Source organism: Argentina anserina, chromosome 4 (genome assembly GCF_933775445.1).
Source record: "Argentina anserina chromosome 4, drPotAnse1.1, whole genome shotgun sequence".
In the NCBI taxonomy this organism is placed as follows: Eukaryota; Viridiplantae; Streptophyta; class Magnoliopsida; order Rosales; family Rosaceae; genus Argentina; species Argentina anserina.
The window spans coordinates 14159369-14270024 of NC_065875.1; the positions used below are offsets into that span (position 1 = coordinate 14159369).

General features: G+C 37.0%; 9 protein-coding genes and 2 pseudogenes across 11 annotated transcripts; 9 read left to right on the forward strand and 2 right to left on the reverse strand.

The window, feature by feature from the left end:
- Window positions 1-3021: 3021 nt before the first annotated feature.
- Window positions 3022-6590, forward strand: LOC126792231 (uncharacterized). Its single transcript, XM_050518696.1, has 4 exons — window positions 3022-5276; window positions 5360-5556; window positions 5638-5741; window positions 5838-6590. Exons 1-4 carry the CDS (start codon window positions 3022-3024, stop codon window positions 6588-6590), a joined length of 3309 nt encoding a protein of 1102 aa, XP_050374653.1.
- Window positions 6591-16467: 9877 nt separating this feature from the next.
- Window positions 16468-17301, forward strand: LOC126791860 (uncharacterized). The gene has a single exon (XM_050518355.1). It carries the CDS (start codon window positions 16468-16470, stop codon window positions 17176-17178), a length of 711 nt encoding a protein of 236 aa, XP_050374312.1. The 3' UTR covers window positions 17179-17301.
- A 702-nt stretch (window positions 17302-18003) lies between these two features.
- Window positions 18004-21526, reverse strand: LOC126791082 (leucine-rich repeat receptor-like serine/threonine-protein kinase At2g14510). The gene is made up of 9 exons (XM_050517486.1): window positions 21388-21526; window positions 20760-21303; window positions 20206-20651; window positions 19836-19962; window positions 19632-19703; window positions 19482-19550; window positions 19122-19193; window positions 18482-18553; window positions 18004-18400 (listed from the first exon to the last, which is right to left on the reverse strand). Exons 1-9 carry the CDS (start codon window positions 21452-21454, stop codon window positions 18358-18360), a joined length of 1512 nt encoding a protein of 503 aa, XP_050373443.1. The 5' UTR covers window positions 21455-21526; the 3' UTR covers window positions 18004-18357.
- Window positions 21527-26572: 5046 nt separating this feature from the next.
- LOC126792232 (uncharacterized) lies at window positions 26573-29767 on the reverse strand (annotated as a pseudogene).
- A 9329-nt stretch (window positions 29768-39096) lies between these two features.
- Window positions 39097-45539, forward strand: LOC126792883 (ARM REPEAT PROTEIN INTERACTING WITH ABF2). Its single transcript, XM_050519390.1, has 19 exons — window positions 39097-39427; window positions 39534-39694; window positions 40259-40431; window positions 40515-40635; window positions 40735-40809; window positions 40938-41032; window positions 41140-41215; window positions 41481-41588; window positions 41828-41956; window positions 42074-42142; window positions 42321-42380; window positions 42499-42622; window positions 42741-42880; window positions 44006-44069; window positions 44190-44269; window positions 44371-44435; window positions 44519-44636; window positions 44706-44830; window positions 45210-45539. Exons 1-19 carry the CDS (start codon window positions 39166-39168, stop codon window positions 45301-45303), a joined length of 2139 nt encoding a protein of 712 aa, XP_050375347.1. The 5' UTR covers window positions 39097-39165; the 3' UTR covers window positions 45304-45539.
- A 6585-nt stretch (window positions 45540-52124) lies between these two features.
- On the forward strand, window positions 52125-54837 carry LOC126792233 (2-hydroxyisoflavanone dehydratase-like; annotated as a pseudogene).
- A 4205-nt stretch (window positions 54838-59042) lies between these two features.
- Window positions 59043-68658, forward strand: LOC126791697 (cyclic nucleotide-gated ion channel 1-like). Of its 2 annotated transcripts, none has more exons than XM_050518160.1 (8): window positions 59043-59137; window positions 59314-59419; window positions 59549-59993; window positions 60474-60671; window positions 65245-65558; window positions 66848-66971; window positions 67445-67720; window positions 67991-68658. In XM_050518160.1, the coding sequence occupies exons 2-8, from the start codon at window positions 59397-59399 to the stop codon at window positions 68486-68488; spliced, it is 1878 nt and encodes a 625-aa protein (XP_050374117.1). In that variant the 5' UTR covers window positions 59043-59137; window positions 59314-59396; the 3' UTR covers window positions 68489-68658. The 2 variants fall into 2 exon arrangements, with proteins under 2 accessions (XP_050374117.1, XP_050374119.1); XM_050518162.1 differs by having other exon boundaries at window positions 59552-59993.
- Window positions 68659-69923: 1265 nt separating this feature from the next.
- On the forward strand, window positions 69924-70886 carry LOC126791856 (2-hydroxyisoflavanone dehydratase-like). Its single transcript, XM_050518350.1, has one exon. The coding sequence runs from the start codon at window positions 69924-69926 to the stop codon at window positions 70884-70886; it is 963 nt and encodes a 320-aa protein (XP_050374307.1).
- A 9412-nt stretch (window positions 70887-80298) lies between these two features.
- On the forward strand, window positions 80299-81270 carry LOC126791854 (2-hydroxyisoflavanone dehydratase-like). The gene has a single exon (XM_050518348.1). The coding sequence runs from the start codon at window positions 80299-80301 to the stop codon at window positions 81268-81270; it is 972 nt and encodes a 323-aa protein (XP_050374305.1).
- Window positions 81271-83021: 1751 nt separating this feature from the next.
- LOC126790599 (40S ribosomal protein S16-like) lies at window positions 83022-83724 on the forward strand. The gene has a single exon (XM_050516906.1). It carries the CDS (start codon window positions 83098-83100, stop codon window positions 83533-83535), a length of 438 nt encoding a protein of 145 aa, XP_050372863.1. The 5' UTR covers window positions 83022-83097; the 3' UTR covers window positions 83536-83724.
- A 19217-nt stretch (window positions 83725-102941) lies between these two features.
- On the forward strand, window positions 102942-105815 carry LOC126790557 (RAN GTPase-activating protein 2). 2 transcript variants are annotated; one of them, XM_050516845.1, is made up of 2 exons: window positions 102942-103051; window positions 103806-105815. In XM_050516845.1, exon 2 carries the CDS (start codon window positions 103836-103838, stop codon window positions 105447-105449), a length of 1614 nt encoding a protein of 537 aa, XP_050372802.1. In that variant the 5' UTR covers window positions 102942-103051; window positions 103806-103835; the 3' UTR covers window positions 105450-105815. The 2 variants fall into 2 exon arrangements, with proteins under 2 accessions (XP_050372802.1, XP_050372801.1); XM_050516844.1 differs by having other exon boundaries at window positions 102943-103051; window positions 103825-105815.
- Window positions 105816-110656: the final 4841 nt, after the last annotated feature.

Below are 110656 nucleotides of genomic sequence, written 5' to 3' on the forward strand. Positions count from 1 at the left end.
TCAGGGTGGTCACCTCTTCGCCTGGGCTAGAGAAGAAGTCGCCAGAGGAAGACGGTTGCAGTGTATACATCAATAGATGCAAAACAGAAGAGGAGGGAATGAGTAGGTCCAATTCTTGGCAATTCAAAGAGAAATCACATTCAAAACGAATAGAAAGGACTGAGCTTACCAAAAATTGAACGATAGTCATATGAGCTTAAATTGAAGACCACCGGAATTTCAAGACTCGATGGTGGCGGTGGTAACAGACACAAATAACATCGAAATAATTAGCATTTCAAGAATATTCAAAAGTAGGCAAAACTGAAAATGAAGGTGAGAAATCGGGTTGCATGTCAGAGCTCCAGTATGGTTAACAAGACGAGGAAGAAGTCTAGATGATGGTGTGGATGAAAGAAGACTTGGGTCTCGCCGTTGGTAGCCTGAAATGGTGTTGGAAAGTTTTTATTTTATTGTTTTTATCTTGTTTTGCATAGACTAGAGCAGACGGAGAGTTAGCGAAGATTTTTTTAAGAGTCACGTGATGAGCACGTATTGCTGGTGTCTGCACACCGCTAAAACACCAAATACACTCTCTTAGATCTTGTGATAATTAACATTCAAGATTAAGCTTCCAACAGATAGTACAACACAAAGTGATAAGAATATAAGAGGCAGGAGGTCTAATTATAATTTTTTTTGTCATCTTATCAAAGTTAAAAATGCTAGATAGTAATTTGAACCTATACGCAGCAATCACAGCTATGATTTTCAAAAACCGAACAGAATTGACAACGGTACGGTGGGAGAGATATATGGAGGTGGACAGATGATCGACATAATTTGACACCAAATAGTTTTGTCTTTGTCAGATCGATACTTCTGAATCTAACCTGAGTTTTTCATCATCACGGTGTGGATCCCCTCGGCACCCAATCATGCAATTATCTCTGAATCAAAGTCGACCCTGATAAGTGATCGATCTGAGTGAACATCAGCCACCCCTTTCAAACCACGTACCAGCAGTACAATAGTACGTTAGGGTTTAAGAAATCTAGTTATCTCTATATATATTCGGTTGAAATTAGAATATTAATAATTAACATGTTTCTATCTGCATGGGGTCATCTCTGTAGCTCTCCAGGAACACTGAAAAGGAATAGGGTCATTGACAGGAAGGGAAAGATTCATCACGCCTCTATCAAGAGTAACCAAATCTTAAACTCGATCTCCTTCAACTATATATACATTGGGTCTGAAAAGTTATATATACGTACACTCCAGTGGCGGAACCTGAAAGATAATTTCGGAGGGGTTAATTTTTTTGCCAAAAGGCAATTTATACCAAACATATAACTAATTGTGTAATTAAAACCTAATAGCAAACCAAAGAGATCCGCCACTGGTACACTCCCTTGAGGTCTTGATGATTCTAAAAAAAAATTACATGAAAATAGCAAACCAATTAAGCAAGGTATATCTTTGTCGTGCATATTCTAATATTTATCGAACTTTCAGATAAAAATCTTCATATACCAAAAGCTTATGATTACAAACAGAAGAAAATGAATAATCAGAAAAGTGTTTTTTTTTCAGTTACAACCAGATGAAAATGAATAATCAGAAAAGTTAGAAATTAACATATGCATAGTGATGTTTGTATGTTTTTTTTTCTTGGGTGCATGAAAAAATGATGAATGTATGGTTTCTTCTAGGGCTTGGCTGAAATGGCAGGTGAAGGGATCCTCAGGCTTAGGTAAACGTCAACAAGTGGGGCTCGTCCAACTTCGGTTTCCACTTAATTTCCACATTGATGCAGAGGCGAGTCACATGCAAGCCTGTTGTCACTAGTGGAAAACCGGTCTTAAGCGGCGAACTGGAAGCTTGGCAAAACAATTTCGCCTCTTAAGTGCTTCTTAGGCGATGAAATATAACTTAGGCTTGGTTCGTCCCTTTAGTAACTCACCTAGCGACAATAGTGATATACTTGTCGCTTAACTACGTACTTATACGGCGAAACGTCTTCGTCGTTATGAGTTCGTCACGTAAGTGATTCTTAGAAACGACGGAAATTTTCGTCACCTAAGACGTCTTTAAGAGGCGAATTATGGGTTCGAAGAGACGAATTATTCCGTCTCTTAAGTAAACCCCATCTATAACATCAGCTTTAAACCCAGATCTAAAACAAACGGGAAAAAAACCTCAGAAGTTGCTTGTCAAATGTAGGCGGCGATTTCCATTTTATGCTATGGAAGTGGCCTACAATGGTCTTCTAAACCTTTCTCTTGCTCCATGCACCTCTACCCAGTAGCTTATTGCTTGGTATGATCACTTAATCTCTCATTTTAACCATTCTCTCATGTTTTCCCTATATTTTTTTGTGTGAATGATTCTTGTCATTGATTCATATTATTTGTCATTTGCATGATAAAATACTTAATTTGGTCCACCCACTAGATTCTAACTTGGTATAAGATATTATTCTCTATAATTTCAATTATTTTTCTAGTGATGAATTCCAACAGTTCACTTGTTATTGTATTGTATGTTGCTAATTTGTATTTGTGTTAATTATATACACAATCATTTGACAGTGTTGTGTTTAGTAGTATGACGTATGGAATAATGCATAATTCTTTCATTCTCGATAGTTAGCCTTAGAAATCTCGTTTGGGAATTATGTATGATTTCAGAATCATACATGATTCTTGAATTGTCCTATTTTTGGACAGTTTGGGAAAAGAGGACTTTGTTTCATAGTTTGTATTTCTAGTGTTTTCGTTTTCGATAGTGAGATATATTTTGGCACGATCTCCCGCTTTCATTTAGGTATAAATATTCGTGCACTTGAGGAACTGTAGGGAGATGCTGCCGAAATTTTCTCACGAACGAGAACGAAAATACAACTACAAACTGTCAAACAAAGTCATTTTTTCCTGAATGAGATTAGGACCCTAACCGGAGGCATAAGGTGATGGAGAAACACATATGTACATTTTTGTGCTTATTATTTAGTTTTTATTATGACAGCATACAAATAACATGGATAAAAGTTGGATGCTGCTAGGGAGGGAGGACCCTCTATATATAATGGGAATCTATAATTTTGTGAACTATGCAAGAAACCAGGGTAATGGAGCTGAATGGTACAAGTGTCCGTGTAGAATGTGTTGTTGCAACGAGTATGTAACTGATTCAGTTATGTATCAGCACTTGTCACATTATGGTATGTGGCAGAGTTATACAACATGGACAGACCATGGTGAAGTAGCTACTTATCCTACCCCAGTTGAATTCCAAGCAAGTTACAGTCATCAGGCTGGGACATCTAGTGGTATTGGCGGCCTTTCTATGGACCCCACTATGAACATGCTAGTTGATAATTTTCCATATGTTTCGAGATATGATCAAGCTGAGGAATTTGATGTACCCATTGACACTAGTGATTTTGATAAGTATAAGAGATTGCTCACGCAAGCGCAAACCCCATTGTACCCTGGTTGTTCAGAGACTGTTTTGAGTGCCTTGATGTCACAAATGCAGTTAAAAGTGAGGCATAAATGGTCGAATGTCAGTTATGATGAAAATTGTCAGTATATTAAGCGTTTGTTGCCCCCAGAAAACTTACTTCCTGACAGTTATTATAAGACAAAAAAGATTCTTGATGGCCTCGGCCTCGAGTATGTGAAAATAGACGCATGCAAATATAACTGTGAATTGTTTTATGGAGATTATAAAGATTATGATGAATGTCCAGTGTGCAATGAATCTCGATGGAAAGTATCGTCTCTGTATCAAAGGAAAAAGGTCCCTGTGAAGGTGCTTCGTTATTTCCCATTGACACCTAGGTTGCAACGTTTATACATGGCCTCGCACACTGCAGAGGCGATGAGATGGCATGGGAGGGCAAGGGATGATGATGATGATGATGATGTTCTCAAACACCCTTCTGATGGTGAGGCTTGGAAACATTTTGATAGACAGTTTCCTGATTTTCCAGCAGATGTTCGAAATGTAAGGCTCGGACTCAGCACAGACGGGTTCAATCCTTGGGGAAACATGAGCTCTACTCATAGTACTTGGCCAGTTATTGTTGTGCCATACAATTTGCCTCCTTGGATGTGTATGAAGAAGGAATTCAATATACTGACTTTGTTGATCCCAGGTCCCAAGTCCCCGGGAAAGTGTCTAGATGTGTACTTGAGACCATTGATTGATGAGCTGAAAGATCTATGGAATAATGGAAAGGCAACTTTTGACAGGCATAGTCAGTCTTCTTTCAGAATGAGAGCAGCAATTATGTGGACTATCAGTGATTTTCCTGCTTATGGGATGTTGTCTTCTCAAACCACGCACGGGTACAAGGCTTGTCCTGTCTGCTTGGACAATGTTAATTCTAGCTGGCATGCTGGTAAGGTGTGTTACATGGGTCACCGAAGATGGCTTCCAGTTGATCACGAATGGCGGTTTGATGCGTCTGCATTCGATGGTACTGAAGAGTGGGATACAGAGCCCCAGAAGTGGTCTGGAGATGAAGTTTTGGACAAGATGAACTCTTTCGATTTTGGACCGCTTAGCGGTAATCCTAAAATAAAAAAAATAAAACGCCCAAAGCATCTTGCGTGTTGGCAACATAAGAGTATATTCTTTGAATTGCCTTACTGGTCAAAATCGATACATAGAAACAGCTTAGATGTCATGCACATAGAGAAGAATGTAAGCGACAGCGTTGTGGGAACAACTCTGGATCTTAAAGATAAGACAAAGGATAATATCAAAGCTCGGGTGGATTTGGAAAATATGGGCTTGCGTGAACACTTGTGGTTAAAAAAGACGGGGACAAAAGTGGAAATGCCTATTGCACCTTACGAGGTGAAGCCGTCTTTAAAACCTTGGGTTTTCAAGTGGTTTCATGATGTTAAATATCCTCAAGGGTATGCAGCAAATATAGCGCGATGTGTTAAGGTGGAGGAACAAAAGATAATTGGGTTGAAGACTCATGACAGTCATGTTTTAATGCAACGACTTCTTCCAGTGGTAATTAGACCGTATCTGCATTTTGATGTAGTAGAGCCATTAGTAGCCTTGTCCAGCTGGTGGCAAAAGTTATGCACTAGAGAAGTGAAGAAGTCAGATCTCTTAAAATTGAAAGAAGAGATTGTATACATCCTTTGCAAATTAGAGAGGATTTTTCCCCCTGCCTTTTTTGATATCATGGTTCACCTCATGGTCCACCTTCCCGACCAAGTTCTGCTTACTGGCCCAGTACACTATACCTGGATGTTTCCCATAGAAAGGTAAAATATATGTGTATGTTTACCATATCATATTTTTAATTATATACAATGTATAACTTTCTAACTATGTTTTTTGTTTTAAGACAACTTGGGGATTATAAAGGTTATGTCAGAAATCGAGCGAACCCAGAAGGTTCCATTACAACTGCGTACATTTCACACGAGTGTGTAACCTACTGCAATATGTATCTCCATGATATAGATGACACAGAGTCACGTGCTGCCTCCAATGAACCTACATTTAACCTTTCAGTTGTTTCAAAAGATGTAAGAATGTATGGTAACTTACCATAGTCAGAAACTCTTAGCCAATATGAACTGATTGAGGCCCATTGGAGCGTACTGCAATATTGTGATGAAGTTCAAGATTTTATGGAGTATCATTTGAAACAACTTGAGGATAATGGTGATGATCACCCAGAAGAGACGCACAAGAGATCATTTCCTAAATATTTCAAGAAATGGGTACGTAAAATTTTAATATTTATTTTGTCACAAAAAAGAGAACAACAATTATTGACTAGTCATTTCTAACCTGTGTGTGATTGATATTTTTCTCAGATGAGAAAGTTGCAACGAGAAAACAGTCAGTTGTACTCCCCACAGATGCAACATTTGGCCAGTATGCCACAATCACATAATGTATATGCGGCTTGTGTAGTGAACGGCGTAAGGTTTCTGACAGAATTTTTAGATCAAGGGAAGAAGACACAAAACTGTGGCGTCATGGTAGAGGATAAGAATGGAGGACCACCATACTATGGGGTCCTTGTTTCTGTTATTGAACTACTGTATGGATCTCGTATGCCGGTTGTTTTGTTTAAGTGTAGATGGTTCAATACTGACCCAAGTGTTCGGAGGAGTACCAGATTGGATCATGGCCTATTATCAGTGAATACACACACAAGCTGGTATGAAAATGAGCCATTTATTCTTGCAACCATGGCAAAACAAGTGTTCTATCTTGATGATCCGAAATTGGGCCGCGGTTGGAAAGTGGTAAACATGATGTCACACAGAAATATTTTTGATGCAAGAACACTTGCACAGGGTGTAGAGCAAGATATTGATAATATGGCTATTGAACCATATCAAGAGCCTTCTACCTCAGCCATCCATGTCACAAACAATATTTGCATCAACAACGAGATACACTTTCAAGCGTCTGAATACGTTCCTATAGAGTTTGATTTCGATCCTCTACCGTACATTCCCCGCACAGAAGAAGACTTCATTAATGATGAAGATGAAAATGACGATGAGGATGAAGATGAGGATGAGGACGCCGATGAGGATTATGAAGAAAATGATTGAGTACTAATATATGTATGTTTAAACTTTTACGTGTAATATAATTCTAGTTAACATGTATGAATTTCAGAATGTTATGAACTATTCTACTTGTTTTTAAATTGATCTATATACTCTAACCATTTAAGTGTCTTCTAAAAAAAAACCATACTCTACATTGTGTATTAATAAATGTAGAGATTCTAAATCATGTTTTCATTTGAGAAAAGGATTTCATCGCATAACACAAAATTTAAGGCGCGCGGTATCTTTCCCACCATTATTTTCAGCCCAAAATTAAAACTGCACCCTAAACCCTTAAAACTGATGCTGCCAAAACTGAACCCGATATTTCTAGTAAAGAGTTGGCTCTTTCCATCCCTAGATCCCCAGAATTATTTTCTCTCTCAATCAGCTCACAAATCTCCTTGTTAGTCATACCCAGCCTATTCAATCCTGAAATCCCTAGATATTAGACCCAGATTTCCTCTCTAAATTATCTAATCCCTAATTGCTCTCATTCCATTTTATATAAGAGAACTCTCTGTCTTGGCCACAAACGAAACCCAAGGTTCGTCTCTTTCCCCAAATTCTCTTATTCCATATATAATGGTTTGTTTCAATGCATATCTAGGGTTCTATTTCCAGATTTGTGGCTTTTATATGCTGGTATTGCATCATGAGTTTGAAGCTCTTTACTTTATTGGATTTAATAGTGAAAGCCAAATCTGTTTTGTAGTTTCTTGTCCCTTTTTCAATTAAGTATAGGTCGCATCTTGGCTAGTGTTTGTGTAAATTTATAAAGGTTGATGCTTGAATCAAAGAGATGAGCAAAACCCCCAAATATTATATATTGAGATTTGCTGTGAAATATTCTTAGTTTGCTCAGTTTTCAATAGCCGATCAGGAGGTTATTTTGTCTTAAGTGGTTATATTAACATTTCCAAACTCTCAATCTCAAGTTAGAACACATCCTACTGTTTATCTTTGTATGTTAATTTTGTCTTCTGTTTCTTGTTTTTTTTTTTGCTCTGGATTGGAGAAGTGGAGCTTTTCCATTCGGATGATGAGTTACAATCAAGAGTATAATCATTATAACTAATTAAGTTATAGATTAGAAACCCTCCAGATATAGTCTTTAATTATATATAGAGTTGTTTCAATCTACTTAAGTTATTTGTTTATATTTCAATCTCATTAAGTTATCTAGATTGCACTGATTTGGGGTTTTATCTTGATTCAGCTCACAACATGCCTGGTGGGAGGAAGAGAAAGGCTTGCAAAGACGCTGAAGGCCTCTTTAGAGAAGCGGTTGTACGACAACACAATGGTGCTCCAACTGAATCATCGCAGCCCACTGTGACTACCACAATGGGAACAATTGCTGCAACGGCTCCCCCACTCTCAGATGAGGATGACCTATTTGGTGAGATACCAGTAGAACGATCTGAGGATGACCCTCCTTTGATTAGTATTCGGCTCTCAAAAAGAGGGACTGAAGACCCTCCCCCAAAACGCAAACGGGGGTTGGTGAACAACAAAAAACTTGGAGATATTATTAGAGCATCAGGGAAGATCCAGGTGGTCTATGAGAAGGAACTCATCATGGGACCTGACTCACAGGATTGTAACAGCCTCTTGGTCAGTTGTATTGGCAGCTGCATACGGGGAAAAGTTGCAATGAAGACAACAAATTGGGAAGAATGTCATCTGGATGAGAAGACAAAGGTGACAGATTGTCTTTCGGTAAGTTGTAGAAGTCCTATTTTCTTATAGTTTATTTGTAAATTATTAAAACTAATTGGTATAATGATTGTTGTTGTGATTATGTTACAGTTGTTCTTTGTTATTGATTATGAGAATGACGACATGTGGGCGTGGATCCAAAAAAAGGCGAGAAAAATATTTGCAGACTGGAAGGGGGACTTTGCTGCCCACTATAAGACTTATGGGAGTAAAGAGCTCCCTTTGGAGCTTTGTCACAGGCAAGATGAGTGGGTGTGGCTTTGTCAACACTTTGAGTCACCAATATTTAAGGTAAACTGTAAACGTATAAGTGGTTTGCCTCTATGAATTAAAATAGAACAGATTAAGTCAATGTAATTAAGCATCAGCCGTATATATCATAACAAAGTTGTATAAGTCATAGTCCTATCTTCTTATTTATGTTTGTGATTAATGTTGATGGTTTTGTATAATAGAGACGCTCAGTCGCTAACACGAACAACCGTAAAAAGAGGAAAATGGAACATCATGCAGGGCGGAAACCGATCGTCTACAGGATGGCTGCATTTAGAGATAAAGGTGATGAACTTTTTGTCATTTCAGGTTATGAGGAGTCTTATGCTGCCTCTAAGGAGGAGGAAGCTGCTGCAAATGGGGTAAGTGATTTAAATTATATGAAAATTGAGTTTTTATACTAATTGTATGTTATACATATGTATATATATACCACACTTACTGCTTAAGGGTTGCTGACTATTAAGGGTTGCTGACTATTATAACAACTATGTTGTTCCTAAACTAATTTTAGATGCTGCTATTGTTGGTATGGTTGAAGACTTACAAATATTTTTTGTTAGTAAATGACATGTTTTCTTAACAACTATTTAGTGCATGCCCTACATTGTTTATTGTTTATTGAATGTTTAGACTGATGTAAAACACAATTGTAAACAATGTTGAATGCTTGTCGTCTTACACTTACAGAAGAAGATGAGGGATGAAGCCGCAAGATTGAAGAATGATTTTATAAGTAAAAATCCTGACACCCCTAATGACCAGATCCCACCTTTTGGTCTAGAGGCTCAGTATGGACTGCTTGAATTTGGACTTGGAACAAGAAAAGGGGGGGAGCTGCGTGGTCTTGGACATGCAAGCATCAAAGATAAGAGCCAATCTTCCACCTCTTCCACTTCACGTTCTCGACCGAATATGGAGGAGAGACTACGTGAGGTCACTGAGAGGGCTGAAAAGGCTGAGGGAAGGGCTGAAAGGGCTGAGGGAAGGGCTGAAAGTGTTGAGGCAAAGACTATAGAGCTTGATGAAGAGGTTCAGAGAATGAGGACTCAACTTGAGTTTCTTATGTCTCAATATTCTAGTGCACATTCTGGAGGAAATGTCAACATGGACACGAACATCTCAAGCTAGGCTCATTTAGGTTTGTAGAAGTTTGTTTTTGCATGGACAAATTGATGTCAATTCCATGGTTTTTTTTTGCTGGTACTTGTGTGAACAATGTTGCTTATTTCATATTAAGTTGGTATTTTTTCCAAAATATGTCCATTAGTCTAATTATTAAGAATATAAATAAATAATTATATATATACTAAAGTGTAATTAAAATAATTAATATGAGTATTATATAGAACTAATCGACAAATGGATTCGTCAGCATACTCAGATGAAACATGGCGCCTCTTAAGTATATAACAATTTCGCCGTCTAAGATCATAGTCCACTTAAGCGACGAAATTTAGTTGACGTTTAAGTACAAAACGACGAAACAACAGCCGTTTAAGAACAATGGGTTCTGCCGCCCTAACTCACTAACCACTTAAGTGACGAAAGCATACTTGCCTCTTAAGTAAAAAGGAGACGGACGTTTCGTCGTTTACGGTACTACATTCGTCGCATAAGCGGTTACGACGAAACTAACCTTTCACCGCATAAGATCTTCACTTAAGCGACGAACTTCTTGTGTCGCCTTGCTAGCACCTATGCGACAAGGCCTACGCGACGAAGCTTAAGCGACGAACTGTTCCCCTCTGAAGTGCTTATGAGACGGATTGGGATTCTTAAGAGACGAAATGTGTCCGTCTCTTAAGCGTTGTTTTCCACTAGTGTGTGTGTGGTAATCATTTACGTAGTCCTTTCCCATTTCAAATTTACTTCATTTCTACCGATTGAGTTTCATTTTAACTTCTTCGTATTATTCACTCGATATAGAAAGTTGGAAAAAATAAAAATAAAAACCAACCAGAACTCTGAAAGGGATGAAATTCAATACAAGCGGATAAAAAATAGAGAATGTGCACGCTTGCATCGAGATGCATGTCTTTTTTTTTTTGGTTAACTCATCGAGATGTCATTAGCACTTGTATAAAGGAGTGAATTTTTTTGGTGAATCAGATATCGACTTTATTTGAAAATAAAAACTTGAATGATTAATTACACAGTTCAGCTGCTCTAACAGCGCGCTTGCACCACCACTACCATAGGTGTACAAAATAAAATTCTTCTTGCTCAAGAGAGCAAGCATAAGCTGTATTGTTGTAAGCACATGAGCAGTTGTGTTACCAAACCTATTTGTATGCTGCATGGGCAGCCACAATTCCACAAATCTTCACACACAATCTTGCCAAACACAACAATATTAGATTATTAGGTATATGATCCTCCCGCCAATTGTCTTTTTAACTTTTTAATTGAGCATCAGTTTCAAAATAATTGGAGTAAAATATGTTAATTAAGGAGTCGGATAAATTGTTTATCTTACGGTAAATGTACGTTGTTGAGATTAAGAGACATTTTAAAGTTGGGTAGCTGGTAGCCAAATGTTCATCACCACATATGAAAGATTCAATTTTGCCAATTAGAGTTAATTCTACGTACCTCTCATTCATAGGGTTTTGATTTGATTGATGTATCTATGTAGGGTACTTCAATCTGCTTCTTTAGTTTCAATGATAAGATACTTCAACTAATTGTACAGTGTTCTTCGTTGTCATATACGTAAAGCTACACATCTTCATGCTTCAGCAATACATTTGCAAGTTGCTCGTACAGTGGTACTTAATTAACAGATATTCCAGTGGCGGTATTGCAGTTAGATACGTAGGGTGGTGACGATGTTTAAAACCATTTCCTACGGTCGGTAAGGTGGGCGGGAGAGATAACCAAGCTCTATACTTGATTATACATATATATCTTGAATTTTGATCAACATATATCGCTGGGAAAATAGTCGATTGAGCTTGTATTTCTGTCAACTTATGAATTTGGTGACAGAGTTTTCCACGCACAAGAGTCCTCTAGACTATATTCTGTGGCCGCCTTGTTGAAGAGAAGATCTAGCTATCACAGATTCAACTTCGTCTGTCATCATATACCTTGTATCTTCAATTCACATAAGTACGATTAGGTCTCCTTGAAAGAGCATGACCAGTTGTAATATCGTTTATTTGCAAGTAATTCAATCGCAATCTATCGTTGATAATTGTTACATCAGTACTGTGCAATACAATTGTGACGGATGAAACTACTCGTGATACATTTATTTATTATAATTAAGTTTTGTAATTGTAATGCAGCGAAATTAATATGTTAGAATCCACTAACGACAGTCTTGAATCCACAAGATTTGGATTTCTCGAATCCACAAGAAGTTCTGGAATCCATAAGGAATATTGAGAGAACTCAAAAGTTTTATAATATGAAAGATGTCTTATATAGTCACAAAAAGTAGCTTAAATACTAAAATGAAATCATAGGGCGCTAACAAAAGCCTAATCAAGCCCACGAGTTTAAAATAAAATAAAATCCAAAACAAATAAATTCCAAAATAAAATCGGAAAACACAAATTATTTTTGAGGGCCTAAACGACGTCGGATATCTGAAAAAAGCAAAGCAACGTGTTTGGTTTCTGGCGTTTTTACGAAAATGTATTATTCGCCCTATTTTGAGCTCGTAGCCCAAACATGAATAGTACCGACATTCCCTTTCTTACGTCGGTACATTTGCTCTTCGATTCGTTAGCCATCTGTTCTACATCAAATTGGTCATAGATAGATCATGAATAATTCTTGGAAGTAAAGCAACCTTTAAATTATTCGATATAATTAAGTAACGTCAGTATGAAGCATGGATCAGAAATTTGCGTGCTTAGAGTTTCTTTTGACTCATGATCGAATATAGCTTAACTAAATTGATCATCCATAGAATAATTAGTAGTTAATCGCAGATGTATCAGCACAAAGATAGCAGATTAAGCAAGCAGACTAGTTTGCAGAGCTTAATTAAGACTTCTTAAAGCTAATCCATCATGGCGGCTCAGTACGTGCTACCTCGTCTACATATACACGCACGTAGCTCGACTCAATCCATGACTGCTCACCTACAAATAATGTACTGTATAAATTTTCAAACTTTTCTTTTGAATTTTTTTGCAATCCAGTACTAGTAGGATACCTTCAAAGGTATATCACACACTAATCACATAATCATTGCATGTTAAGAAATGATCTTGATAATTTTTTTCGTTTGAAAGAACTTTCCCCAAGTGTTTTGAGCACCCAAAAGTGTGCTGGCCGGCCACCCCTCAGTCCATGCATTGATCTCCGAACTGTACAAATGGATCTAATTAGATAGCAATGTGAGTCGTCTGAGGTTGGCAAACCACTTACCCGAAGTCCACCTTGTTTTAGTTATTCTGGTCGTCATTTTCTCTATTTACCGCCTAATTCAGTAAGAATTAGAAAGCAAACTTCCATGAAGTTTATGATCACACTCTCCTGAGTGCTGACTAATAACATTTAGGTTTTTACATACTATAGTCTTGTTTTCCCCAGAGTCCCAGACTGATATTCAATTTATTAAAAGAAAAAAGGAAGAAAATAATAGCAAACCCATGCCTCTTAATTACTGCTTAACTGACACATCTGTTTGGTTACAGCAATCTGGTTTTGTCTTTTCTGAATGCTGAAGAGATATAACCTATTCCAGGAGACTGAGTTTCCGATCCACCTGTTTATGCTGCCTGCCTAAGCCTGACAATCCAAATCTCCACCAATTATCTAAACCATGGCATAGTCAATGCTCTTGTTGTCTCTCTCTCTCAAACACACAATACAAACATTATATATATTTACACAACATAGTTCTAGATCTGAAGCATTTAAAATGGTTTATCCATGTTTAACAGCTGGGATTTACATGAAACCAGAGTAAACCCCTCTTAGATTTAATAGGATTACATTTGTCTTTGGTCCCCGTCTCTCTTGTATAGTCTTTAGCCAGCTAAATTGCTTAGCATTTGGACTTTGGAGATCCCTTTATAATTTTTTGTGTGTACATTGAATCCCTCATTGCCCTAGAACACCCATAACTTTGTGGTCCTTCTTCACAAGAGTGATAAGAAGGTACTATGATGTCTCTCTTAATCCTTTATTGTAGTAGAGTAGTAGCTAAGGCAGCTTCTTCTGCATGGTTTGCCCGCTATCTTTCAATTCTACAAGCTACTAGCTTGCTCAAGTCCATGTCCAAGGAGCGTGTCATTTATGATTTTCATAGCATAGTATGGGGAAACTCTTATTAGTCGTCGGTTCATCATTCACATCTATTTCCAATGACATCATAATATCCCTCTTAAGTATGACAAACCGGCCTATTTCAACCTCATCCTATCGTGATAGGTTTATAGTTACCCTTTTAGATAAGAATCCAACGAGTTTGCGCTTAATATCATTTGGTCTAGTAGCATCATCATTTGGTCTACTCAAAATATTACTTTTATGTTTGAGCTCAACTCACAACCAAGTTGTCGTATATCTTCAATTGTAAAATGTATTGACGTTTCTGTCAAAGCAAATTTGAAATGAAATCTCAGTAAGTCTATTTACAACAGGAATAATGTTATGAGTTTCTACTCATAAGAGAAATGCTAGCTATATTCATCTTCTATGGTGTCTTATTCGCTTCCACATTCCTAACTATATTCTCAAGATCGAACTATATCTACATTATTTGAACAAAAAACTAACGGAGCCCTTTAGCTTTCAGACTTTTATTTTACAAATATACAAAATTCAATAGCAATATGACTACTCAGACATCCTTTTCAAATATTAATCCAGAATCAATCAATTCGCTTGGGACACAATATCAAATGTGGAAAACAACAGAGAAACAAAAGGTTTGTTGTATGAAGAAAGTAGTTAGCATTAGTACTCATCACCTAGTTGAAGTGCATTAATCCATCACACTACAATAAACGGAATAATGTAGGTACCACATGATGTTTCAGTTGTTTATTAGATTAGCAATAACTTTAACACATTAATGTCTCCCTTACGCCTAGAACAAAGACAAACCTTCATAAGAAAATTATAGAAGAGGGATAGGAAGTGAGGAGGACCACAAAGAATGCTAGGAGCTAAGTGCTTTTGTAACATTAAAAATCACAGGGAATACCTACACTCAATTATAACCAAAGATTTAACCCCCAATGTTCATTAGCTGTCTTGGATTTTATATCATCTGCCCAAATCTTAATGGAAGCTTTTGAAGCTATGAACATGATATGTGCCACTGCAAGACCTCTCAAGATGACCAGAACACCATCCCCAGATGGGAAAATTCACATGAATTACCAGAATCAGCCAAGCACATCAGAAGGAGAAGTTGGTCATGAATCATGATGCAACACATCTATGGATTCAGATCTCACATGGCAGAAAATAACTTTTCATGTGACCACATGTCTCTGTTTGGGACCCCTTCCATGTTATAGCCTTGTAAGCTGGGGAGTCAAACTTGCAAAGCTCATTTATCTTTGACTAATCCAATTTGCATGTATAACTTAAATGCCATTGATTAAGCTAGCTTGGTATAAGAGCAGCCTAAGCTAAATAATTTCCCCCACCCAACTTTCTTTAATTGCAAAGCTAAAGATCCCTGTCAAATAAAGCAGTACATTCAGGAGGAGCATGCAAAGATTTATAGATCATGATCATTGATCACATTTAATAACAATCCTTATCAAAATTGGGAAGAACAAGAAATCATTCATAGCTGCATGCAGAGGTTTAATCACAAATTTATAAGAAAACCTGTTTAGTACATTAAGATAGATCGATCAGCTTCATACACCATAGATCAATTTTACTGCATGTTTCAGTATACAACATAGAGAAATTCTATATAGTTGTAGACAAGCTGTTTTTCTAATCTATACATAGAGGAAATTTGCTTATGAATCGTATTGATTTACTCTGAGGTAATTATTCATTCAGAAGTTCTAGTTTACTGTAGTATATCAGCTTCATACAGCAGCAAACAAGCTTTCTTCAGTTGTAGATTAATTCTAAATAATTTACCAGTAAAACCTCAATAAATTAATAGCCCTAAGACCGACATATATTATTAATTTAGCGAGATATTAATATATAGATTAATTTATAACTTATTAATCTATCAAGGTATAATAAATATTTTGCTTCACTTTTCTAAACAAATATTTTTTTACTTTGTTTATACACTACATTGTTTAATTTATCATGTATACCTTATTAATATACTGTTTTTTCCGATGTATTACATTGTTCAAAATATTATATTGTTGGATGATTATTATATTAATAAATTTTATTAATGAAGTCCTCATAAATTTAAAATTTATTATATAAATTATGGTACGATTAATTTATATATTCAATAGCGTCTATATGAATTCTCAAATTTATATTATCTTATAAGTTTAGTAAATTATTAATTTAACACATTGGTCCCGAGTCAGAACCGGCAATTTTTTTTATTTTAATGAAATTATTAATTAATCGGGTATTAATTTAACAAGGTTTTACTTTATATAGTTTTAATTTACCTATGAATCGTGCAATCAAATTTTTAGCACGAAAGAACTATGGTAAATAAGAATTTGTCTTTTGAGTGATCAAGGTCTCCATGTGCTGCTTCTATATTCTAAGCAGAACCTGAGCTCTAATGTTTCACCTACACCAGACCAGGTTATTATAGTCTCACCGTCCAAACGGCTACTGGTAATAACGAAAATGGACAGACTAATAATTACTGATATAGTGAATTATTTGCTTCCCTTTATATATATCATACCCCTCAGTCCTCATTATCACTACTCTCCCTGGATTTCAACAACAAACCAAAATGGTATCTCTGGAAGTTGTTCAGACAACCTCTAGATCCATCGAGCCAACTTCGAGTCCCAGAATTTCTTTCTCTGCCGATTTCCTAGACGAAAATGACTTCATCACTATTAGCCCAAATCCTCATGGTGAACATCAAGACAAGAAAAAGGAGTGTGATCAGAAGGCAAGAAATGCAGATTTTGAGTTTCTCTCAAACAATGAAAGTAGCCATGCCATGTTATCAGCAGATGAGCTTTTCTTTGAAGGAAAACTACTTCCCTTTTGGCAAAAAAAGCATGCCGAAAGGCTCGACAAGATTCGTCTCAAGACGAAAGACGATGAGATATGCGAGGAAGAGGTAGTGAACAAGGAGGAGAGCAGAGGAAACTGGTTTGTTGATGATGACCCTTCTCCAAGGCCACCTAAGTGTACTGTTTTATGGAAAGAGTTACTCAGGTTGAAGAAGCAACGTGCTTCAACTCTGTCACCCTCTTCTTCATCCTCATCTTCATCTTCTTCAAACTCTTTTGCTGATGTAGCCGCAGCAGATCAAGAGAAGGAGATGGGAAACAAAGAGAAGTACATGAAGAGGATAAAGAAAGGCCTAGAGAGAACAAGATCAGCCAGAATAAGAATAAGACCAATGGTTAATGTGCCGATTTGCACACAGATGAAGAACAGTGCCTTACCACCTTTGTTTCCACTCAGAAAAGGAAGACTAGATAGGTGAGGATGAAGAAGGAGAGAGGTATTAGAATTCGAGCTGATCTGCAGGATTTTGTTCATGTTCATTGTTAATTTTCTCATTTCTTCTACTTATTTAAAGTTTCTGTATCATGTTTAGAGTGCTGTTGATTTGGTGAATCTGAAGAATCATAATGTAAATGCTAACTTTCTAGTGCTGTGGATGAGTATTAAGAAATTGGATTATTTACTGTAACTGTTCACTTGTTGTACATGCACAAAGTACAAACTCGTTTTCTGGAAACTGGCCCTCCTTAACTGGAAACTAGACAGTGAAATATCACATACAGATACACAGATGACAGATGTGAAACAATGGTCCAAGATGAGTGGCAGAGAATAGAAGCAAGAGGAACCTGATCTTCTGCTATAGCAATGATGAAACTTGATTATATTGAGAAAGAGGCCCGACCATATTGGTATGATTTTCCTTTCAAATGAAAGTGAAAATAGTACCTGCTGTGAATCTAAATATATAATAGGGGATTCTATTATTAGAACAGATCATACTGTTGTTACTTTCTTTTCTTTTCTTTCCAGAGTTATCAGTCAATCTCCTAAAAGAAAAAGAAAAAAAAAAAGAAAAGAGATATTCTTCATATTATGGAGGCCGTAGATTTCTAATCTTCTAGAGTCTGAAGGCACTGAGATAACCAATTTATAAATTGACTAGTTCAGAAATGGAGATATTTTTAGCAAATTGACTGCTTCCAAAACAAGCAATTGGGTAAAGTGTCAACTCTAGATAATCCAATTACGCCAGGAAAGAAGTCATTGATAGAAAATACAGTATAATAAACACTTCATAGTGTACATTTGAATAAAATTGTATATATACTTTTGTAATATGGACAAGAAAAGTGATGCACAAACTAAGAGTATCAACCACCTACGCCAACAACAAATCAACGAATAGATGCAACTCACTTACTGTGTACATAACATGAACAATCAATGACAAACTGTAGTTGCTCGCATTTCATTCAAGACCTGATTCCTATGTAAACTAAAGAGGAACAAAAAGGGGGGAAAAGGATTGGACTCTACAATTAAGGAGCTTACAAGGGTGAATTCCAACTTAATCCTGTGCAAGCACTTTACGCAGAAATATGCTTAAAGGTTTGGTGCAAGTTCTCCAAGAAAAATGCCGGCACAAACTAGCTGTTCAAGAAGGTGGGGGTGCTGAAAAAGAATTTCCGGGAGAAGTCCTGAAACACAAATCAAACTCATCAGTTTAGATTGGAATTGAGAAAGCTGTGAATTTCAGGACCAATTGATATTTCCACTACCTTAGATTCAATCCAGACTTTCCAGTAAGGTTGCTAGGAACTTGACCAGTCAGATTATTGTTCTGTAAAAAGCTGAAATGTATATAGCAGAGAAGTCAGAACATCAGGTATGATCCAGAAATAAGAAGCAAAAAAAAATAAAAAATGAGATAGAAAATAAAAGGTCATCTAAACTCTAAAGTATCTAAATCTGAAACCATTAACAATACAACTCAGAACGCCTGTCCTATATATACATCCACCCCAGTGAAGACTGAATACGACTTTCTCAGGTGACAAGATATAGACTGACTGACCTAAAAGACAGAAAGGAAAAATGTTTATCTGTAACATACAGCCAAATAACTAATACACATCTCAGTTGCAGGACTTCTAGTTCTGTTTTAAAATTTTCCAGTAACAAAAGAACAGTATGAGCTACAGGAGTTGACCAGTTTCAAAGAAACTGTAAACATAGAAGTTCTCAAAGCAAGTATAATTCTTTTACCTCCAATCTAACAGAGATAGCAATTACAAGTGGTATTGAGTTGTTTGACAGGTCAAATCATTAAAAAACAAATTCTGCGAAAATATCCTTTTTGAGAGATCACTTATCAACACCGAAAATTAGCAAAAAAAACTGGAATCCACAGTTACTTACAGTTCACGCAAGCTATCAATGTTCCCAAGCGATGAGGGAATAACTCCACTGAATTGATTGTCTTCCAAGTGCCTTGAAGAATGAAAAGGAAAAACTTTGGATGAGGAAAGTAATATCATAATTCAGGCAAAGGGTCATGAAAATTTGGGTTTAGCTTATAGACAAGACAATTACTGTGTGCAAGATGCAAGAAATACTATCAATTACTATCAAATCACAACTCATATCCGTCATAATACAGGTTCCTAATTTTGACATGATTTCACAGAGGCTCATTTGCTAATAATTCATTGGTCATCAAGTGTTTCATTGCAAGCTACAGGAAGAAAATATTAAGGGATGTAAAGTTGCACAACTTACAGAGTTTCCAGTATCTTCAATGAACTGAGATCAGGAATAGGTCCTGACAAGTTGTTATTCCCAAGCCAACTATCAAAACAATTTAACCATCAATAACTCAGAAAACACACTTTGATCTCAATTTCAATACAGCAATTTTCAGAAACCTACATGTCAGACAATGCAGTCATATTGGCAATATTCGGTGGCAACGAACCAGAAAGGCCCATATTTGTTAGATTTCTGGAAGCATGAAGAGATAGAAGTGAGCTTTTGTCATGTTAAGCAAACTAAAAGAAGAAAAGAGATAAAAGAAGATGTTGATAAATAATACAAATTCAAACGTGATCAAGATTATATCAAGTTTCAACTCACAAGGAGATCACACGAACTCCAGAGCAGGTAATGCCGGTCCAAGTGTACTGACGGGGAAGACAAGGATCACCATTCCAATTAGGCGGTGGATTCTCAAGACTCTCTTTTATTTTTTCCAAAGCAATAACTGTGAGAAGGACAGCAATACTTATCACAGATGAAAAGTTACTAGAATGACTTGCTATAAACTGTGAGTTGACGCTTCCAATTAGAATAAGCCTAAGTAAAAATGCCATTTGGTGATTGCAAAGATTTCTCCCATACAAAACCTTCCTACATTTTTATCAAGTTTTTTCTCCACACATTCTTAACTCAGGAACCAAAATAAAACAGTACAACATCAAACCAAAGAATAAGCATAGTAGCATACCATCTCGAGTAAGAGTTCTTCCTCCAAGCGGCAACACCTGAAAAGCCTCACCAGCATTAATCAAAGGGCCAAGCACTGACCCCAAAGAAGGGCTCAAAGTAACATTAGTCCTACCACCAAGAGGCCACTTGGTGGCATAAATCACAAGGCCTGCTTCTGTCACATTCAAATCCTTGTAATACACCACACCATTTACCATCACATCAAAAACTCTACCCCTGGAATCTGCAAAGTACAGCGCAATGTAGTAGTCTGCATCCTCAACCTCCTTTGGAGGCCACTTCAGCTCAATCGCCTGCGACAGATTAGTCGTCAGCTCACTCTCAAAAACCTTCACAGGAGGCAAGTTCCACAACCCCGAAACAGACACATTTGCATCACTTGTGTCATTGAGCTTAGTTTCTCCAAAGGGCTCCCAGAATCGATCAAACTGATCATCCGGGTATCTGCAAGTTCCCCAATTTTTTTTTCACATTCCAAAAATAAGTCACACAACTTTGACCACTTCAATATAAATCTCAAGCTTAATTTTAAGCAAAGAGTTAAACACATACCTAATGATGGGTCCATTGTACCCAAATCCATGCCTAGCGACCAAGCTGAGTCCATTTGACTTGAAATCGGTAGAGTTGTAAAGCGAGTCGTGGAGGATCACGAACTCCAGGGCCGAGATAAACGGGTCGGATTCCGTATACGCATTCGACCCGACGCAGACGCTCATGATCTTACTCTGCGCCAGGAACACCCCCTCGTAATAAGACGACATGCCGTTGGCGTAGTCCTCGGTCGTGTTGACGACAGCCCAAAGCGTGCCGTCGATGATCTGATCAAAAACCGGCGGCGAGCTCGGGCCGTTGATCCCGCCGTAGAAGTAGGTCGTCCGGACCATGTACCTGGCACCGCGGTAGACCTGGACGTTGTAGCAGTACTTCCGGCCGGGAACGTTCAGGAATGACCGGACGGTGGAGAGGATGGGGACCTGGCCGGAAATGTTTAGTGTTTTCGAAGTGCCGGCGCCGGAGAGGAAGCCGGAGTCCGGGAGCCATTGGCGGCCGTCGATTTCGGATTCGACGGCGGCGCCGCAGTCAATGAAAGTACCTGTAAGAATAAAAAAAATGTTTTAATCAATTAAAAAGAAAATAATGGTTATATCGATAAGGGGAGTGAGGAAGTGAAGTATACCTTTGGGCTGGGAGAGGGAGATGGGGATGGGGAGGAGGGAGAGGAGGAGGAGGAGGAGGAGGGGCATGGCGGAGGAGGGAGGAGCATGAAGGGGTGGAGAAGAGTAAATGGGTGGGTTGGGGGAGAAAGGAATAGGATATAGAAGGTGGAGTTGGGGGAGAGGAAAGGTTCTGGTTTTGGTAAACGCGGGAAAACAACGGCCGGGTCAGAGACGGTGGTTGGGTTGCGGGGCCCGCTTATTAACCGGTTCTCGTTTTACGACTTTGTACGCATGAGTGTATGTCATACTCGTACGTAAAAATAGATATTCCGACGTTCTGTAGTTATTAATCGATACAGATTGTCGGAATTTCTATCAGCCGATTTTATTTCGACGGAAGTCGCTTGATCGGAAGTGAGTGATGGGGCGGGGAATGCATTCAGTGATGTGTTGAATAGATAGGAACGTCTTTCGGTTGGCATTTTGCTACTAGAAGGCTTACGGGGATATATGGCATAAACAGGAGAGGAGTGGAAGAGTTGATGGAACTAACGAAACGACTCAAACGAGTGAACATCAAACAGCCATTACCTACACATGAAAACGGTTTATGGTCGTTATCAATTCACGACGGTAAATGAGATGTTAAGTTTGAAACATTCTTCTCGCCATATAAAAGACAGTCTCTGAACTCTTGTGACACATTCAGTTTGATCATTGACCTTTAAAATTGATCAAAATGATCACTCAACTCGTGTTTTGCTATCAACCAGATTTATCCATCCAATTTCTGTCATTGTTCTGTTAATTTTATGACGTGGATTATGTGTGGCCCCCACAAAAAGGGCAAATGACGTTTGTAACCCTTAGTCTCGATCATAATCAACTTCCCGTCAAATTTGGAGTTGACCAAATGAGTTTAGGAATGAGAAAATGAGGACCCGATTAAAAGAGATATTGAGTGGAAACGAGTTTATGTTTTCATTTTCAGTAAAATGTCTCATTTACCCCTTTTTGTGGGGGCCACACATGATTCACGTCATGAAATTAACGGAACAATGAGGAAAATTTGATGGATGGCTCTGAATCCTCTTATTGATAGCAAAATAGGAGTTGAGGGATCATTTTGATCAATTTTAAAGGTTAAGGATCACACTGACCTTGTCATAAGAGTTCAGGAACCGTTGGTGAATTTTTCTCATAAAAGAAATAGTATTTGGAGCTTCTATTCATACCTCTCAAAATAGTAGTTAGACTTCTCTCTTTTTCAAATTTTGTTTTGACTTTTTCAACCCATGTGAAATTACCAAAAAGACATATAAGAGTGAAAAAAGTGGAAAAAAAACAAGACAATTCATAACATGCTTATTTTATAATTTTTTATTTTTCGTCAATCATTTATTTATTTATTTTAGGCTAACCCTAATTTGAAATAATAAATTGAATAAGATGATTTAATTACTTGTGTTCTTTATTGTTAAAAATATATAATAAATAACATTATTAATCTTCATGTATCAATTGAAAAGCTACATAGAATTTTTAATAAACTTCGTCTGAGAGAGAAAAATTGTTCAATAGATGTCAGAATTTTCGTGTTGATTTTACTATTTGGTGACTTTCAAATCAATGAATGAAAAAAAGAACAATATTATTAATTATTAATTTAGAAGTGAAAGAGAAAATTAATTTGAGAAGATGAATTATGTAATTCTAAAGAATTTTTGATTTGTTTCTAGATGGATAGTAGATTGATTTGATATTTAATAATGATATATTGATTATGAGCATTTTCGATAAAGTTTGGAGGTCTAAATAACATTTCAAGTATTTGTAAAAGTAAAAGAGATGTCTATTAAGTAAGGAGATCCAAATACTATTTTTAGATATTTGAATAGAAACTCCCAATAGTGTTTTATTAAACTTAAAAAAAAATTGTCGCAGTTGTCCACATTTTTTAGGAGAACTTTTCCACATTTATTTGGTTATGGATTGGGGGCATTGACTCAATTGCTTTGGGTACGTATATATGGAGGTTTTGATTATCAATGTATATTTAATGAACAGTAATGTGTTATGGGTTATCTAATGATAATCGACCATAGATACTGTCCACCAAGTCATGAAACAGAAGAATTAATTTCCTCATACATGCTACATGAGGCCAACTTCACCTGATTCACAATCTTGAAAATGTAAGAAAACTTAACCCAAAAAATATGTGGTTCGGTGATTCTGATCCATGGTCCAGTGTAGAAAACTTCTTCTTTCCCATTTACATATCATATTTGCCCTCCTTGTTAATTATTAATCACCCCCTTGTTGAAAATAAAGACTTCAGAAACGAACATCACAGAAAACACCACCATTTTTATTTTCCTTTAGATTTTACACAAGCAGTACGGTTTTTTTTAGATCAAGATCAAAGTAAAACCAATATGAGATAGATATATCATACAACAAACTAACTATCAAACTACCACTAACATATATGCTTACTAATACACTATCAAAACAAAGGAATAAAATATCGGTGATTACGGAAATATCGAGAGTCTAAAAAATAGAAATTTTGACAGAAATTTTGGGAAAAATATCGATCTTGAAAAATAATTGAGAAAATTGATGGAAATTTGAATAAAACATGGAAATTTTGAATGAAATTTTGAGAGATGTTTCTTTGATTAATTATCTACTATATTTCATAAGAAAATATCGTATAACTATTAGTCTATAATGAGTTATAGTAATTTGAGGTGAAACAGTCGTCGAGAATTCTGAAAAATTGACACTTTAAAAGTTTAAACATCTAATTATTTTTATGACTGAGAACCCAAAAAAATACTAGGTCATCACACCTTATATACATATGAATATGAAACATTGAGCATGAAATTACATGGGCGATTTATAATAATGTAGATGATCTATGAGATATAAAATTTTGAATTATTAGGACTTTGTAAAATTTTATAATTAATATAACCTTATACCACATAGAGAATCTAGTATAAATATTAATTATAGTTATAGTGAGTTATATTATAAGTTAACATGATATGGTACATTGAGAATTAACAATAATTTATTTTATTTATTTAATCAATTATACAGAAAACTATATTTAAAGATACAAAAAATTTAAATTTATTGGAAATATCGAAAAATATTGAAAAATATAAAATATCGAGGAAATATCGAAAATATCAGGAAATATTAAATTTAAAAGGTACACAAAATTTAAATTCATTAGAAATATCGGAAATATCGAAAAATATTGGAAAATTTCGAAAATTTCGGATGAAATTAATTTGGTATGGAAAAAATATATCCTTACCCGAGAAAAATGAAATTTCGACGATAATTTTGATTTTTTAGTCCTTGATCAAAGCAATTTGGCACACTCACGACAATAATATATCATTTTCCATGAACAACTTGTAGAACGAGAATCTGAAAACAAATAAGAGTGCAGACATGTGTACAAAAAAAATGTAATTTATTGATAATCAAGCGCGATGTTACAATCTTTGTGAACTCATCTGATTCTATCTCTGTATGTAACTTGGCTCAAGGGTGACATGCACTTGATCTTGAGAATTTGAGTTTGGATGTAGACTTGATGAAGAACGAGCGATTTGGTAGCTTGATGATTCTTCGTGGATTTGAGTTTGAATTTGGATTTGATGAAGAACTCGCGATTTGGTAGCTTGATGATTCTTCGTGGACCTGGGAGACTTCGAGATTTCTCGAGAGTGATTTTCTCTCTTCTTCTCAAGTCCCCTTCTCTTCATGTTGGAAGGGGTATTTATAGTATCAAGGCTTCTATTTTATAGAATATTTAATGACACTAAAATAATAATATTTCTTTAATTACATAATTAAATCAATATGTATTTTCTGATTAATTTAAAATTAGTTATTCTCATAACTAAATTAAACAGAAAATAATTGATTTAATCGTAACCGTTAAGAAATTTATTAATTTAATCAAATGTCTGATTACCATTTTGAATCGCCAACGACATTCAATTTCCGATTTAAGTCGGAATCACGTAGCTTTGATTATGATCATCCATTTATGTGCTGACACGAGTTTTATTCGGATCCGCACTAATTTTGTGGGCTTTTGGGCTACATGTGCAATTTTGTCGGGTTCTTGGTCGATTTAATCATTTAATGAAGATAATCATCTTCATTAAATTTCTTGTGTCTACAAATGCCCCCACTTCAAGTCGTGCTACAAACATGTCGTCGTCACGTGCCGAAAGCGTAGCTTGAAGTATGCATTTTGATTTGGAGAATTTGTGGAGCTAGCTTCCGAGGCTCCGCAAAATTTGTAGCAATCTTTCCATCATATATTTTAATCAGATGAATTTAATTTTGAAGATCTTTCCATCCAAATTCATCATTGGCATCAGCACAATGTTTCACTACATGTCTGACCATAAGCAAACCATGTAACCTTTGTTTGTTCAAAAAATGAGGGGAATAATTGGTTCTACAGTAGCCCACTATACCTCATCATTGCGAACATGCTCATCAAGAACCGCATCGAAACATAATTCATGTTTCTCCACATATGTAGTCAAGTCTACCTTCACTTTAGGTTCATGAACTGTCAAATAAGATTTGTCATACACAGTGACAATATCATCCTCCTTCCGGGAAAATTCCTTCTTGTTTAAAGGTCTCTTAAGTACCACAACTTTTATTTTGGCCATGTTGTTTTTCCTTGTGCTCTCCTTTTCGTTTTGCACTAATGGTACTGATGCATCTTGATCAGGTAGCACATTTTGCTGTCCACCACTTGATGTAGCTTGGTGAATCAATCTTTCTTTGACTATTGGTACACGCACTAATGGATCCATCATATTGTAGTTGGTCAGTAGTGGTGGAGACCATGAGTATGTATTCCTATGGAGAGATAATCCACCACTCCTTCCTAATGTAGCACTCATTCTCTCATCCCCACCATCATGACTGATCCCATCTTCATTTTGCTTAAAGATATCTGTCCAGTGACTTGAAATGGGGCATAAGCCATTATATTTAACCAGAGTTGCCGCTCTCTTGTAATCATACTGAGTTGTAGCTTGATAAACCATTTCAATAAAGAACCACATAGTAGATACCCCTTCCCAACTCTGGATGCTTCCACATGCATTAATGCATTTTTACTTTGGTCCATTTGATATCCCGAGAGAGCCATGAACAAGCTCAACAAGTCCTTTTACTGCTACAACTCGAGTATATCCCTCGGAATCACTAGCTTCAAGTTCATCATTTTTCACTGCAAGTTCTAAGCATTTATCCGCTAGCACTGATGAGATATGATCCTGCTTCAACTCTAGATGCAGTCCAACAAGCGCCTCCAATGTGGCAATCCTAACACCAACTGAAGAACTACTCAAGTCTTCAATTTTTTTTTTCAATTTATCTATTGCTTCATCAAGCTTTTCTCTTACAGATAATAAAGTAGACATGGCCTGCGTTTGGATTATCATCCACAATTACAAAAGGAGATTCTAGCCTAAGTTTAAACTAATGCCAACGAATAGATAATGCAGGAGTTCAGCGGTTAATTAGAGTGTTCATCCGTTCAACAATTTTGTCTATAGCATCGCGAGACATCACCAGTGTGTCATGCTGCAAAAATGTTGTAGATCTTCAAACCAATTGAGGGCAGCACGTTCACGTAATGTAGGTTTTGAGTTGCCAGCTTGAGTTTATCACTTATGAGGCCACCATCCACCACGAGAACTTTCTTGGTGTTCTCCATTTGCTTCACATAGTTCACAACATTCTTGGTTTTATGTGTTAGGACTTCAAAATCCTCGAGAACGAGAAGCTTTCCCTCTGCTGCTCGAGCTGTCAGAGCAACTTTTAGCCCAAGTCGCCGAACCTTCTTATTCAACTTGATAGCATGACTTTGTGGCTTAGGACCATGCATTCTCGCACCTCCTAAGAACTGAGGACCAAGCAAAGTTCCATGCCTCGCACGACCAATACCCTTCTGATTCCATGGCTTTCTACCAGTCCCGCTAACCTCATTGATAGTCTTAGTTGAATGTGTTCCATGTTGCCTCTTTTCTAGTTGCCATAGGATACAATACACTCGAAGAGTCGTAGCTGCCCGATGCCAATACGGAACCAAATGAACGTAGTAGCCTTCTGGAGACCGACAAGGCCATACTTCAAAACAACCACCAACACTTCAACAAATGACTATCAGACTGCCTATCCATATCCACAATTCACCTATCTGAGTTATGATCAGCTTTGTTTTAGAGACGGTGGCTTGCTTGGCGACTTCGGTGGGAGTGTAGAAAGGGTTCGCGGTGGTGATGACGGCTCCGATGTAAGAAGCACCGAGGAACGCGAACGCGAATTCAACGCAGTTTCGGAGAAGGAGCATGACGATGTCGCCTTGTTGAATGCCGAGATTGTCTAAACCGGTGTGACTTTACGGGAGGTGAGCTCCACGTCGGCATATGTGAAGGTCTCGCCAGTGTTTCTGCTCCACGTCCACAAGGATGGTCATGGAACTCTGAGATGTTCTCGAAGCAGTAAGTGTGGAGAGGGAGATGGTTCGGTATGTAGATGTCCAACAATTTCGACCAGAAAATGAACTCGTGATTGTCTTGCTTGTTCTCCATATTGGTCTAGCCAGAAACGGGAAATGAAAATAGTGTTTGGATAAAGAGCGAAAGGAGAAGGTAGATGAAGAATGAGAGAGAGATAACAAATATATTGAAGAGGCACACGGGGGGTGAATGGAGAAGAAAGTGGGGCTGTTGTGCGCTCGGCTCGGCTCATGATTGGCTCGGATTCGGCTCCTGATCGGCTCTGGCTCGGGTATGCAATCCTTTTTTTTTGTACGACATTGACAACAATTTGATAGTCGCGGTTGATCTAGCCATTTTACTGCTTTCGAAACGCTTTGATTTCTGGGCGGATTTGAAGAACGTAAACGACTTAATCGCTTGACTGCTCTCATTTCATAGACTTGAAAGCACTCAATAAAAGTGTTTTAGGCTTTACGCATCTTATTCACCACGATGGCTTTCAAGAGTTTGAAGAACGTAAACGACCTAATCGCTTGACTGCTCTAAATTTTTGAAAGCACCCAATAAAAGCATTTTAGGGTTACACATCATATTCACCACGGTGGCTTTCAAGAGTACGTAAACGACCTAATCACTTGACTGCTTTCAATTCATAGACTTGAAAGCACTCAATAAAAGAGTTTTAGGCTTTACCCATCACATTCAGCATGGTGGCTTTCAAGAGTTTGAAGAACGTAAACGACCTAATCGTTTGACTGCTCTCAATTCATAGACTTGACATCATTCAATAAAAGTGTTTTAGGCTTTATGCATCACATCACCATGGCGGCTTTCAAGATTTTCAAGAACGGGACGATCATTACCCTCGACGATGTTGAAGATGAGCAACATGATGGCACCACCTTAATTGTATATCCCTCTCTCGCTGGACCATTTCTTTTAAAGTTCCATGCTATGGCAGCTCAACTCCCGTCTCACAGTGGACTTACGAAATGAATCGCCAAGTAGTCAGCTTCCAAATGCCTAAGTTAGGCAACGAGTAGCTAAGTTCAGACGTTTTAATGGACAAACCCTTATTTTTTATTTTGGTGTGACTGAGCTTGAGATTGTTATTCTCAAGCTGCCTACGTATCCTTCTAAAGAAGGAATCAAGTCATCACGTAGTTCAAGGGTTTTTTTAGGTGCCTTGTGCAGTTTAAGCTCATGCATGCCTTCCGCCACAATTTTATAAGCTCCATTAGTGTATACTTCTGTGACGTCATAAGGACCATCTCACTTTGATTTGAATTTGGGGCAAGTCTTGTGCGTCATAATGATGAGTCTTCGGACAACAAGAACTAAATCATCAACTTGAAATGACCGTGGTCGAACATCTTTGTTGAAGGCGTGTGACATCCGAGCTTGGTAGTATTCCAGGTGTTGTGCATCAAGCCTCTTCTCGTCCAAAGCTTCTAACTCTTGAAGGCGCAACTTGACATTTTCCTCATTTGTGAGACCTTCTTGCAAAGCGATTCTCAATGACGGGATTTCTTTCTCTAATAGTAACACGGCTTCGACACCATAGACGAGAGAATAAGGTGTAACATTTGTGGCTGTTCGATACGTCGTTCTATAAGCCCAGAGAGCTTCGCCCAATTTCTCATGCCAATCCATCTGCTTCTTGCTGACAGTTTTCTTCAGAATGTTACAAAGCGTTTTATTAAATACTTCTGCCAAACCATTTGCCGGAGCATTGTACATCGAAGAAAAGTGAAGCTTGAAGTGGAATTTCTTGCTCAACTTTTATGTTGCGGTATTCGAGAAGTACTTGGCGTTGTCTGTGATGATGCATCGCGGTATACCATAGCGTTGTATAATGCTTCCGGTAATGAAGTCCACAACATTTTCTTTCTTTATTTCTTTTTGAGCGGTATCGCCTCTGCCCACTTTGAGAAGGAATCCGTAGGTGCCAGAATGTGCATATGACCAGCCGATGATTTCGGAGTGCTGGTTCCGATTGCATCCATTCCCCAGACATCGAATGGGTGCGAAGCAATTTTCGGATGCAACGACTCAAGTGACTGATGAATGAAGTTGGCATGAAACTGACAAGCTTGGCATTTCTGTGCATACTCCATACAATCCTTAACCATGGTGGGCCAATAATACCCTAGTCGTCTTACTTGAAAATGTAACTTTGGTCCTGACTGATGTGCTCCACACACTCCAGAATGAACCTCTTCCATGGCTTTGACCGCTTAATATTTTCTCAAGCATCGAAGGAGTACTATGTCAAATGACCTCCAATATAAAGTTTCTTTGTAGTAGAGGAAGCGCGGTGCTCGCCGCTTGATGCTCTACCTTTGCTTTGAATATTCGGGAAGCTTGTTGTGCTCAAGATAGTTGATAAAATAATGCCTCCAATCTTCAACCTCAACGGTGTAAATTGACACTACATGAGAACTGGCACACTGGAGTGAAGGCTTTGTTGTCACGACCCACCTTTGGCAAATTGGGATGTCCAAAATTTTGTCTCCAGCCAATGCCAAAGTCGCTGCCAAGTTTGCCAATGCGTCAGCCATTTAATTTTCTTTCCGTGGCACATGTATAAGTGTAACATTATCAAACCCCTTCAAAAGTTGTGTGACAAGTTGGAAATAAGGTACCAAATCTTCCTTCTTGACCTCGTAATTAGTGAGTTGTTGATCAATCAGCAACTTCAAGTCTCCATACACTTCGAGACTTTGGATTTCAATTTCCAACGTTGTCTACAATCCCATGATCAACGCTTGGTACTATGCGACATTGTTGGAGCACAGTTCCCCAAGAGTGAAAGAATAAGGCAATACATGTTTTTACGGAGAGACAAAGATAACACCAGCCCATGCTCCGTCTGCCCTAGATGAGCCATCGAAAAACTTTGCCCAAGTAGGGAGGACCTCTGCAAGGAAGACTTCCTCGTCCGGGAAGTCATCTGAGATTTCCTAATCCGCTGGAATAGGGTGGTCTGCTAGGAAGTCAGCCAACGCCTGTCCTTTCACTGCTTTCGCATGCACATATATGATGTCGTATTGGTTCAATAGTAACGCCCACTTAGCCATGCGCCCGGTTAAAACTGGTTTAGATAATATGAACTTAACTGGATCGGCTCGCGCCACCAGGTGCATTGTGTAAGCTTGTATGTAATGCCGAGTGCAAGACACATCTTCTCTATCGGTGGATAAGTTAGCTCAGGTCTGGTGAGGGTTCGACTTAAGTAGTACAAGGCTTTCTCATTTTTGGCTTCATTTTCTTGGGCAAGAAGGGCCCTAAGTGATCTCTCTTGAGCCGCGATGTAAATGATAAGAGGTTTCCCGGCGATAAGTACGCCCATCACCGGAGGATTCACCAGGTATTTATTTATGCTTTTAAAGGAATTGCGACAAGCTTCATCCCATACAAATGGAACATCTTTCTTCATGAGTCAACTGAATGGTTGGCAACGGCCCGCCAGGTTCGATATGAACCGTCTAATGAAGGCAAGTCGTCCTTGGAGGCTTTTCAACTCGCGTAAATTTCTTGGCTCTGGCTTTTCCTGGATGGCTTTAATTTTGGATTGGTCTACCTCGATGCCTCGGTGCTTCATGATGAATCCAAGAAATTTTCCAGAGCTGACGCAAAAGGCACACTTCAAATGATTAATTTTTAACTAGTACTCGCGTAACCTGTCAAACACTCTTCGTAGATTTTGCAAGTGACCACTTCATTTCTTTGTTTTGACAACCAAATCATCAACATAACACTCTACATATTTGTGCAGTATGTCACCGAAAATTTTCTACATAGCCTGTTGGTACGTTGCACCGACATTTTTTTAACCCGAATGACATGATCTTTTAGCAATAAATTCATGTGGGAGTTCGAAATGCAGTGAGTTCCTCATCCTCTAAGGCCATCCTTATCTGATTGTAACCTGATGATCCATCCATGAATGACAAAGCCTCATACCCGGTTGTCGCATCCACCATAAGCTCTATGATTGGCAGAGGGAAATCATCTTTTGGACACGCCTCATTTAAGTCACAAAAATCTACACAAACGCGGATTTGTCCGTTCTTCTTCTTGACATGAACAATGTTTGCGATCCACTTGGGATATTGAACCTCTCTAATGAAGTCTGCGGCAATTAGCTTATCAACTTCTGCTTCAATTTGAGGAATAAGTTCTGTTCGAAAGCGACTTTATGTTTGTTTGGCTGGCTGAGCTTCTGGTTTGACAGCAAGTCGATAAACTGTTACTTTGGATCCAGGTCGGACATTTCTTTGTACGTCCAAGCAAAGACATCTTTGGACTCGAGCAACAGATCAAGATATTTTTTTTCTTCTTCGAAACTTAAAGACGCACTCACAAAAATAGGTCTTGGGTCTCTTTCTGTTCCCAAGTTCATCTCCTTAAGTTCGTCTAGTGGCTTGCCCGTCTTCAAGTTCTGGAGGAGCTTCATCTACTTCAATTTCAAAATCTTCATGATCGTATTCCTCTACGGCATCTGCTTCTGCCATCGTGATATGATAAGAGGTTTGGACAGTGTCATCCTTACCTCCATTACTGAGATTGCTATCTTCTTTTTGGCCAGTGAATATGATGGTATGTTGCTTCACTTTGAGTTGATCCGTGGAATCCACTTCCAACACATAATGCCTCTTCATGCGTGACGGGATAAGACTTCGGATTTCTTTGCTCTCCGCTCGACCACAAGTCGTTTTCCTCTTGCATATTTGTCGTTCCTTACGTGCTTGGATCCTTTCCAATGCAGGATTTCATGGAATGAGGTTTGACTCTTTCTTATCTTTGTCTGAACTTGACATCTTTTTGAATACGGAAGTCCGAGTGGTGGTACTACCGATGCGATTGAAGAGTGAACCTCTACTTGCTGTCATGTTCACACGGTCAAAAACCAACGCCCTTGTAATTGATCCTTTGATATGTTCAGATGTTGCTCTTCGGAAACCTGGATGAATGCGATCGAACGACGAAATGCGAGAGGTTGACTGAATCTCTTGACTCTTCTCTTCAACTACCTCGACACTGATATGTTGCACCTTAGCTCACTTCACCCTTTTTCTTCTTGTAATTCTGATTGGCTTGCTCGAAGTGAAACCGAGACCAGCTTTAGAAGAATCAACTGTTGCCCCTTGATCTCTTAACTTCTTCTGTGGCTCATCGAGCTCATGCGCCATCTTTGCTGCAGCTTGGTTGTCCTTTTTGCTTGACGAATCAAAGTCGTATCCAGCATTTTCTAACAACTTGTATGCGTTAAGATCGAACCATTCACTTGTTTTTTTCTTAGGGCATCAATCCATGTTCCGTGTTACCTTGAATTGGTTTGATGAACCCCTTTAGTGGCTGCTTTGAAGGATTTCTGTTGCTCACCTTTATTAATGGCAATGTTGATTCCTCCCTCAACAATTTCACATCATCCTCTTCTAATTTTCGTGGACACTCTTGTGACTTTGTCCCCACAAATGGAGACTCCCCCTCCCTTCGCCTAGACTTCGGGACATAGCGAAGGACCGGAAAGACATGGCTGGCTTTTCTTTCCGCAGACGATGTTGCCACTTCAGATGAGACTTTTTGTGACACTTCACCATGAAGCTCAATGTCTTTTGATTTGGCATCATTCTCCCTAACTTTAGCGGCTTTCTCAGTGGAGGGTACTCTGACCGGAATGACTCATTGACTCCTCATATATGTAGAGTTTAGAATCTGCAAAGTATGATTCAGCTTCTGTGAATGGTTTGGTATCTCCTACCACGGTTTTCACACCTCCGTGATAGAACTTGAAGCATTGGTATAAAGTGGATGGCACAATGCCATTTTCATGTACTCATGGTCATCCCAACAACAAGTTGTACGAGGTCTTCGCACCGATGACATGGAACAAGGTGTTTGATTTTAGCTCTTCGATGTCCATGTCTAGTCTAATCATCCCTATCGCTCTTTGTCCTCCTTGGTTGAAACCTTGGATCATGAGACGACTCCTTGATAACTCATCAACGTTGATGCCGAGTTGAGAGATAGTTGACTTGGGCATGATATTTACTGCTGACCCTCCGTCTATGAGCATGCGATTCAGCTTCCGTTCTCGCATGTACCATGTCACAAAAAGAGGCCGATTATGTGGCTTAGAGCCCAATTAGAGGTCATCATCTGTGAAGTGAATGGTATCACAATATGCATCACACGTGCCACATTCTTCATGCTTGTGGAGTGTTTTCCTACGTCAATGAGCAACTCCACAAATGCGCATCTCGTTGATTTTGGCAATTGCATCAAGTCAGAGAGGCTAAGTTGGAAAGGTAGACTCTCCAATTGTTTCAACACCTCATTTTTCTTTAACACTTGAATTGGACATATTTCTCTTGCTTCAGACTTTTCGTTTTCTTTGGAGCTGACTTCACAACTTGTGGCAATTGAAGCGACCTCCGGTTATTTTGTAGGCAAGTGCTCTATTGACAAGTTCTGGCGAAGAGGCTTCCACAAATATGGAACGACTTTCGTCTCAAAATGTCCTCGTCCACTCTCCTCCCGTCGTGGAGGTGATTTCTTATGACTTGGTTGGGCACTCGGTGAATTTGACATCATACCTTTGCGAGTTCTTCTTTGGGTGACCAATATCCATCCTTCATCATCGACATTAGAGGTAACTTGGAGGATCGGCGTGGAAGCATGACATTCTTTACTTCTTTGGTCTTCTTATGTTCGTGCGCATCCTTTATGAAACAGAATGGTGCTTTCATTGGGTGAAAAGGGAATGGAACTGGCTCGAATGATCCGAATGTTACGGTAGTGCAATTGACTTCAGCAACGTCGTTAACGTCCAGCTCAATCTTCCCTTGATTCGCGAGATTCATTATTAAATCCTTGAGAACAAAGCACTTCTTTATGGAGTGATTAACGAGGCGATGGTAACGAGGCGATGATATTTGCAATACTTCGGATCGTTGACACGATGCATTTCTTCTGGACGCTTGCATTCTGGAAGATCTATTATCTTGTTTTCGAGCAGATCCTCTAACATGCCCGCCACATCAGAGTCTGGGAACGGGTACGTCTTTCGCTCCATCTCCTTCAACGTGCGTTTACTCCTATCGTAGGTTCGAGGAGGTTCCACCTTATTAAACTCCTTCTTATCCCGCGTAGAGATCTTAATAGGTGCAGTATTGATGATCATTGATTCATTGGAAGACTTTTTCACAACCTTGTCAAATCTGCTTCCGAAGACTTTGTCTTTTCGTTGGTCAACCAGGGACTCATTCTTTCCCTTATGACTTGCCAAGCTTAGCTCCATGTCGTGTGCTCGAGTAGCCAACTCTTCGAAAGAACGAGGCTTGATTCCTTGCAAGATGTATAGCAAATCAAAGTGCATGTCTTGGATGCACATTTCAACGATTGACACCTCTGACAGTCGGTCCTTGCAATCAAGGCTAAGTAAGTGCCATCTATTGATGTAGTCGACCACAAGTTCATCATTCCATTGCTTCGTGTTAGTTAGCTCCATCATGCTCACTGTTCGCCTTGTACTATAGAATCGATTGAGGAACTCGCGCTCCATTTGGTGCCAACTGTCAACATACTCCGGCTCTAAGTCTGTATACCACTCAAAGGCATTTCCCTTCAACGAGCGAACAAACTGCTTGACAAGGTGATCGCCTTCTGTCCCGGCGTTACTGCAAGTCTTCACAAAGTGGGCGACGTGTTGCTTTGGGTTCCTTTTACCTTCAAATTGTTAGAACTTTGGTGGCTGATACCCCAACGGCATCCTTAAGCTGTCGATCCTCTTAGTGTAAGGTTTGGAGTAAGTGAGGGAGTCACGAGAAGGACCTCCATATTGAGCCCGAATTGAGTTGGTGATGATGTCTTGTAATTGCTGGAGTGATAAGGAACCAAGCGAGTCGCCATCGTTCTTGGACGTTTCTCCCTTTTCATTTACTTTGCTCTTGCCAGGCGAACTTTTGATGGAGTTCTCATCATCTTGATCTTCCAACTTGCTATAGAGCTCAGCAATTTGCACGTCATTTTCCTTAACCGTTCGGGTGAGCTTTTCAACCATCTCCAACAAATTGGAGAGTTGCTCTTCGATTGTGGATGTCCTTTTCACCAAGACCTGCGCATTGTCAGAAGAGGATTCATGTGCCATAGAATGAAAGTTATCGCCATCTTCTTTGGGACTTCCATGGTATGATGCCGTGCTCGATTCATTATCAGAGAAAACATCTTCCAGAATAGGGCCATCACCATGACGGATATAGGAGATTGCTCTTTTGGCTCCTTCTCTTTTGGCACTTGCTTCTTCCCACTCTGAGAGGCATGCTTTATTGCTCCCAAGATTTCCAAGGTGATGACTGGTTGACGAGGCTTACTAGCAAGTGCCATAAATGTCGTGGGTTGAGCTCTAGCCATGCTCCGGGCGACAAGAGCAATCGGTTCACTCTTTGATTTGGAGAATGTTTGTTAGGATTTCTTGACCAGCTCGGCCTCTCCGCTTAACCTCGCGGTTGTGGACTTGGATTTCGTCGATGGAACGGCTTGGTTGTTCTTGGAAGCCATCGCACAAACAAATTTGAAGATTTCTTCGAAGAAGGAGATGAGAGGCCAAAAATGTCCCACTGGGCGTGCCAATTTGTAGAACGAGAATCTAAAAACAAATAAGAGTGCAGACACGTGTACAAATCAAATGTAATTTATTGATAATCAAGCGCGAGGTTACAATCTTTGTGAACTCATCTGATTCTATTTCCGTATGTAACTTGGCTCAAGGGTGACATGCACTTGATCTTGAGAATTTGAGTTTGGATTTGGTTTTGATGAAGAACGAGCGATTTGGTAGCTTGATGATTCTTCGTGGATTTGAGTTTGGATTTGGATTTGGATTTGATGAAAAACGAGCGATTTGGTAGCTTGATGATTCTTCGTGGACTTGAGTTTGGATTTGGATTTGATGAAGAACGAGCGATTTAGCAGCTTTATGATTCTTCGTGAATTTGGGAGACTTTGAGATTTCTCGAGAGTAATATTGCTCAAGTGATTTTCTCTCTTTTTCTCAAGTCTCATTCTCTTCATGTTGGAAGGTGTATTTATAGTGTCAATGCTTATATTTTATAGAATATTTAATGACACTAAAATAATAATATTTCTTTAATTACATAATTAAATCAATATGTATTTTCTGATTAATTTAAAATTAGTTATTCTCATAACTAAATTAAGCAGAAAATAATTGATTTAATCATAATTGTTAAGGAATTTATTAATTTAATCAAATGTCCGATTACCATTTCGAATCGCTAACGACATTCAATTTCCGATTTAAGTCGGAATCACGTAGCTTTGATTACGATCATCCATTTATGTGCTGACACGACTTTTATTCGGATCCGCACTAATTTTGTTGACTTTTGGGCTACGTGTGCAATTTTGTCGGGTTTTTAGTCGATTTAATCAGTTAATAAAGATGATTTACTTCATTAAATTTATTTTATCTACGCAACTCTATTCATATCATGTGAACTATATTAGGTTAATTTTATGTCATTCAAAATTTGTACGAGTGAGTTGATAGGATTTGATTGAGACTTCACATTCAAGAACTGATAGATTAGTGGTAAGAATTTATCAGTCATCAATACGTTTCTCCTTCTGTTTTTTCGTTAGTAGAATTATAAGACATGGAGTAAGGCCAAAGGAAAGTAAGTGAAGTGTGGCACTACGGGAGAATGGGACCAAAACCCTAGGCACGTCAGCTATTTTTACTACCTAATCATCATTGGATACCATAAGCCATTAACTCCGCAGCTGTTATTTTCTTACATGATTATGAAATGACCGATGTGGACCTTAGCCAAATTTTTTTTGGTGATGCTGATTATTCCTCTCCGGTCGTATTTGACCATTTTTTACTTATTGTATATGTGAACGCTTTTTACCGCCCGTACTCAATTGACCGGCAAAACAAGTCTTACTAATACCTTATATAATTGGTATAAAAAAATACCTTATATAATTAGTGGAAACAGTTCACAATCTAATCAGAAAGCTATCAACCCGACCTGATCAACTAAATCGAAAGGTTCTGTTCTCATCGTCTCTGATGTCAATCATGCATATGACGATAAGAACGAAAGCCGTAGATTTAGTTGATTGGGTTGGGTTGATAATTTTCTTGATGAGATTTTGAGTTGTTTGCACTAATTATATAAGTTATAAGTAAGACTTTGTTATTAGTCAAATTGTCATTACTATAGTTATTTTGTCATCTTAGAGGATCAATTAAGTTGACAAACGACTTTTAATTTACACATAATTTGATAATCGTAAGAAGAGAAGAGTCGAAAGACATTATTATATTTGTTGTGATTCACGTTGTAACCAAGGGCAAAATCATGATTTTCATAATGGGTTGGACTAGAAAAAAATTTACGATTATTTATGAAATATATATATAAATTTAACATGGAGTAATATTTAAAATTTAAAAATTTACACTAAAAATTAGCTAGAAAGACAAGTTTTTTAGTAATTTGTGGGCTGCCCACAGTACCCGTGTGTAACTACGTTCTTGGTTGTAATACTACAATTTTCTTTATCATTCAGTTTTAATCGTCATTTGAAATGGCGATATATATGAACTTAAAATACAAATATTAATGCGGGATTACATATAAAATAAACTCAAAGTTTCTAGCTTAACTCTTTTCAGTAGAAATTTCCATGAACCGTTCACTACATATCCAATTTTCAGATCTATTGTCTTGAACTCTTGATAACACTTGGTCTCAAGTCTCAACCATTCATTTGGGAAAATCTTTCAAGAGTCCCTAGTTAAATGCACGCACCCAGGGCGCCCACCATTCCCTCCTTAATTCCATCTTAGCCCTTCACTCTAGGTTAGTTAATCACGTTAATCCCCTAATTATGTGAATAATCCATAATTATCCGATAATTAACCCAAAATTTAAAATCTAACACCACAGCAAAAATCACGTCGCCGGTTTTACGCCCCCATCTTTTTCTGCTTCGCTGCCGGTAAAGAAAAAGAAAGAAAAAGCTTTTGCTTTTCAATTTTATCTTCTTTTAAATTCCGAAATTACCCCCCGATTTTTGTTTTCAAGTGTGTCCCTCTCTCTCTCTCTCTCCCTGTAATTCAAAAATCCAAAAGAAATAGCAGACGCTGATCCAGAGTTCTCTTTTTCCATTTCTCTCTGTGCTTCGCTGATGGAGCTGCCGCAGCGCCAAGATCAGAGCCAATCGGAGCGGAAGGGGCAGAAGCGGAAACTGGAAGAGCAAATCGGACTTGACGACCGAGAGATCACCGCCGCCGCCACCACCACAACCTCCGGCGACGACGCCAGAAAGTCGATTCTCTCTCAGGTCGCCGAGCAGGTCAAGCTTCTCGACTCTTCCTTCTCCTGGACCGAAGCTGATCGCAACGCCGCCAAGCGCGCCACTCACGTCCTCGCCGAGCTCGCCAAAAACGGTCAGTCTAAAGTTATCTCCGATCTCGTTTTGATTTCTCGTTTTCCGTTCGGTTCTGTGAGTTTTGTGGAATTGTGAGGCTAACGGATTCGAGTGTTCCTCGGCAGAGGACGTGGTGAACGTGATCGTTGAAGGAGGAGCGGTTCCGGCTTTGGTGAAGCATCTACAAGCGCCGCCGGTCAGCGAGGTCGACTGGAGCTCTAAGAAGCATTGCGAACACGAAGTTGAGAAGGGCAGTGCTTTTGCATTAGGTCTTCTCGCCGTTAAGGTCACTCTACTTTTCTTAATCTTCGATCAGTTAAATCCTGAGTTTTTACTCTTTGTTAGATATAAACAGCAGCCTCGTATATGATTGTGCATGTAAAATTATCTGTAGAGTTTCAAGGATTGTGATGGTTTCGATTTTTTTATCAGCTGGGAAAAATAGAAACTTTTAGACTACATTACTGAGAATTGTCGATTGATTACTTGGATACTTATTGTAGTTAAAAAATTTACTATGTTAGTCAGTCTAAAAGTATTTCTTGAATTAATCAATTACTCTGATGCTATAAGCTTATAATAGCAGGCTTGTTATCAAACGATTGTTTTTTCGACTGTGGTATGTGTAAGGTTTATGTGCTATACAAAAATTAGCTGGTCAATCTCTTCCGCACTGTGTCTATTCTTAGGACTACCTGTCCTGTCCTATACTTGAACCCTTATTTGTGTGCTGCTGAACAATTATTTGTGCCATGGAAAATTGGAGACAGGATATAATTTCTCCACATCACTCGGTTCTACATGTGATTGCTGAACCTGTTTTTTTTTTTGCTGTTTTATGTGTCAACAGCCAGAGCATCAACAACTCATTGTTGACAATGGTGCACTGTCTCATCTAGTCGTTCTGTTGAAGAGGCACAAGGATGGTCATGTAGGCCGACCTTTGAATAGTGTCATCCGTAGAGCAGCTGATGCCATCACCAATCTCGCTCATGAAAACAGCAGCATTAAAACCCGTGTCAGGTTTGTTTATCTTTCTAGTAGCCGGTTGTAATTTTGACGTCAACAACACGATATTCTAATGATCATGAGGACTGCTTATACAGGATAGAAGGTGGAATTCCACCTCTAGTTGAGTTGCTTGAATTTCCCGATACAAAGGTGCAAAGAGCAGCTGCTGGAGCACTGCGAACCCTCGCATTTAAAAATGATGAGAACAAGAATCAGGTATCAGAATTTCCTTTTGACATTATTTTCGAAAATTGATATAACTATCGTCAGAGATGGGTTGAACTTAACAAATCATGTGCATTTATGACTTGGCAGATTGTCGAATGCAATGCTCTTCCTACCCTCATTTTAATGCTTCGATCTGAGGATGCTGCTATTCATTATGAAGCGGTAAGATCTTTATGAGACTACAGCTAATGTAGTGAGCTATTAAGCTTGATATTTTGTAAGCTTAAATTCTTGCTCTCCATGTTGGTAGAGAATATCATGAAGAACACATAATTTTCAAGTAAATGCAGGTCGGTGTAATTGGAAATCTGGTTCACTCCTCTCCAAACATAAAGAAAGAGGTTCTTCTTGCTGGAGCATTACAACCTGTAATTGGATTGCTCAGGTGCATCCCAAATAGTTTCACTTCAGTTGAACTAGCTATATTATTATTATTATTCTCAGTATTGTATATGTCCAAAAGTTTTTCAAGATTTGCTTCTTGAATTACAGTTCCTGTTGCTTTGAAAGCCAAAGAGAGGCAGCTTTGCTACTTGGACAATTTGCTGCAACTGATTCAGATTGTAAGGTAATATACTTGTTTTCCTCTCTGCTTTCATGACTAGAATAATCAACTCATCCCAAAATTTTCTGCTACACATCATAGTTCAAGATTGTTACTGATATTCTCATTATAGTTGATAAACTACTCATATTCTTTTTTATTCACCCTTGTTGGTAATCTGGTTCAGCAGTTTCCTTCCCTATTTAAATTCTGTGATTATTGCATAAACCTGCTTTTGTGTCCTTCCTTTTGTCCGTTTTCTTTATTCATAGGTGATTATCTCTTGTAGGTTCACATTGTACAGAGGGGTGCTGTCCGACCTTTAATTGAGATGCTTCAATCATCAGATGTACAACTGAAAGAGATGGCGGCTTTTGCGTTGGGGAGGTTGGCTCAGGTTACTATTTCTTCTTGATCTGTTCTGTATTCTTTTTAGGCCAGAAATATTTGCAATATTGGAAAAATTAATCTGCAGAATCAATATGACATAGATGGATTGATTTCATGTTTTGCTCAGTTTGCCTATTCTGGTTAGGTTTTCCTGGTTGTGTACAGTAACACCTAAAATTATGATTTTTGTTGAAGATACTTCTTTTCTGAGTTGTTTTTTTTTTCCTCTTCAAATCATACATTCAGGACTCACACAACCAAGCTGGTATTGTTCACAATGGTGGTTTATTGCCATTGTTGAAACTTCTGGATTCGAAAAATGGGTCTCTGCAACACAATGCTGCATTTACCCTTTATGGTCTTGCAGATAATGAGGTATAATATAATTAATGATTAGCATGAACTAATGGGATTTTTTAACAGTGGTCAACAAGTTGACATTGAATACCATTTTGATGTGGTGGGGCTTTGTGCATTCATTTTCTCTTATAGGATAATGTGTCCGATTTCATCAGGGTTGGAGGTGTTCAGAAGTTGCAAGATGGAGAATTTATTTTCCAAGTATATCTCTCTTTCTCTTGCCAAAGCTTAGTTTTTTGTTAGTTCCACAAAATGTAATTTTTGTTAACAGGATTCCTAATAATTTTGGTAACTCAAATAAATGATCTTAACATTTTCTCCTCCTTGTACTTGGCTGTATCACAACTCGTAATGGACAACAATTTACAAATGTTTCCAGGCTACAAAGGATTGTGTAACCAAAACATTGAAAAGATTAGAGGAGAAAATTCATGCACGGGTGAGTATTGTCATTCTTACCATGTTTTCTCCAAAGATTTAGTACTGTAGTAATGTTTTGTGGCACTTGTTATTTGTTGAAAATTATGAGATTGAAATTTCCATTTTTCCTAATGTAGGTTTTGTCGCATTTGTTATACTTGATGCGTGTAGGAGACAAGAATGTTCCAAAACGTGTCGCTTTGGCTTTTGCTCATCTTTGCTCCCCAGAAGATCTGAGAAACATTTTCATTGATAATAATGGCATGTCACTCTCTGAATATAAAATTGTATTCTGTCATGATCTTTCGCAACAAAATTGGTTTATTTGTTCCTCAAGCATTATTTATTGAGGTGGCTAATTTTCCAAATCACGAAGCAGGTTTGGAATTGCTTCTTGGACTTCTTCTTTATAAAGATCCTAAAGTACAGCTTGATGGAGCCATGGCTTTGTACAAGTTGGCCACCAAAGTTGCGAATCTTTCTCCTGTCGATGCGCCTCCTCCATCTCCAACACCACAGGTTGTGCTTATTATCAATACCAGATGGTTTTTCTTTTCACGCTTATTTCATTGTATGTTTGAATTTGTACCGTGTCATCAGCTGCAATCATATTTTGTTTCTTTGTTATTTTATTTCATTTTATACTTAGTAATTTTTATAACCGGGATATTTTCGCTAAAACAAAACGGTGAGTACAACCAATGGCTCATTACTCAGACAGTTTAATTGCAAATGAACCCTTAATATTTGTTAGGGGGATGGGAACAGAAGTATATCCCATTGTTATTTATAATATATCTTGTTTTTCTCTAAATGCGTTATTTCCAAACCTGAAAGCGGTTGTGGGTTTATGTAACATATTTTGTTTAATTGTTAGATAATATATTATTTCCTTTGTAAATACAGTGAAATATTTGGCAGTTTAACGTTAGTTCTTAGTTGACTTGCTAAATCTGTTGAAGGCCTGAATGTGTTTGAATTGACTGGTATTATTCTGATTCATTAACTTTATTTTGGTTGAATAAGAGCCTGACTCATGCTATTAATCTGGGTAGAACTTTCTTTATTTTCAGTTTACTTTGCTTGTAGAATGTTGATGTGTCCTGAAGCAAGCTGATAGTGCAGTATTCTTGAGTTCTTTACTGCAAAACTTTGGTGTAATGTAAATGGTCTGTTTTGGTATTTTCTTGTGGACCTTTAAATTTGCATGCTGCTATGATGAAACAAGGGAAATTGACTCATATTTCAATCCAAATTGTTTACTATTGCTTCAGAAGTACTGCTTTTATATGCAATAGAATCCACGTGTAAATTTGATTATGTAAGATTTGATGATCTGAGTGTTATTTTTAGATAATTCCTCAATTTACTAAACCATGGACTTGTTTTTTAATTTATGATTACAATTATTAAAAGATAAACTGTCCAGTGCCAATCCTATATTTTACATCTGCGTCCGGACGCAATCTTATAACAGAACTTTTGCAAGAGATCCTTACTTTTTTTTCAGTTTGGTTAAAGAAATCAAATTATACATACTTATTTTCGGTGATTGCTTGGCACTTTTTGAAACCACTGTCATCTTAAGCTTTGAGTTCATGTATAACATGAATTTTGTCTGATGATAAATACAATTTCCTGCAGGTCTATCTAGGGGAGCAGTATGTAAACAACCCTACGCTGTCCGATGTTATCTTTCTAGTTGAAGGTCTAATCTTTTTCCATTGAGTTCTTTCAACGTGTGCTATATTTATAGAGAGGACCTTCCAGTGAACTAGTGTGACTGTATTTGTTAGCGAAATTTGATTGTTTCACTGATCATCTGCAGGGAGACGGTTCTATGCTCACAGAATTTGCCTGCTTGCTTCTTCCGATGCATTTCGTGCAATGTTTGATGGTGGTTACCGGGTGAGTTTGCGGGGGTTGATGTTTCTACTGATTTCATCCTGAAATATGGGTCAGCAACAAATATATAGCGATGGCTGATTGTTCATCATATGCAATTACAGGAGAAGGATGCAAGGGACATTGATATACCAAATATTAGATGGGGGGTTTTCGAGTTGATGATGAGGTACAAGTGAACTTTTTGTTTAGGTGTATCTGAAAAGCTGCCTGGTGAGGCTGTTTATAATTCAGGTTTTCAACTTGGCACAGATTTATATACACAGGATCAGTAGACATAACTTTGGATATTGCTCAAGATCTCCTCAGAGCTGCAGATCAGTATCTTTTGGAGGGATTGAAGCGGCTTTGTGAGTATGCTATAGCACAAGTGAGCTCTCTCTCTCTCTCTCTCCGTTAAAGAGATGGCTGCTTGATTAATTTTCTATTTTTTATGTAGGACATATCTTTGGAGAATGTTTCAAACATGTATGAACTTTCAGAAGCCTTCCATGCAATGTCATTAAGGCAAACATGTATTTTGTTTGTTTTGGAGCATTTCGAAAAATTGAGTACGAGACCAGGGTATGTGCTCCTTCCTAACCTTATATTTTTGTTCTTTATTTTGTTATCTGATGCAAGATATGTGCTCCTTCCTAACCTTATATTTTTGTTCTTTATTTTGTTATCTGATGCAAGATATGTCCCAGGGAAATTGCAGTAGATGTTTTCTAAGCAAAGATAAAATTGCAGGGTATTATAATGTTTAGGACTAAGAGTTTCTTTAAAGGGTCTGATGTTTATCTTTTCCTTTTTTGGTAGTTTATTGGAATAAAAAATTACATCTGTCACATTTAAGATCTTCGATCAAGTTGTAGATTTCGTCATGTTTTGTGTAGCAAAAAACATCTGTCAGTCGATTATTTTTTCACCTGCTGAAACTTTCTAGGCTGGAACATTGCAGGCACTACGATTTCATCAAGAGTATATCGGATGAGATCAGATCTTACTTCACCAAAGCACTTACTAAGCCTAATCTACATAACTTGCGGCCATAGTTTGCTGTCTTTTATTCTTCAGCTCTAACACCCCAAGTACGATGTACAGAAACGAGTAATAGATCTTGATTTCGAGCCACTGGAAGTTTCAACTGTTTTATTTATTTTCTTCTTTTGTAATTCGGCAGGTGTATTCTTTGACTGTAGTTTCGTCTTATAATACGGCCCTGATTCCAGAGTCTCGTTGGTTGTAACACAATGTTTCATGTCTAATACAATTCTGACATTGCCTTAAATATGATCTTCCTGCACGATGCTCTTGGTATTCCCAGATGCTACCACTAATTAAGATATACAATTATGGTTGTTCAAAGGACCCTTGTCAAGTACTAGGTTTCTCCACGAATTGAAAATTTGTTGAATAGAATCTTTGCAGATGCACTCAGTTTTTTGTTCTGTGGCATTGCTCCCTGTTAAAGCTTACCACTAACATATGCTGCAAGTGTTGTTGTTTCATATGTAAAGATTCAAATAGAAAGCCAGGCATTTGGCATGATAGTAGTACATTGTAGCCTGCTACACTGTTTTCATCAGAGATTCGAATTGCTTGGTCATTTACCTTGATCGAAGTAAAAAACAGTATCGCCTCCAATATCTGTCTTCATTCAGCTCAATACATTTCTTTAAGCCATGACATTCCAACTTCCTTCCAGAGTAAGCTTCAGGCCAAATCTGAGCTTTTTATTACAACAGTGTAATTGGAAACAAAGCTTGCCACATCTAAACTGCAGTTTCTGGTATGGTAGATGACAAATCTGGGGTCGGTTGCAGCAGTACTGGTGCGAAAATTCTGAGAGCAAATTTGCTCCCCACTTTATTTCCCCACTTTCATTCCCACCCAGTTATTTATGCGACACGTGTCCCCTCTAACCTAACCACACTAACTATGGTTAATCTTATTAATTTTATTTATTTTTCTGATTTTACCTAATTTTTTTTACCAATAATTTTAGCATAAAAATTGTAAAAAACATATGCATCTTCCTCAGTGTCAAACATCATAGCAAGAGCTGGAACAACAATAAGTTCTTCAATATCTTCTGGAGGTTCCTCATTACTTTCACCGAAAGCAGTGACACTGTCATCTCTCGTTTGCTCATCATTGTTCATCCTACCCAAACTTTCTGAATACAAATCTGACTGTGCATAATCTATTGTTTCATCAAGATTACCAAAATCCTGAGCACAAATTTCTCCCTCTAAAAATTCCATATTGCTCAATATATAATAAGCAATTTCTGCATAATATATCATAAGAAACCACAAGATGAGTCATAATCGAGTACGTATTAGTATAATACAGTGCAGTTTTATATTTGATATAGCTATAGTGAGCTACAAAGATACTAGTTTATGGCATATATACTTTATACATAATTGATAATAAAGTCAAAGATGCATATACAATGACTATGGAAGCAAACGAAAAACAAAAATAGAAACGAACCGAAACTTTCATATAATAACTATAGGTGGAGAAGGCAGAAACCCTGGCTATTACTCCAAGTATTACATCTAGAGTTCATACCTTGTTTGCGCAAGCTAACAAAAGGAAAGATTGTGAGGAGGAAGAGAAGGCAGAAACCCAAACATTGTTTCTTTTGTTCTAATTTGCAGAACTCGACTTGGAGACGGAAGGAGACTCCAACAAATTGGAGAAGGCAGAAAGAGTAAACATTGTTTCCAATAAATTAAATTAATAAAAATAACTATAGTTAGTATGGTTAAGTTAGATGGGACACGTGTTGCATAGATAACTAGGTGGGAATGAAAATGGGAAAATAAGGTGGGGAGCAAATTTGCTCTCGAAAATTCTTCCCTTAACTGGGGTGAAGGTTCATTTTTAGTTAATCTTATTGATGTGGCAGCACAACAGCCACAAAATTGGGTCAGTGACTAACATAGTTTTTTCCGTGAGTTACTAAACACCACGCGCCATCTGTGCAATCATTGTTGTTTCAAAACATAAGCAATTATGGTCTGCCCCCCCCCCCCGGCGTCTTTTACCCCTCTTTCCTATCTCATCGAGTTCGGCCAACAAAAGTTATTCAATCTTTCGCTCTCTCATCTAGTTCAGTATCCATCTCTTCCAAACCAATGCCGGAGAAAGTTGCAGGCGACGGAGGACGCGGCGGCGGTGAAAACAGAAAAAGTAAATATCTCGATTCTGCTACATATCCATGAAATTAAAGGTATATGCGAACCCGAATTATGAAGCCAAGCTTATCTTGTAGACATCAACGGGAAGTCGAAGAAGCTTACGACCAATAAAGAACTCTGACATGGCAAAAAACCCAGAATGAGGTTTGGATAAAAACTATCGAATTGAGAAAATAAGTACATAAGCATGTAGGCCTTGCAGAGAGATGAAGATTGTTACCTCATGCGAGAGAATAAGTGACCGGCAACAAGAGTTTTGGCCGGAATTGCATAGAACATGGGTCTGATTCTTCTCCTCCGATCTACTTTTAGGGTCAATGCATGTGATAATTGAAGACATAAATAGATAGAAACCGTTTGGCAGTAGTTTTTGAGCCTGGTCCGTCGCCAATTGGTGGCCGGAAGTGGAGCTGCGCTGGGGAGAAGACGGAGCAGAGAGAGGCACAAGAATCGGCCTTTCTCTCGAAGAAGAGAGAGTTTACCTAATTTGGTTCAGTTGACTAATGCTTACTTCTTTCTAGACGGTAAGGATTAATTCCTTCTTAAATCATCTAAGGGCTTAGGATATTTAAGCTGAGTTGAGAATGTTAAGAAGAAAAATAAAAAAAGGAAAACAAGGGCTGGGCCGTGAGATATCCAGTTAATTATATCCAAGGGCTAGAATCTTGCCAAACAATTTTTGTTATTAAGAGAGAGAATTTTTCTAAATTCTAAGTTTTTTTTTACATTCGTAGAAAATAATACGTAGCTCATAAAATTAATTCGCGAATGACTACGAACTAGTATCGACATGTACATTAATTACGTAACCTCAATTTGAAGAGTTGACACTGATAATTTCCAAAAAAAATAAATCCATGTATTTACAAACGTGAATGACCAACTCAATAAGTTTATTTAACTTGGCCAATTTTTCAAGAAAAACACATTACTTTGTCTATATGCCTCATTTCATTACATATTTGTAAAAAAAAAACATTTACAACAAACAGACAAACAAAAGGATTTTAAAATTAAAAGTAGTTTACTTAACAACCTTTTTGACATTATGAAGAGAGAATATGGAAAAAAAACATTTTGGAAATAATCGGCACCAAACAATATGATCATTAATTATATTTAGACACTTTGTAAAAATTTAGTTCACTTTGGACCTCGTCTGACCTTTATATTATAACCTTTATAGTAGGTTTCAAACAAACTATTACATTTCGAAGTGATTATACTCAAACATGAATGACCTCATCAATAACACACATTTAACCTCATCTTCATAGTTTACTTTAGTCGTGGTAGAAAATTCATCAGTTTTCGCTAGTGTTTGGGTCTTGATCCACACTATTAGCTCCTTATTTCTTATTTTTTCCTAAGAGATGTCGTGTTACCCGAATGTAATTTTCCGTAAAATTTTATATGAGTAGATAGAGCTCGTCAATGAAAATGTGTAGTAATTTTTGCGGAATATTTTGGGTATATGATCTAATTTAAAAGAATTTTTAAAGTTGTGAAATCAAATGAAAAATCAAAACAGAAAATCATGAAGACAAATGGGTGGCAACCAATGCGCCGCGTGTCCTTTTTTGACTTTTGGTAAATTTTAAATGATTTGAAATCTTTGAAAAATCATAAAAGATAATTCTAATGGTTGAAAAATTCTCCAAACATTATCACGGTCTCGTGATTATCCTCTCTATCAAGCCATGTAGAAATTTTAAAATATTTTTAATTGCACACGCGGTTCCTTTTAGCGAGGTACTGTGTTAATTAGGGTTGATCGCGTAGATCGAGAGCCGAATGAAGAGAGAAATTGGTTAATTTCATATTGTAGCCATATTTTGGTGTGGCGATCACATCCAATGGTCGGAGTTTAGTTTCGTGAATCATAACATGCATGTTAATGTGGCATAACTTTTTATAGTTTGTTTTTGTAGAAATGTATATGTTTACAAACTAACTATAATGTCGAAAGAAAATTTCGAAAAATGAAACGTAGGATATTGTCGCCATAGCTTTAGTTGTGATAGAAAATTCATCAATTTTTGCAAAGGTTAGGATCTCGATCCACATGATTAACTCTTTATTTCTCATTTATTCCTAAGAGCGGTTCTGTTACCTGAATATAGTTTTCCATAAAATTTTATATGAGTAAATAGTGTGTCACTAAGATTGTGTAGTAATTTTCGTGGAATTTTTTGGGCATTTGAACTATTTTTAAAGAGTTTTTAAAGTTACGAAATCAATTGAAAAATCAAAATAGAAAATAAGGTAGATATTAGCGAGATGAGCTCCACCTCTTCCTCTCTGCTCAAATCATGAGAGTGATTTCATCTATCATATCAACACTAATTGTGTGATTGATTGTTATTGATTCTTTGACTTGATTCTATGTAATTACTTATGTTTATATCCTTCTATAATAGCTTTTCAATCACAACTATATATTGTAAACAGTTTCATAAGGAAATATATTTCTACATGGTATCAGCCTAAAAGTTCCTTACCTGTCCTTCTTCTTTGTCCTCATGGCTTCCTCTTCCTCCAATTCCATCGTCCCCAATACCTCCCAATTTCCCAAACTCACAAAAACCAATTATCTCATCTGGCTTCAACCAATTGAATCCTATCTCAATGGCACTGATCTTTGGGGCTATATAGACGGCTCCATTCCCGCTCCTTCTCCCACCATCGATGTCGCTGCTTCAGGTGACACAGCTGCGACCACTGCCCCCAATCCCAAACACAAAGCACGGTTCCTTGTTGATCAGTCCATTAGGAGTCTTCTCACGGCCTCTCTTTCCGAACCTGTCGCTCAACTTGTTGTTGGGATCAAAACTTCCAAAGGCATTTGGGATTGTCTTGCTTGCCATTTTTCTCAAGCCTTTCTTGCTAGTTCCATCAGCCTCAAGCTCCAGTTATTTGACCTCCAAAAGGGTACCCAATCCATTGATGATTACCTGCAACATGCCAAATGCATTGTCGATTCCCTTGCTTCCATCAATCAACCAGTCTTCGATGGTGACTTAGTCATTGATACCCTTCATGGTCATGGATCTGATTATATGATGCTCAGGACTGCTCTCACCCAACACCCACCCCTTCCGTCCTTCACTGAACTTCGGGCTCGGATCTTGGCCTTTGACGCGCAGAACAACACGCTGTCTTCCACCCCGACAACCACTGCTCTATTTCATCATGGAGCCAGCTCTAATTCCGGCCAAATCACCTATGGCAGCGGCTCTAATCCCGGGCAAATGAGTGACCACCAGTGCGCCGCATGTCTTTTTTGACTTTTGGTAAATAAATCTTTGAAAATCATAAAAAAATGGTTCCAATGGTTGAAAAAATCTCCGCAAATTACCACGGTCTCGTGATAATCCGCTCTATCAACCTATGTAGAAATTTTAAAATATTGTTAATTTGCACACGGCTCATTTTAGAGAAGTATTGTGTTAATTATGATTAACCGCGTAGATCGAGACCCGAACGAAGACGAATGTGATACTCGAGATTTCTAAAATATCGATTATCTACATAATAGGATTAATTAAGTGTTGTCAGAATATTTTCCAACGCTTGGTCTTAATTTTTAGAATTTCTAAAAAGTTATATTTTGGTTTTAAATGTTTTTTTGAAAATTATGTTTTTCAATTTGGGTTTTTAATTAGGGCTTAAGAATTAGACCCGAGCCCATTTCTTTTTACTTAAAAAATCCCACTTCTTCTCATTCTTCCTCAGTTGAAGTGTTGTTCGTCTCTCTCCTTTCTCTCTTTGCTGCAATGACACCGTGTTCGGTCTAGCTTCTTAACCCCGCGCCACCACTGTCTGACCAAACCAAATTGGCGCACCACCACCAAAATATTCCTCTCTTCTCCCTTTACAAGACCCACTGTTTTCATGTGAAGCTTGAGATTGATTTCTCTCGGATTGGAATTGAGGCAGTGTTGAACAATCGGACGATTCCAACTCCGCCATCAAGCTTCGGCAGGTCTCCCTTCTTCCTTTTATGTTCTCAGACCTTGATATGGTAATCCTAATACTCGAATGAAGCAACAGATCTCGATCTCGGCAGGGACCATTAGGCTGAGAGAAAAGAAAACTGAGGAGGTTGAGAGAAGATCAGATGGGAGATCTGGGGAATTATAGAGATATACTCATATAGATAGAGCACCACGTGAGTTAGGCATGATCATAGTAAAAGCAAAATTAACAAAAAATTGACCTATGACTAACGACAATCTTTTGGCCGTTTCTTCATATTTTCTCTGATCTTGGTTTGTTAGCGCGTGATACACAAGCGCCGTTAAGTACTACAAGGTGAACCTCCACAGGGTGAAGGGAAGAACCTCCGGTACTGTGTCCTTATCTCGATTTTTAGGGTACAGCTGATTTTCTGTTCTTCACAAGATTAAATTGTCATTCATTCTTTCTTTCGTGTGACTGGGGGTTCAAAGGTGTTGGTGTCATACTAGCTCCCTGTTCGATCTTCCTTCTGCGAATTAATGGTGGTTGACATTTGAAAGCAGCAAAACCAACTTTCAATTAAGAACAAATTTGATAAACTTGTAGCTGTTCAGGTGTGCTAAAAAGAAAGGTGGATATGATTAGGATTACACTGTATAAGAGAAGTCATATTTGATGAAAGTCCATGAACACTTGAGACAATGGGTTCCCTTGCCAAGGAGATAGACAGAGAGGTGATCCCATTTGTCCTTGTTTACAAGGACGGCTCTGTTGAAAGACTACTGGGTACTCCTTATAAAGCACGACTGCTCAATGATCCAGTCTCCGGAGTCTCATCCAAAGATGTCACCATTTCAGAAAAGCCTTTGATCTCAGCTAGAATCTTCCTCCCAAAACTCGATGATGAGCAGCCCCTTGAGAAACTCCCCATCTTGGTTTACTACCATGGTGGAGGTTTCTGCATTGAATCCGCCTTCTTTGTTGATCCCCACATGTTTCTCGATGGCTTGGTGTCCCAGGTTAGGGTTGTTGCTGTTTCTATGGAGTATAGGATGGCTCTTGAGCACTCTCTTCCCGCCGGCTATAAAGATTGCTGGGCTGCATTGCAATGGGTGGCTTCTCACTTCATTGAAAATGACATCAGTGAAGAGCCTTGGTTGACGAATCACGACAACCCAGAGCATTTTTTTTCTTAGAGGTTATAGTGCAGGAGCTAACATTGCTCATAACTTGGCAATGAGAGTTGGCAAAGAGGGCTTGCCTAGTGGTTTGAAGATATTGGGGACCTCTCTCACACACCCTTATTTTTGGGGTTCCAAGCCTATTGCGGAAGACCCTTGTCAAGATCCTGAAAAGGATTTGGCAGCTATGCTCTGGAACTTTGTATACCCTTCAGCACCTGGCGGGCTTGATAATCCATTGATCAATCCTCTTGCTCCAGGGGCACCAAGCTTGGCAAGACTTGGGTGTTCCAAGTTGCTTGTGAGCGTCTCGGAACATGATGGATTGAAGTTTAGAGGCATTCGGTACTACGTACCGTGAAGAAAAGTGGGTGGAAAGGAGAGGCAGAGTTAGTGGACGTGGAAGGAGAGGATCATGCGTTTCATATTCTGAACTTTAAGGCTCAGAAAGCCAAGGACTTGACAAAGAATTTGGTTGATTTTCTCAAGGTGGAAGAAAAGAAGGTAGAGAAGGGCCTAATCCCATTTGTACGAGTTTACAAGGATGGCTCAGTTGAACGACTAATGGGAACTCCATTTGTACTCCCAGTGCTTAATGATCCAGTATCAGAAGTATCATCATTTCGCAAAATCCATTGATCTCGGCCAGAGTCTTCCTTCCAAGAGTTGATGCTGATATGCCGAACCAGAAATTGTTGATCCAACGACCCAACCCCACTTCCGGCAACCACGGCCTCCACTTGCCCGCCCGAACTCATTGATGTGGATGAACTCGAACTGCTATCCCAATGTGCTAACACCTCGGCAAACACAGTTGTGCGATGACGCGTGCAGCCTCGATGATTGACGCGACCAACTAACTCTTGATAGCGTGCTTCGGGGCTGCTAGTCCACAATTATGTTGTGTTCAAAGACGACTAAAAAACCTTAGCAGATGTGGATCACTATCGGAAATAACAATCACGCTGGGCATCCACCCCACAACACAACACGAATAACCTAACCTAGAAGTTAGAGAGTTAAATCAGATCTAACCCAGAGGGATTCCCCAGAAAAAACAAACAGTCATGAAATGACGAACACCAAGAACAACAACCCAGATTTGGGGAATCTCCGGCAATCTAACCCCGAGGCCAGGCAGCACCAAATGTCGCTAGACAAACGCATAAAACCGCCAAAAAACCCATCACCAAAGATCAAACCAGACCAAAACAAGAACTCAAGCAAAAAACACCATAAACCCTACTCCCAAAACCTCAGATTTGGACAAATCCAACTCAAACAAAAAACAACAGAAAAAGCAAAGCAAGGAAAATCAACATAACATACTTGCAGATGCTACTCAAAACAATCCAAGCACAAGGCCGAAGGAAATGGTGACGGTCACGAAGAGGAGGAAAATGGAGAATTTGAATGAATTCAAACTGAGGAAGAAAAATCAGAGTGAAACCCTTCTCTCGTTTCCCCTTCACCATTTATACTAGTTACCCAAATCTCAAATGTCCATCTCATACGGTAAAGCATAAGAACACGACACATGGCTTCCCCTTACCGAGGCGATGTTTTAAGAAGATGAGGCACAATGACGAAGACCGCTGACGTCACGCAATGACAGACACGAAATGTCCTCCGCACGCCCAACCATTGTATGTGCAACACGTATCAACATGGGACACAAGAAGCGCAAATCACTCGTCAATCACATCAGTTGTCATAGTGTGCACTCAAAGCCATCCTACGCGCCATAGCGCTCAAAGGCCGCATTCGCCCTCAAAGCCTCAAAGCCACCCACATTCACCCTGAGAAGCTCAAAGACGTCCTACGCGTCATTGCGCTCAAAGGCCTCAGTAGCCCTCAGAGGCTCAAAGCCGCCTTATGCGCCATTGCGCTCAAAGCCGCCTTATGCGCCATTGCGCTCAAAGGCAACATTCTCCCTCAGAGGCTTAAAGTCGTCTTATGCACCATTGCGCTCACTGGCTGCAACATTCTTTCCAACGTACAACCGCCCAAACCAATACGATCCTTCACACTTTGCAACAAGGCAGAGCCATTCCTTAACTGGGGAGTGGGGGGACTCTGGGTGGGCCCAGCGGTCCCCGCACAATACTGGTTGTGGCAAAGCGCTTATTTTAACTCCCCAACCATGAATTGTCTCTTAGACTGGGAACTTGGGGGAACTTATTGGCATAGGCTTATGCCCATCCACAATCAGCATTGCGAACAATACAAATAGGCCTAAGTACAGCGCAAACCTGCTACGCAGGCGCCAAGCCAACCATGTTAGCTACGTGATGGGCTGCGCCGCGGCCCAAACCCATTGTGGAGGCGCCCACACTTGCATCCAAAAGAGATATGCATAGAGCACTTTTAAGTGGAACAAATACCACATCGGGAAATGGATGCCTAGCTCTGCTTTACTCAGCTATTAAAGGCCAAGCTCTTTACTACTTTAGGTAAGTGATATGAACCCAATACTATTACTCTGTAGGAATTACCACTTATCTGACTTAGGCATTGAATAGTTGAAGACCATGCCACCATAGTCTTCGCTCTGACGAGTTGTTGTTGCTTGTGACATGAAGGATTACAAGGACATGTAGCGAAGATCATATTCAAGTAGTAAAATGTATTTACCCACGGCAATATATTACATTAACAAGACCAATCATGTTGTTATTTCCAAGATATACAACGTCAAAAGCAATTTGGGATGCAGTTGCAACCACATACTATGATGCAAGTGATTTTGCAAGAGTTAATGATTTGACATGTTAAGGGTTTGCAACTACTCAAGCTGGTAAACCTCTTGTAGACTATTATGCCAGCTTGAAGGCTATCTGGCAAGAGTTGGATGAAAAGGACCCCAACCATATGGTGTGTGACCTGGATATTGCCACACACAACAAGTCTCGAGACAAGATGCGAGATCATATCTTCTTGAATGGATTGGACTCAAAATTTGGTAATGCTAAGGGAGAACTGTTGCAACAAGCCACATCACCAACCTTGGAACAAGCTTATGCTTATTTATGTAAAGATGAGTCCAACCAGTCTAGTGCAAATGAGTTACATACCAAGATCTCCAGCCTCATTGTCTAACCAAACCTCAACATGATTGGAAAGCCAAGAACAAAAACAGTGAACTTTTGATTCAACCTGCTTGATGATCAAATATCACAAAGTTACAATGCTTGTATTGCAAGGAATTTGGACACTACAAGACCTCATGCCCTAAGAAAACAAATCAAGGAGCCACCTATGATAAGAGCCGTGGAGGCAAGTCTGTAATTCAGTTGATTCAAGAACCTAATTTCTATGGAGTAGGTGGACAAGACCTCAATACAAGTATGTGTTCTCAAGAGAAACGAGGTAAAATTGGTATTTCATTAAAAATTTCTGGCTTTACTGGTGGTGATACATGGATAATTGATTCTGGTGCATCTGACCATATGACATTTGATAAGTCTTTATTTTCGAGTCTGTCTCTATCTCCCATACCTAAAGTGCCGAATTCAAATGGGGTGTCTTTGCCAGTCACAGTTTGAGTACAAGTTACTCCAACTACTGTGTTCAATAACGTCTTATTTGTTCCTGCTCTATCTCATCACTTATTGTCTGTTTTCTCAATTGAATTCACAAAAAAATTACTTTGTAACCTTTTTTCATATGTATATATCATTCAGGACTTGTCAGCTCATGCGATTATAGGCATGGGAGATATGAAGAGAAGAATCTTTCACTTGGCTTGCATATACAACGAGGGAGTCAGAGCACCATCACCAAATGTTGCCTTGACATTGAGTTATGATCGAGTAAAAGAAATTTGGTTATGGCACCGTCGAATGGGTCATCCATCCTTTAGGGTCATGAAGAAGTCCATGCCATCTTTGTTTGTTGGAATAAAAGAATTGAGTCTCCATTGAGAAACTTGTTTGTTTGCCAAGAGTCATAAGTCCAGCTATTCTTCTAGTTTTTCTTCTTGTTCTATACCGTTTGAGTTTATTTATTCTGATGTATGGGGGCCTTCAAAGAATTTAACGTTAACAGGAATGAAGTACTTTGTTTTGTTTATTGATGACTTTACAAGAATAACTTGGGTTATGTTATTGAAAAATAGGGATGTTGAGTTTTCTGCCTTCACTGCTTTTCATAATCTCATCTGAACTCAGTATGATGCTTGTGTGATAATATTTAGATCTGACCATGGAGGGGAATTTGTTAACCATTCTTTCCGTGACTATTTTCAACAATATGGAATTATTCATCAGACTACATGTCCTTAAACACCAGAACAAAATGTAGTATTAGAGAGAAACAATCGACACCTATTGGATATTGGAAAAGCTCTCTTACTCAGTGCCAATTTGCCCAAGTATCTCTGGGGTAAAGTTGTACTATGTGCCTCTCACCTCATCAATCAGATTCCATATGTAGTTCTTCATAATAGAGTTCCATTTGAGGTGTTGTCTGAACATGTTACCATTCCATCATTCAATAAACTTCCTACTCGTGTCTTTGGATGTGTAGCCTATGTTCATCTCTACGAAAATTAGAGATCGAAGTTGGAGGCTTGTTCCCTCAAGTGTGTGTTTGTTGGCTATGGATCCCACCAGAAAGGTTATAAGTGATACCATCCTTGTTCTCAATTGTTCCATGTCACCATAGATGTCACATTTAGTGAAGACATATGCTATTTTTCTCCTGCGGTATCTCTGAGTGAGGAGGAGCAAAATGTTTTTTATGAAGATCAATTTAGAGAACTTGAAGATGGTGTCATGATTTACAGAAACCCCACTGAATAGGATTCTCAACTTGTCACCGACCAAATCCAGCATCAGATAGAAGATACTCTAAAAACGCAAGAAGTGGTTCAATCTATTGAACCTACCAAAGTTGAGGAATCTGTTACCAATTCTGAAAGTATTCGACATGACGAGCAAGTGCCTGACATGTCGAAAGGTGGAGAATTGAACACTGATCAACTAGTTAAAAATGTACATACAAGACCAGTCTCTTCCCCCACATCAACGATCTGACCTGCCTTGTCATCACTTGAAGTATGTAGTACTACTTTGTTGTCCTCTTCCAACATTTATGAACATATAAGTGTCCCTAATTGGTGTAGTGTATCTATACACATGCTTGGTATTTGTACTATAGTTTGTGTTTGAGATACCATGAGACCCACTTTATATTTGGGGACACATAAATTAAGTGTCTAAGTTAGCAATAGGAACACATTCAAAAGACACATTTGCACTAATTGTCCCATTTGGCCAATAGAGACATATATATGTCACTATAGGTAGCAATATGCACACATAATATATGTCCCCTCAAGCCTAATTTCTAGTAGTGTGCGCTAGGATGGTTTTATGTTTAATTCATGCACATTAAAATATATAACAATTCTAACTAATTTCAAATAATATCAATTATTTGTGTTGAAGTTTTTCATAATTTAATATTTTCATCGAAATCTATTTTTCAGAGCGTTAATATTTCCAAGATGGTTGATCATACCATACAACTATTTCACGAAAGTCCACTAGTTGTTTGAACTCTTTTTTTTTTTTAAGGAATAGTTGTTTGAACTTTGAGTACAAAGTCTTGGTCATAAGTTTAGCGTTATATTTTTTCTCATATGGGTGATTAGCCATCGTGCAGCGAGCATACGACCCAAATTGTTTTTGTGAAACATATAAAGTAAGCATCCCCACCTGGAATGTCTATAGATTATTTATACTAATCATTACACGGATGCGATGCATGTGGGAATTATTGTTTTTTTTTTCAGTTTTTGGTGGAGAAAAATATGATATGAGAAGTTAGTAGAAGTTATTTGACTGTATTTCAGGTTTTTATATATATCACTTTATAAACTATTATTAACGTATTTTCACAGACATCAATACTCTAATAACCCAAACATTGCTTACTAACAAAAACAATTTTTTTACCAAAAGTCTGATAGATTAAAATAAATTTGTGAACAAATAAAATCATAAGGACAATTTATAAAATTTCAATATATTTGTTAATTATAAAAATAAAATAAATTCATTTCATAACCTTATTTTCTCTCTCACTACACTTTTTATAACCAACATCTTTCTGCAAAATCAACCATATTTTTTTTCTTTAATTTTTTAAAAATAAATAATTTGCACATACAAAGCATGTGTGAGTTGCTAGTTTTAATTAACTAAGCTATTTGGATTATAATAGTACTCGTTTAATGGTTTAGTTTACTATAGAAATTGATTATAATCTTTGCCTGATATCACCCGGTGATAGTCAACTTTTGACCCGCAAAACTAGATGAGTGAGAAGTGAGAACGTTTTTACAATTAGAAGGAAAAGACTTGGAGAATCAGCCCCATCATGAACCATTCAAAGTCTTTTTTTTTTTGCCCCTTCTGTCAGAAAGCCAATCTGGCAACCAAAGCTATACATACTACCCTATATAATGACCATTGAGCTAGCTAGTAATCTACATGAACCAGTGCATACTGGAATCACTCAATGCAGTGGTAAGTTTCTCTGATCGATTTTGTTTGAACGGAGTTTTTTGTTGTCCTTGTTAACCTAACAGGTAGAGCCAATACATATCCTTATCTGAGGCATATACAAAGGAAAAACAAAAAAAAACAAAAAAAAGGATATCCTAGTTTGATCATGCCAATGCAATCTGCTCTTTTGTCTTCAGGGGGATAATTGATCGATCTGGAGTTCTGGAAAGTACTGTAGCATAATTTTAAGCTTAATTTTATTACTCATCAGTCGCAAGAGATGAGAGTATCGGATGAGTCGGGGTTAGTACACTTTTTTTATTTTGTTAACTAGTTCGATCATAATTAATTGTACAGTTAAAATGAATTTACATACATAATTCTCAAAGCATATGCATATTGAGATCGATGAAACGCAACTCTCTTGTTCAGCAGGCTAGCTCTGCATGAAATTGATATTCCAGACGAGGTGGTATCTTCAAAAAATGATGGAGGACATGGATCACCAAAAACAAGTTGGCGCACAAATTTTCTTAATTGTTTACGAATCTTACTCCAGCCAACCAGATTGACTCGAGAATGGAAGTATACTTTCATGATATCATGTTCATTTGCTCTTCTTCTTGATCCTTTGTACTGTTACATTCCGGTCATCAATGATGATGATTCCAATATGTGCTACTCTCTTAACCCGAAGTTGGTGGCAACTTTTCTTGCTTTACGATCAGCAGTGGACCTGTTTTATGCAATGGATGCTATTAAACATTTACGGAGGTTTTGCAACAGGAAGAATTCATCTGACTCGCAGCACTCATCCACCAAACAAATGCTCTTCCTTCTATTGGAAAGCATTTTTCTTGCTATTCCCATTCCACAGGTGTGATCGAGTTTAATTAAGCAATTCGTCTTTATTTTAAAGCAAATTATTTGATGGGTTATGTAGAATTATAGTGGTATGATTTTATCGATTTACACATATTTTTACAACGAGCTTAATTTACAATAGAAAAAATGAAAAGAAAAAATAGTACACATTATAAAATAGTATCATATGGCATATGCCACCACAAATTATAAAAAGAAAAAAATGACCATTCAACTTATGCTTCTCGACGAAGAGATTCCATCCAACCGAATATCTGATTTTTCTGTGTACTCATCTCCGAGTCCCCAGCGTTCGTTGGACTCAGTTGGAATGAATGTAGAACATATATAGTTTCTTGTTCTAGTTTTGTTTTTTGCTTTCTTTTATCCATAAAAAAAAAAGTGGTGCCATACTTTCAGTTTTATATATAGTCGCTTCATGTACGGTATTGCTAATACATCTGCGCAAATAATATTTTGTTTTTAATTTCAGGCAATAATAATCACTGGAAAATATTCAAGCGTTGGGAGTTCTATTCCTCTACTTTTTTTCTACGTGATCCAATTTACACTACGGGGTCATGCTACCTATATGTTGATCAAGGATCTTGAAGCAAAATCTGAAACAGGAGGATGGATTAGACCTATACGATATGTACTTGAAATTCTTCCCTTCATTATTACTTCTCATGTAAGTTAATTTCCATGCTCTAATTTCTTTCTTTTTCAATTTCAGTATAAGGAAACTCACCAATTGAGTAACCGAGTACAACAATAAAATAGAGCACTGCTATGACGTCTTAATAAGACGCTAAATTTGGCGCCTCAATTGTATAATAAAACTTCGTTAAATTAATATCTGATTAATTAAGAACCTCGTTAAAATAATAATTTTTACTGGTCCCGATTCGGACCTAACGTGCTGAAAGCTAAATGAATAATTCACTAATTTTATAAAATAAAAGATATTTGAGAATTCATATAGACCTCATGTAATTTATAAATTAATAATGACATAATTTTATAATAAATTTAACATTTAATTATGAGGATTTCATTAGAGGATTTTCACTAATTGAATCATCAACAAACAATATAATATTTGAACAGTTAATACATTAGAAAAAATAATATATTTAATAAAGTATACATGAAAAATTAAACAATGTATTGCATGAACGAAGTAAAAACTTATTTTTCTTTGAAAAAGTGTAACACGATATTTATTATATCTTAATAAATTAATAAGTTATTAATTAATCAAAAAATTATAATATTATTAATTTATCGGAATATTAATATCTCACTAAATTAATAAATTTCGTTAGTCCCGAAGATTTATAGATATTTAACAGTATGTGGCACGCTAAGTCACCAATTAAAATAATTAAATATATATCATTTTAAATAAAAATATAATTATATCCATATAAATGGCTAAAATTACGATATTTAATAAAACATTTCATCTTTGTGTCAATCAAAATTTAATCATTGATTTATAAAATATTTAGTTACATTTTTCTTTCTTCACGCATGTGTCAAATTTAATTTATAAATAATAATAATATCAAATGAGGCATAATCATATCAAATTGGTTTTATCGATATAATTTAGTTAGCTTATGTGAATTATATTAAGGGAAAATTATAAAATAGTACCATTTTTCATCATAAATTAAAAAAATCACCACTTATTTTCCAATTATAAAATGGTCATCTCAATTGATTATAAATTAGAAAATAATCAACAAGTTTAGAAAAAAATTAAAAAATATCACTTTAAAAATATTTTCCGGACATTTTTATCATTTCTTCTTCATCATCATCTTCTATTAATTCTCGTCATAACGTTTCCGTTTGACGATGGATTTAAGAGTGGTTGGTACTATTGGAAAGATCTCTCTCCCCTCTTTCATTTGATACCCTACCAACTCCAAACCGATCACCGTACAAGGCGTAACATCCCTCGAAAGGGGTTGCCGCTGTGGATGGCGGTGCTCTAAGAAATTATGGCGAAACTAAAGCTCAAGGTTCCCTAATTCTAGTTAATCTATTCATTCTGACTACATTGTGAAAAAGAAAAAGAAATAAATTGATGTGGGCACCCAAAACTGCTCTGGGCACCCACACTATCTTCTCCATTCTAGTCTCAGCCCTACATTAACCAGCCAAGCTGTCCTCAGCGTCGTCTTCTCTTTAGTTCCAACCTCCCGCCGGTTGAAACCAAATCTACTCGGCAAGATCTCCACTGGAAAAAATCTCAAATCGCCACCCTGAGACCATTGTACGATGTCGTTATGGCGATGGGTTGAGGAGACAATGTGGTGGAGTCGACGACAAGAAAGAGCAGGGCGAGGACAAACTCGACGTCGGGAAAGAAAGGGTCGATGAGGCGTGGGAGTGGAATCAGAAGAGTTGATCTGGAGGTTGATTTCGGCGACGGGCTTCCTGCATCGTCGTCCGGATGGTCTTCTCAATGATGACATCGGTTTTAGCTCAGCGACACCATGTTGATCCTCGTCAATGTTGTCGAGGGTGTCACATCCAGACGCACGCCGTGCTCCGCTAGTTTTGATAAAGCTGTTGTTGTCAAGCCCGCGTTTTTTTAATTTAAACTGGCCTGATTTTTTAGGGAGAGTAATTTAGACAGTGGCATTCATGTAAATATCATCAATTTTAGTGGTTATGGTTTAAGGGATTTAGGTTGTTGACTTTTTTATAATTTTCAAACATTGATTGACTGTTTTCTAATTATCATTATCTAAATGAACTTTTTTATAATCTCCCCTTATATTAATGGCTACGGTTTCTTACGATATTTAATAGATTATTCGTCTTTTTTCTATTAGAATTTAACTATTCATTTTTTTATGTATCAATTTTCTTATTATAATGATTAAATTCCAAAGATTAACCAAGAAATATATATTTTTAAATTATTTACATCAAATAGTGTGAATTAGAATAATATTGATGATTACCATGTATTCTCTATCGAATTTTAAGATTAAAACAAAATTATTTAGGACGAATTATGCGTAGACAAATCTATATTTTTCTCGGATGAAATAGTTTTATTTTAATAAATTATATATATATATATAAATTTTGAAACATACTTTCGTAAATATCAAATTTAATTACATTTTGAAAGTATTATCATGATGAAAAAGAAACAATTAAAAAAAGAACCACAATTTTTTATAATACTGTAACCTATAGTCATTGGACTAATAACACGAGTATGATTTTTTTTTTGAAAATATCAAAATATACAATCAAGTCATCAATATATTAAAAAGTAGAAGGTCAACATGAACATGGAACACCCACCTTGTGGGCATGAAGTTAGAACCATGTGAAACAAATTAAGCCTAACGAACTTATAACCCTAATAGTTTCAATGCCAACAACCATAGTATAATCCCCGAAAGTAACCAAGTAACCAAATGCCTAAATGCAAGACTATGCTCACTTATTTAGAAAAAAAAAACCGAAACCACCCTACACAGAGGGGGCATCTCAAGGATCTAGGCTAGCTAGAGAAGCCCAGCAAACAACCCCAAAGGCAAAGCCTAGAATCCAGGCCCAAAACATGAACCCTAGCACTAACAACATCCCATAGCCGTGAAGAGCTGCGACACTGCCGCCATCCACCATGAGCACCTAACCTCTCCACCATGGATTTGGCACTGACTTTCCAAGACATCAAAGACCAAGACAAAAACAGTTTCAACCAATTTTGGACTCGTCGATAGAGGAAAAATACCACCGCCATCGAAACCACGTTGACGACGTCCCCAAAATAGGGAGATAGCACCCCCATTGGCCGAACCACCACTCCATTGGCAACCGTTGTAATCAGATCGAGCCCACCAGCCATAGGGGTCGACGTCATCACCTCCCTCCATAGAGAAACGAATGAGCCACTCCTCTAAAGAGACGACCTTCGCCAGCTGAGAAGAGGGGGACAAAAAGAGAGGCAGCCTAGCCCACCTGGATGTCTAAATCTGGCCGAAGCCATCATCACTAGAACCACCCGCCACCAAGGAGAGAGACGGAAGCAAAACTAGGGTGAAGACGAGATAGAGACTCATCGCTTAATCTGAGAGATATAGAATGTAAAAAATTATGATCTCAAGATTTCTTTTATTTAAAAATGATATGTTATGATTATATTAATAAGTTAAGTGACGTGATGACGTGACATGTCTTATATGATTGAGGCGCTAAATTTAATACTTCATTGAGGCACTAAAACATTTTCTACGTATTTCCATTAGAACTAAAAGTAGGGGATCAAACTCTACTCACGAAAAAAAATGAGCCACTGCAAGTGATTCATGCATGAAATTCAGTTTGTCATATAGATCTTCGTAGAGAGTTCTTTTACCAAAAAAAGAGGTTAGCTAGCTACTTGTCGAAGTTGCAGCTAGTTAGCTTCTCCTATTGGCAGTCTTGATTTTCAAGGAGAATAATTATTAATGAATGCCTCTAAACATGATTGATAATATCTTCTGATGGATGCAGTGGATCAAGATTTTATATGATCGATCTTTAAAAATTGCATCTTGTTAGAAGGTTAGCTTCTGGCAAGCATGAACATGTATAGTCGTCTATAATAAGTAAATAACACTAATATTTTCTTTCATTTAGAGCATCTCTAACAGTTTTTGTAAAACTAAAATTATCTTTATTGTAAAAAAACAGTTCATGTAAACCATCATCTATATAGAATGAGAGAGAATCAGAGAGAATGAAAATCTCTATATTTATAGAATTCTCAAAACTTGTATAATTTGTTTATTGAAAAATCTATAAACCTTATTACTTGTCTTTACAATTCTCTCTCTCTCTCTCTCTCTCTCTCTCTCTCTCTTAAAAAGGAAAAACCTTAATAAAGTCAAATATTAATATTCTTTACTTGAAATAAATATATAATATTTTTATATATTTATTAAATTTGGCAGATTTGCATATAATTTTATCAAATAATATAGAAAAGTTGTTGGAGTTTGTGAAAATTTTAATATAAATTTTGTGATTTCATCTTTTATGATAGAGAATTTTTGCATAAGTTGTTGGAGATGTTCTTATTGTATACACAATGACATTGTAATTTAGTAATTCTATGGTAACAGCTAGCTGCATACGCACGTACCATCAAATGTCCACCATGGTATCACCACACTTGTTTGTTTGATTTATCTTTTTCCTAATTTCATATACTTAGCCTATTTTGCTGGTTAATTAATTTGCAGCTATTCGGAGCTGTGTGGTATGTCCTTTCTCTTGATAGAGAGATCCGTTGTTGGGTTAGCTCATGCGAACAAGTGAACGGTTGTAGGGAATCCAAGACTGGATATTACTTCCGTTGCTCTACCTTGGCCGACTTCTCCTTAAAGGTAAACTACAATGTCAGTAAAATAAGGGAAGCATGTCCGACAAATCCAGCAGATCCGACATTGTTTGATTTTGGAATATATCTTTACGGCATTCAGACTCGTATTACAAGGTCGACAAATCTTCCACTCAAATGTTGGCAATCTTTTTGGTGGAGCTTACGCAATTTGAGGTTAGCTTATGTTTTAAACGGAATATATAACTAGATGGTAACAATGATAACATACTAGTGGTAATTATATATTTATATTATGGTATATAGTATGCGCTCAAACATGTATATTAATAGTAATTTGAGTCATATAAACGATTTTAGGTGCAGTTTTGATCTTATTGAATATAAATTTAATTATGTAGAAAAATTAGAGAATAAAAATTGATATGGAAATTAATAAATATGTCAATCTGTTATTTATTGAATTGAATAAAATCTATAAATTATATATATTTATACACCTATTGTCCTTAATTGTCATCAAGGTCGGACCTGAGATTTGAAGACCTAAGGCGGCATTATAAAATTGTGTCCTCTAATATTTTGGTTCAAAAACAAAATTCAATAAATAAACACCACTTGCAAACATACAAATAAATAGTAAAATCTGTATTATATGATATTATCATAAGATATAACTACAATTTCCATATTCTAAAATAATTTACTCATATCCTCATAACACATGAAAGTGTTCATAGTGAATGATACCAATGAAAACAAAAAAAAAAAACAAAAGAAGTCAAATCTATAGGTTCTTCGGATAATAATTCTCTATATATTAATATATGATGGTCTAGAAATCAGCAATTGGTATAATAATCGCCGAATTTCTTATTGAATGACTGAGAGAATTGTAGGTTCTTTAGTTAATAAACTCTCTAAATACAAATATATATATATATATATATATGTGTGTGTGTGGGTAAAAAAAAAATTGGGTCAAAATTTGGGGCTGTTGTTCGAGTCTCATCTCAGGTTCGGGTCTAATTGTTATTATGTTAAGAGATATATATGTAATTCAATAATTGAAAATACATAGAGCGCAATTGAGAATATTTTGAGGTCTCAATAGTAAGAGCCATAATAATAGGCTAAAAACAACATTCAAAGTTAACATCTACTATATATCTTTAAATGATCAACTAACTAAAATTAGCGACACAGCTACATCATTGGAACCAGTGGTCCGGTGGGTTCCGAAACACACTTGGGGTTTCACATATTCAATATTAGTATTACGTACCAAGCTGGTACGTAGCTTGGTGTAGTGGCCATGCACGTATGTGTTATGCATGTCAATCTATAGTATAACTATACGTACATATAATGAAGATATCAACTATACTCTGGATCAATCAATAACTTCTCGAATTGCTGGCTTAGGTCCATCAATTATTGTTAGAATATATATTGTTTGTGTGTGGGTTATCTGACCAATTGGTTCGCTATTTCATGTTTTGCAGTTCTTTTGGATCAAACCTTCAAACTAGTTTCAATGCTGTGGAAATTAGCTTTTCCGTTTTAATATCTCTATGTGGCATGTCGCTGTTCTTAGTATATCTCAATACAATTGCATCAAGAAACCAGGTTAGTGTCGATGGCTCAATGTCTGAAGGAGAATATCTAGCACGTCTTGGGATGATGATGATGATAATAATAATATTTTGAATGTAAAAAATATTAATATGGTAATGAAGGAACCAAATCTGTTAAACTAACAGTTTATTTTTATACTAATCATATTAAGTATGATATATAGTTTTTGTGACCAATGATATTTTAGGTATTTTAAATTGTGCAATTAGTAGAATTGTATAATACAAATTTTAATACGTGGTGTATTGAGAACTTCGGGGTATTTAAAATTATCGAAAAGCAAGTCATATTAAGAAAATCTATAGATGTTATACCCCTTTTTTTTCTTTTTCTTTTTTTGAGAAAGATGTTAATATCGAAGAAACTCCTTAATTATTTGAGAATGGATGTTAATATTTATTTATTTTGATATCTAATGAACTTGATCAATCTACTTGAAAACTATGGGTTAAACGTGCATGCAGTCGTCACGAAGGAGGCAAGAAGCTGAGCGTCAAGCTGAGGTTAAAGCTAAGCATGAAGCTCGGGTTGAAGCTCAACAGAAGATGATTTTGATGACTCCATACGTAGATATGTGGTTAAAAAGAAACAGCCTTTCTGATTTTCAGTGTTTCAAGGAGATGATCACACGAGCCTTGGAGAAGCATCTCGTTGAAAAGAAAGATGTGAACATGAACAATTTCTTGTCTATACTTCCTGCGCTACACAAAAGAACCATACAGTTGGCCATTCTAACGAAAGTAAGTATCATGGAGGGTTCTTACACTAACATAGCTCTTATATCTGTCAAAAAAAAAATCACAACACATGATCTTATATGGAGGGTTCTTACACTTACATATCTCTTAAATTAGTCACACATGCATAAACCAATCTTTCAGTTTTTACATGCAGTAAGGTCTCTATGAGTAGATATATAAAATTTTAAGCCAGTTTGAAAATTGCTAAGGTATCAGATTAGATCGAATCTGTTAACAATTTACTCACGAAGACTTTTGTAACTTTTGTAGGTACCAGTGTTTACAAGTATTAGTCAAGAAATACTTAAAGCACTATCTGAGCATCTTGAGCTAGTGATCTATGCTGAGGGCTCCTGTATAGTTCAACAAGGGGAGCCACTTGAAATGTTGTTTTTCATTACGCAAGGGATCGCATGGACATATACAACTAGTTCTTGTACCAATATTGATGAAAGTGCAAGTGGCGGTTCCCTAAAGATTACATGCCTTGAGAAAGGTGATATCTATGGAGGGGAACTACTGAGCTGGGCAAAGTTCAAGTCATTTTCTGATTTTCCCATCTCAACCAAAACCTTGAAGTGCCAAACCAAACTCGAAGTATTTGGTATAAGAGCTAACTACTTGAAAAGTGTTTTCTCTAAATTCTGGTGGCACCATCGCAAGGAGCATCCTGATTCGGAGCACGTCCAGCATTTGGCAGCTTTAAGCCTGCAATCAAAATGGCGACAATGCAGCACAAGGGTACTGATGCCGGCTTCTAATAATTGATTTTCTGTGTAACTATAGTTCTGGGGTTTACACCTCTAGTTGGGATACCCAGATGAAGTAATGTGATGAATGATGAATCACACGTAAAACAATTTAGAAATGAATAAAGGGTTAGCTTGGTATTAGTGCAACTTTAAAAACATATATGTCAATACTGTACTATAACAATAATCAGCTGTGAATGAAAACAGTAATTTGTTTGGTAAATGAAGTTTTTCAAATGAGAATCATCTGGTTGAATACTTGTTGAAGACCGTTTATGGTTTATAGTTTAGGGTTTAGCCATTTAGTTACTAGATACATAAAAGTAGATTATCCTTGCAATTTTCTTTTCAAACTAAAAATGGTTAAGTCATTCATAACGTGACTTACTCAGTAATAACTTGAATAGTTTATGTTTGACAATTTTGATTCGTTTATTAATGTGACTTATTTTAATACATTAACGGTCACTAAATTAGCTGAAATTTTGTATAAATGTATGTATACTTATATTGATCTAAAATCTAAACGGTTAAGATGAAAACATGTGATAGAAAAAGTATGTTTAATTAATAATTAATCAAATGACTTTGGATTAGTAGAATTGATGCCATAATTAATAAAGCTTGAGGGAGAAATTGACCTGACTGGTAAGTTTGCTTGAAAAGAAAAAAAATTGATGATGGGTCAACTAACAAACCTGAACTAGGCATTTCCTTTGTTTTCTACACGTTTCTCTATCATCTCAATTGTGAACTTTTTCTTACATACTTCTCCACCCCCTCCCTATATAGGCATCTCTTCAACAACTAATCCGTCATTCTTAACTTCTCATAAATGTAAGTCATAGACCAAGAACTTGAGAAGAGGGATCCAACTCGATCTAGGCTACACATTTAGGCCCACATCTACTTTGCGATCTTAGTTGTCATATGATTTTCAGAAATAAACATAAAAGTTATTTTTATTTACCTAAGTTGATTGTTAATTTTCTTCTAGATATGGATTTTCATGACGTGATCAACATGGACGATTCCAATTGAGAAACCCCCAATCACACCGTCCTCCTCTAACAAGGCTGATTAGAATGAGTGAGTATAGTATATCAACTTCCTCTGCCTCCACCTCAATTTCTAAGGGAAGTATATTCGCGTCATCAGTAAATACGTTCTTAAAAGATGTATATTATACATTATTGGTTTCATCAAATGAATTACTTTGTACAATGGATGCCACAAAAACCCTTGAATGAGACTACTAATTTTTCCTATAAAGATACTTGCATATATATATGTACATCTATGTATCCTACACGTTTCTCAATCTTCTTAATTGTGAATTGGTTCATCCATATTTCTCAATCGCCTCCATTTATAGGCACCTCCTCCTCAACAACTAATTAATCCATCACTATAAACTTCACAATCTTAATTCATTCTGCATCTCTTAACTAATGGCATCCACAGTAAGAGAAATAGCCGAAGAGATCCCAAATGTCATCAAGGTTTACAAAGATGGCACAGTGGAACGCCTCATCGTCCACGATTACTATGTGCCTCCATCCACTGATTCCGGGGTGATGTCCAAAGACATCACTATCTCAGAAATCCCAGCCATCTCTGCTCGCCTTTACCTCCCTCAAAACCAAAACAGAAAGCTTCCGGTCTTGGTTTACTTCCACGCTGGTGCATTTTGCGTTTCATCTGCCTTGTCATTCTTTCATCACCGTTACCTCAACCGACTAGTCTCAGAAGCGCAAGTTGTTGCGGTCTCAGTCGAGTACAGACTCGCACCAGAAAACCTACTTCCAGCTGCTTATGAAGATTGTTGGACTGCTCTTCAGTGGGTAGCTTCTCACTCAAGGAATGAAGACAATGAAGGCGCGAAGAAAGAAGCATGGCTTGTCAGCTACGGCGATTTCGAGAGACTTTACATTGGGGGAGACAGTGCTGGTGGTAATATTGCACATAACATTGCTATGAGGGCTGGGGTAGAGAACTTGCATGAAGGAGTGAAAATTTTAGGTGCAATTGTGTCTCACGCTTATTTTTGGGGCTCTAAGCCAATTGGGTCGGAGCCTAAACCTGAATTCTACTCTTTGGCTAATAAGGTTTGGAACTTATTCTATCCCTCTGCTGATGGTGGTACTGATAATCCGATGGTGAACCCGGCGGGTTTGGGTGCTCCGAGTCTGGCAGGGCTTGCCTGCTCGAAGTTGCTTGTTTGTGTTGCTGGCAAGGATGATCTGAGGGATCGAAATATTTGGTATTATGAGTTGGTCAAGGAAAGTGGGTGGAAAGGAAAATTGGAGCTGTTTGAAATGGAAGAAGAGGGTCATTGCTTTCATATATCGGACGAGGGATCGGTTGAAAATAGAAAGAAAATGATCGAACGTTTGGCTTGTTTTATGATATAGTTCTTATAGATATCTAGTATAGATCGATGCTGCTATATATGATGGCTAGCTAGCTTTCACGTGCTGTGAACTAGCTATATGCGAATAATGTTATTGGCTATTTGGGTTCTCATGCATTCATGCATATACAATCGATAAAATAATTGAGCAAAGTGTTCGAGTTGCTTATCCTACGCATTTTCTTGCAGAATTTTCTTGTCATGTCCGGTGTATATATGTACGTGTACGTAATGGTCTAGAACTTCCGGGAGTTGTTCATAGCATGATGAACCTATTAACAAACTATTAAAACAGAATGGAAAATAGTATTGTTCATCTCTTAATTGTATGAAGGATGGATCCACGAAAATGTAGTAAAATTGAAGAACGTACATATAAAGATTTGATTAGCAGTTTAGCACAAATGATTAGGAACCACCTATAGCCAAAAGGCATAGACCCAAACCCCATAAAACAAGAGTTCTTGTTATCCAAACCCAATTGCCCAAAGAAGAGAAATACTGAAATGCAGGGGAAAGCTCTGCTGCAGTAGTGAACCACCTATGGCGAAAACGCATAGACCCAGATTGGATGGTGGCACAGCACCACTAATCTTCAGATTAGGAAATGGGAAATTAGCTTCAATTTGATGACAAAGCAACTTATGACCTCATGGATGGCTTCATTGTCTTGGGAGCAACCAAGAATGACTCCCCTGGTCCATTACTCTCCCAAAACCAATACCACTCATAGAGGTACTTCTCTCTTTTCTATAATTTATTTCAATTGTGGGTTTTAGGCTTTTAGCTAATCCTTTGTACTTGTTCAGCTTCACCTCAACTTACTTGTAATTTGGGTAGGAGAGACTATTCGTACCACAACGGCACAACGTACTAAATGATTTCAGCAGAAAACCAATTGACCCAAGAACTTCAGCAAATTTGCTTTAAGTGAACTCATCAAAAGATAATTAGAGTTAGATTCTATATACTTGATATATATATATATATATATATATATAACAAAAATGTGCTATATCATTCAGAAAAATGAGATATATTAAGTTTGCGTCGATAAATAATTTTAATATTTACTATTGTTATAAATAATCAATTGATGAGAAGAAACGCAATACATTGTGTTGATACTATTAAAAGGTCTTGCTAGCATTTATAGTTTTCTTTTGTGAAATTTACAATCTGTTTGCAAATTAGGTCAAGAACTCTTGTTGCGCGCTAGCATTTACTAGTAGTTCTCTTTAGTGAAATAAGTTGAAATTTTGGATGAGAAGACTTGTGTGACAGTGTGTCAACACTATTTATGTAGGTTTCCTTTCATGAGAATTTTCTCCAAACTCTTGTTAAATTATTGAAAGAAGTAATCAGTTTGGAAAAAAATCGTGTTGTTGTCTATGCTATTTGAGGGGTTACAGACTGAAAATAGATATTTACTTGTTTAAGGAGAATGTAATATAACAACAGAGAGAATAGAGATATAAACTGAGATTATCTTATTCACTAATAAGAGCCTCTATTTATGGAGGATTATATAGACATAACATAATAAAGTATGAATCACATCACTAGTAGTAATGATAAACCTATCACTACATGGAATACTAATTCCTTATTCTATATGGAATAGACCAAGGCACACTATGAGTGAATATCCTAAAACACTCCCCCTTGTGCCGCGTGTCTATTTAGTGTTTTCGTATTGTCTCAGTAAAAACCTTATTAAGGAACAGTCCAATCCAATGGGACAAAAATAACCTTGATCGAATGACAAAAGAGCACAACGCATCATCTACTTTGGGCTTGGTGTAGACTCCCCTTGATGTCTACAACTCCCCTGATTTCAAAAATCATTGTGGAAGTTCAGATAACTTATGCATGCCTATATTTCTTACATGCTTCTCAAAAGTAGACTTACACAAAAACTTAGTAAATAAATCTGCCATATTATCCTTGAATATGATCAGTTTCACTTTGATCATGAGGAGAAGGCTGCTTGAGAACTTAAAACTTAAGTTCGCACTGAAAAACAGATTCTCGCACATCATGACATTTCATTGCTTAATCAGTCATATCTTCTTCTAGGAAATAAGTATGAATAAACCATTAAATGTTATGGAAAGTAGACATTTGTATCTTTCCAATGATATATGATTCATAATTTGGTTCGTTCGGAGATGATAAAAAAATCTCGACGGAGGTTGACTGGTATGCAAGTTCCCAGACAGAACTGTCATACTTTGCCAAAATAGCCATATCTCTCTCAATATGATAGATATGGTTGAATGGTTGGTTTCTATAGAAATTAGATACATAGACCTTTCCAATGATACCAATTTCATAATTTTTAATTAAGTAGAATATCATGTAGGTCACATTGAAGTTGACTTACAAATCTGGCCAGATTGTGTATTTCTTCTCAAGTAGGAATTGAACAAGCCCATACCCTTAGGTATTAAAAGGATGTCTTTGTGCCATTCCATAGGCATTGCGTGGGCACCGAGCAGCACTTAGCTCAATGAATGAGAAGTCAAGTGTTATATATTGATAAGTACTACAATGCGCTAGTGTACTTATATAGGGAATTCATAATCCCAACACTTCGCCATCTTTTCCTTTGACGAAACAGATCTCTGTCTTTAGAGTAAAGACTTTGACTGATCATGAGAGTATATGTAGGCCTCAGTTATACTTTTAGAGTGCCTAAGCCGATTGATGAATAATCACCAATATTACAGTCCACGACTACCTTTCGAGACCGTGTCTTTCCCAGACATTTTTCATTCTTAACCTCGGATTTTTTATCTATATTAGCATATCTATGTTAATCTGGAATAAACACACAGGGGCATAATTTACCATATCCCTTCATAATCAAGATGTCACTTAGTGAGCGTTTCAAAACCCTTTTGCAAACGCGCTCTGTGGTCTAGAGCTACTTGATTTGGGTGAATGAATTTCATTTAGGAACCTTCATTCATATCTCTTGATTTCGATCCCATAGAGATGTGTGATGACCACATTCCAAATATGCTTGGTTAGTTTTTCAGAAAGTGTCTAACTAACAAGGCAACAGAGTGCAATGACATCCATTTATGAGAGCAAATTTGATCGTAGTTGATTTAGGGCGTTCCGTGAGAGATGTTGCACCATAAGGTAAGTGATAACTCACTGTGAGTCTAAACTCTATGTCTCAATACGCTTTCTAACAAATTCGATATGATTTGTACTTGCAGTGTCAGTTTCACCTATGCAGAGACCTATCTCTTTGTTTAAATTGGATTGTTCTTTTCCATTTATGCCAAAGTTACTACGTTGATACTTTCCACAAAGTATAGTTTAATGTCTAACTCATTATCACATGTCCTCATGTACACTAGTGTAATTTCTTTGTAGAGATCTCTATATGGATTATGTTTATCATTAAGACGTCCCCTAATGATAAGCATAATCCATAAATTCTCATGTGACAGATGAGTATCTTTTGATCAATGGATCAAGTTGTGCCATACTCGCTATCTCACTTGAGCGAGTAATCGAACTAGGTGGCCTCCTATGTTCCTTGAGGAGCCATGGCCTATGACCCATGTTACCATGTTTATGGCGTCATCGCGCCCCAATTCTGGGTAGCGCCATGTCTTCTTAATGAGACATTAACCCTTGAAGATTGCAGCTATACGATCTCGTCACTTTAATTGAGATTTGGGGATCATGATGAGACACAGTGGAGAGAAACCATGACAACTCCAAGTCGTTCCACATGAACACATTTGTTCTTATCTCCCCCTAATGACAAGAAGATTGTCTCATCAAAATAACAATCCGTAACTATAACAGAAAACAAGATCACCTCTCAAGATTACTAACATTAGCGGATATAGTTGGAAGTTCTTATCCAACACAAATACTCATTCATATATCAAACTAACCAAAGAACCATCATTGTGTGCTATGACAGCGCAATATGGCACATTTAGCTCAAAGATTGTAGAGGATTGCAAGTGCTATTCAATTCTCGCACATTTTTACTACTCTTTAGTGAAAAAATTAAATAATGGTGGGCATAGTTGAATAAGTAAAGCTGCATGACAAAAATTGCATAACCCTTAATATGAAAATTTGGAGCGCATGACCAAATATCAAGACTATCAACATAGTCAATTATCGTAAGACCGATCCGGGTTGTTATATATAGATATGAAGCCCATCATAGATCTCATATAATATATATGCTCCAAATCATTGCCACCTACGGAATTAAATCCGGACTAGGTGCTTTGATTCTATAGCATAAGCAACATAAGTAGTGGATAATGGTATAATCCGTAACAAGCGTGTTACCAAAACAACCAATACTAGAAAAAAAACTAAGGTGCCTCCAAGATGGTTGAATCAATCCACAGAATCTCTATTGGATTCAATGTAAGAATGAGATATTTTCTTATGTATTGTTAGTATATGAGGGTCTTTTTCTTATTTAGCTAAATAATTAGGCTTTAGAACGAGTGATGGCATTGAAAATTGCGAATGAAGCATTGAGAGAAATTTGGTGCATCACAATGTCTTCAATCGATGACTTGCCTCCCACATTTTGGAGCCGTGCACAGGTTCAACTCACACAATCACGCATCATGCATGAGAACTATTCCGTGGCATTATATATATATATATATAGTCTCTATTCAGAGTAAAACTTCACTCTGAAATTACAGAGTGAAGTTTCAATTTTGGCACACTTTTTGGTTAAAAATTTTCACCATAAGCAATTCAATATTTACATATGGTATTCAAGATCATCTCTACAAAGTTTCATCCAATTTGACAATGGTTTGAGCTTTCAAAATTGAGATTTACATGAACGGTTCACGTTGAACAGTTTTAATTTATTCATTGATTTAATTTAATTTCAATACCTTAACGATGTCTGAATTAGATGAAATTTTGTAGAGATGATCTTGAATAGCATACCTAAATATTGAATCGTTTATGGTGAAAACATTTGACTGAAAAATGTAACAAAATTGGAACTTCACTCTGGATATAAACTATATATATATATATATATATATATATATATATATATATATATATATATATATATATATCATGCAAACATGCATGTGATCATATGTTATAATTTGGAGAAAGCCACGGGTTGGCTTCTTCAAGAATCAAACCTAGCTACAATTAAGTAACATCAAAGCCACGGGAGCCATGCATGATCAAACCTTAATTGATAATTATGCATGGGAGATGAAAACCACGTACGGCATCTTCATCAATCAAACAACTTCTATGCTAATAATTAGGCATATGGATCTATGCCATAGCGAGTGACGTCCAATAATAGGACACAAGTTTTGTTTTGTCGGAATGTTAATAACCATAATGGAATAGGTTATGAAAATGCTTCTGTTGGTCATGTTTAGTAGCATAGACCTTGTCTCGTTCTCATGCTATTGACCGGTCCCAATTTTGTGTTCTCTCCCGGAAAGAACTTATGTCCATGTGAATTTCTAAGAATTCAGATCATCATATATCGTTCTAGATCACATTTGTGATTATGTCAAAGCCAATATGAATCGGTGTCGCAAATATCCTCGTTGTCGACATTGTAGGATCCAAAGGACCTAACCATAGTGAATCTAATTCACTAAATTGACTCATAAAGTTTTCTAATAGACTTTCGTTTTAGCACTCATTATATATAATACATAAGAATTATGATCATTGTCATAAATCATTGACGTAAAATGTCTTTAGAACATTGCAAGGTTCGATTGCTTCTCTGTCTCTAGAGAGCTTATGTGACATGAAATATAATGCCAATATGCAATATAAGTCGAGCAGTTACTTGCTCACTTGTGATGATCCAATCATCGTAGTCACAGAGGAATTTTATGACACTAATCCCATAATAGTTGTCAATTCCTTATAATTGCGTGAGTAATCTCACAGGCGGCTAAACACTCAATCTCACATGAGCGCAAAAGTAGAAAATATGGCATATGAATGCTCTTAATTTGTGTAAAAATTACTTTCCATAAGCAATCAAAGGTGTGTTGACCTCCCTGAGATCGTGCACGCATACTCAGCTTCTTTTGATGGACATGTTATGCAAATCAAAGTAAAAAACTATGATTCAATCCGCCAACAAAATATGGAGTATGTGTAAGTTAACCAAAAATCGAGACCATTCCGTAACTCCAAACCAACGGACTTGTCTAAGAAGTTGGAGGGGGGGGGGGGGGAGTAGTGCGAGGCACGCTCAAAACTACTAGACTAGGTCTAGACCCCTTAATTACCTTCCTGACATGAACATCACATATATTTTGGATGAACCTAATTATGAATCGATTTATGGTAGTTACGCCAAAACACATAAAATCCAATTCTAGAAAATAGAAAAAGAAGAGCAAAGCCACACCTTCTCTAAGAAGGTTGGCATGGAGTGTCGTGCCTCCCCCTGAGGCCGGCCACGTCACCGTGCCTTCGCGAGGCCTGTTTTGTCATCGTCTACTCACGTAGGAGTTTGGCGAGTTCGTGCTAGAATAAATTCTAGATCATATATAGTCCCAGACTTTATGATAATGACGAAATAATTCGAACCAAAATTTGCATCTAAGGAAGAATAATTGAATGGCTTACTAAAAACACACTTAGAAAATTTATTAATCCGTCGAGAGTTTCATCAAGGTTTATGATTTGACCTAATTTATAATAATCCAGTCAAAATAAAAACTAAGGCACCGTGCCTTTATAATAGGAAATTGATGCAGTTTTAGGCTTAAAACGTCAAATTCAAAGCCTCAATGTCTCTAGCAAAGCCCTTATTGCTACCGAATCCGCAATTGTGAGATTAGAATACAAGCTTCTATCTCAACTTCATCCGAAGGATTAGTCTCTAAAGACATTAAATATTTGTACCTCTATTGCTTGCATTGCAGTCCCGAACTCAGTGTTCATCGATCTATATCGAAAGCAATGTGCAATATTTGTAAATTTATGTTTGACTGAGGGATATGTCCCATGTGTGGTGTGGCTACCCTTGCCAGCGACGCCTCCCTGGCGTGTCCACAAGTTGGCACGGCCCCTAGGGCCCTATCCATGTCCCTTGCCGCCGCGACCATGCTGGAAACCCTTCCCACGGTTTTGTGGTGCAACATGCGCTTTCCTTTTGCCATTTTGGTGTTTTCCACCTCTTGCCGTGTTGAACTAAGATTTGTAAATCTTCTATGTTCCAATAGGTCTGGCATTGATATTAAGAAGAATCGCTCATGCCGCTCTATTGTCTTAAAATAATAATATGTGTGCGCTGATGATCTATGTAGTTCTTCTTACTATACACGAGCCTATATTGATTCACAATAATCGTGGTTGCATTAGGAAATATAGACAGCGTATTCTGGACCATGTTGTCAACACTGATGACAACACCACATAATTATAATCTCAAATATAGATTAAGCATGTCTCAATTGAAGTCAGTGACTGTTTGTAGTCAAGTGAGCGAACCCGCTCCCATTGGAGAGATTGTATGAACCTTACCATAACGTTTGCTCAGTGCGTCCCAAAATCTTGAAGGATCACTCTGTAATATGTATTGCCAACATAAAGAATAATCTAGGATTACTCTTATCTATGTATTACTAATGTAGAATGGGAGCAATATGGCGTCTCAAAAATCTGAGAGCTTATTAACTTCAATATAGCGCTAGATCTCTCAGCTATGAGAGTCTAATATGTTAAACTCAGGGCAAATCAGTTAATCACCCATAGTGGTAGAGGAGGATGAAATTTCCTTTAGATAAATAACCTCTGAAAATACAAATTTTTATGTCTGTCATTGTTTCCAAATCACAAACAATTTGTCTTCTTGTTTACGACTGTGCCATATACTGATACCAAGTTACACAATATGGCGACGATCATACCACATGATTTTAAACCATGCTACATCGGTTTGCCCAAAATATCACGTTCAAGAAAGGTGATATATAAAACTTTTAAAGGGATCATGGATCTTCAAGCTTTGAGTCTTCAAATCTTCGAGTCTTCAAAATTAACCTGTCAAAAACAATCTAGATGGCCTAAAGCAAACCAAGATTTTGAGAGCTAAAGTGCATGATAACGTGTTTAAGAAGAATGTAATATAACAATAGAAAGAATAGAGAGATAAACTGAGATTATTGTATTCATTGATAAGAGCTTCTATTTATAAATAATTACATAGACATCACATAATAAAATATGAATCCTATCACTAGTAGTAATGATAAATCTATCACTATATTGAACACTAATTCCTTATTCTATATGAAATAGACCAAAACACTATACACTATGAGTGAATATCCTAAAAGATTACCATTCTTTATTGAGAATTTATGTTTCTTATACGCGTCATTTTTGTTGGAGGAAAGTTGACAACTGCACATCGTTGCTCAATCTAATACAATCTTACTTATCGGAAAAAATGGATTCTTCAAGTAATGAGAACCCACATGCATGAAAATAGGGCAAGGACTAAGGACCCAGGACCCAGGACCAACTTTACATGGTTTGAATATAGAAGATGTCGACAGGCGGCTCCCTTCGGCATGGCTGAACTGGTGTCAAACATGGTTCAGGGACGGAACCACTTGGCGGGCTGGTAGGGCTATAGCCAAGCTGAAAATTATGCTGAAATATTACCAAGTATATGTACTACTCTTATTAAAGTTTGAGTTGGTGGAGTTGGCTAAAAGCCAAGTATAATTATCTTTAGACAATGCTGGTTGTGGGTTTGATTCTCACCTTCTTCTTTTTATTTTTCTTTTTTTTTCATCTCTGATTTTTCTCCTCCTTCCCAATTCTTTCATTTTTCAATCTTTTTGTTTGTTCTCTTTTTTTTCATCCCTAATTTTTTCTTTTTACCTTCCCAATTCTTTTATTTTTCAATTTTTTTCTCTATTATTTTACTTTACATTTTTGTCTACTATTAGTAAATCTATATTTATTTCTTTTTTCTTCTCTTTTTGTTTTTCTCTTATTTCATCCCTGTTTTTTCTCCTCCTTCCCAATTCTTTCATTTTTTAATTTTTTCTCAATTTTTTTACTTTACAGTTTTGTCTACTATTTTCTATTAATAAATTTATATTTATTTCTATTATCTCCTCAATTTTCTCACTATTTTTTTTGTTACAACATACTCTTTACAAATTCTTTAAATATTTAATTTTTTATGCCTTAAACCAGCCTTATCCATTCTCCCTTCCTAGTTCCGCCCCTGACATGGCTCCTCCTCCATCACATTCTTCCTTTGTTTTGATAGAAAAATCTCGTTCTCCGAAGACGGTCTCCTTATGTGCTCTTGTATAAAAGCCATCGATCGATCTCCCTTCTACATCTCTACGCACACTTAATTGACTACTTCTGCAATGGCTTCCACCCCAACAGAAATAGACTACGAGCTCCTTCCTTTCATCAGAGTTTACAAAGATGGCACAGTCGAACGCCTCATGGGCTCTCCTTATGTGCCCCCATCTCCTTGTGACTCCGAAACCGGTGTTTCATCCAAAGACATTATCATCTTACACAACCCCAAAATCTCCGCTCGTCTTTTGCTCCCTCAAACCCTAGCTGCAGAGAAAAATGTCCGAAGCCGAAAGCTTCCGGTTTTGATCTACTTCCACGGCGGTAGCTTTTGCTTTGAATCCGCCTTCTCGTCTGATCACCACCGGTTCCTCAACCGCCTGGTCTCGAAAGCTCAAATTGTAGTAGTTTCAGTCGAGTACAGACTCGCCCCGGAAGTCTCTATTCCCATTTGTTACCAAGACTGCTGGGATGCTCTTCAATGGGTTGCCTCGCATTCCGCAAATGAAGACGTGGCTGCTGCTTCCAAAGAACCATGGTTACTCAACTACGGCGATTTCGGTAGAGTTTATATTGGTGGTGACAGTGCTGGTGGTAACATCGTACATAACGTTGCAATGAAGGCAGGGGCTGAGGGCCTGAGTGTGAAACTCGTTGGGGCATTTATGTCCCACACTTATTTTTTGGGTTCCAAGACATTGGAGTCGGAGCCGAAAGGTGACGAGTTCAAGAACTATACGCCTTACGTGGTTTTGGGGGTTCTGAACCCGTCGACTCCGGGAGGGATTGATAGTTCGATGGTGAACCCAACGGGTCCGGGGGCTCCAATTTTGGCTGGGCTTGGGTGCTCTAAGCTGCTTGTGTGTGTGTCTAGCAAGGATCAGCTGAGGGATCGAGGTGTTTGGTATCATGATTTGGTGAAGGGAAGTGGGTTTAAAGGAGACGTTGAGTTATTTGAAGTGGAAGGAGATATACACGCTTTTCTTATATTGAGTGAGGCCGAGACTCCGAATGTTAAGAAAATGATCAACAAATAGCTTCTTTTCTCGTGTAGAGATCTTGAAGATGTGCTAGATTGATCCTATTTGGATGAAGATATGTAGTATAGATTTCTTTCATTTGAATAATAGTATGTCGTTGCTGTACGCACATTTTATGCTTTGAAATATTTTTATTTCTAATTACATACGTTAGCCTTTGATTGAATATTGAAAGATAAACCAAGACAATCGTTTTCAATTTGGGGTTTTTAACTTTTTATCCCATTCCATCCAATAAGTCAAGTCCTTGCTGCCAATCGACACGTACATCTTTTGAAATGTAGAATAAGTCAAGTTATAGGTCGTAAAATGCGAAAATTCTTCCCTAGATATAACTAGCTCATCACCCACTTTGATATGTTCTATGGAAGCATAAATTGTTCGGGTTTGTATACACTGGCTTATTATCGGGTTTGTGAAAATTGTTCGGAAATAAATTGGCCGGTATCTTGGTCAAAAGAAAGAAAGAAACGCTGATTCCAAACAATATCAAACAATGTTGTAACTAGAGCAATTAGTCCGTTGACATGAACATTATTTCTTTTCAAAACTTCCTTCTTGTACCAATTACATCTCTATATATTTAGATGTAAGTGAGAATTGAGCCAATAATCTAGACATCTTAGAGATTCTCAGCTAATGGAGATATATAGTAGTTGGTAATCCTAATGAACAAACGAGGTAAGAACTTAGTTTTTGTTTTCCGTTACACAACAGTCGGTGGACAAAAACTACAACATGAAACCTCTAAGAAATTCTTCTTCCAAGTTAATCGAAAGGGAGCTTCTATTCATACATCTAAAAACGGTATTTAGATTTTCTTACTCAGTAAACCTCTATTTTACTTTTATAGATACCTAAAATACTATTTAGACATCCATAGTTTTCCTAAAATGTCAAACATGTAATTTGATATATCAAAGCATACTACTATCTATTAATTTATTTCATACTCTATTTCAAATTCATCTATTATATACAACTCGAAAATGCATAATAATCACAAAAACTATCTTCTCAAATTAATTCAATCACTCTTTCACTCGTTTTCTAAATTCATAATAAATTGGTAAACTATATTTTTCATTCATTGATAGTAACATCAACGTATATGAAATAATTTCACCTCTAATTAACGAGTTTTGTTCATCAATATATATGAAATATTCTAACCTCTAATGAATGAGTTTTATTTTTTTACTCAAATCGAAGTTTATGAGAAATTCTAAATAGTTATATAGTTTATACATTAAATCGTCCACATTCAATTTGATGTTTATCAACTACATTAAAATTTTGACTAATGATGTTTATAAAAAATAAGGTAATCAATTAAATAATTTAATGCAATTTAATATCTCATTTTTGGATTGTCTAGCAATAAATATAAAAGATAATTATTTGCATATGTAATTTATAATAGATAAGAAAAATTATTTCATTTCTTTTATTTTTATTGCTATATGTTTTTTGGTAATTTTATATACATTGACTAAGTCAAAAATATTTAGGAAAAATAAATAAATTTCTAAGTATTATTTTAAAAAGTATGAATAGAAGCTCCATAATCGACATGGAACACGGTGAACATAATAGGAGATAGACAAGCTTAGATAAATAAAATTCGCAATAATAATATAACTATAATCGGGCCTCTGTAATACGGGCCCACTGAAAGAAGAAAAAAAAACCCAACCCACAAGCCGTAGCATCAAAACCCTAATCCTCCCCCCTCATATATTTCACTCCTCTCTCTCTCTTCCGCCCAAACCTTGCAGACACGCACACACAGAGACTCGGCAGCCACAAAACCCTAAGGCAACCATGGCGGCTCCCCCAATCAAATCGGTCCAGTGCTTCGGCCGCAAGAAGACGGCTGTAGCCGTCACCTACTGCAAGGAAGGCCGCGGCCTGATCAAGATCAACGGCTGCCCCATCGAGCTGGTGGAGCCAGAGATCCTCCGCTTCAAGGCCTACGAGCCAATCCTCCTCCTCGGTCGCCACCGCTTCGCCGGAGTGGACATGCGGATCCGCGTCAAGGGAGGAGGGCACACCTCTCAGATCTACGCGATCCGTCAGAGCATCGCGAAGGCGTTGGTGGCGTACTACCAGAAGTTCGTGGATGAGCAGAGCAAGAAGGAGATTAAGGACATTCTCGTCAGGTATGACCGTACTCTTCTCGTCGCCGATCCCCGGCGCTGCGAGCCCAAGAAGTTTGGTGGTCGTGGTGCCAGAGCTAGGTTCCAGAAGTCTTACCGTTAGAGCCTTTGCCTTGCCCTATGCTTATGCTTCTGTTCAGTTTAAGCGTTTTGGTTTCGTATTCGGAGCTTTTAGGGAGCTTTGTCATGGATTATTGTTGTTAAGTTTTGTTATGGATTTATAATTAAGTTTCTGGTGAAGGATGTTATGGATATTTATGCTTTCATCTATATGTGATGCTACTTTTGGGAACCGATGCTTGCTTCAGTTTGGTTTTGATTAGCGATTGTTGCGGTTAATTGTCGAGTTTTTAGTGTCAGGGCATTGGCTTGTTGCCTTGTGGGCTTTCTTCTTTTGATCATATTGTCTAGGAATTTCATTGAAAGTATGAATTATTGAATGTTGTGGCTGCCTTATCTTTTTTCAAGGGGTTTGATTACCCTGCTTTTTGTTTATTAGGATGAGACATTTGTGATCCTCCTTTTAAGATTCTTTTGTTTGGAACCAAATTGGGAACTGGATACATTGGTTGTTAAGCTACTGATTACCGTACACCCAAGTTTTGAAATCTAGAGACCAATTTGAGTTTTTTCTCTCTATTACACTTGAATTGTGAGAATGTTTTTAGCATTGTGTTATAGGTGAAAGCCAACTCAATTTTATCCTAGAGCTCTTGGAATGTCGAGTTTGTCCTATTATCAGTAAAGTAGTTGCTTTTTGCCTATTTCTTTTCATGAGACAATCAGTCAAGCGAATCATGGTTTCGACAGCGGCTGTGAACCTCCTTTGAAAGTCTTTCCAAAATGTTGGGAACTTCTGAAGTATTAAATCAGGCTTCTGAAGGATCAGATCAGGTTTCCCGTTTTCTTGAAATTCGCACTCTGAAATGTTTTGGAGTCATCCTGGTTGCCCATATTCATGAAAATCACATATTCCGGTTCTTTTGGATTACGCTATGTTCTAGTCCTAAAAACTTTTGGCATTTGCTGTAATTGTGCATGCGACCTGATGCACATTGGAAACCATGGTATAGAGTAATAATGATTTGCTTATACTAAATATTTTATTGAATATACCGATTGTTTTTGCTTATAATTTCCTCTGAATTTATTTACATATTCAAATGGAAAAATATGTGGTTGCATACTTTTACATAGCACTACTACGGTACTACCTTGCTGCATGAGCACGACTGATTTTGTTTATCTATAGTTTTTTTTATACCCTACGGGCTATGGGCATACACATCTTCTCCCATTTCTTTCAACTGAAAAACACATGCCATATCTGCTATCCTGATCCCTTGTATATCCAGATTACATGGCCTGTCTGCCATTACAGTTCATTGTGGCATCGTTTATCAGGTTGCATCATAAAGTTCTATAGCTGTACACAAACTTAAGCTAAACTTGAGGAATTTGTATCATGTAAGCTATTGTAGATTGTATAGTGTGATACAATCAATTGAGCTAGTTTGATACAGCAATATGTTCCATGACTGGAAATTATCCTACGAAACAAACCACCAATTGAACAAGAAATGAGTGCAACCTACAACGAAAAACATGTCCTAGCGCCGAGCTAAAACCGTGGATGAATATGTGCTCTCGCCGAGCTAAAACAGATTACTGATGCTATGTTCTTCATCAATGGAAATCAACACTTCTGCCGATGGGTGTACAAAATCAACTGGAACTTTAGTAAGCTCTGAGACTAGTATTACATATTCATTAATGAACTAGAAGGGTGAAGGAATATTTCTTGGGAAGGAAGCATGGTAAATTGTCACTTGTTTGAACACGCATACATACATAATAAATTAGGCATCGATCATCGTTAGTAGTTTTAGACTTTTAGTTGGCCATGAATGAGGGAAAAGAATCCTTCCCAGAGAGAAATCATCCAGGTTTTGCTCTACTGCTAAAAATAATGTTGAAAGTGTCGGAAGAAAATAAAGATATACTGATACCCTCAACTGAGGCTAAGAAGTATGTTATATTGTGCGTTAGTGTATAACACAATGAAGCCATACCCATCTGCAATTAACTTGATGGGAACGCTAGGTACAGCTTTGGGTGTGCAGAATATACCATTTTGAAATTGCAAGATAAGCCCATTTCCGCAACTCTAAAACTAAATTCTCTGAGATCTAAGGACAAGTCCCGGCTGGTGGCCAGTGAGAGTTACCAAGGGACCTAGTGGGGACCGTGCCCCACAAATGTTTCTTAATACAATATGACTGGGCCACAATGATACAGAGAAAGTGCCCGTGGTTGGGCTTGGTTTATACCTCTAAGAGGGAGTTTTTTCTCGTCCCTTGTGTTTTATTTTAGTCAATTTTCCCTATTTTTATTTATTGAAACATGTGAGTCGTTCAATGACTTTTTCTATCAAAAGTAAATGATTTCTAATTTGGATGTGAGCTTTAGTTCTAATTTTGTCAACTGAAGTGAAATTACTAAAAGTACAAGTATAAGAATAAACAAAACAAAAATCAACACCGTACATTTGAATTCTCAATTTTGTTTCTTATCGTAATAATTTCAAACGGGTTCCTCCATCTAACTAAACTATGATATGATATTTTTCAACAATTCACATGCATCCTATCAAAAATATTCTTCTCATTTTGTAGACGTTATTATTTTATTTTTTAGCTTCAAATTCTTCTAATTTATTGTGCTTTGTATATTTGAATACATTTTGTTGTAATGAATTGCATAAAAATTCATCTGCTAATGATATTGTGATTCTTATTGAACTCATCTGAAAGACTCGATATAACTATTATTTGAACCAATGGAATGAACTATTGAAATAATAAATAGAGATATTGATTTTATTCAACTATGGGCATTTTGGGAAAATTAGGGAGGTGTAAATAGCATTTTAGATACTTATAAAAGAAAAATGGAGGTCTAATTAGTAAGGAGTTCCTGTTAGGAGGTATGAATAGAAGTTCCCTTGCTAATTTGATAAAGAACATTTTTTTCAAAAGTTGAACGAATTAGCTTGGAACACAATTGCTTTAATTCATAGATTTTTGTAGAGATTTTTTTTTTAATAATTCATTTGTGCCCCGGTTACTTGCACGTTCTGGCTCCGCCACTGCTGGCGGCCCTCGGTAATACAAGCGCGCTCCATTGGTTATACAAGAGTACGATGAACTGGCTTCTGCCCTCTATATTCCTATGAATGTATCTACTTCTCGATCGGACTCCAAGGAATCTCGCTGGCACTAGAGCAGCCAAAATACATCAAGAATGTGGCATTTGTACCTGGTATGTTCATTCGGCTTGATGATGATTTGTTGGAGCAATTAAACAAGTTAGGGTTAGGTTTTCACGTGCCATAAATCGACCCTTCTATCTAAAGAAAACCCTAAAGATAATTGAGGGTGTTGTTGAAGAGATTCAATTCCACTTTGAACATCTGATTGGGGTGTGTCCCAAGTGCATGCTCATATGGCATGACGACACAATCTATTGCTAGGCGGTGCCTCGGCCTCTACTATGCCAACTCCAAAACTCTCTCTTCCCCCCCCCCCCCCCCCAGTAAGAAGAACTTTCCGAATCCTAGCTTGCTTTCTCCTAGTGCTCTAGCTCGCCTTAATGCAATGCGCAAGGACAAAGTTTAGAGTTTTATGCATGCCTATTTCTATGATTTGTTTGTTGTAGAATAGGCATTTTATCTTATTTAATCATAGAAATTTAGATTTTTAGTGAATAGACATATATTATGTACTAATTATGGGTTTTCTCATGACCTCTTGTCTATCCGTAACATGATAGTAAATGAGTATATAATTACTATTTTAACCTTTACTGATTTATAAAATTGTATGATTTTCTTTATAAAAAAAGGGACAAGTCCCTGCTAGAATTTGAGAAAATTCCTTATTTAAACAATTCCACAATTTTTAATGTAAGTAACAATTGTGCCAAGGCTGTCAATTGATCTATTAAAATTAAGGGTGATGAGAGTTTTTTATTTTATTAAAGCAGTGAGCCTGAGAGGAGTAGTGAAGCAGTGGCGGGCCCGGGCCGGGCCTTGTGGGTTTGTATTAGAAAAAATATGATACTCTAATTTAAGAGTTTATAAAAGAATTATTAGAAAACATTCTAAAAAAATCACAAATAATTTTAGTTTCGAAATATTGTCGATCGACACCAATAGATGTGATCGATATATATATTTAGGGACTCCGCAAAAATTTCATCCAACTCGGACCTCATTTGACCGTTGGAATTTTCGGTCAACCAAAAAAAGATGTGTTTTCACATAATAAAACCTCATTGACCGGGGCTTTGCCAAATATGTTTTCTCATTGCGACCACCCACGATCGGTAACAAAAATTAGGTGATTTCAAATATGTAAATAGCTTTCGCATATTGGTAATAGGTCCCCCCCCTTAGGGCATATTAGTGTTGTTTTGGTTTACCGGATATTCCGACGGTCAAACGAGGTCCGAATTAGATGAAATTTTAAAATGATCACTAAATATATATATTGATCACATCGGATGGTGTTGATCGATTCCGAGAAGTTTTCTTCATATAGTCGGTCCATAATGGTTTTATTATAAACCTAATATAAAAGTTATAATACATTAGTAGACACTTCGGCGATCGACAACTCCAATTCAAAATATGGTCGATCGAAACCAATAGATGTGATCGGTATATATATTTAGGGAACCCGTAAAAATTTTGTCAGTTTTGGACATGATTGACTGTTCGTACCAACGGTTACTAAAAAATAGGTGTTTTGACATATTGAAACCTCATTGACCGGGGCTTTGCCAAATATATTTTTTCAGTGCGACCGCGTACAATAGATAACAAAAATTAGGTGATTTCAAATATGCAAACGGCTTTCAGCATATTTGTAATAGGTCATCCCTTAGGGCATATTAGTGGTATTTTCGATATATCGAAAATTCTGATGGTTAAACGAGGTCCGAATTGGATGAAATTTTAAAATGATCACTAAATATATATATTGATCACATCAGATGGTGTTAATCGATTTCGAGAAGTTTTCTTCATATAGTCGCTTCATAATGTGATAGTTTTATTATAAAACCTAATATAAAGGTTATAATACATTAGTGGACATTTCGGCGATCAACAACATCAGTTCGAAATATGGTCAATCGACACTAGTAGATGTGATCGGTATATATATTTAGGGAACCCGTAAAAATTTCGTCCGTCTTAGACATGGCTTGACCGTTCGTACCAACGGTCAACTAAAAATAGTTGTTTTGACATATTGAAACTCCATTGACTAGAGCTTTCCCAAATAGATTTCTTCGGTTTTACCGCGCACGATAGGTAATAAAAATTATGTGATTTCAGATATGCAAACGGTTTTTGGCATCCGCATATTTATAATAGGTCATCCCTTATGGCATATTAGTGGTGTTTTCGATTTACCAAAAATTCAGACGGTTAAACGAAGTCCGAATTGCATGAAATTTTTACATGGTCACTAAATATATATACCAATCACATCGGCTGGTGTCGATCGAACTCGAGAAGTTTCTTTCAGATAATCGCTTCATAATGCGATAGTTTTATTATAAACCTAATATAAAAAGTTATGATATATTAGTGGACGCTTCGGCGATTAATAACTCCAGTTCGAAATATGGTCGATCGACACCAGCAGATGTGATCAGTATATATATTTAGGGAACCCGTAAAAATTTCGTCCGTTTTAGATATTGTTTGATCATCCATGCCTAAGGTCAACAAAAAATGTGTTTTAACATATTAAAATCCTCATTGACCGGGGTTTTGCCACATGGGTTTCCTTGGTGCGACCGCACACAATTAGTGACAAAAATTAGGTGATTTCAGATATGCAAACGACTTTCGGTGTTCGTATTTTGGTAATAGGTCTTCCCTTATGACATATTAGTATTGTTTCCGGTTTATCGGAAATTCCGACGGTTAAATGAGGTCCGAATTAGATGAAATTTTTACATGGTCACTAAATATATATACCGATCATATCGACTGGTGTCGGTCGATCCCGAGAAGTTTCCTTCATATATTTTCTTCATAATGCGATAGTTTATTAAAAACCTAATAAAATATGTATGTATAATATATTTTATTATTTAACGCGCTTTTATGGGCCGGGTCTTGCGGGATTTTGGCGGGCCAGGCCCGGTTTCACATCTCTAATTTAAGCCCGACTATCTACCCATTGAAGCGGGGTTTGGCAGGCTTTCTCGCGGGCTGGGCCGGGTAAAAACATGTCGGGCTTGCGGGCCTTCGCGGGCTTTTCAGATCCGCGGGCTAAATGATGAGGCCTAGAGCAGTGGTCATTTGTTCCTCAACTGATTTTTCCCAACTTGATATTCTAATGAACTAGTCACTTGGTTAATTAGCTTGGCTTAAAAATTTAATGCAGAATATGTGGCACGACCCCGAATTTTGAATGATAAAAAATTCAAATTTGAAGTTATGAAAACTCTCAAGTCTATTGAAATAATCTTATCATAACAATGTATCGAAACTGAGTCCACATTATAACTCAGTCGACTAGAATAATACACAACCAATGAAAATGAAAAATTCACTCAATCTTTACCACAAACAGCAGAAAGAAATCTTCGACAATCTTCAACAAAAGCCTTCTAATTCTGCTAATCCACACATGCAGAACTATATCTTACACCATCGAATAGGTGCACCGGGTTTGTAAACACAAACCCAGTAAGCTTTGCAGCTCGTATGAGTAAAACAACAAAATAATATGCATAGAAATATAAGAGTATATACTGAAACAATCAATTATGAATGCACTCATGAGTCACAGGACGACCCATCTGGTTGTTAAATAATATCTGAAAATATAAGTGCTCATCAGAAATCAAGGAACCCATCTGTTTACCCAATTACATTTATAATATGGGTACTCATCCGTTACCCCTCATGCAGTACACCGCCGGGCATAGGGCAACCCATCTATCACCCAAAAATCCCAAAAATATGGGTACTCATAAGCTGGTAACCCATCTGTTACCCCTCATGCAATACTCTGACAGACAGACTAGAGCTCTAACTGTATCATAACTTTCACCGGCCAAGGCTAGGTTCCGACATGCCAACACGTCTGAAGACTTGTCCGAAGACAGAAAACACGTCTGAAGACAGAAAACGTTTTACCAAAACTCAATGCTAAAACCACGTACAATAACAATCCACTCATGTTATTGAACTACAACAAGTGACTCTTGCTCACATAAAATAAATATAGTTGCCACAATATAATTCATTTGGAAATAAGAACGTAACAGTATATAATATAGCAACTCATATATATATGTATTATATTTAGCATTTTATACACATACACAACCCACTATATTATATACATGTCATACTTCAATCTTTTTAAGAAAACGTAAATATGAGTCACCAACAAGGGTAGACTCGTCATAGTGAGATTTACTCACATTCACCATAGTCCATAATCACAAAAAACCTTTTCAAAATCAGTTATTAAAATAGAGTTTCACTTACCCATGAACCGTAGACGATTAAGTTTATGTAATTTAAACCAAAACATATTTTTAAATAATTTTTATAAACTAGTGATGCAACGACTATGGTGACAATACAAACTAAATTCATAATTATAATACTACTTCGATCATGATAATCATTGTGAGGTTTACTCACCTTATTTCCTGCGTGCAACTTCCACGACACTGAAAGTAATTTCCTCACTCGTTTCGTCAGTCACCTAATAGCATGATAAAATGCTTAGAAAATGATACGTAAAATATCAGTTGACAAATTTCAGTACAGCTAAATGTTGTTCACAGAACACTGTTCATGTTTTACTGTTATACTAAACACTGTTCAAATTTACTGTTTTGTAAACACTGGTAAATTTACGATTTAGTAAACATTGTTCACATTAACTGTTCATGACCGCTGTTCACATTAACTGTTCATGACCGCTATTCACAGTTCTATTCATGAACATTGTTCATACGGCGCCACTGTTCACTGACCGCCACTAATGACCGCCAAATTTCACCACCAGAATCTAAATGACATTCCTAATAACTTTCTAGTTCACAACAAAGTCTAAATTAAAGCTAAAACCTCTAATTTCGGAATTTTCAAAAAATCCCAAATGATGAACCCTATAATTGAAATTTCTTGATTCGAGTTCTTACCTTTCGATTTAGCTCCAAACCTTTGCAAGGGTTGTTGACGATGTTGAGGCAAGGAGTTTGAGACCGGTGGTGAAGCCTAAACTCACAGGAGATCGCCGGAAAATTGAAAAACACAACCGGGTCACCGACGGGTATTCGGGTCGACTTTTGGGCTTCGATGCGTGGAAACCAGTGTTTCTCCACGATCCACCACCACAGGGAGATGCACAAGGAGGAGACGAAGCTATCTGGGTCGACCAAGTCACTTGAAACCGCCGGAGTCGGCCGGAAAAATCGAGTCGGGTCGGCCGGATCCGGGTCGGGTCAGAATGAAATTTTCGCATCTAAAGGCGCGGGTGCGTGGAAAGGGGGAAGAAAAATGGTGTTATGACATTCCACCCCCCTTAAAGAAATTTCGTCCCGAAATTTAAGCGCACTACTCAGCCACTAATTCTTTACTTCTTCCTAAAATTTCGATTCACATTCCCCAACAATTTTCCTCTTTATGATACCTCCACGAGGCGATCACAGCTCACTTTTCTTCAATCATGGTGTTGAAATGAAAGTTAACAATGAGGATAATAACACCCCTCAAGGAGAACCACAACTCAAAACAAAATGTTCCACAGAACAAGACCATTAAGAAATAAGACGAATCTAGAAACAAACTTCACTATTCAACCAAATTTCAACAGGTCATAACCGCATTTACTTATATAACACATATTGAGTGGAAGGATGTACAACCTTAGCATAGGCACATAGCATACAATAAGTATCTGAACCTGCTAGATGATGAAGTTGGTATACTAAATTTCCAACCTTGCTCTGTAGAGTCCAGCGTACCCTCGATGTCAACTCTTCTTCCTGTCTACTCTCACCACCTCACTATAGGTGAGCCCTTCAACTAAATGGTCACACGGCGCCACTCTAATAGTCTTCTCTTAAGGGCAAGATATGTTTAAAGTAACATATTGCACAGTAGGGCATTTAGGAGACAAGCTAGACATCGTTGTCTTGAATGTCACCAACTTTCGAAAATATTCAACGAATCTTAGAGGTGACTTCTCTTCTCTGACAGATCTCACCACGCTATTGAAGAATGAGGTTTCGAGGTTAAGTGATCTCCCACATCAACAGTACATAATTTATGTTTACACTGTGTCGCTATCAAGTCTTAGAAACCGAAATTTCGAAGTTTCTTGGACCATTTTAGTATTCAATTACTCATACCTCAAACTTCTCTCAAACAGACCAACTGTCACATGTCATAACATTAATAGCCGCATGTGAGCCACACAAAATATAATGATGTTCTCGGCATAGAGATGTCAACATACCCTCAGTGTTCTAAATATCGGATATATCGGCCGATATATCGGCGATATTTAGAAAACGATACGATATCACCATATCGCTTGACTATATCGGTCAACGGTCAAATATTGGTCAAACTCCGATAAAACGGTCAAACTTTGATTTTTATTTTAGTTTTCAAATTTTGTTTAATTTTTAATATTTATTTTCTCTCTTTTTTTGAAAAAAAATATATTTGTTTTTCATTTTTTCATATATATTTTAAATATATATGATGAATTCAAACCTAAATAATCATTCTTAAATACCTTATTTTTATTATTAGGTGTCGTTCCTGTACTTTAGTTGTCACAAAATCAAGTATTTATTTTCTTTAGTTTACTTAATACCGTTTTTTAGTTTATTTGGTACATATTGAAGTATAATTTTATAAATTTTATTGAAAATAAACAAATACGATAAATCCGATATATATCGATATATCGGAACCCATCGACCGATACGATACCGATAAGCGATATTTAGACCATTGCATACCCTCTTGTCTAATTCACCACTCCCTTGTCATTAACAGACAATACTCGCGTCATGAGCTAGCCTCTACCACTAAGCATGGTCAAAAACTCTCGACATCTAACATGAGTCAAATCAATGATTAACATATGCCTACTACTTACATCACACATATTGGTTTTCAAGGAAGCATGCTTTATCCACGACAATACCTTAATGACTTCACCACAATGCATCGCTAGAATCACGAACCTACCATTCCTTCTAATCAACAAATAATCTCCTTTCATGATCCTCTCATTATAAATCACAAAAGTTGTCATGCATGATGCCCACACAAACACCTCATTCGTAAAGGAACATGATAAGAATCCTAACTCACTGAGTCCACGACCACAACAAAACACCACCTTGGACTAAGAATTACTCTCGAATAGTTCACCATAGAATTGACTAACACACACACACACAAGACAGTATGGAGCCTATTCCGCCACAACAAGAGAGATGCATCACGCACCCTACCACCATCACCAATTCTTATAGTTAGAAATCAATTACAACTACATGCTTCTATGAGTGGTATGCCATAATTTGCAAGACAAACAAAAAAGATATTTATCTCCTGATAGCGGAACATGAAAATTAGGTGGACTTTCCAGCACAATTCCTAACACGACCACAACTGAGACATACACTACTCCCCTCTTCATGCATGCCTCAAAGGCATGACACATGGCCCCACACAAACACCCTAGTGGCACAATCTAAAGTGTTGGTTTCCTCATAGTTGTAGTACTAATAAATTCAGTAACCAGTTTAACAGAAACAAGATATTGGGTCCACCATCACTTTTAAACTCCCCAAAATTATCGATGCACTACCACTCTAAACAATTGTTTCTTTACTTTCATGAAAAACCCATAATGGCCACCTAATTATTTTGAGAAGCCAAATACTCCTGCTCAATTGCCAAAACATTTGGCCAAAATAATAGTTTTGCAAGCAGCAATTAAAGGATCACTTCCTTATCGTAAAGTTTAGCCATTTGTTAAACTCTTGAGTTAACATCTCCTTATCCACAATAAACAACCTGATGCATGGAGAGAACTAAGGTTCTAAGTCTCCAACACTAAACACCATTTATACTTGAAAGAAGAATTCGGTCCTTAACCGCTCCTTTACCCCAGTTAGAAGGTGCTTGTCACAAAAATTCGTTAAAACACCACTAAGGTAAGGTCATCTCATTCCTTACCTTCCATAGAATTACTTCACCGCCAATGTATCTCATTTGGATCAATGGCATAGCTACGTTTCAAATTCTCAACACCGGACAAATGCTTAATTTCACGACACATTAGCGTTCTCAATTAAATGCTCATCTAGAAAATAATGAAATCATAATGCCATAAATGAAATTTTCCCAACCTCTTAGATTTCTTGGTCAACCAAGAACAATGAGTAACATCAATTGTCTATGGCCCAACTAAAACAAGTTGAAACACAACGACGACTTAATGTGAATCTCAACTCAAGAATTGCATCACCTAATTAAGGATGTATCACACACCCTACCCCTCCATTACCAATAATGTTTGAATGCTTGTCACGAAAATTTTCGTTAAACCACTTCCAACCTATGGTCTTCACATCCCTTACCTTAAAAACAATACTTCAACCTCATTGGCCTCAATTTGGATTAGTTGCATAACTAAAATCCAGTCCTCAGTATTGAAACACTGAATATCCCTCAATGCGGGATCAACACTCTCCATCAAGACTTCTTGGTAGGTCTCTACTATGATGGAAATCTATCTACTCAAACCAGTTAGCATTCTTGTAACTTCTTCACCCTCAGTTGATGGTAACTGGATCTCATATCAATCTTATAGTATTGTAGCCCCTTTAAGCTGATCGAACAACTCATCAATCCTGTGCAAATGATACATATTCTTGATGGTCACGTTATTCAATTTCCTATAGTCCTCACACCACCGCATGGAACCATTTTTCATTTTCACGAATAACACCGGCGCACCCCAAGGTGAGACACTAGGTCTAATGAACCCTTGGTCCAAAGGATATCTATCTGCACTTTCAATTCTTTAAGCTCGTTTTGCCCCATCCCATAAGGCACCTTCGACACAAGTGTTATACCAGGTACAACATCAATAAAGAAATCGACAACTCTCCGAGGAGGTAAACTCGGTATCTCTTGAAACACCTCACTATAATCGGATACCACAATAATGTATGTGATAGCTACTTCCTGATCCACAGACTCCACATGTGCCAAGACTCCTGCTCTCATGGCATTATTCGACTTGAGGCAATGATAACGAAAAACTAGCTCCCCGGGACTATGGAGAAACACTACCATGTCCAAGCAATCGATCAAAGTATGTTGTGACCTCAACCAATCAATTCTTAAGATCACATCATAGGTGTGGTCCGGAATCACTATCAAGGAAGTAGGGAATTCTCTACCCCCAATCACAATAGGACAAGCCTTGCAGATTGTCTCAAGCGCAAGAGACACTCTAAAAGGTGAAGTAACACATAAAGAGCTTCTAAGAGATGTAGGAATCAACCCTAACACCTCTACTACAAAACTAGCAATACAAGAGTGTGATACTCTCGTATCAAACAATACTCTAGCAAGGTAGTCAAAAATAGCTAAGGTACCTTCCACTCATGTGTCCCGCTATTAACCAAGATATTTAGAGGGAAGATGAATCATCGAAGTATTATCACATACTTCTATTTAGAGGACCAAATCTTCAGGTGTGGCTCCTAACGCTCTTGCGTACCCAATGACATATCAATACCGAAGAGCACGTGATGGGAATTCGCTGCAATCAGGCCATCGCTCCTGGATGATATTGATAAATCGCCAAATACGCAACCTACACTCTGATACCAACTGTCACGACCCCAAATTTCGAATGATAAAAATTCGAATTCGAAACCATGAAAACTCTAAAACAATCTCAAGTATATTGAAATCATCTTATCATAACAGTGTATCGAAACTGAGTCCACATCATGACTCAGTCGACTAGAATAATACACAACCAATGTAAATGTAAAATTCACTCAATCCTCACCACAAACAGCATAAAGAAATCTTTGACAATCTTCAGCGAAAGCCCTCTAATTCTGCTAATCCACACATGCATAACTATCTCCTACACCATCGAATAGGTGCACTGGGATTGTAAACACAAACCCGGTAAGTTTTGCAACTCGTATGAGTAAAATAACAAAATAACATGCATAGTAATACGAGAGTAAATACTAAAACAATCAATTATAAAATGCACTCATGAGTCACAGGACGTCCCATCTGGTTGTCCAATATTATCTGAAAATATAAGTGCTCATGAGAAATCAGGCAACCCATCTGTTTACCCAATTACATTTATAATACGGGTACTCATGAGACCGAGGTACTCATCTGTTACCCCTCATGCAGTACACCGCTAGGCATTAGGCAACCCATATGTCACCCAAAAATCCCAAAAATATGGGTACTCATAAGCTGGTAACCCATCTGTTACCCCTCATGCAGTACTCCGACAAACAGACTAGAGCTCTAACTGTATCGTAACTTTCGCCCGGCCAAGGCTAGGTTCCGATATGCCAACACTTCCGAAGACTTATCCGAAGACAGCAAACGTTTTACCAAAACTCAATGCTAAAACCATGTACAATAATAATCCATTCATGTTATTGTACTACAACAAGCGACTCTTGCTCAAATAAAATAAATATAGTTGACACAATATAATTCATTTGGAAATAAGAACGTAACAATATATAATATAGCAACTCATATATATGTATCATATTTACTATTTTATACACATACACAACTCACTATATTATATACATGTCATAGTTCGATCTTTTTAAGAAAACGTAAATATAAGTCACCACCAAGGGTAGGCTCATCATAGTGAGATTTACTCACATTCACCATAGTCCATAATCACAAAAAACATTTTCAAAATCATTTATTAAAATAGCGTTTCACTTACTCATGAACCGTAGACGATCAAGTTCATGTAATTTAAACCAAAACATATTTTTAAAATAATTTTTATAAACTAGTGATGCAACGACTATAGTGACAACACAAACTAAATTCATAATTATAATACTATTTCGATCATGATGATTATTGTGAGGCTTACTCACCTTATTTCCTGCGTGCAACTTCCACGACACTGAAAGTAATTTCCTCACTCATTTCGTCAGTTACCTAATAGCATGATAAAATGTTTAGAAAATGATACGTAAAATATCAGCTGACAAATTTCAGTATAACTAAATGTTGTTCATAAAAACTATTCACATAACACTGTTTATGTTTTACTAAATACTGGTAAATTTACTGTTTAGTAAACACTGTTCACATTTACTGTTTATCAAGCAATGTTCATGACCACTGTTCATATTACTATTCATGAATAATATTCATGCGGCGCCACTATTCACCGACCGCCACCAATTACCACTAAATTTCACCACCACAATCTAAATGACATTCTTAACAACTTTCTAGTTCACAATAAAGTCTAAATTAAAGCTTAAAACCTCCAATTTCGGAATTTCCAAAAAATCTCAAATCATGAACCCTAGAATTGAAATTTCTTGATTCGAGTTCTTACCTTTCGATTTAGCTCAAAACCTTTGCAAGGGTTGTTGATGATGTTGAGGCAAGGAGTTTGAGACCGGTGGTGAAGCCTAAACTCGCTGGAGATCGCCGGAAAATTGAAAAATACAACCGGGTCACCGACGGGTATTCGGGTCGACTTTCGGGATTCGATGCGTGGAAACCGGTGTGCTACTCCACGATCCACCACCACAGGGAGGTGCACAAGGAGGAGATGAAGCTATATGGGTCGGCCCGGTCACTTGAAACCGCCGGAGCCGGCCGGAAACGTCGGGTCGGAAGGAAATTTTCGCCTCTAAAGGCACGGTTGCGGAGAAAGGGTGAAGAAAAATGGGGTTATGACAATATATTAGTCAGTTGGTTAATTAGCTTAGCTTCAAAATTTAATATTTATCCACATAAGAAAATCGCCATCATATTATGTAGGATATTCTATATCTCATTGATTGAATGTCAGCTGGACGTTCTACCTATGAGATGTTGTCCATATTGGATACTAGTAAGAGATATTCATCATTGTACTTAGAAGAAAAGGAAAGCCTGTTGGTACTAATTTATGTATTGCGCATTTGATTATAAATAACATTGTTGTTATTGTGGTTTCACATCATTTACTTGGTGAGTTTATTTACTCCTAAAAGTGTCAAAAATATTAGAATAAAAAGAAAACTAGAACGTTGGTGCTAAATTTGATGCTAGATATCAAGTGAATTGTCAGCATGCCAATGATTTTAGGCTAGTATCAAACAAAATATTAAACTTAGTCGCTTTTGTTGGTAAAGAATCATGTATACAGCAGCACATCATCTGTGCCCATTTTTCATGTGCTAAATATGTGCCACCACTAATTATTCAACACGTGTCCTCATTTTTTAGAAATTTAACTCTGTCTATTTAAATAGTTTTTTAATTCATTTAACAAATAAATAAAAATTATAATTATTATATATGGAGAACTACCCTCTCGAAAATTCAAACACGTGCAAACGTCTGTTTAGTACATTTACTTTTGGTCGGTCATTCATTTAATCTCTGAAGTTTCAATATTATCTATATAATACTCGAACTTGCAACTTTTAATCTAGATAGTCAATTCTGTCAATTCCTCTGTTAAAATGATGAAGTGGCCGTTAAATATCTTCAAAAAATGTGTATTTACCAAAATGTCCTTATATCAATGTTTTATTTTTATTTTCTTTAGTATTTCTTTTTTATTATTTTCAATATATTTTTAAGAGATACAAATCCTTATACTTGACAAGTCATTTCCATTGTTTTTTTGTGTCTTCATATAAATTTAACTTAAGGTGAAAATCATAAATTTATTAGATAATTAAAGAAAATATTAGAAAAATACTACTAGGGCAAACGTTTTCTAATATTTTCTTCAATTATATAATAAATTTATGATTTATACCTTAAGTTAAATTTATATGAAGACACAAAGAAACATAAGATGAAAATCATAAATTTATTATATAATTGAAGAAAATATTAGAAAACGTTTACCCTATGAGTATTTTTTTCTAATTTTTTTTAATTATCTAATAAATTTATGATTTTCACATTAAGTTAAATTTATACGAAGACACAAAGAAACAATGGAAATGACTTTGTCAAGTAAAGACATTCATATCTTTTAAAAATATATTGAAAACAATAAAAAATAAATACTAAAGAAAATAAAAATAAAACATTGATATAAGGACATTTTGGTAAATACACATTTTTTGGGAGGATATTTAACGGCCACCTCATTATTTTAACAGAGGAATTGACGGAGAGAATTATGTAGATTAAAAGTTATAAATTTAAGAACTATATAGATGATATTGAAACTTCAGATACTAAATGAATGACTGACCAAAAGTACATAGACTAAACAAACATTTGCCGTTCAAAGTTCAAACATTCAGTGATTCAGCCACTGAGTATCAAGAATTGTCATCATAGACCTCGAACCCCCCTTAAACTAATAGAGAGAATAAATCTCATTCATAAATATGAATATAATCCATGATGAATGTTTCTTTGATTAAATATGGATTAAAAGAGATCTGAATCCGTGTGTATTCTAGGTAGCCCACATACTCTTCTCCCTTCAACCCTCTCTTTCTCTTTGCGCGACCCAGAACTGGAAATTTTACAGCCAGAACGAACGCCAAAGTTCAGAGAATCATGAGTCATGACAGCTTATATCTAGGTCCCTCCATAGTAAAAGCTCGAAGTCTTTCTGGGCATCGAATCGGAAAGTCGATTTTGCTCGAAATTGTAGCTTGTCAATTTTCGTTGGGAAGGAAATTAGGACTAAGAGAGAAGGACTAAGATGATGGAATTGATTGGGATAGAATTATGAGTTAATTTCGCCATCGGTACTCAAACTATTGTGACAAGGTCAATGTAGTACCACAATTCTAAGTTGTACCAATGTAGTACCCAAACTTGTAATTCGCTATCAACGAAGGGTCTGAGCCCAATTTCTGTTACGGCTCCGTTATCTCAGTCACATGTCTTACACGTGACCACAAAAAAAATTCAACAACGGTACCCAAACTCTTGTGGCAAGATCAATGTAGTATCCAAACTCTGAGTTGTACCAATGTAGTACCAAAACTCGTTTTTCTCTATCAACGAGGGGTCTGAAGCCAATTTCTATCACAATTTTCTCTTCTAGGTCACGAGTCATAATTTCTTGTCTTTTCTCATTTTCTTCTCATTCTCCTTCACTCTCACTCCTTTTAGACCCCTCGTTGATAGAGAAAAACGAGTTTGAGTACTACATTGGTACAATTCAGAGTTTGGGTACTACATTGATCTTGCCACAAGAGTTTGGGTACCGTTGTTGAATTTTTTTGTGGTCACGTGTAAGACATGTGACTGAGATAACGGAGCCGTAACAGAAATTGGGCTCAGACCCTTCGTTGATAGCGAATTACAAGTTTGGGTACTACATTGGTACAACTCAGAGTTGGGGTACTACATTGATCTTGCCACAATAGTTTGGGTACCGATGATGAACTTTTTTCTAGAATTATTGAGCCGAGGGAATTGAATCTGAAGAACAACTCTTGATTCGTAAGTAAGAGTGAGATGAAATGAGAGGATAAAAAGTTGGCATTCATGAATCTGTAAGTCGTGCTACTCGTGCAGAAGTACGGAGTGAAACCGGAGAAGATGAAAAAGACTCCCCGATCTAAAACTTTATTAAAAATCTGTTTATTGAGAATTTATTATAATTTGCTATTTGTCTTTTATTAAAAAACTGAGAATTATAAAAAGTAACAGAGTTATAGTTTAAGTTCACGTTGCGAATCAGTAGTGGTGACACATATTTGGCACATGGAAAATGGGCACAAGTGGTGTGCTCCCGGCCCATATATTGCACCTGCTGGTGGTGGAGACGTGGAGTTTTACATTGAATAATTGGCTTACATGTAGAAGCGACAACTTGGTTGAAACCCACACTAAGCTCATTGGCTCATTGAGTCGTATCCTTAAAACTATCGAGTACGTATCGACCATCTTTATGGAAAGTAGATTTTCCATTGCAATCAGTTAAATTGAGTGCTCCTTCCGACCTTCCTGCACCGGGCAGGTGTCAGACTCCATACATCGTGTTACCACTTAGCAGAGTATTTTCAAAGCTTGGTGTCTAGATGCATAGCTTCTTTTGTTTTTTCCTCTCTAATCTGCTACATATACTCGTTATATTTTTGAACAATCAAACATAATTCAGACATAAGTAAAATCAAGGGAAGAAATATATATATATATATATATATATATATATATATACACACAAATTTTAAAAAATACTAGGCGCTAATCGGGGAAGCAATATAGTCATCTATGTCGTAGTTTTCGAGAGGTCGCATCTATTGCAGTAGAAGATGATAAATTAACAGCTTATGCAAATGAGCGATCCATTCAATTACTTGGAGAGTTGGAGAAAATGAAACAAGAGATATTTAAAGATAAAAAATGTGGTGATGAAGCTCTAGAAATTGAGAGTTCATCTAGTAAAAGTGAGCCTGAAGAAAGCAAAAACACACGAGGAGTGAAACGCAAAACTACAGTCGGACGTCCATGTGGTGGTAGAATAAAAGACATAGCTGAAAAGTTTAAGAAGAAAGCACCGGCAAAAAAATGACTATCAATGAAGGTATTTTTTCTAATCTTCCAATGCAAAAAAAAAAAAAATTGGACAATATGATTTTATGAATTGGTATTTCTTGTGATTCAGGATTCCTCTCCTATTCGTGTAAATTCAAAAGTACAACCGGAGATTGTATATGAAAATATCACAACTACTACAACATAGACCGTACCCAAGTATGTTATTATGTTATGGTTTAGAAGATGATTTTAGTTTCAATAATTAAATTGGATGAACTATGCCAACAATTACTGTCACTTATTTCTTCCGAGATCATAATCTAAAGCTCTGTTTTTTTCTTTTTTTTTAACCAACTAACTTCATTAAATAACAACGAAGGTTACAATGAATTGGACATAGCTTATTAATAAAACCATGTCAACTCTAGACCTAAAGAAACTCAAAAATAGTAAACACTGTTTCCTTTTTCTTTTAAAGAAAATAAAATAAAATAAAATTTTATGTTTAAATTATTAGAGAAGATATTCTCATACGGTTGTGTACACTATCAGTTATGGTAGTATGTAGCCGTATGGCGTACCGTTGAAGATGCCCTAAAGTGTATTCCCTGTTCGCCCCAATAAATCCAATCCCCACAGACCTAAACGCAGCATTCACTCCCTTCTTCACTCTCTATAACTCAAAACTGTTTCCCTCCACCCTCTTTTCCCCTACATTCAATTCCTTCCTCTTCTCGATTACTCTCTGTATCATTTCCGACCCAAACCAAAGGTACCCTCTTCTCCTTCTTCTTCTCTCTCCACTCCTTTTTAATCGCTTTTTTTGTGTTGTCCTTCTCTTCCTGTTTTGATTTCTGGGTTTATATGCATTTGGGTTTCATCACTAGAGGTTGAATTTGCGGTGGTTATGAATTGTATGCTTGTATAGATCTCATTTCAAGATTTCTGTGTTCAATTCAGAAGCATTGGATTGTTGCGGTTGGTGTATGTTTTGACCCAAGTAATAGGAACTAGATTACAAAACCTAGTTGTGTTTTCGCATTGCGAAGTTGAAGATGACAAGAGGAACTATGACTTTTTAACTCTAGATCTGAGTAGTTAGGGAGAAAACATTTTAATTGCGGTTTGTTTTTCAGTTGCATTTAAGCACAGTTAATCTTCTTGTTAGTGTACTGGAAGTGTGAAATGGGTATGCGAAATAAACTTGGTTTAGAGTAGTTAATAAGGTCCTGTTGAGGATGTGGGTTAAATTTTCTTGTTTATAATCTTATTCTTGTATGTGGGTCATGATTCTGTTCACATGAGGATGGAAACTGGAAAAAGCAGTTTACATTGTGTAGATTATAAATTTGATCAGTTAGCGTCGTCTTGCAAGTTAGCAATATATTTGTTCTGTTGCCAAGAATCATTGAGTTGATTAATAATATTGTTTTATGAAGGTATGGGCTAAAGATTTGCCTGGAAAATTCACCATTGGATTCCTTATTTATTTCTGATGTTTGATTGTATCCCTGTTGGTTATATAGTGGTGACCTCTATTTGTAGGCTTTGTTGCAATGGACACCACATCTTTGGATGCCAAAAGCCGGCCTTTTTCACTTAAACTATGGCCTCCGAGTGAAAATACGAGGCAAGTGCTTGTGGAGCGGATGATAAACAATCTTAGCAAAAAATCTGTTTTTACCGATAAGTATGGCACTTTGAGTAAGGAGGAGGCTGAGCGAAATGCAAAACAAATTGAGGATGTGGCTTTTGGCTCTGCAGATCAACAGTATGAAAAAGAACCAGATGGTGATGGAGCTTCTGCAGTGCAGTCTTATGCTCGGGAATGTAGTAGGCTGATTCTAAAAGTCCTTAAAAAGGGATCTATTTGCGAGGTTAGAGAAGTGGTATTTGAAACTACACCTAAAGAGACTTTGTTTGATATATCTAAAGGAACACGGGCTTTTATCGAAGCTGAGGAAGCAGAGGAACTTTTAAGGCCATTGAAGGAGCCAGGGAATGCCTACACTAAAATTTGCTTCAGCAATAGAAGCTTTGGTCTAGAAGCAGCCCGTGTTGCTGATCCCATTTTGGTTTCCCTCAAGAATCAGTTGAAAGAAGTTGATTTATCAGATTTTATAGCAGGTAGGCCTGAGGCAGAAGCTCTTGAAGTGATCAATATCTTTGCAGCTGCTTTGGAAGGTAGTGTTTTGAGATTTCTAGATCTCTCGAACAATGCCTTGGGTGAGAAAGGTGTTAGGGCATTTGGAGCACTCCTGAAATCACAAAGTTGCTTGGAGGAACTCTATTTGATGAATGATGGCATTTCAGAAGAGGCTGCTCAAGCAGTTCACGAGTTGATTCCTTCTACAGAGAAGCTTAGAATCCTTCATTTTCATAACAACATGACAGGAGATGAGGGTGCTTTTGCAATATCGAAGGTTGTGAAACACTCTTCTCTTCTGGAGGATTTCCGTTGTTCCTCTACGAGGGTAAGCTCTGAGGGAGGAGTTGCCTTATGTGAGGCACTGGAGAACTGTACCCATTTAAAGAAGCTGGACTTGCGGGACAACATGTTTGGTGTGGAAGGTGGAATTGCATTGAGTAGAGCTCTTTCCAAGCATGAACATTTGAAAGAAATCTACCTTAGTTACCTAAACCTTGAAGATGAGGGTGCAGTTGCGCTAGCCAATGTTCTGAAGGAATCAGCTCCTAAACTAGAAGTCTTGGACGTTGCTGGTAATGACATAACAGCTAAAGCTGCTCCTGCTCTAGCAGCTTGTATAGCAGCAAAGGCACTTCTTACACAACTGAATTTGGGTGAGAATGAACTTAAGGATGAAGGCACTATTCAGATCAGCCAGGGGTTAGAGGGTCTTTCCCAGTTAAAGGAAGTTGACTTTAACAGCAACTCAATTAGAAGAGCTGGAGCTCGAGTGTTGGCACAGGCTGTGGTTCAGAAACCGGATTTTAAGTTGTTGAACATTAATGGAAATTTCATATCTGATGATGGCATAGATGAGGTGAAGGCATTATTCAAGAAATCTCCTCAAATGCTTGGCTCTTTGGATGAGAATGACCCTGAAGGAGAGGATGATGCTGAAGACGATGAAGAATCTGGAGAGGATGAAGGTAATGGGGACAGATTAGAATCAAAGCTGAAGAATCTTGAAGTTGACCAAGATTAAAAGAGGTAGTCTATGACTCAATGTCCTAGGTGCTTTTTAGTTTTTTTCTTTCCCCAATTAGGTTCCAGAGCTTTAGTAGTTTAGTCCCCTCTTGAACATCTATGACTGGAAGGTTTAGTTGCAATTTCAGGAACTATTCTGTTGAATCGCTCGGCTATGTTGTCATTTTGTGGAGCAGTATGAAAGCAGTCACAGGTGTTTAGCAGGCCAACTTGGGTTTTTTGTTTGGTTTGGTAAGTTTGGTTTAGAAGTTGAGTGAATTCCTTCAAGTTATTTTCTGACACGTGTCAGTGCATGTTAAAGTGCAAATTATGTGACCCACAATTGTGATTCCTTGTGCTAGTTTATGTTCATCCATTCCTGACTTGATAATTCTGAACTGAAAATCGGCTATTTGTTTATGATCCTGACTTGATAACTCTGAACTGAATGGTTATTTTGATGTTCAAGTTCCAAGCCTGACGTTGAGCAAGGTTCAAAGTGGTCATGGGATTTCACACTTCCGAAATCCCAATGCAACTAGCATGTTTTTGAAACAAGCCAAGTATTAGGAACTACTTAACAATTCAGATTCTGTCTCTGACACTGCCTGTCAAGCCCCCTTGCTTTGAAAAAAATGATTTTGGTGGGATGGAAAAAGAGCCATGTTCGAGCTAATGCTGCCACAATGTATAGCTATCTAATGTTGTCCTGGAAAATGATGCCCCACAATATTTTTCAAACTAATCTTTTCGATGGCACAAGGGCCTATCCTACTTGAAAGTTGGTGCCGGAGGGTGTTTCGTGATCACTGTGGAACCTAAATTGGTGATTTTCACATCAACTTGGGAGCTGGAGACATTCTTCAGGCTGAAGCTTGGGGCTTCTTCACCAGTTTTGCAGATATGTTATTTGGTTATTGTAGTGATTCTTGTGAAAGATACAGATATCTTCATCGTCAAATGGCAATCTTATAGAAGTTTTAGCAAATGCATGGCTCAGTTCTTTCATCTTATAGGCGGAAATGATGTAATAACCCGAATTTCGTAATTCATCTCTTGTAATTTCATGGAGATTAATGAAATGATATTTTGGTTATATCCATATTCTACGTCTTTTAAATAGTCTTCATTCGAAGTAGAAATCAGTTCGAGAATTAATAAGTTGTTTTACGATTTAATTCATTCGACTCAAGAGTCGACTTTTAATTCGTCACTCATTCAGAAAACTTCCTTTATGAAAGTAGTAGATCTCGTCAAAACGAGTTCGTAGACATTCAGCACGTAATTTTCAGAAGTCGGAGGAACGAGAAATTAATTACAGAAATTTATTGTTCGGAGGGGTAAAATGGGGAGAAGATTTGAAAATATCTTCTTACACTTATCTTCTCCCTCTCCCTCCACCGAACTCACCTATTTCTTTATCTTCTTCTCCATTAGTTCTTTCTTCTCACTCCACCGACCCTCCAATTTCTTTATAGTCTCAAATATCTTCATCTTCACCACCAAATTCATATTTTCTTCTTCTCCCTCAATCTTCCACTTCCACCCTTTTCCCTTCATGTGTTCCTTTCCTTGTACATTCGAAATGAATGAACTTCCATTCCCAAATCCTCAATTCCGCAAAACAAACAAGGTCTTAAGTCTTCCCCAAGTAACTCATGGTTTCATAATACTGAGCAAATTAAAGAAATGAAAGTAATATTGGTGGTAATTAACATTTAGAACCGGATGAACCACTATACATTCTATGTCCATTTCTCATAATTTTGCAGGGGTTAAACAGTGAAATTGGAAATGAACAAAGGGGCTATAATGTATATATGAATCTTAAAAGATACAAGAAAGAAAAGGAATATTTATGGTGAACGTACAATTTTATCTCTGGTGAGATCTATTTCTTACTTATAAAAAATATTGTAAGATTTTTTTTTTTTTGAATACTGAGAAAACACGTGATATAAAAGAATAGTGAGTAAATAAAAGAGTGTATAAAATAAAAGAATTCAGAAAGAGAGATAAAGAAAAGAAAAAAATAAGAGAAAAATGAAGGAAAAAATGGCAAGTTGGGATTCGAACTTGGATCACAAGCCCAATGAGTTGGGTAACTTGGCCAACGGAACTGACTTCAATTTCTATAGGACTAGAATATGTAATTGATTAAATACCAAGGTGTTTCTCGAGTGGGCTATAGCCAAACCAGCCCGCAACGTAGTTCCGCCACTGCTCCCAATAATGGTATACGCTTTGCCCTCAAACCATCCAACATCATATGTTGATGCATCCCTCAACCTCGGCCATCTTGCACATCATTTTCAGTTGAGTGCAAACAATAAATTTAAATCAGAATTCTACAATGGCATCCCATTTTGGTTAAAAGATGTGATGCATTACAGTCGTAATCCGACCTAAAGTTGTTTTGGTATAGGATCCAAATCAGCAGCAGCAACAACAAGCAATTAATGTGCGAAGTAAAAAAAAATAGGAGTCATCGTTATTGCTCAAATGTAATGAGGCATTACTCTGAACACAATGATGTTAATTTGTTCAGCTTTGACAAAGCTTGAGATAATCAAGATGCTTTGTACTATTATAAAGGGATTGCCAAAAAAGATTGACTTGGGCTATGCAGCAGTTATATAAGGTTAATATGCACCTCATTTTCCCTTTCGATGCAGCTTTCATTTTGTGGATAGACTTAAATGATAGTTACCACTCGTGTATTTTGTTGATGAGTTTTGTTTATGCAGTAGGTATTGTCTTTCTTTTTTCTTTTTCTTTTTTATGATCAGACTATACGTCAACAAGCTATCATTCCTAATAGTTTTACAATTTTTGGTGAATTATTGCCATTATTAATTAACTAAAAAAAACCAATGAGTCACACACTAGGCGGAAATAGCTTTGTCAATTTAGAAACATCGTTCAGAATTACCCAATCTCGTAAGCTTGTGTTCTTTCCACCTCCAACCGGTCAGTTTTTTTTTTGTCATCTAAATTCAATGGCGTTGTTAGAGACTATACATATGATTGTTTGCTGGACATTTGTTTTATTATGTTTTGGTTGAGTTTTGTAAATTTGTGAATTTATCTTTGGGCACATGATTAAAGGGTGAGACATTCATGGATTTGAACATTATTTTTATTCCAATCAAATAGAAACCATTCATGGATCAAATTTCAAAACATGGAAATAAGAACTATAATTATGTCTAGGATATAACTCTAAACTCTTTTTATTATGTAGGTGGAAGATGTTTCAATGACAATATTGTGAAGTTGAGGGACTTGGCAATCAAACTCACAAATTGCTTAAATACAGTGAAACAACTATATCCAGCTAGAGACCTGATGATCTTGATTAATCTTTTTGTTGCATATGTTGATTATATCAACAACTGCCACTTGACATGAAAGTCTACCCCGCAGCCTACCCTGCAGCGTCCCGATGATGATATACGATTTTCCCTTAACCATCCAGCATCATATGATGACGCATACACTCTTTAGTTTTTCCAAAACCTTGGACATCTTGCAATCACTTTCAGGTGAGTACAAATAGCAAATTTAAGTCTGAAATCTGAAATGGCATCCCACATTGGTACAAGATGTGATGCATTACACTCATAATAGGACTTTCAAAGTTACTTTGGTAGTAGATAGTTTAACGTGCGAAGTAAAAAAAAAGATTCCTCGTTACTACTGTAATTGTTCAAATGTAATGAAGCATTACTTTGAGCACACTGATGTTAATTGTTCGGCTTTGACAAACTTTGAGATAATTAAGATGTTTTGTAATATTATAAAGGGATTGCTATGAAAGATGTATTTGAGCTATGCAAAAGTTGGCATGGAAGGTCAATGTGCATATTCTCTTTCTTTCGATGCGGCTTTCATTATGAGAAAAATATTTAAGGTGTTTTTCTATACTCAAAACTACTATTTTGAGGAATGCAATTATTCTCGTTATCCCAATGGATTCTTATCTATACTATTAATAACTCAAATAGGCTTTGTAAACCAAAACACCTATGAAATTACATTAACACATTTTCACCATGTGTTATTTAAAAATGAAATTATATAATTTAGAGAGAATAAGGTAAAAACTAAAATTAGAATCAGAAAAGAATTTAAAAAAAAAACTCATTTACATATAACTTCTCTCTACAACTCTCCACTTCATTTTCCCTCTTATATGATAGTTACCGCTCCCTTTTGTTGTTGGGTTTTGTTTTATAGTAAGTATTGCCCTTTTTTATGTTCAGTTGTTGATGTACAAGCTAACATTCCTAATACTGTATTTTACAATTTTTGGTGAATTTCTTTTATGATTAATTGCAATTATTAATTAGCTATCTATATATTAGTTGTGTTGATGCTTAAGGAAGTTATTTATTTTTCTTAAAAAAATAAAAACAAAGCTTTCCATATGTAACTAGATCACGTCGATCTGAAAATTTGTCCACTCATCCACATAATTTTTGATGCCCCAAGACCAAATAACCAATGATATGACCTATATATATAGTTCATGTCCAGACTAAATCTTCATTCTGACATTACAAAGTAAAGTTCCAATTTTAACACACTTTTCGGTCAAAATTTTTCATCACAAATGATTCAATATTTAGGTATGATATTAAAAATCATTTCTACAAAGTTTTATTCAATTTAATAATGGTTTGAGCTTTCAAAATAGATATTTACACAAACGGTTCACGTTGAATAGTTTTAATTTGTTCATTGATTTAATTTAAGTTTAATACCTTAACCATAACTGAATTGGATGAAATTTTGTAGAGATGATCTTTAATAGCATACATGAATATTGAATTATTTGTGATGAAAAAATTTAATCGAAAAGTGTGTCAAAATTAGAACTTCACCATGGATAAAGACTATATATATATATATATATATATATATCATATTTTGATTGACTTTCATATTTTGACTGGCTTTTCTTTGATGAAAGTTTTATGGTCTTCTCATGGATTTTTCTTTTCTTTTTGAGGATTGTATTAGCAGGGAACTAGCTAGCTACTGTAGTTTTAGTGATTGATTAATGATTATAGTCATGGCCTCGCATACTCTGAGGCATGGTATAATGTATTATATATGTGGTGAAAAAAGGTAAATCATCGATTGAGTAGTCATTACATCATATACTACACTAGTGTAGAACTCTAGTGTAATCTACAATGTTGGCCAAATTTCTCATTTTGT

What these genes read in the sequence shown, in the direction of transcription:
- LOC126792231 (XM_050518696.1), top strand. Translation starts at nt 3,022, where the DNA reads ATGGATAAAAGTTGGATGCTGCTAGGGAGGGAGGACCCTCTATATATA. An exon ending in TGGATGTTTCCCATAGAAAG is followed by an intron (nt 5,277 to 5,359) that starts GTAAAATATATG and finishes TTTTGTTTTAAG; the next exon opens with ACAACTTGGGGATTATAAAG. An exon ending in CTAAATATTTCAAGAAATGG is followed by an intron (nt 5,742 to 5,837) that starts GTACGTAAAATT and finishes TATTTTTCTCAG; the next exon opens with ATGAGAAAGTTGCAACGAGA.
- LOC126791860 (XM_050518355.1), top strand. Translation starts at nt 16,468, where the DNA reads ATGGTATCTCTGGAAGTTGTTCAGACAACCTCTAGATCCATCGAGCCA.
- LOC126791082 (XM_050517486.1), bottom strand. Translation starts at nt 21,454, where the DNA reads ATGCCCCTCCTCCTCCTCCTCCTCCTCTCCCTCCTCCCCATCCCCATC. An exon ending in TACAATGGACCCATCATTAG is followed by an intron (nt 20,652 to 20,759) that starts GTATGTGTTTAA and finishes GGGAACTTGCAG; the next exon opens with ATACCCGGATGATCAGTTTG. An exon ending in ATTGATAGCTTGCGTGAACT is followed by an intron (nt 18,554 to 19,121) that starts GTAAGTAACTGT and finishes TATACATTTCAG; the next exon opens with CTTTTTACAGAACAATAATC.
- LOC126792883 (XM_050519390.1), top strand. Translation starts at nt 39,166, where the DNA reads ATGGAGCTGCCGCAGCGCCAAGATCAGAGCCAATCGGAGCGGAAGGGG. An exon ending in ATGGAGAATTTATTTTCCAA is followed by an intron (nt 42,143 to 42,320) that starts GTATATCTCTCT and finishes AAATGTTTCCAG; the next exon opens with GCTACAAAGGATTGTGTAAC. An exon ending in CATTTTCATTGATAATAATG is followed by an intron (nt 42,623 to 42,740) that starts GCATGTCACTCT and finishes ATCACGAAGCAG; the next exon opens with GTTTGGAATTGCTTCTTGGA.
- LOC126791697 (XM_050518160.1), top strand. Translation starts at nt 59,397, where the DNA reads ATGAGAGTATCGGATGAGTCGGG. An exon ending in TTGCTATTCCCATTCCACAG is followed by an intron (nt 59,994 to 60,473) that starts GTGTGATCGAGT and finishes TTTTAATTTCAG; the next exon opens with GCAATAATAATCACTGGAAA. An exon ending in CAATTGCATCAAGAAACCAG is followed by an intron (nt 66,972 to 67,444) that starts GTTAGTGTCGAT and finishes ACGTGCATGCAG; the next exon opens with TCGTCACGAAGGAGGCAAGA.
- LOC126791856 (XM_050518350.1), top strand. Translation starts at nt 69,924, where the DNA reads ATGGCATCCACAGTAAGAGAAATAGCCGAAGAGATCCCAAATGTCATC.
- LOC126791854 (XM_050518348.1), top strand. Translation starts at nt 80,299, where the DNA reads ATGGCTTCCACCCCAACAGAAATAGACTACGAGCTCCTTCCTTTCATC.
- LOC126790599 (XM_050516906.1), top strand. Translation starts at nt 83,098, where the DNA reads ATGGCGGCTCCCCCAATCAAATCGGTCCAGTGCTTCGGCCGCAAGAAG.
- LOC126790557 (XM_050516845.1), top strand. Translation starts at nt 103,836, where the DNA reads ATGGACACCACATCTTTGGATGCCAAAAGCCGGCCTTTTTCACTTAAA.